The following is a 117,533-nucleotide window of genomic DNA, read 5'->3' on the forward strand; positions in this document are numbered from 1 at the left end:
GACAGCAAATGGACTAGTTTGCCTGGAACAAAGATTGTATGAAAGGAAATAATGTCAATCAATTCTAGATACCAAAACACTATGCTAGGTATTGGATATGTAGAGATAAAATAAAAAAAAAAAACAGTGCCAGTCTTGGCAGAGTTTGGCAGAGCTTGCAGTCTAATTGAGGAAGACATTTAATTGTAAGGGTTGTGTAGGAATTCCCTTCTTTCCACTCCATTAAGAGTAATATAGAAAGCCTAGATTTTTCTGATTGAATAAATTAGTCAAGCAAAGATATAAAATAGGTATGAGCCAGTTCTTCCCCAATTTGATCAGTGGATGAGAACAGAAAATACTACATAGGAAATACCTTGGGATTGGCTGAAAGAACCTCTGGACCTATGTATGACACAACAAATCAGTTCACAAACCAACAGGAGGCTGGTTTAGTGACAGAACAGTTTTAGGAAAGTCTCCAAGATACTTGGAGTCTCCTAAGAGTCTCCTAAACAACTTTGTTTGGGAGACCATTGAAGAGATCCCACTGGAGGCAGAAGCAGAGTCTGCAGAAGTGGCTGAGATTCACACTGCAGACCTAGAGACAGAAGCAGTCGCACTGAAGACAAATCAGACAGCAATCTGTTCACAAAGATTTCCATCTTCAAAGCCCACCTAAGAGGAAGCTCATGAAGACCCCATGAAAGGAGAAAATAACTTCCTATGATTGGCTGTGAATCATACTCTGACTTCATAATCCCTCGAAGATTGAGCTTATTCTCCCTAGAGATCTTGTGTATGCAAAGGAAGAGAGTGCCCTGATCTGGAGAATTGTTTCTATAACAATTGTCCTTGCTATCCCACCTTAGGAAACACTTTTTCTAACTAAGTTAGTTGATAAAGATTAATAATCAACAGGAAGTACACCAGATGTGGTTTCACAGTACTAGAAATCACAATTCCCTTAGGGTGGTAGGGAAGCGGGTCATTTTGGGGGGATCCAGCCTGCCAATGCAAGTGCAAGTTGGAGAGGTAGCCCCAGGCTACATATATATGCAATTATACAAAATAGGTAGAAGGTTATTTAGGAGAGAAAATACTGGCAGCTGGGGGTGGGGAGGGAGGGAGGGAGAAGCTAATGCTTGAGGTGAGTGAACCTTGAAGGAAATTAGGGATTCAAAAGGAATGGAGATGAGATGGGAGTGCATGCTAAGGCATATAGTCTGGAAAGCCAGACTGTGAAGCTGTCTGAATTCCTTTCTGGATAGGCATTTCTGAGGACTTTTATTTCTAGCATTCATGGTAATTCTACTCTCTTCAAATAGAAGAAAACAATTTATTTGGAAACTGAAAGCCCCAGAGAGGCAAGAGATCTATGGCTTTCCAGCATCATATCCTATATCAAAGTCCTCTGAAGCAAAGAAAGGAAGCAAAAAGATGACCATATGCTTATTTCTTTACATGTTGTTGTCCCCATTCGATTATAAGCTCTTCGAAGGCAGGATCTACCTTTTGCTCTTTTTGTACCCCCAGTACTTGGCACATTAATAGTCACTTAATAAGCATTTATATATTGACTGATTATTTATTTGCATGTTGCTGTCTCCATTATAAGCTCCCTGAGAGCAAAGATTGTTTTTGCCTCTTTTTATATCTGCAGTGCTCAGAACAGTGCTGGCACATAGTAAACCCTTAATAAATGTTGCTTTGATGGATGGACCGATTGAATGCCTGGCTAGTGAAGCCAGAGTTTAAACTCATACCTGGTGATAGAAAGTCTTTTTCTTCCTGAAGTCAAAATTTCCCTGAAATGTCTGGCTTGGCAGCTGCCATGGTTTTTCCTCAGTTGACCCTCATCCAGGTGTGCCATAGCCCTTTTGGACAAATTAACAAGTTTGGTCACTTATTATGCACCCATCACCATGCTAGACACAGTGTGTGTGTATGTATGTGTGTGTGTTTAGTATTTGGAAGCAGAAGACAGGTTTCTTGCCTCCAAGGAGCTAACCATCTAGTCAGAGAGAAAAAGCTAACCCAGTGTACTGTAATAGCATCTCTGTAGTCACCTAAGATGGAATAAAAAAAAAAAATCCTCCACAATTATATGTAAGAACAAATTTTAACATTTGTTTCTTTAAATTTTGAGTTCCAAATTCTTTCCTCCCCTCCCAGTAGGGCAAGCAATTTGATATAGGTTATACATGTGCAAAACATATTTCTATATTAGTCATGTGTGAAAGAAACAGACCAAAAGGGGGAGTAAAATCACAAAAAAGTGAAAATAGTGTCCTTTGATCCATTAATTTTTTCTTTGGATATGGATAACATTTTTCATCATGAATCCTTTGGAATTTCCTTAGATTGCTGCATTGCTAAGAATAGCTAAGTCATTCACAGTTGATCATCATACAATGGTACTATTACTGGTTTTGTTCATTTCGTTTTGCATCCGTTCATGTAAGTCTTTCCAAGTTTTTCTGAGAGCATCCCACTCACCATTGCATATAGCACAATAACATTCTATCGTAATCTTAAGATCTTATACTATTTAGCCATTCCCCAGTTGATGATCATCCCCCTCAATTTGATGGAAATGTTTCTAAGGAGCTCGCACATATGTGCCCATGTACACATATGCATACCCACACATAAACACCTCTTCCCACATATCCATATAACACATAAATTGAACCACACATATATTTGTACTTCTGCCTTTTCTAGAACCATGAATCTTGGGGTCCAATCTAGGTCTGATCTGTCTTCCCCACCTTCTGAGTCCCATTGCTTAGTATTGGGTATGAGGGGGTCCTAAGATTCAGGTAAAGGACTTTATTGATCCAAATCCAAGTATACATTTGAAACCACCATCTCTGGCTTCTCTTGGGACAAGAATTAGAGAAGATGCTTCCTGGGCCAGAAGGATTCTTCCCCCATCTTAGCCAGTCAGGGCAGGGCAGCCTCAGGAAAAGGAAAGAGAGTAGAGGTGAAGAATCTGTCTCTTTGTTGCAGTTTATCATTCTGATCCAGGAGGCCAGGCTCAATGGGTGTCCTAAAGCTTACATCCACAATTCTCTCTGAAAATATAAAACATGGCAAAATGACTTTGAATAGGCCCTCCCAGTCTTCTCTGGGTGTTTATATATAATATCTAAAGGAAAAACATAAGGCCCTGCAGACAGAACTGGGAAGGCACATGATTCAGGTGTTAAAATGAAAAACAACTGGATAATTACCAAGCTTAACCTGTGTTTAGGGCTGTTGGTCTTACACAGGGGAGACTCACCAAGGACACAGTTCCCTAGTGCTTCAATAAATAGGTAGAGGCAATCCCCCTGCAGCAGTGCTGAACCAAGTTAGGACCCTAAGAGGGGAAAGGAAGGGACACTTTACTTGTAATCCAAATGGTCACAAGGGTGCCCTTCTACTATCTAAGCTTATTTGAGAAAGGAGTAGAATATAGGTTATGGGGGGGGAGGAAAAGAGAGAAAGGGGGGAGAGGAGAGAGAGAAGGAGAGAGAGAGGGAGAGAGAAAAGGAGAGAGAGAGAGGAGAGAGAGAAGGAAAGAGAGAGGGAGAGAGAGGGAGAGAGAGAAGAGAGATGGAGAGAGAGGGAGAGAGAGAGAGAGGAGAGAGAGAGGGAGAGAGAGAGAGAGAGAGAGAGAGAGAGAGAGAGAGAGAGAGAGAGAGAGAGAGAGAGAGAGAGAGAGAGAGAGAGAGAGAAGAGAGAGAGACAGTAAAAGACAGAAAGAGACTCTGGTCCTAATCAGGCATTAAGTGTGCTGGACACACATCATAGAAAAAAATCCTCAAATTGGAATCAGGAGACCTAAGTTTTAGTCTAGGCTCTGTCATTTATGAGTTGGATATGACCTCAGGTGGGTGATTTAACTTTCGAAGGCCTCCATTTTTCTCATCTGTAAAATGAGGGAACTGGATTTGAAGATCCCTAAGGTCCTTTATAAATCTAATCTGTACAGATCCTGTGTTCTGGAAAATTAAAGGCTGCATTAGATGGCCTCTAAAATCCCTTTCCAGCTTTAAGCTTATAGAACATAGAATATCAGAGCTATAAAGAACCTTAGAGACCATCTCATCTAGGGGTTCTAAAACTGGGGTCCACAGACCAGCCCAAAGGGTCCATCGATAGTTTTCAAGGGCTTTATGAACCTGAATGGGAAAAAAATTACATCTTTTATTTTCATCCATCTCTAATTGAAATGTAGCATTTTCTCCAAGTGTTAATGCAGGCAACAAATCATTCTCCTGTGAAAAGGCCCACTGACTTTGCCAAAAGGATGTGTGACATCAGAAACATTAAGAACTTCTAATTTAATCCAATCCCCTCATTTTATAAATGAGGAAACAGAGGCCCAGAAAGGTGATGCAGGTTGCAAATGAAAGAGTAGAAATAGAACCCATATATTTTGTTTCCAAATCTAGTTGTCTATACCATACCTGCTAATTCTGGACTTCCGAGTTATCAGAGCTGGACCTCCTCCTCTTGGGGTTCTGGAAAACACATCATCATACCCTGCCTTCCAGAGAGAATGAAAGAAATGAAGCAGATGAAGTCATGAAAAATACAAACTCACCCTCATGTAGCATGTCCCCATTTTAGAGTGAATGGCGAGTCAGGACTAACATGATAATGTCTAATGTCCAATGGTTCACTCGATTCCTTCCTCAAGCACAGGGAAGACCCTTTCCAATGGCCCTCAAAGGAGCCTCTTTCCTTAGGGGAAAAAAAAAGTCACATTTACAACCACTGCACACAGGACAGGGTTTTCAGGAATCTGACTGCACTTATCCATTAGCAACTCAGAAAGAACAAAATACTTGTTGGCACACACAAGCAGATGAAAGACTATGTTCTTTTCCATTTCCATTTTCAAGAACTAATTAGTTGTTGGATTAGTTCACTGAATTTTGTCAATGTCCTCTTAAGTCCAAGAGGATATTTCTTTCCTCATTGCCCAGCTTTCTCATCCCTTCTAGCTACATATCCTAAAAGAAATATCCCCGGACAATCAATAAATAATAATGTTATAGAATTTAAAATCAGAATCTGGATTATTAAAGTTACAAATCTTTGTGGTCTTTAGCTCTTTAATAAAACATGCACCTATTAATAATGGATACTGTTTCTAGCTGCTTATGCTGAAAACCAAGGGAAAAATGACCGGCTGAAAGATGCTAATATTTCTTTCCCCCCTCCCCAGCTCCTGCTGCCAGAACTCTGTGTGGCTGACAAAGTGTTCATCATTTACAAAGGTTTAAAGAATTTTAACAGCTCGATGTAAATTAAAGCCAGAATGTTTAGGCCCCCGGGCATGCGCTGGGAAAAGGGGACTGACAGCATCCCAGAGATAAATGGGCCAGGAGATAATCCTTGGTGTAAGGCAGAGTGGCTTCATGTCAAGATGGTTTGAAACTTTTGTTTTTACCCCCCTACCCGGACACTCCAGGTTTCTGGTCCTTAAACATCTGTGCCCTGCAGGGTTTCAGATGGAAAAGCAAGACCTGAGACAGAAGACTTTCTGAATGTGGTAGATATTGGAGGGAAAAGTCAATAGATAGACTGAGGGGTGGGGAGTGGGACATAGGAAGGAGAGGAAATAAACAGGCTAAGTCTTTCCTCTGGAGTCTCTGCCATGGTTGCAGAAGGGATTACCAAAAACATTACCAAAAACAACAGGCAGCTGTACCTGATCTGAAAAGACAAAGGAACAATTTATAGTGGAAAGATCCTAGAACTGGGGAGGGAGATTCAGGAAACCTGGGGTTTTGAACTTAGAATCACAAACTTGCTGTGTAATTTTGGGCAAGTTACATATAATAGTTATATAGTTTCTTTTAAGATTTACAAAGAGATAGTTGGATATTCATTGTTTCATCTGAATCTCGAAGTGGTACTGTTAGTCAGTGGGGTAAGTACCCTTGTCCTCATTTTTCTAGAAGTAAAAACTGAGATTGGAAAATGACAACCGATCTGCCAGAATTCACACTTACTAAGTGTTAAATGTTGCAGCTGGGGGACAGTATTTAGCTCCAGGAAGGAGACAAGCTTGATACAATTTAGCGGGATATTACTAATATATGCCACATGTGTGTGAACTTTGTACCAATTTAAGGACTATGGAGCAATCAATCAATAAGAATTTATTCTTTAAAATTCTGAACATAAAAGCAAATATAACAGGCATAGTAAAACAAAAAGGACAATTGTATACAAGACTGAGAATTTCTATTAAGTTTGGTTTCCTTTTAAAATACATATCTATTAAATCGAACGTATAACTTTCTTTTTAAAATAGTATTTTATTTTTCCAAATACATGCAACGATAGTTTTCAAAACCTTTTGCATCTTTGCAAAGCCCTGTGCTCCAAATTTTTCTCCCTCTCTTCCTTCCTCTCCCCTCCCCAAGATAGCAAGCAATCCAATATAGGTTAAATAGGTCAACACATAATTTTCAAAGCTATCCTGCTTGTTTGTGATTCTTTCTGACCTTCCTTCTGTTCTCTTCTGTGCATTAAAAAGAGGTTTAATTAGCTTCTTTTTTCCACTTAGAAACCTTATCTTTTCCCTTTCATTCCCAATTTCCACTCCTAACTCAAACTAGAAAAAAAGAAAAAAAAATCAACCCCCCTAATCTTTGTAACAAATATGTATCGTTAAGTGTTAGAATCCTTACAAAGTGATAAGTCAGTTGCCTAATTTAGCATGGTTCTTAGCAAATCCTCTAGCTCACTAATGTATTTAAGTACTCATTGGAGTTCACACTTTTGAGAGATTCACAAGTCAGAAACCCATAATCCCACTCTCAGATCCCATAATCCCACTCTCTCAGAGGAGGAGTCAACCTTTGGGAGATCATATATAAAGAAGCTCTTAGCGCTTCAGGTTAGTTCAGTTGAAAAGATTGAGAGGGGAGCACTCTGGGACAGACACAGAGCACTCTGGGAGGAAGGCCAGAAGCCCTCTCTCGGAGGAAAGACAGATCCATTCCATTTTCCACCTTTGTGCTGGTTGGAGACTGAAGGACAAACCTTTGGATTTGGAGACATTTGGAGGGAGCTCTTGAAACCAAGCAGAGAGATAGGCCACCAAGAAAACGAACTGGGCTATTTTGGAGGAAGCAATAAAAGATCTGAACTTTTAACACCTGGCTGCATTTGGAATGATTATTACTTTTAAGGGAAACTAAGGCTGCCTCCAGAAAACCTCCCTGAGAAACCTGCTCTCGGAGAGAACCATTGTATTATATAAAAGAAGAGAATACCACAGTTAAGCAAAGTAAATTGGGAGTCAATCCTTGTTAGATGAGGTTAGTACATCAAGCCTTGGTCCAACATAGTTCTAGCACCAGTTTGGATCTCTCAAGGGATATAGCAACCAAAATTCCATATGTTTGCCACCAGTGGGTTCAGAGGAAACTGAGAACCTCACATTGGCATATTTCATTAGGTCTCAGAATATACTTAAAGTGGTATTACGATCAGTCACTAGGAAACCAACACCTTTCTTTTAAATAGTATTTTATTTTTCCAAATATATGCAAAGATAGTTTTCAACATTCATCTTTGCAAAATTTTGTTCCAAATTTTTCTTCCATCCTGCCTCCCTCCCCCTAGACAGCAAGCAATCTGATTGTAGGTTAAACATATACAATTCTTCTAAACATATTTCCATATTTGTCATGCTGTGCAAGAAAAATCAGATCACAAAGAAAAAAAACAGGAGAAAAAAAGCTCTAACAAACAACAACAACCAAAAAAAGATGAAAAATACTATCCTTTGATCCACATTCAGTTTCCATACTTCTCTCTCTGGAGGTGGATGGCAATTTCCATCATAAGTTTATCAGAATTGCCTTGAATCACCACATTGTTTAATGGAGCCAAGTCTATCACAATTGATCATACACTCTTGTTGTTCCTGTGTACAATGTTCTCTTGGTTCTGCTCACTTCATTTAGCATCAGTTCATGAAAGTTTTTCCAGGCTTTTCTGAAATCAACCTGCTCATCATTTCTTAAAGAAGAGTAATATTCCATTACATTCATATACCATAATACATGGGCATCCACTCAATTTCCAGTTCCTTGCTACTACAAAAAGGACTGCCACAAACATTTTTGCACAGGTATATCAGACATCCTTTAACCAGGAAAGATGGACAACACAGCTGGTAATTTGGGGACAGTGCAGAAGTGAGACTATTCAGAGACAATCAAGTAGGTTAGTATCACCAAGAGGCACTAGGTCGGGCTTTAGAGTCCAATTCTGACTTTCAGCACTATGGATGGGCCTTTAAAAATTTTTTTAAGCCAATCCCCTCAAACTACTCAGGCTAACCCCCTTTGGCATCTACCATTTCACCTTCGAGAATGGTATAAATTTGTCTATATGCCGCATCTTTTATTCAAGTCCAGGGCTGATGGTATCATTTAGGATGTAAATCCCAAACTAATAGAAGCTGAGCCTAACATAAAATAGCAATTAATCCACATGGAGAGTAACCAGAATTAACAAAGCACTATTCAAATATTTATGACAAGAAAGGATTGAAACTGGTGGACGAGGATGCAAAGTGGGGGATTTTCTTTTCTTTCGATTAGAGTCTTGGCCATCCTTGGCTGTGGAAGTTGGGAAAGCCCACTTATTTAGGTTCCCTTTCTTGTCCCTTTAAACTGTTCTATCCCTGTGAATTCGTGGGTGTAGTGGTCAGAACCTGAGAACTGGCATCAGGAGAAATGTGTTCAAATTCTGACTTCCATCATTCTCACTAGCTGGGAAACCTTAGGCCAGTCATTTAACTTTTCTTAATCTAAGTTTCTTCATTTGTAAAATAGATGGTGTAAATTGTACTTACATTATCTATTTCATAGAGGTATCTGAGGAATCTGGTAAAGTGCTTTATTAACTAGAAAGTAATATATAGATGTAAGCTCTTTACATCTACAAAGAAGCAACACCTGGAGCAAGAGGGTAAGCATTCTAGAGGAGACCTCAGAGGCCAGCTGGTCCAACTCTGTCATTATTATAGGTGAGGAAACTAAGTCCAAACGATGGGAGGTATCAAAGCAAGTAAGCTGCTGAGGTGGAATTTGAAACCATGAACTCAGACTCTAGTGTCTGCTCTTTCTGCTTTACCCACTCTTCCTCCTTGGATCTAAGGGCTCCTCTTTTCCACAGCAGAAAGGAGAGGTACAAGCTTCTTGGGCCACAGCTTTGGGTTTTGTAGAGTCAGAAAATGTCAGTGATATAAACAGGACTATGCTGGTAAACGTTCAATAACAGATTGTCCAAAAACCCAAAATACTTACAAGATACATTTTAAGGTTTAATTTATATTAACATTTTCTCCACTACTTTGTTAAGTCTCCACAATCAACAAAACAGTAAATCACACTCAGATTTGTAGCATTTACTGAAGTGTAAATGCTCCCACTGAAAATTTAATGATAGGATTTAAGTTGGCTTCTGCATAGCCTTTGCTAGAAGAGGTCTAGGAGATAATTAAGTTCAGCCCTCTCATCTTAGAGAGTGAAACTGATGTTCAGAGAGGGAACTTGGCCCCTGGGCTAGCTTAGTCCACTAAGGGGACTTAGAGACTTGTCATACAGCCATACAGCCAGAAGCATAACCTAGATCTCCCTATTTTCCAGATTGGCCTCTCTACTACACCAAACTGTTTCTCTTTCTTTCCATCTTTTTTTCTGTCACACTTTGTCTATTCTTAACTTCACTCCCTCTCCTGGGGGAGGGATGGGGCAGGGCGGGGGGAGCTCAGGGAGGGAGGGAAGGATTGATAAATGCAGGGCAAATTGCTTCTTTCTTTCTCCAGGGATAGAAAAGAGAGAATTTCATAAGCAGGGTAATGCTAAGTACAGGAAACATAGCTCGAGGCCTGGGGCTGGAGCTTCAGTTTTTGCATGTTGTACGTGAGAGAGTGCTCAATGAGCGTTGGGAGCTCATTGCCTCTGCCCCTGTGCAGCTCAGAATGCTGGGCCTGCTTGGCTTGGCAGCTGCCTGTTGGAGAGAGGCTGGGCGTCCAGATGTGCAGCTAAGGGACGTGATTGGAATTCCCATCTCGCATTGCCATCAGATTTATTTTTTGCCCAGCCCTAAGTCTCTCCCCCCCTTTCCAATCTTTTGTTTCTTGTCAGAAAACAAAAGGGTTGTTTTGATTAGCTGAACATGACATGTCCCTATCCTAGGAGTTTGCTTAGATAGCTAAAGAAGAAGGGATATAGTTCTCTGTCCCTGCATGCTTGTTACCAACCCTGTCCCTACCCCTCTCCCTGTCACTGACCCCTTGGCTCAAACATTGTCACCTTATAATAACTTTCATAGCTTTCAAATGGGTTTTATAGTTGAATATTTTATTTGTTGCCCATAATAAGCACTCTGGACAGCAATTGTCCTCAGTTGGCAGATGGGGAAACTGAGCTTTAACTGGATAAGCAATTTAGCAAAGATCACATAGCTAGGATTAGGGCTATGTGACTAGACTCTGATCCCAGCTACACCCTCAAGCCAGTTCTTTACCTTTCCCCATTCCTACCGCCCATCCCCTGAATTTTTGTTGTTGTTAGTGCAAGTAAGGAAAACAGAAGTATAGGGAATAAGTTCAGACTTTGGCTTTGGTATAGGTTTTTCTTTGGTTTTCTCTCTCATTAAGGATCCTTCTCCATGTCTTTGAATCCAATGAGAGTCCAGGACTCTCACTCACAGATGTATCTCATCTAAAATCTCCTTTGTCTTTTTCTCCCTTTAGTTATCCCCTCTCTCCCTCTGCTGTTAGCCTCTGGGAAGCCAGCAGGTTGGTTCAGATCACATAGCCCACTGACACTGTTTTCTGCCCTGAAAAAAATGATAGGATGGCAAAAGTACTGAATCTGTAGTCACAAACCCTGAGTTTGAGACCCGGTTCTGATGCTTCCTAGTTGTGGGATCCTGAGCAAGTCATTTCAGTTATCTGAACCTCACTGTGCACATCTACCAAGCTGCATTCCTGGCTTCACAGGGCTGTTGCCAGAAGCATTTTGTAAACTTTAAAACATTATGGAAGTAGGAGCTCATCATTTTTGGCATCCTTCAGACTCATATAAACACATTCAGACTTGAATGTTGGTATCTTTGAACAGTATGTAGGAGACTACTAAATATGCAGTCAGGAAGGTCTGAATTTGAATCCAACCTCAAACAAGATGGTGCTTCAAACTGTGTGATCCTGGGTAAGTCACTTAATTTCTCAAACTTTCAGTTTTCTGATTTGCAAAATGAGAACAGAACTAACATCTACCTCACTGAATTGTTGTGAACTCAAATGAGGTAAGACATGTAAACCTTAAAGTGCCACATTATCTGTTACTCCTATTAGCAAGTCACTCAACCCCTGAACCTCAATTTCCTCATCTATAAAATGGGTAGTGGGGAACCATTGAAGGTTTTTGAGCTGGAGAGGAATAAGGTCAGAACTATGTTTCAAGAAGATAATTTGGGCAACATACTCAGGATGGACTGGAAGGTGAACACCTGGAGACAAAGAAGCCAGTTAGGAAACAGAGGACACAAGTATTTCTCAGCCCTTTATGCAGAGTCACAGCAAATTTGAATTGCTAGATAAGATATTGCTGGGATGGATTAAATTGGCCTAGATCCTTCCACTCTTTTGGAAACAAGAACTCTAATGTAAATCTCTAGCCACATCTAGACAGATGTGCTTACTGATTTATACATATGTATGTATGTGCATGTATGTCTACATGTGTGTGGTATGCATGTATGTTAACCTCATGCTAGGTTTCAGACCCAAGGTCAGAGCCTGAAGTCCTGAGACTTGTTATTGCTATCAGGTATTGCTTAGGATGAATAATTTGTGTATAGCTTGTTACCACAATTCACTTTTTTGAGAGACATGATTAGCGGTAGGACAACTGGATGATTCCAGTGGTGTTGCTGTGCTCAGAGCATCAGCATGTGGTGGCAGGGTTGCGGTGCTGAACAGGGAGATGTAAATGCTCAATGTCTCAGAGGCTATCATAGTGATATCAGAGCCCTAGGCCAGACTGCTGCCTCTTGAGAAACATTGTCATATGGGTGGAAAGAACCTGAATTTGCAGTCAGCAAAGCTCAGTTGGGATCATGGCTCTATTACTACTTATGACTATGTGGTTTTAGGTAATTCCCTTTCTTCCCCTTTTGGGGTCTTAATTTCCATGTCTGTAAAATGAAGTGATGGATGATCTCTAAGTTCCCTTTCATCCTTGGCAATCTATGAGCTTAGGTAAACCCCATTTGGGTTTTAAAAAATATAATATTTTATTTTCCCCCAATTACATGTTAAAATAATTTTTTAACATAAAAAAGTTTTGAGTTCCAAATTCTATCCCTCTCTTCTTCCTTTCCCCCCATTCCTGAGACAATAAGTAATCTTATATAGGTTATACATATGTAATCAACTAAACATTTCCATAGATAAACTCCATTGGAGGATGCCGAATCGCACCTCACTTCCAACTGCTTTGATGGTTCCCACTGATCACAGCAAACAGAATCACAGGACCCTAATTCTAACCCATGATGTCATGTGTTGAGTTTACTCAACCCATAGAGTTGGGTAAACTGAATCCCAGAGAGGCTATGACATGCCCAATTTCATTTTCAAGAAGTAAGAGTCAGGACAGGATCTCAATTCAGATGATAGGGTCAAAGCTTTAATCTTAAAATAAGGTCATAAATTTAAAGATGGAAGGGATCTTAAAAGCCATTGAATCCAACCCTCTCATTTTACAGCTAAAAAGACTGAGCCTGAAGAGATTAAATGACTTGTGAAAGCAACACAGCTAAGTAAGAAGCAGTATCTGAACCCATGTCCACATTCAACATGTTATTTTTCAAGGTCAGCCCAAGCATCACCCACATGAAGCTTTTTTTAATTTTCCCAGTTGCTAGTGCCTCCCCTAAATTTTCTTTTGTCTTTATTGTCTGTATATATTACATAGAAGATGCATACCTGTAGATATAATACATACTATTGTAATATAGTATATGTTGCACTACATACTAACATACATATATGATACATTATATTTTATAATATATAATATATAACATTGCAATATGTTATTATAATGTAACATATTATATAACGTTACAAAATATACATATATATGTTTATGTTGTCTCTTTGTTTCTCTCTGCCTCTCTATTTCTCTCTTTCTCTCTCTGTCTCTGTCTCTCTGTCCCTCTTTGCTCCTCTGTCTCCCCTAACAATACTTTGACTATAGATACTATCAAAGTTTTATCTCTATATTCAATAGGACCCAAAGGGCTGGGATGAACTGAGATTGGTTTTTCCTCCTTCTTTGGGAAAGAAACATTCTTCCCCCAACTCTCATTAGCCCCAATGCACACACTCATTAAAAGTAGACTGCTCACCTCTTATTTCACAGGGAAGATTAAGGCCATCAGACATGAACTTCCTCTACTCTCCTACTCAACCTCTCAAAACTTTTCAATATCTTCATCCATCCTTTCCTTCTCTAATAAACACAGGAAGGGAAAATGACAAGAACAACTTATGTCAAGTTTCTTCTAGGCTCGGCGGTCTGAGCCAGCTTACTCCTGTTCTCTAAGCTCTACCCGCTTCCTGGACCTTACTTTTTCACATGTCCCCATTTGAAGGCAATTTCTATTTTCTCCTCTATACTATTCATTAGACCAAAGATATATTCAAGTTTCCCCAAATGTAAAAACAACAACAAAAAACCCCTTCCCTTTAACCCTTCTCATCTTCAGCTATAATCCCATCTCTCTCCTCCTTTTTTTTTTTTTTCCACTGCTAAACTTGTTGAAAAACACTCTGCTCTTAAGGCTCCACTTCCTAACTACCCACTCTTGCCTTTACTCCTTGTAATTGGGTTACATTTTTTTTTTTTTTGATGTTGATTCTACTGATTAAAGCACTGAAAGTGCTTTAGCTCAAAGGTCTCCAACTTTTAAGTTCCATGATGTTTCTCCTCACCCCTCCTCCTACTCCCACATCCTTCTCACCTTTCCCTGGGCAGGGATTATTAGCATGGGATCTATGAATTTTTTCAAAAATAATTTTAATAACCATTTTCAATATACTTATATTTCTTTTGCTAATGCTATTATTATACTGCATATATTTAAAAATAATATTCTGAATAGGGATTCATAGATTTCACTCAACTTTTTACTGGGTCCATAGTATAAAGGAAGTAAAGAACCCTTGGATGAATAGAATGTAAATTTCTTGAGAGCAGAGACAGTTTTACTTTTGATTTTGTATACTCTGTCCTAGAACAATACCTAGTACATTGTAGGAGTTTAAAAATTCTTGTTGATTGATTGAGAGGGAATGGAATAAGCATTTCTCTAAGTGCTAAACACTTTATAAATATTATCTCTATTGCTTGTCTGAGGAGACAACTAGACACCCATGGATAATTCATGGATCCTGGGATCCTGACACCAGGAGAGACTAGGAACTCTACTTAAGGAAGTCTACCTCAAGAAATAAAATACTACAGAGAAGCAACTGCTTTGGGAAAAAAAAAACAACAAAAAACCAAATATTATCTCATTTGATTCTCACAACAACCCTATAAGGAAGGGCCGATATGATTTCTAAATTTATAGCTGAGGAAACTGAAGCAAACAAAAGTCAAGTGCTAAATAGTATCTGATGCTACCATACACCTGCTTCCCATTAGGTTATCTCTTTTCCATTGACTTCAGAGATACCAAACACCCTTGGTTCTTCTCCTTCCTCTCCACCTATTCCTTCTCCTGGTTCTCATTCTCTTGTGGTCTCTTGAGTGCTAACATTCTCTCAGGTTCTCCTTTCACTTGTCTTTTCTCCTCCTTGGCTTCCCACTTCCCAGCCTCACTTGTTGCTTCTCTACAGATCACTCCCAGATCTATATAATTAGTCCTGATAAACTGGTCCTGAATTCTAATAGCTTGACATTTCTACCTGTATGCCTAGACACCCCAAACTCAATATGTTTAAAACTTTTATCTTTATTTATTATTTTATTTTATTATTATTTATTAAGTTTATTATCTTTTCTCCCAGCCTTGTGAAACCTCCCATTTGATGGCACCATGATAAATAAATTACCTCAGAATCATCTTTGACTTTTCTCTTTTCATTCTCCCATTTCTGAGCATGCTCCAAGTCCCATTATTCTCTTTCATAGCATTTCTCATTTTCTTCTTTATTTCTAGAACCACTGTCCCAGTTCAGGGCCACATCTGTACTGTATTGCAAGCCAACCTTTGGATTCTATTTCTTATCCTTTAAGCCATCATTCAACTAGGTATTGTGCTGAATAGAGCCATGAGTCTAGAGTTAAGAAGACCTGAGTTCAAATACGGCTTCACCTGTGGCTCCAAGAAGCTATAGCACTGGCAGTGGCAACAACCTGGCAAAACCATCTCAGCAGATGGACTAAACCAGGCTGTGGGGAATGGACAAGTCTCAAACTCTTTGATGCATTAAGGGGATGTCTTCCCCAAGCAAGTAAAGACCTTTCCTGGTGGAATGGTTGGATGAAAATAATTGTGGAGTTCTGTGGGATGCTTAGAGCTTGATCAGACATTGAAGGTCATCCACTGTATTCCAGGCCACTGCCAGAGGTCCTGACTTTTGTCTTGCTACTGGACTTTGATGACTAAGGAAGAGAAAGTGAGACTGATGATTTTTCACAATTCTGACTCCCCTAAATCCAATTCACTTGAAAGGAAGGCATCACTCATCATTCACTCTTTTACCCCAATGTCATGATGCTGTGGGTTCAAGGACAAAAAACAATGTACAGTTACTTGCTGCATGACCTTGGACATGTCACTTAACTATCATTTGATTCAATTTCCTCATCCATAAAATGGAGATAATAGAACCTACCTCCCAGGATTGTTTTGAGGATCAAGTTAGATAATGGTAAAGTGCTTAGCACAGTGCATGACACTTAGTAGGCATTATATAAATGTTCACTATCATCATCATCATCATCGTCATTACTATTCCCATGCTACTGGACAAATTTCAGTTGTACCAAGTCTGTGATGTCACTTTTCTTGTTATAGTCTAAGTGCCATTTGAAGCAGTCTGAAACTTCAGGTTTGGAACTGGGATGAAATTAATCATTCTCAGACCACATAAAAGTCACCAAAAGGAGGTTTGCTGGAAGTAATACTCAGCAAGGGAAACATGGAGAATTTGGTATTAGAACAATGATTCAACTAGATAAAATCTGTGCTGGTTATGCTGGAACATTGGTCAAGCCTTAAGAAGAACAACTTTTGCCTTCTCGTTGATTGACCTTTGAACCCAGGTCACTAGGAACTTACATTAACAGCCTGAGTCTTAATCTCCTGAGCCAATTAAGTATTGAGAATAATTTCAATCCTTTTAAGAAAAAATGAACCTAGCTTACCTGGTAGATAATGGTCCTATCAGATCTCTGCTCAAAATTCTTCAATGACTCTGTTGTCAAGCCAATAAAGGCCTAGTATTCAATGTCTTCCACAATCTGGCACTAACCTAGCTTCCCAGTCCCATTTCAGGTTGTTCTCCTGCACATGGTCTGTGCTCTGGCCAAATGGAATTACTTGCTATTTCCTATAACGATTCCCATCCATTCCTGCCCTTCTCACCATGTATTTATGCTCATGATATCATATCTGTATGGAATATTCTCTCCTTTAGCTTTGTCTGGTGGCATCTTAACTGAGTCTTCAAGGTCCAGCTCAAATTCCATTTTTTTTTAGTCTTTCCAGATTTCCCTCTTCCTCTATTCAGTAATGACCTTTATCCCCAGAAGTTCACATAGCTCTTTTCATTTCAGTGAGGCTTTGTTGAGCACCTGCTATGTGTTAGATTGAGCTAGAAGATAGGAGAACAAAGACAAAAAGAAGAACAGTGTTGGACTTCAAGGAGTTTATATTATACTGGAAAAAAATAATGTATACACAACTACATTTAGATACGATCAATCAATTTGCATTTGTTAATTGCTGGCTATGTGCCCAACACTGTATTTGGCACTGGTAATGCAGATCTACAAATGATAGTCTTTGTCCTCAAGACATTGATTCTACAAATAATTTGAAGAAGAATGAAACTGTTAACAACTAGATAGGTCAGAAAAGGCTTGATGTAAGGAAAAATGATAAATGTTGGAGAGGATGTGGGAAAAGTGGAACAGTAATGCATTTTTGGTGGAATTGTGAATTGATCCAATGTAATGGAGAATAATTTGAAACTGTTTTTATAAGACTGTATAACTGTACATACCCTTTGATCCATTAATACCACTACAGAGTCTGTATCCCGAAGAGATCATAAAAAATGGAAAAGGACCTCCATGTAGAAAAAAGTTTATAGCAGTTTTTTTATGGTGGCAAAGAATTGGAAATTGAGGGATATCCATAAATCAAGGAATGGCTGAACAAACTGTGGTATATATATTTATTGGAATAATATTGTTCTATAAAATGTTGAGTCATACAAAAATGATCTAAGTCATTATTGGTTAGAAATGCAGATTAAATCAACCTTGAGACAACCATTTTACATTTACCAGATTGGCTAAAATGATAGATTGGATAAATGACAAATGTTGGAAAAGATAGGGGAAAATAAAGATCCAACCATTTTGGAGAACAATCTGAAAATATGCCAAAATAGTTATTAAACTGTCTATAACTTTGACCAGTTATACTACTATTTGATCTATTTCCAAAGATGATTAAGGGAAAAGAAGAAGGACATATATGTTCTAAAAAATTCATAAAAACTCTCTTTTTGGTGGCAAAGAATTGGAAATTGCAGGGATGCCCAACACCTGGGAAGTGGCTGAACAAGCTATTGTATATAGTTGTGATAGAGTATTACTATGGTATAAGAAATTATGAGTTCAATGATCCTAGAAAAACATGCAAAGATTTAGATGAAACAATGAAGAATGAAATGAGCAGAACCAAGAGAATACTTGTATATAGTAACAACTATATACAGTATATATACTGTATATATAACTGTCACATATATATATATAAAACCCAATATTGGGGTTTTTGTTTGTTTGTTTTTTTGCTGAGGCAATTGGGGTTAAGTGACTTGCCCAGGGTCATACAGCCAGAAGTGTTAAGTGTCTGAAACTAGATTTGAACTCAAGTCCTCCTGACTTCAGAGCTAGTGCTCTATCCACTGCACTATCTAGCTGCCCCAACAATATTGTTTTAAGAATTAGTTTGAGTGAATAAGGTTTTTTTTCCTATTATAAATACCCAAATTAAGTATAAAAGACATATGAAGACACATAGCATCTAGAGAAAGAAATGGTAAATAGAAATATGTATAGAATACTTTTACACACACATTCGTGTGTGTGTGTGTGTGTGTGTGTGTGTGTGTGTGTGTGTGTGTGTGTAGAGATGGTAGCCATCTCTAGGGCCAGAGGGGGAAAAAAAAGAAATTTACATGATGATTTTGGTGTATATTGAAAGGAAAGCAATTTGCATATAAGAGATTTGCAGTTTCATATATAATCATCTTTTATTGTGCTATATCTTAAAAATGCTTGTTTTATTTCATAAATCAAATTAAATCTAAAAAAGTAAAAACAAAAGAAATGATGAACAGACTTCATATGAACAGATTTCATAAAAGACTTACATGAACTGATGCTGAGCAGAAGCAGAAGAACATTGTACACAGTAACAGCAACATTGTGTGATGATCAACTTTGATAGACTTAGCTCTTCTCAGCAATATAATGATCTAAGACAATTCCAAAAGACTCACAATGGAAAATACTATCCACAGCCAGAGGAAACAACTATGGAGTCTGAATGCAGATTGAAGCACACTATTTTCACTTTTTTGGTTTTTTCCTTTCTTGTGGTTTTTTCTTTTTGTTCTGATTCTTCTTTCACAACATGACTGATGTTGATATATGCTTAATATAATTGTACATGTATGACCTATGTCAGATTACATGCTGTCTTGAGGGTGGAGGGCAAGGAGAAAAAATTGGAAATCAAAATCTTATAAAAATAAATATTGAAAATTAAAATAAAAAGAAAGAAAATAAAATAGAAAAGGCTTCATGTTAGGAGACTATATTTGAACTGAATTTTGAAAGATAGTAGTGATTCCAAGGAACAGGAATGTGAAAGAAAAAAAATACATTGTTTTCCCCAATGAAACCTGTCCAAAGACTTAGAGGTAAATGAACATGTACAGGGGGAAGCAATTAGACTAGGTAGGCTGGAACAGAGAGTGCACAATGGGGAATTATGTGAAATAAGTCCAAAAAAATGTTGAGTTGTTTTTTCAGTGATGTCCAACTTTTTGTGACTTCTTGTGGGATTTGCTTGGCAGAGATACTGGAATGGTTTGTCATTTCCTTCTCCAGCTAATTTCACAGATGAGGAAACTGAAGCAGGAAGCACTAGGTGACTTACCCAGGAACACATAGTTAATCAGTTCCTGAAGCCAGATTTGAACTCAGGAAGATGAGTCCCAAACCAGCCACTCTATCCACTATGCCATCTTTTGTTGTTGTACATTTTAAGTTCCAAACTATCTTCTTTTCTCCTTCCCCCCTTCCACCTCTAGAAAAATGGTCTAGATTAGGGCTTCCTAACTTTTTCCACTCATGACCCTTCTTTGCCTGAGAAATTTTTATATGACCCCAAGTATATATAATAGATATACAAATCAAATATTTACTGATAAAAATCATAATTTCATGATCCCACATTCAGTTAAGGAGACCTCATATAGGGTCTCAAACTAGTTTAAAAAGCTGGGATCTAGAGAAGCCCTTCATTTGGCACAGATTTATAAATATATATAAAGACATTTGCTATGTGTACTTCTATTTATTGGTTCTTCCTCTGGAGGTGGATAGCATCTTCTTTCATAGGTCCTTTATAGTTGATTTGGGTATTCATAATGTCAGAATGACTTGGTTGTTCACAATTGTTATTATTATTATTTTTTAACAATATTGCTGTTACTGTATATAATGTTCCCTTGGTTTTGTTCATTTTACTTTTCATTATTTCATGCAAGTTTTTCCATTTTTCTATAATCAACCAGTTTATTTCTCATAGTCATTTTCTTCTCCAGTTTATTTTACAGATGAGGAAACTGAGGCAGACAAGGTTAAGTGACTTGCCCAGGATCATACAGCTAGTAAGGTCTGCAGCCAGATTTGAACTCAGGAAAATAAGTCTCCTTGACATCAGGCTGGGCACTCTATTTACTGTACCATTTGGCTGCACTAGAAAGACAGGACAGTACCAGATTATGAAGAATTTTAAATACCATGCAGAGTAGTTCAGATTTTATCATAGAAACAGTAGTGAGCAACTAATGCTTCTTGATCAGGCAAGTTTACCTTACTTGTAGATACATATTTTATAGCTATTTGGATTTGTATTATAATCTCTCCATCTCCCATTGTGAACTCTGTGAGGCCAGAAAATGCATCTTAGCTAAGCTTTGTGTTTCCTTCCTTTCCAGTAATGGTTCTACATATGTTAGAGGCATTTAATAAATCTTTGTAAATTAAATTTATCATTCTATTCCCTTCCAACAATATGTAAGCCTTTAGTCCCTGGGCATGGCAAGAGTGTGCTATTTTTGCCTTGGGGGGGATATAAGAGATGTATTAGGAAATTTTTATATAGCTTTTCAATGAAGTATAGAGAAATTCCTAAAAGAACATGATGGGAATATAAGGCATTGACCATTGGACAGAGGTGTCCAATACTATATGGGGAATTTTTAGTGACTGGTTAGAAATATCCAAATTCCTTGATTTGGTTGACTCTGGTGGTCAGGAAGAGAGCCAGTTTTGGAGGAAAAAGTCAGCTACTGAAGTTGGTCTTCACCTTTCCCTTTGAACCCCACAACAAGAGGTTATATTGCTATTGTTTTTCCTCTGCCTAAGTTGATAACATCATTTGCCTAACTACTAGAGTAAACATAATGGTACTGACCGGACTCATGAGTTATAGTTTTAGAATAGAAGACTCTGAAATACTTTGAATCTGGGGTACTTATCCCCTCAAGGGACCCAGTTTGCAAATAAAAGTGATAGGGAAGGAAATAAAGACCAAAGCAAGCGATACAATTAGATAGAAGGAAAAGGAAGAGAAGTAGGAGGAAGAGGAGAAGATTTTTCAACCTCAAGTAGGCTGAATATACAGGTTAGTATTAGCAAAGCTTTAAAAGTAGGGGTGTTGCAAGGCTCAAATTCAATAATAAATATAAAGCACTTTGCAAACTTTAGAGCACTATATAAATGCCAGTCATCATCATCATCATCATCATTAACAATCATTAGCCTTGGCATCTATTCTGCTGATGGCATCATTCAAGTCTTCTACTGCACTTCTGCTGAGTTCAATGTTTATAGAGCAATATGGGTAGTAAATGTTTAACAACCAGGTTCTAGGCAATGGGGTGGGGAGAGGTATGCACCCTTTTTATTGTATTAATTTTATAAATTAATATATTTAAAATAAAATTTATAAAATTTATAAATATCATTAATTAATTAATATTAATATAATTAACATTGTCTTAAGTAGACAAAGCAATAAATCAAGTCCTGATTTATAGCCATTGCTGACTTTTGAGGGGTAAATGCTCATACTAAATTTTAGTATTTTTTCCAATTACATATCAAGACAATTTTTAGTATTTATTTTTATAAGATTTAGAGTTCCAAAAAATTTCCCCCTTCCTCCTTCCACTCCCTCCTTTTTAAAATGGTAGACAATTTGATATTGATTACACATGTGCCACATATTAGTCATAGTTATGAAAGAAGAAACCATTCAAAAAGGAAAAAAAATGAAAAAGATTAAAGTCAGTGAAAAAAAAAGTGTGCTTTGATCTACATTCAGAGTACATCAGTTCTTTATCTGCTTGTGGGTAGTTGTTTCCTTCTTGAGGTCTTTGTACTTATCTTGGATCACTATATTGCTGAGGAGAACTAAGTCATTCATAGTTGATCATCACACAATGCTATTTGATAATGCATACAGTATTTTCCTGGTTCTCATTTCACTTTTCCATCAGTTCGAATAAGTCTTTCCAAGTTTTTCTGAAATCTACCTGCTCATTAGTTCTTATTGCACAATAGTATTCCATTGCATTCATATTCCATGGCTTGTTCACCATTCCCCAAGTGATGGACATCCTCTCAGTTTCCAATATTTTCCATCATGAAAAGGGCGTCTATAAATATTTCTCGTACATGTAGGTTCTCCTTACTTTTTGATGATTTCTTTGGGTTCAGACTAATAGTAAATTGCTGAATGAAACAACATACACAGTTTGGTTGCTCTTTGGGCATAATTCCAAATTGCTCTTCAGAAAGGTTGGCTCAGTCCACAGTTCTACCAACAATGCATTAGTGTTCCAATTTTCCTACATCCTCTCCAATATTTATCCTTTCCCTTTTTTTTATCATATTAATCAAGCTTATAGTCATATGGTGGTATCTCAGAGTTGTTTTATTTTTCATTTTTCTAATCAAAAGTGATTTAGAGCACTTTTTCATATTTTTAGAGATAACTATTTTCTTCATCTGAAAACTGTCTGTTCATATACTTTGACCATCTATCAACTGGAGAATGGCAAATATACTTATAAATTTGATTCAGTTCTCTATATATTTGAAAAATACTATATATTTATCAGAAATAATGGCTGTAATAATTGTTTCTCAGCTTTCTGCTTTCCTTGTAATTTTGATTGCATTAGTTTTGTTTGGGCAAAAGTTTTTTAATTTAATATAATCAAAACTACCTGTTTTCTATTTTCATAATGTTCTCTCTATCTTGTTTGATGAACTGCAATTCACTTAACTTTCCCTTTAAGAATTTGAATGGGGGTAGCTAAGTGATGCAGTGGATAGAGAACCAGCCCTGAAGTCAGAAGGACCTGAGTTCAAATGTGATCTCAGACACTTACCACTTCTTAGCTGTGTGACCTGGGCAAGTTACTTAACCCCAATTTCCTCAGGAAAAAAAAAGAATTTGGATGCTATGATGAATAAGGACATACATTTAGAAGAATTGCACACATTTAACCTATATCAGAGTGCTTGCTGTCTTGGGAAGGGAGAAGTGGGGAAGAGAAGGAGAAAAATCTGGAACACAAAGTTTTGTGAAGATGAATATTGAAAACTATCTTTGCATGTATTTGGAGAAATAAAATACAATTAAAATTTTAAGAAAAGAATTTGGATGCTGTACCATTAGGTGTATATATATGTTTAGTATTGCTATTACTTCATTGTCTATAATATCTTTTAGCAAGATGTGGTTTCTTTACTCATCGCTTTTAATTACATCTATTTTTGCTTTTGCTTTGTCTGAGATCAAGATTGCTATCCCTGCTTTTTAAAAAAATTTCAGCTGAAACATAATAGATTCTGCTCCCGTCCCTTACCTTGACCCTGTGTGTGTCTCTGCCTCAAGTTTCTTCTTGAAAACAAAAACAAAACCAAAAACATATTGTAGCTTTCTGGGTTTTGATTCACTCTGCTATTCACTTCTGTTTTATGGAAGAGTTCATCCTTCTTACGCTATTCTTGGATCTTTATATTGTAGATCAAATTTTTTTGTTCAATTTTGATCTCCTTATGAAAGCTTAAAATCTTTCTAGTTCATTGAATGATCATTTTCCCACTTGAAGTATTATAATTTATTTCACCAGGTTGCAGTCCTAGCTCTTCTGCCTTCCAGAATATCAAGTTCCATGATTTCTGGTACTTTCATATTGGAGTTGCTAGGTCCTGTGTAATTCTGATAGTGGCTCCCCAGTATTTGAATTGTTTCTTTTTGATCACTTGCAGTATTCCTGTTCCTTAAAGTTTTTATTTTGGGAACATTTTCATGAGGAGATCAATGGATTCTTTCAATGCCTATTTTTCCCTTTAGTTCCAGAATATCAGGGCAATTTTCCTTGATAATTTCTTTCTTTCTTTTTTTTTGCTGAGGCAATTGGGATTAAGTGAATTTGCCCAGGGTCACACAGCGAGGAAGTATTAAGTGTCTGAGGTCAAATTTGAACTCATGAGCTCCTGAATTCAGGGCTGGTCTATCCATTGCGACACCTAGCTAACTCCTCCCTGATAATTTCTTGAAAGATGCTGTCCAAGACTTCCTTTTGATTATGACTTTCAGATAGTCGAATGATTCTGACATTCTTTCTCCTGAATCTATTTTCTAAATCAGTTGCTTTTCCAATGAGCATTTTTTTTACATTTTCTTCTATTTTTTCATTCTTTTGATTTTTAATTTGACTGATTCTTAACATCTCATAGAGTCATTAGTTTCCACTTTCCTAATTCTAACTTTTGAGTGATTTTCCTTAGTTAGCTTTTGTACTTCCCTTTCCATTTGGACAATTGTACATTTAAGGAGTTGTTGTCTTCAGTGAATTTTTGTACCATTTGGCCAATTCTACTTTTTAAGCAGGTGTTTTCTTTTCCAATCTGTTGACTCTTTTTTTATAATTCTCTTGTATTACTCTCATTTCTTTTTCAATTTTTCTTCTCTCATATTATTTTAAGCTCCTTTTGGAGTTCTTCCACGAGTTCTTTTTGGACTTGTGAGCACTTCCCATTTTTTTGGGGGGGGGGAGGTGGAGAGTGAGGGATTTTGCTTATAGGTGTTTTGATATTGTTGTCCTCTTGAATTTGTTTTGAATTTCCCTGTTACCAAAACAACTTTTTATGGTCAGATTCTTTGCTGTTGTTATTTTTTGCTCATCTTTTTTTAAAAAAAAGTTTTCCTTTATTTTGAATTTGAGCTTTGCATGATAGCTATGGATGTATGTATAGAAGAATTATACATGTTTAACACATTGGATTGCTTGCTGTCTAGGGGAGGGGGGGAAGGAGGGAGAAACATTTGGAACGTGAGTTTTTATAAGGATGAATGTTGAAAACTGTCTTTGCATATATTTTGAAAATAAAAAAAAACTATTTTTTGAGGCAATTGGGGTTAAGTGATTTGCCCAGCATCACATAGCTAGGAAGTGTTAAAGTGTCTGAGGCCACATTTCAACTCAGGTGCTCCTGACTTAAGGGCTGGTGCTCTATCCATTGTGCCACCCAGTGCCCCAAAACTATTATTTTTAAAAAGAAATGATGCAATTATAAAGCACATATATATAATTATAAAGTGGTTTGCTCTTCAAAGTATCTTAAAGAAAGATTCCAAAGAATAGAAAAGATCACAGATTGTGCTATTAGAGAAATAAAGTGACCGAGAAGTCATTAAAGGCTAAAAATGATTGACTGACTGAATGAATAAATTTGAGCTCTGCTTCTGGAGTGAATGGGGACTGTCTCAGGCTTCTTGTACCAAAGGTTTCAGGATCTGGAGGTTTACCTTGTGCTTATTTTGCCCTGAGGCCTATGGGAGACCTAGGGCTGTGCTGAGGGGATAGGGTGGAGGATAGCTGGCATTGCTGCAGGGTATAAGGTCTAGCAACTTACCTGGTGTTGAGCTGGGTCCTAGCGCTGGTGTCTGGCATATGCTGAAGCCAGTGAGGTATTTCTGCATTTTTCTGGGAGCTACACTAAAGCACACAGAGGTCTGGCCCATGGAGGCTGCCTTTTTTATCTAAGGCTATGTTGAAACATGTGAGGGGTCCTGATGTTGGAATTTGCCTATTCCATTGCACTGAGTTTCAGGATCTTCCATAGATCCTGATGCTGAGATGGAACTTGCTATTGTCTTGCTGGGACACTTCCTATCCTGGACTGCATTTATCTTTTACCTGAGACAGATCTTTCTTGCCTTCTTTCCAAGTTTCTTGGACTAAAAGATTATTTCACCCTGTCTTTTGCTTGTTCTGCTGCTTTGTTTTGGAGTGATATTTTATGATTATTTGAGGGGTGAATATGGGAGGATTACAACAATTTATAGCTTACTCTGCCATCTTGCCTGCCTCACACTGAATAGGCTCTTCAAACCAGTTAGAGCTGATTTCGGCACATCCCAGCTATGTCTTCTGCTTTCAAGCTAATACAGCCTTTCAACAAGTGGTTCTATTGTGTCAAAATTATTTACTTTGTTATAAGTCTTATTTGGTTACAATATTAAACTGTTCCTGTTCCAGATAACAGTTGTCATTTGTTGCACATTAGCCATCCTATGTTTCAGCCATCTCTCATCTCCATACCTTTTCACCAGCTGTCCTCATGACTAGATTGTATCTTCTTGTTACCTCTAACTTCCTTCAATCTCATCTCAAGAATCAACTCTTAAAAGAATACTATCCTGATCCTTTTGATTGATAGTTCTCCCTCCCCCATTACTTTCTTTTAACTTATAGTTTTAGCTTTACATTTCCATTACACAATTCAACTTTATGTAAAGAATTCTGAAAGAAGTCTGCTTAACTCCTTACACCCAAAAAATCTATGTTCACTTTATTGGACAGTATTGTGTCTCTCTCCATTCCTGCCCTATAGCTCAGTGTTGTCCCACAGCATCCCCCCCCCCAAAAAAACCCAACAAAACAATTCATACCCTGCAAGTAAAAGAATGATTTCCCTTTTCTGTCCACAGCCCCAATCTATCCTTTGATCGTGTGCTGGCTTCCACCTTCCAGAAGTGCAGGACTGCCTTCTTCTCTCCTTCCCTTCCCATGTAAGCTGTACAAAGAGAATGGCCCACTTATGTAAACAGGGAACTGTCTGTATATATTTTGTATTTATTTCTCTGTGGGCCTGTTGAACCTTCCTCTTTTTCCCTCCATACATTGTACAGTTCTTAAGGGTAAAGACCAGTAATATACTGATAAATGTTTAATAACAGGCAATCCAAAAAAGTTTTTTTTATTTATCTATTACACATTTTTAAATTTAATCTGCACTATTACCATCTCTATCACTTTCTTAAGTCTAGAAAAATCAGCAAAACATTAAAGCAACACTCAATTTGTAGTGTTTGCTGATTTCTGAGTGTGAGTAGATACTCACAGTGAAAACTGAACAGTTGACTATGGAGAGCTGATAAGAATTAGCTCCAGTATATCTCTGGCAATGTCTCTTCATTTGGGGGAGGGATGTTAGATTGTCCATCATTGGACAACCTTAAAAAGTGTTTTATTTTTAATTTAAAAAACTGTAAACATTTTATTTAATGTTTAAGTTTTAAATTCTATTCCTCTCTTCCCAGAACTCCCTTTTCCAGATGGCAAATAATAAGATATAGGTTATGCATGTGCAATTATGAAAAACATTTCCATATTAGAAATTTTGTACAAGGAGACTCAAATAAAAGAAAAAAAGAAAGAAAGAAAGAAAGTGAAAAATAGCATGTTTCAGTCTGTATTCAATCAATATCACTTCTTAGGAGAAGTATGCTTTATTATGTCTCTTTGTTTTTATCTTCCTATCCCTAGAACCTAACACTGTGCCTAACGTCTCATAGAAACTTAAGAGATGCTTGTTGAATGATTGAATACTTGAATTTTGTCCATACAAACTAATCATGGGATTATAGAATAAGAGTTGGAAGAGACTTTAGAGATAACATAGTCCAATCTCCTCATTTTCAGTAGGGAAACCTGAGAATAGCAACATTAAGTGAATTGCTCAAAGTCATACAAATAGTTGGTAGCTAAGCCAGTTATTTTATTTGAAGGGTTTGCTTTGTTCTAGGTCTCCACAGCATCTCCCACCTTGTCCTCAAAAACAAACCCTTCAACTCTGTGGATCTGTCCTACTAATACATATGTAGAAAGGAAAAGAATAAGGAATAAATGCCAAGAGCTGTGCTAAGCCTTTTACAAATATTTACTTGATATGGGTTGGGAACATAAGGATATGCTCAGGACCTCTGATTCTATTTGTTCACAATTTGAAATAACTAGAGGGAACATTACTTCTCATTAAACATTGCATGTGGATTTAGATAGGGACCAGTCCTAGGGGCAGGCACAAGGGACCCACATGACTGGCAAAGTAACTCCTGGAATTTCATGATGACATGGAATGGAAAGGTCCTACTCTATCTACTTCAGAGCATGTGCAGATATTCTCTGTCCATTTATTGAGGACACAGAAGGAACCATATCTGAAAAAATAAACAAAAGGCTCTGATAAAGAAACTTTTTCTCTGTCCTTCCTGCTGACTATGTGGTATAAAAATGACTCTGAGCTCTGAAGGGCCAATGGGGGCCTTCTCTTTCCCCTTCCAGGGAGTATGTGAATGGCCTCTTAGGTGAGCCTGTGGGTGGGACAGGGCACTGCCTGTTTTTTGTCTTCTTTCCTTTGGTTATTGGACCTAGTTAAGATTTGGAGAGGTTGGAGGGCAGAAGTTCACTAATGGGAGTCCATACCAGAGTTTGCTGATAGCCAAGGCTAGATAAAGTACCTGGAGTGACTTGATTAACCCAGCCCAGGGATCAATCTGAAAGCCAAGATGTCAGTTCTTAAAGCAAAAGAGTAACTTAACTAGGGAGTCTGGGGCATCTAGAGGTAAACTTGGTGGTGGGAGGGTGTATGTGAGGGGGATGCTTTGTAGCAACTACTCTAAGTTTGATCCCACTCTCTAGGAATTGAGATGATATAGGTAAGAATTTCCTACTGATTGGGGTGTTCTGATTTTTTTATTTTAAAAAATTTTTATTTATTTAATATTATTCTCATTACATTTAAAACAAAACAAAATTTTACATTTGTTTTTAAATTTTTTGAGTTCTATGTTCTTTAGAGATTGTACCCCAACAACAATTTAAAAACTACATGTGAAGTTATACAAAATATTTCCATAAAAATCAAGTTGTGAAAGAAAACATATATTTCTCACCCTAATGAAAATAAAAGCCCTTGAAGAAAAATTAAGTTAAAAAGAAAGAGAATGCTTCAATCTTTATTCAGACAAAATACAGTTCCTGTATAAATAGGATTTTTCATCATAAATCCTTCAGAACAGTCATGGATGATTGTACTACTGAGAATAGCAAAGTCATCTACAGCTGGTCATCCCAGAACATTGCTATACTTTGTATATAGTACATTTCACTTTGATATTCTTTGGTTCTTATTGTACTTTCTTAGTAAATTATAATTTTGAAAAAGCTAAATGATTAAAAAAATTTAAAGCTAATTGAGATTGGTTGGTTGACAATATGGCAACAATTATTGGCTATTGCTAATGGGGGAACATGCTAGAATGGAAGTTTGAAGTAATAGGGCTAGAGCATCATCAAAACTTGGGGTTACCCTTAGAACCCTGAAGAGAAGATGTAGCTAGTCAAATTCTCTGGATATGTCCTGCTAATGCACATGTAGAAGGGGAAGGAATAAGGATTTATTATTTGCCTGTTAAGTGCCAGGAACAGTGCTAAGCCCTTTACAAATATTTATTTGATATGGGTTGGGAGCATAAGGCCAGAACTTTACTAGAGGAGTATTCCCAGACTAGTTGAAACCACACTAAAGGATCAGAGATCTAGAGCTGGAAAGGACTTCAAAAGCCTGTGTAATCCAACCCACAAGTTTTTCAGTTGGGGAAAAAGTCCTGGGGAGGTTAATTGATTTAGCCAAGATCCTAGAGATTGTAAATATCAGAGGAAGGAACTGAATGCAAGTCCTCTGACTCCATGTGAATTGCTTTTTCCATTGTACCATGCTTCCTTATATTTAAATTGTCAGTGTATTTGTAGTGTATGATAATGTCTGTCTTATAAGAAACCATGGCCAGGAAGTAGGAAACTGGACAGGTGGCTTCCTGAAAATGATTGGGCCTCAGGATGAGCTACTGAAACTCCCACTATAGTGATTCTAGAGAATGGAATCATGAAAGCTTTTAAATAATGGAGAGAGTCTATGGGGACATGGATTCATATGCTACAAGAACTGGTAGGACATTTTTTCCATCAATTATGGTTGAAAGAGAACTGCTTAGAGTTGGAATACCTGGACCTGCCACTTGTTAGGTAAATAACTTTGGGCAAACTTTCTGGTTCTTACTTTTCTCATCTATAGAATAGAAATAATAATGTTCTGACTATTTGCCTTACAGGGCTGCTGTAATTATTACATAAAGTAGCAGTCTAGAAATAAATTTACAATCACACAATGGAACCGGACTGTCAGGTCGTATTGTTGTTATCATTCCCTAACTCTCTATACAAACTCCCAGGTTTTTGTGATTCTCCCTGACTCTGGCCACCAGGAATATAGCTCTTTGTGAGGAAAGAAAAAGTGAGTAAATCCAGCTCTAGAAAACTTCTTGGAAGAAAAAAAGTATTATTAAATCTAGCTTGGAAGTCAGCTCAGGAACTCTGGGAGCACCAAAAAGAAATATGTTACCCATGCATCTGGCTTATAATGTATATGAATCCTTGACGTGTAATTTGAGTAATATATGTAAAGTAAAAAATCCAAGCCCTGATTTAGGAGCCTCATTATTACCCTGTCAGCAGAATTCATGTTCTCTTTGCAGAGCATGCTGGGTCCATCATCTTATCTACAGAGGCAGGAAAAGTACAGGCAGTCTCCTGACAACTAGCCTGATGGTTATGGAACCACAGTTGGCAAGCTGGTAGGGGATCTTGATTTCTGAGGAAATTGTGAAGGGCTCACAGCATCTTAGATCCAAAGTGAGAAGATCCCTCAGAGGTCATCTGGCCCAGGTCCTTCATTTTACAGGATATTTCAAAGGCCAGAGTAGTTATATAACTTGCCAAGTATTTCAATGTCAGAGACACTCTATCACTATTATTACTTTATTATTTATTCTGTTACTATCTATTGCTTCATGCTTTATTAGAGACTATTATGGGAAGATTAAATCAGCTCATTCCCCATTCCCTAGATTCTAAGAGCAAAATTTCAAACAAGGGTCTTTTCATTCACATTCTGTCATTTGAAAATGTTGTGAACATAGGCCCTGTAATTTAAGATTCTAATTTCACTGAATTCTAAGATTTTAAAAATTCCTTTGTGATTTCGGAGATATAAGAAATTTAGGTGATAAAAATATCTCTATTAATGTGTTAACCTGCTCTGTCTGAGGCACTGTGTGCAAAGTTACACAGACATTAAATATCAGTGGTGGATTGGAATCCAGGTTTTCCTTGTATGGAGATTAGCTCTCTATTCAACACAAAGGACACACCATACAGCCTCTCACTATGTTATTTCAAAATTCTAAGACTTTTGTGATTCTAAGTTTAGTAGGTTGAACTGCTGTTCAGCATTTTGTACTGACTGCCAGAGGTGTGGGTGGCATTCCCACACATAGCACAGGGTTGAGAACCCAAGAAAGCCCACACAGCAGAATCCTTTTCTTCTATGGATAAATCCATTATTCTAAGATTCCAGGGCCCTTAACTTTCTTAATTCTAAGAGATAGTATGTAAGTTTAAGGCTCTGTGACAGTGACTAAATTCTGAAAAATCCAGTGAACATTATTTCCCTACTTCCTGCCCCTCAGTGCTCAGTGGTATAGGGACACTTGGTACAGGGTCACAAGAACAAAAGCACAGCTTTAAGCCCCACTCTCTGCATGCCTTTCAGATTGGCTCAAAAGGTAGAAGAGACTTTTCTCTCCTGATTGTGCAGGGACACGTGATTTATGCGCTTTACGGCATTTTTATGAGCTGCTTTAGCCAGTCACACAGTGTAATAACAGCACAGTAATTGTGTTGGCTGTGTGGCCTGGCGCTTAATTATCATCATGTCATCATCGCTTGCCAGCCTCCCCCCCAGTAACCTTGCCATATGGCCCAGAGCCAACAGTTAAAAAAAAGATTAAAAATTAAAAGGGAGAGAGAATGAGAAGATTCTCCTCTTTGCCTAGCCTCCTCCTCCCAAGTATGATTTTGACATAAAAGTTACATGATATTAGTTGCTAGACAGGAAGTCAGGAGATCTGAGTTCAAGCCCAAGTTCTGCTACTTCTACAAGTGGCTTTCCCTTCCAGGGCTCACTATTTCAATCAGTACAGATTACACTTAAAGTTATCTTTGGTCTTTTTTATTTTATTTTATTTTAATGATGTATAGTTATCTTCATTCTTAAACTTGAGTGTGAGTTTCAGGCTGTCTTCTGAGGGGGAATATTTGAGAGAATTAAGGCAGAGGTATAGCTTCAAGACCAAAAGTAGAGAAATAGTAGGACAAAATAGTAACCTACCTAGAACAGGGGGAACCAAAGGTCAATTGCATCTAATTCAAACCTTTTCTGAGGGCCAGAGTTGGTCAGAGGGGGAAGAAAGTAAGAGAGTAAACACATCCCCAATACTGGACAGCTTGGGCACAGCGAGTAGAATGCCAATCCTGGAATCAGGAAAATCTAAGTTCAAATACAGCCTCAGATACTTACTAATTGTATCTCTCTAGATGAGTCACTTAATCTTGTTTGCCTCAATTTCCTCATCTGTAAAATGAGCCAGAGAAGGAGATGGCAAACTACTCTAATATCTTTGCCAAAAAAACCCCCAACCAAACAAGCCCCAGTGGGGTCACAGAGAATGACTGAAATGATTAAACCACAACAACAATCCCCATCATTATAGGACAGCTCACATCCATGTTCTCCTGGTGATGGAATCATCAGAATCAGGCACTAAAAACCTCTGATACGTCATTGATCTCTGATCTCATTAATATAGGTACTTCTATCAATAGTGCATACTGTGACACATCCATACATTCTTGTCCTGTGTCAATCTCATCCATGTTTTCACATCAATCTTCCATAAAGGAGCTACCTGCTAGAAACTGAATGCTTTCTTCTGGATCTTTTAATATTCCGTTAAAAGTGCTCTACCTGGGCTGTCCATCTATTGTCCTTCACTGCTGATACATAACCAGCCCACCTCTATTTCCTGTCATCTAGCTCTTGAATGATGTCAGTTATACCTCTTCTTTTGCAACTTACTTATATGCCCTACATGTTTCTTCTCCACTATCTTTCAGCCCACTTATAAATTGGATTCTTTAGAGAGGTGACATTCTATGACTCTCAGTTGAGTAGCATGGAAAGACTATTGGTGTTTAAAATTTTTTCAAAATTGATCATTAGCATAACTGATTTTGAACTTTTAAAACAATTTTAATATATTAACTTTGATTAATTAAATTAATTTTAAGCTTTATTTTTATTGATGTTTTATGTGTAGATATCACATTTGCTTTTGAATATTTTCCCTCCCTTCTGTATCCAGACTGTCAATTCTTGCAATAAGAAGGGGATGGGGAAGAAGAAAGAAGAAAAGCAGTTTGGTAAGACAAACTTGTCAAACATGTTTGGCAGTATATGTAGTAACCCCCATACTCCCTCACCTCTGAAATGAAGGGAGAACAGCATATTATCTCATTCCTTTTCCATTGCAAAACTTGGCTAATTTTATGGGGTTGGGTTTAGCTTGGTTTTACCATTGTCCATTCCATTTACTTTATCACATTCATTTGTCTTTGCTGTTTTCCTAATTCTGTGTATGTAACTACATCAGTTTGTATATGTCTTTCTAGGTTTCTCTTAATTCTTTATATTTTGCCATTTCTTGTAGTGAAATAATATTCCATTATGTTCAGGTACAATAATTTGTTTAGGTATTCCCCAATCAATAGATACTTATTTTGTGTCTAGTTCTTTCACATCACAATGAGTAGCATAACATTATTATATTTCCATGAGTGTGAATTTCTTACACATTCATCTCTCCATTTTGTAAATCCATTCAACAATTTTCAATAATTATTAAGCACTTGCAGTGTACAGAGCACTCTGTCCCCTGAATTAGTCTCAGAGCCAGGAAAGATAAGTCCTTATACCAATTCATATATCATAAGAGTCATGGATTTCAAGTTGGAAGAAAACTCAGGGATTGTTTATCACCTTAAGCATGATGCTTGGTACACAGTAAATATTTAATAAACTTTTCCTTCTTTAAGATTTTGTTTTTCAGTCATGTCCAACTTTTCATTACTCAAGATAATGAAATGGTTTGCCCTTTTCTTCTCCAGTTCATTTTACAGATGAGGAAACTGAAGCAAACAGGGTTAAATGGCTTGTAGGTATGTGAGGTCAAATTTGAACTCAGGTTTTCCTGACTCCAGGCTCAGCACTCTATTCACTATGCCACCTAGCTGTCCTACTTCATTTGGGCTTCTCAGCAACCCTGGAGATAGATTTTATTGATATTAACCCCATTTTATAAATGAAGAAACTGAGGCTATAGGAAGTTCCATCATCAAATACACGGTAAGTATCACATATAAGATTTTTAACCTAAGTTTTTCTGTGTCTAGGTCCTATATGTTCTAGCTCCACAGGACTCTTCCAATTCTGCTCCAAGCAAAGCCAAATTGTTAGCAGAGGGTTAAGAATCTCTAGGCCATTTTAATATCCAATATTACATAAATGCATTGAAGAAATGTAAAACAGAATGCTGGTGAGGTCTGAAGGGAAAGGATTACTATTGACTAGGGAAGGCTTCATGATAGAGAAGAAATTTGAATTGGGCTTTAAGGGATGGGCTAGAATTCACTAGGAGAAGAGGAAGAGAGCTCTGACTAGAGGAAACAGCAGGAGCAAAGGATGAAGGGAGGAAAGTCCCTAAATGTATTTGGGGGACAAAGAATGGTCTAATTTGACCAGGACATTGAATTCCAGAGTGGTGAAATAATTTATCCAAGATCACATATCAAATATCAGAGTTATGATTCTAACTCAGGATTCTTGCTCCCAATACAGAGGACAATGTCACCTAGTTCTGCCAAAAAGGCAAAGCATCCAGGCCTCTCAATAATTTAAACAGTGGGAGCATAGCAGATAGGAATTCATTCTCTCTCTCTCTCTCTCTCTCTCTCTCTCTCTCTCTCTCTCTCTCTCTCTCTCTCTCTCTCTCTCTCTCTCTCTCTCTCTCTCTCTCTCTCCTCTCTCTCTCTCTCCTCCTCCCTCCCTCCCTCCCACCTCTCTGTCTTCTGTCTTTCTTTTTTGCTCTCTTTCTCTCTCTGTCTCTGTCTCTCCCTCCCTCCCTCCTTCTCTCCCTTACCCTTTTCACCCTTGGCAGGATGGTAGGTGTTACCATTTCCAATAATTAGGGTGGGAAGCTGCAGGATGAGCCAAAACCCAGAGAAGGTCAGCAGAGCTGCATCTGTCCTCATCCGTCTGGCAGTGATGTCTGGGTGGTATTTTTAGCAGGGCAGGAAGATGTCCCTACTCACGTTCCCAGGAAGGTGGCTGCCTGATATCACTGAATTCTTTCACTGCCTAGTGGATAAGGGGAAACCTGCCCTTCAGGGAGTCTGTGAAAGTAGAGCTGGAGGAAAGGGGAACCAGAGCTAGGATAATAATGGTAATCCACTTTTCTTTAGAGCCTATGGTTTATACAACCCTATAATGAGGAAAGAAGTGTAAAGCAGCATGGTCCAATAGCAAGAAAGATGAATTTAAATTTAGAGGACCTGGATTTGAACCTGATTTCACTCTTTGCCAACTGTGCAATCTCAGGCAAATCACTTAACATTCTCTCAGATTAAGTTTCTTCATCTGTAAAATGAGGGGGTTCAACTATATGACCCCTGATGTGCCTTTCAGTTCTAAACCTGGGATTCTATGTTCATCCTTGCCTCCTTACAGATAAGAAAACTTAGACCCCTCTAGGAGAAGTAACTTGCCTAAAGTCCTGCAGATATCTGGATAATAGCCGCTGGAATATGAATCAGACAAAGAGGTTAAGTTCTAGGTGAGTAAATATCAGAATGACCTCTGTAGCAAGGTTGGAATGGAAAACCAAATGGGATAATGTGTATAAAAGGAGGCAGAGTGGTTCATTGAAGCAAACACTGATACTGGCATTGGAGACCTGGCCTTAACTACCATCTCTGGCACTCTTTACCTGTGTAACTTCTAGCAAATCATTTAATCTTTCTGTATTTCAGCTTCCCTGTCTAAAAAATGAGGGAGTTGGATTAAATGACCACTAAAATCGCTTCTAAATTTATGTGCCATGTAAACTCTAAATATATGTGTGTATGTATGTGTAAATGTGACCTAAAAACTATTATTTCCCATTGAGCTTGAGTAGCGGGTTCAGTACCTCTCTTTGCTCATCTCCCAATAGGTAGACTATGTAATAAGACAGATTCCAGGTCTCAAGGAGCTTGAGGCATTGAACAATGTAACAATATAAGATCACATAGTGCTAGGGATTCAGATAATGTGATTTCCATCTTTCTAGAGAGGCAGCATGAGAAAGAGTAGATGAAGTGCTGGATATGCTGTCTGGAGGGCTGAAATTAATAAAATAGGGATAATGATACTAATTTCACCTCCAATACTTAGTAGGAAAATGTCATTTAACCTCAAGTTCTCTGATCTGTAAAATGGGGCTAATAATAAAACCTATCACATACCATTGTTGCAAGAATCACACAAGATAATGGATGTAAAGTGCCTTGCAAATTTTTGGATGCCGTGTAAATGTGAACTATTATCATTGTTATTATTGTTGGTCTTATTTGCAGGGGAGGTGGAGTCATTGGCAGTGGGAATGGAAATAGGGTCTTTACACAGCTGAGGTACTAGCACTGTCCTGGAAATTAATCTTCCGTAGAACTATGTTTTCTTTTAACTGGGCCCCCGTGGAGGAGACTTACCCTGTATCTTTCTTGGCTTTTTAGATTCAGCCTAAGCCTCTCTCTTTCCCAGAGTAAATCTTCTCTCTTAAAACACTGAAATAGTTTGTCTAAGAGCAGTTCTGGGACTTAGCTATTTGACAGCCAGGATCAAACTCCTGATTTATTTCTCATCCTTTCTAAACTGTTTTTTGATGAGGGTCATCTATAAAGAGATGATCAGATACTCATTGCCATTTCCTTTTAGAAACATTGTGGAACTTCTTCAAAGTTCCCTCTCCTAAGGGGCATGCCCTCTCTAGATCTCTTTTTCTTAAATTTTTTAAAAATTGTTTTTATTCTGAATTTGATAAACATTAAAAATATGAGTGTTTCCACATAGACCATAAGAGGATTGTACATAAAACTATAAATCTCCATTATGTATGGCTTATTTTTGTCAAAATACATAATTTAAAAAATTAAAATATTTAATATATTCATCACAATAGTTCCAAAGCTATCATGCTCTTTTCTGTTTCCTTCTGAAATTCCTTCTGTTCTGTGCCCCCTTTTAAATGCTTCATTAACATTCTTATTATTTTTTCTTTATCACTATCACTACCTTCTCCTTCCTAATTCTGTCCCATCCAATATTTTTTGAAAACGTGTTTTATGACTAAAAAGTATAGTCAATAAAAATAAACCCATATATTGCCTACATCTGAAAATGTGTGTTTCAGTCTTTGCCTCTGGTTCATTATTTTTTTTGTCAAGAGAAGGGAAGCATGCTTACTCATTTGTCATCTGGATCATGGTTGGTCTTGCATTGATCAGAATTCTTAATTGGACTTTCTCCAAAGGGAAATGACTAAACAGTAGAAACTAGGTTGCTTTCTTTCTCTCTTCCTCACAACTATACCTTTTAACTGTAGAGAATATCACTGAGTATCCATGGGTAGAAGTGTATGGTTTTCCATTCTTTCTCTGACTACCATCTTTGCTTGGGACAGGAGTTGTAGATGACAGAAAAAGCTCCCATGCTGCCTGGCAGTTCCATGGGATTTTGTGGCTCTAGAGTTGGTTGATTGGCTGGGGGTGGGAATCATTAAGACTGAATTTACTTGGGATTTTATGATGCTGATGCCAAGAACTCTGCTGAGAATAGGGGTGTATTGTGAGCCTAGCTTAAGGGCACTGTCCTAGCTTTAGATTTCAGCACCAAGGCCAGAGGTGTATTTCCTTGTGATGGAAAAGAACATACATATGGAGTAGAAGGACTCTTAGAGGTCACAGAGTCAGGAAAGATTAAGTGACCTGGGTCACAGAGTTTCTGAAAAAGTTATGTTTTGAATCTGGGTCCTCTGATTCCTCTGCTCCTTTTGTGACACAGGACTCTGAAAGATAAAACTTTCTAGACTGGGTTTCCATAATAGATGATCTCATCCCTGCTTATCTCACAAAGTTGTTGGGAGGTCAGGGTTTTGTACAGTGCAGAACACAATGAAGATACCAGTAATCATAATCTTAATCTGCAGGACTCCTGGTAGAGCTAGGAATAAAACTATGTGCTCCCTGGAAACATCAGTGGCTTTGGGATATGCTACTGTTTTAGAAACTTGCCAGTCTGACCAAAGAGCATTAAGTTAAACCAGAACAGGTAAAAGAAAACTGCCCACAGATAATTGAAAGCCAAGATCCAGTGAAAGATGTTGGATATTATGAAGAAAGAATAGGATCATAGAAACTAGGTCTATAGTTAGAAGGGATCTAGTCATCTAGTATACCATTCCTTTTTTTTTTTTACAGAAAGGAAGAGACATACCTAAGGTGGCATAGCTAACAAGTAGAAGATTTGGGGCTCAACTTTAGGTCTTCTGATTCCAAATCCAGTGAAGTTTTGCTCTCTGTGTTTATTATTCTACACTGCCTCTGAGTGTAGGGTGACAGCTGAGAAGGATGAACTCATTAAGGATAAAGGATGAGGTGAAATGCCTATGGTCTCAGATGTCCATCATCAAAAGCCTAATATATGGTTATTAAAAAGAGTAAGTTAGAGATCTCAAGGCAGAATGGGATAGTGAAAAGAACACTGCATCTGAAGACAGAGGATCTGGGTTCAAATTCTAGCCTTGCTATTTTCTAGTTGTTGGAATTGGGCAAATCACTTAATTTTTCTGAGCCTCAGGTTCCTTTTCTGTAAAATGTATATCAGTTGACCTTTGAGATTTTTTTCTAGATCTAAATATTACAACGAAATTTTGTTTCAGTTTTCACTGAAAGTTGTATTGTGAGACTTATGATTCAAACAGGATAATAGAAGGGTACAATTGGTTCAAAAAGAAGCTATTAGATAGAAGGAGAATAATAGAGGATTGTGTGTTAAGGAGATACTCACTTAAGGGAAAAATCACAAATAAAATTAGGGAAACTTGGTGGAGAGAATTTGGAGAAGGATCAAAAGAAGAATAAATATTATATTGTCACAGAAATATACAATAGATCAAGGCTTCTTAAACTTCTTCCATTTGTGGCCTCTTTTTTGCCTGTATTTTGCCTATACATGATCCTGCTATATCCATATATAAAATAGGTAACACAAACCAATTAACAAATCATAATTCTGCAACCATTACATTCAGTTACAAGACCCCAAATGGGATCATGAACCACAGTTCAAAAATCTGGGCTATAGACCACTTGACCAGGAGCAGTAAATGGATGATGGGTTATTGATATAAATCACAAAACTGGTACAAAGGATTGCTATAGCTGGATAAAGATGGAGAACTTCACATAGGGTATTTTTTTCTAAAAGTACAGTAGCTTATAAATATTTGATTTGACTTATTGATAATTTAATTTTTCATGAGAGGAACTGTTCAAATGGACTTGATTTTGATCAATTAAAAGGTTAATGAATCAGGGAAATAAGAGGCCTATGAGAAAAGAAAGTAACCTTTTCATTTTAGAGTTTATAATAGCCAAGGAAGGCTAAGTCAGGTTAATGAACATTTATGTTCATTTTACTTGGCATTGTTCTAAGTTACAAAGTGAGATAAAAGACAGTCACTGCTCTAAAGAAGCTCATAGACCAAGGGGAGAGAAGAAAACATGCAAAGAACTGTGTACAAACAGGATATAGACAGGATAAATTAGAGATAATTAATAAAAGGCAGACACTCAAATTAAGGGAAAGAGAAACAAACATTTAATAAGCACCTACTATGTGTAAGGCATTGTGCTAAATGCTTTACAAGTATTCCATTTCATCCTCATAATAACTCTGTAAGAAAAGTACTATTATTATTTCCATTTTACAGAAAAGAAAACTGAAGCAGACAGGGGTTAAGTGCCTTGCCTTGGGTCAAAAAGCTAGTAAGCATCTGAGACTGGATTTGAATTCAGGTCTTCTTGAATCCAGGTCTAGTACTCTGTATATCTACCTCCCACAATGAAAAGGCTTTTTGTTTTCATTGGAATGTGAAGGCAGCTAGGAGACAGAAATAGGAAAGAAGCAATTTCAGACATGGAGGACAGTCACTGAAAATGCCTAGACTCAGAGATGTAGGAGCTTATTCAAGAAACAGCAAGGAAGCCAATTCACATGAGATTGCAGAATACACGAAAGTGGAATAAAGTGTAATACTGAAAAGATAGGAGGAGATAGGTTATGAAGAACTTTAAACGTCAAATAGAAGATTTTATATTTAGTCCTGGAGGTGACAGGGAATCACTTAAATTTGCTAAATAGAGGAGGTGAAGTGGACATGGTCAGACCTGTGCTTTAAGGATCTCAATTTGACAAGTGAATGAAGGACTAGAATGAGGAAAGATTTGAGACAGGAAGACCAACCAGCAGGATTGTTATAATAGTCTAGGCATTAGATAATGAGCATTTAAATCAGGATGGTGTCAATGTTAGAAGAGAGAAGGGAATGTATATGAGAGATGTTATACAATGAAATTTCTCTCATCTGGAAAACTTGAATACATTCACAGATGCCACTTTCTCTTACTATTACTATACTTATTGTGAGTTTCAGGTTTCTTTGAGCATTTTTGGTCCTTCTGCTATCCGAAGATCATTTTCACTGACAGAGAAGATAGATGGAAAGGAAATAAGAAAGAATATTTTTTCTTTTTTACTATGGCTTATTAACATCATCTCACCTACAATGAGTTATTCCATGTTACAATCACAGTCACAATGATTACATGCTACTAGAAAAAATATTTTTTCAATATCACCTCATTCAAGAGAACCATATATAGTCAAATCAATCTCTTCAGATGCATCCTCCATTTTTTCTAATTGAAATCATTCACAACTGCATCCACAGAATTTCTGATTCCTTTTGAACCAACTTTCCTTTTATAATTTCACGATGGAAGAAAAATTTATCCTTTCTCTGAATTCCTTAAAATTCACCCTTCACTTATAAAGTATAGAGTTCTCCTTTTAGCCTTACGTGAATCTCTGCTAAATCCTTTCTTCTTCCTAACTTTTCTTTTGTAGTGGAAGATACCACCATCCTCCCAGGTTTGCATCCTTAGTGCCATCAATAATTGCTCATAATTCCTCATCCCACAATCCAATCTAACATCAAATCCTGCGATTTCTACCTTCAAAACACTTCTTGTATATAGATCTCCTTTTCCCCACTAGTATCTACTACCCTAGCATCTCTCTTCATCACTTCTCAGTTGGACTATTGCCACAGCCTTCTAATTGATTTCAATATTTCATGTATCTTTCTGATCCATTCATGATTCAAATATTTTTCCTAAAGCACAAAATTGATGACATCAGATCCCTTCCCTCAATTCCTAATTTAATAAACTCCAATGACTCTTTATTAGCTCCAAGACCAAATATAAAGTTGTCTGTTTGGCATATAAAGTTCTACACAGCTTGTCACTTTCCTACCATTCCAGTCTCATACTTTTTTCCTCTCCTTGCACTCTATAATCAAACTACACTGGCCTGCTTGTTGTTCCTCAAATGAAATACTCCTGGGTCTTTTCACTAGCTGTCTCTCATTCTTGGAATGCTCTTCCTCATCACTCTGACTTCTGGCTTCCTTTAAATGTTAGTTTAAATCTTACTTTCTGCAGCAAGCCTTTCTTGGCCCTATTTCCCTACCCATTCATCCATCCAAATACCTTCTTTCTCAGATTATTTTCCATTTATACCATTTTTTATCATGTATATTCATGATTATTTGCCTCCCCATTAGAATGTAATTCCAGAGGACAGGGATTGTCTTTCTAAACACAGATTCTTATCTCTTTGATCTTGCCATCATCCATGTTCATGAGCTCCAAAATTGCCCTATTTGATCATGATCGGTTGACTTTCTACTTTCCCCTCTGCCTTTCAATATTAAATCCTTCTTTTCATCTATTTTATGATCTCTAATCCTTCTACTTCTCAGGTCTTTCCCAGACCATCTGCATAAGTCACTCTCTTTTTCTTTTCCCATTTTGACACCTTGGTGAACCATGTTAATTCTGCACTATTCTTTTCTTTAAATTTCTTGCCCCATTATTATGTTGGCAATTGTATGCTGCCAAGACTCAACCTTGGATTACTCACTATCCCTTGCCTTTATTCCTACACGTATGCTATTAAATGGAGGGGGAGAAAATCATTCAGTCCTTCTAACTAGATCTACAAATTTATGTTACATAACCTCAACTGAACTATCATTGCTACTAGGTAATCCTTCTTTACTTACCTAATTAATTCATTATTCCGTTCACCATAGCACTTTTCCAAACTTTTTTCATCTCTCCTCAAATCTTCCATGGCTTCCTCTCCTCCTAACCTCTCAGTTAAGATTCCTGCCTTTTATTTTAATGACAAAAAAATGAGAGCATTCACCAGGAACTCACTCTTCTCTCTTCTTTCTACTCAAATGTCTTTTGCCACCATCACATCCTTCTGTCTTCACAATTGGTACAATTCTATCCTGTTTGTTCCAGAAGATTGTCGTCTCTATCATTTCTACTGTCTCACTTATCTTTAATCTCTCCTTGTCTACTGGCAGCTTCCCTACAACTTAAACATGTCCTTCACCCTTAAAAAAATTCTTTATTTAATCTTTCCAGATCCACTAATTATTATCCCATATCTCTCTTGCCTTTTGTGGCTTCCTTTAAACGGGATGCCTCCATTTCCTTTTCTCTTGTTCTCTCTACAACCTGGCTTCTAACCTCATCACTCAACTGAAACTGCTCTCTGAAAAGGTACCAATGATCTCTTCATTTCCAAATCCAATAGCTTTTTCTCCATCCTCAGCTTTCTTGAACTCTCTGCAGCCTCTAGTACTGTTAATCATCCTCTTCTCCTTGATACTTTTCTTTTCTCTGATAAGGTCCTCATTTCCACATATCTGGACTATTGCAATCATGGGCTGGTTGGTCTGCTTACAATAGGTCTCTCCCCACTCCATTTTATCCTCCACGAAGCCAACAATATTTCTCCCAGAGCTCAGGTCTTACCATGTGATCCCTCCCCAATTTAATAAACTCCAGTAGCTCCCTATCATATGGTCAAATATAAAATCTTTTATTTACATTCAAAGCCTTTATAACCTTTTCCTTTATAATTTATAAGTGCCTTCTCTAATACATATTTTTGGACCTAGTAACAGATCCTTGTTGTTTCCTGAATGAAACACTCCATGCCTCCAAGTTCTCTGCCTCCTGGCTTACCAGGATTACTTCAAGTCCCAGATAATATTCCACATTCAATAGGAAGCCATTTCTAATCTCTCTTAGTTCTGGCACTTTCTTTCTGTTAATTATTTCCAATTTAATCTGTATATAGCTTGTCAGTTGTGTGCGTGTTGTCTTTCCCATTAATTTGTGAATGAATTAAAAGTAAAGACTGTATCTTGGCTTTCTGAAAATTCCTAGACCTCAGCACAGTGCCCATCACATAGCAGATGAGTAATAAATGCACACTGACTGATTGAGGTGCTCAATGAATAGATGGTCTTAAATAATTTTGTGTTGTTTATCATTATTTCCTTCAGTCAACAAACACATTGAGCATCTGCTACCTATAATGTACTATGTTAAGTTCTGGATACAATAGCACACTTATACAGCACTTTACAATCACCAAAAAATTTAAAAGGCCTGATTTCATCCTCCCAGCACCCCTATGAGGGGAATGATCAACAATAATAATGCTGCTGATGATAACAATTCCTTTTCTTGTAGTGTTTTTTTCTTCCTGAAACAATCTTTTAAGGACCATAGATATCACTCCCATTTAATGTATTTTTATTTATATTAATTTGTTTGTTTATAAAGGCCGTTTTTAAATTCAAACTTTCTATATTGATGAAATCACAGATCCAATAAAAGAAATGTGTTTGTTTTTTTTTTGTTTTGCTTTTACTATAAATTTAGTAACTATAGACACGGAGGTAAGCCTCAAGGGATTGGGAATTAAGGAGAAAGGCTTCTTCTCACCTGGACATGATCCAGGAAATACTGTGTTGGTTCCTCCAAGCATAGCAGAAAAAAAAATGTAGACAGTTTTCCATCTCTTTGTGTCACAGTCAAACCCAAGTTGATTTGGATGGCCTCATGAAAAAAAAGATTAATCTTCATGACCAAAATCTTTGACATTTTCCCCCTATTTTGATCATCTAGAGATTCATATAACCCTTTAAATAAATTACTTAATATCCTAGGATCTCAATTCTCTTATCTGTAACATGAGGGGGTTGGAAGAAATGGTCTCTGAAGTCCCTTCCAGCTAGGGAATTGTGATCTTATGATTCTGTGGCCCCTCTAGAAATATAACAAATAAGGGTGTTTGACAACTTCTGTTTTTTCCCCTCTCCCAGCTTCTATTTTCCTTTTTAAACAAACAGTTGTACATACTTTTCTCTACCAATTGAGTGGAGAAGTCTGTTCTGTTGGTGTCTGGATGTATCAGGTTTGTTTAATAGTGTGTTATCCTGAGGGTTCTTGCAGCCTTGGCCCCCTACTGGTCAATACTCTGCTCTTTCCTCCCTTTCAGTGTCCTTTTTATTCCTCTAATTTGGATTTAGTCCTGGATTTTAAATTAAGTAGAAAGCACTAAACTCCTAAACTGGATTTCAGTGGGGCCACTCCTAAATTGCAAGGTATTTAGGTACTCTGGGTTATTATTCAGTCATTTTCAGCCACTTTCAACTCTTTGTGACCCATTTAGGAGTTTTGGGGTTTTTTTTGGCAAATATACTGGAGTGGTTTGCCATTTCCTTCTCCGGTATATTTTACTTATGAAGAAACTGAGGGAAACAGGATTAAGTGGCTTGGTCGTCGGGTCACACAGCTAGGACATGTCTGAGACCTGATTTGAACTCAGGAAGGTTAGTCTTCTTTGACGCCTGGAATCAAAGTATCCACTCTGACACCTAGCTGCTTCTCAACGATGAGTCTTGGCTGGTAACATCTTGAGGAGTCAATTGGGAATATGTCTGAGAACATATTGGGGAAAACGTGGAAGGCAGAGGAGTATAAATGGCCAAGAACATGTGTAGTGATGTTAGTTGAGAACATCTGGGAGGAATGTTATAGACAGGGAACAGGCCACAACAAAGTTAATTACAGGTTTGGGGGGAGGGGTGGAGGCAGGGTACATCTGTTATTTGCCTGGGACTCAATTAATTTGAATAGGTTGCAGTAGAAAAGGTTTCCTCATTAGAACAAATGCCACACATCTACAAACCACCTCATTTATATTTCTGTTAATGTTATTCTCCTTCAGCAAGTGAACCCTTAATGTCGGCTTTAATTAAAGCATTTGCCTCTGATTGTGGACTTCCACCAATGAATAGACTGGGAGGTCACCGTAGAGTGGGGGACGCTGCTCTTGTTGATGGGAATTCTGAGGATTTGCAGCCATGTAGGCTGGGCCAATTTGATAACTCTTTAATGAAGATCATACTTTTAAAATGCCAACACATCCTTTGTTTAATAATAATAACAATAACTAATTAGGGACCTCAAGTGAAATCTCAGAAGGAGAGACTTGTATTAAAGGACCTTTGTTCTTAGCCAGTGCTCTCTAAGCTGGCAGCATTGTTTATTGAGATGAATTTAGGAGAGCAGCATGAGGATTCTAGATTGGGTCAGGAAAGGAAGACTGGGGTCAACTCTGAGGCAATTGAGTTAGGAATGCTGAGATGGAAAGATTACTACACCTGGATTCAGAGAAGGTGCTCAATTTGGAATTGAAGAACATAAGTTTAAATTTTGGCTCTGCTGTTGACTTCTAAGGTCCCGTCTATCTTTAATTCTTTGCTCTCATACACTGGGCCTGAGTCTTCAGATACCTACTTGGTATGTGTGTTGATATCTTGGATAAACTATTCTTTTCTTAGGCTTGCAGGTTTTGGGTTTTTGTTTTGTTTTGTTTTTCTATCTGCCAAATGAAGATAATCATAAAACCTGGTCTTGCCTCATTCAGAAGGTTGCTGGGAGGATCAAATGAGATATCGGAAGGGGAATTGTTTTGTAAGCTACTGCATCGGGCTCAGTTACATACATAGAATTATTATGGTTACAGGCCTATTGTCTTCCTCTTCAACCTTAGTCAAGTTACGTCCCCTTAGTTTCCCTATCTGCAAAATTGAGAATAAGTGTAAAGAAAATCTCCGATCTTCCTTCTAGTCCAATATATGACCCCTTCACCTCGGGATTCATAAGGTACCTGTCTCCAGGGTAAAGGAAGTTTAAGTTAGTGTTGGGAGACCTGCCTCTTCCGATCTGGAGCATTCAGGTGCAACGAGAGGAGAGCAGGCAGGGCCCCGGACTAAGCTGCCTCCTCCACTCGCAGCGTCCGGCCTCTCGAAGAGCAGGCGGAGGCGGAGAGCCGAAATGCTTGGGGGATGGGGTCTCCCTCACCCGCTCAGCTCCGCAGCAATCCGCCCATAAACGAGGGCGGGGCGACTTTGCTCAGGGGAGTCGGAGCCGGAGCCCCATCCCCATCCCCATCCCCATCCCCAGAGAAGGTGGGGCTTGCACCAGAGGGATGCCTCCTCCCGAAGGCTCTCCCGGGCTCCTCGCGCCCCGCCCCTGGCCCCGCCTTCCCCCGCGAGATCGAGAGCTTTTCCAAAGTCGCACTGAGAGAAGGGGTAACGGGAAAGCTTACCCTGGCCCGGCCGCCTCCCGGCTCGGCTGCAACCTCCCTCACCAGGACGCTAATACGCTAAGGAACTGTATGCGCTGCGTGGGCGGGAGCGCAGAGGGGTCGAACTGCGAAAGTGCGATTCCTCCTCATCCTTCCCGTTAGTGCTCCCCCTTCTCATCTCGCTTCAGTGGTGTGGACCGCTAGAACGACTAGCCACAGCCCGACTGGCGCCGCTGTCAGTGCGTCCGGGCTCCCCAGCGGTGTGCGCGGGGGGCCTGCTGGAGGAGCCAGCGGCGGCAACGACGACGACGACAACGGGGGCGGCCAATCTTCTCTGGCCCCCACCCCTGCATTAGTTCCCACAACAGCCCCCGCCCCTGGGCTTCAGCTGCAGCCTGTGCGAGACTCGCGGGCGCTCCCGCCTCTTGGTCCCCTCCTCCACCCGGCCCTCGCTCCTCCCCGCCTCCGCCTCTCGTTGTTTCTCGGAACCTTTTTTGCTCCTGACCTTTCCTCGCTGGGTGAGTGGGGCTCGGGCGTGGAGCGGTCTCGGGTGGGTCTCGTTTCCTTTTTTTCTGGGTGGTTTTTCTTCTTAGATTCTTAAGCCACCCCCCCAACCCCCACCCCCACCCCCTCCTATTTTTAGAAACACTTTCAGCTCCTGGAGGGAACCACGTGCTGGCCCGGGACAGAGTAAATACACAAATAAGTAGAGGCGCTCGCGGAGCAGGGGCCCCGAGGCCTCGGCGGGCCCCGAGCTGGCTGCTGGAAACCTTCCACCGAGCGCGGCTCCGGTGCGCCCCTCTCGGGCCTCGGTCCCGAGAGCCGCCGCCGCCGCCCCAGGCTCCGGGTCGCTGCGGGCGACTATAGTGGCCCCTGGGGCTGCTCTCGTGGCGGGGCCTGGGAGTTGGGGGAGGGAGGAGGGAGCGAGCAGGAAGGAGGAGAGGTGGCGATGGCGCCTGGGCCGCTCCGCAGGGACGCTGCTGGCCTCGGATCCTACGGTGGACTGGAGAGGACCGAGCGGCCCCCCCGGGCCCCGATCCTTCCCCTCGGCCTGCAGCCGCGCGGGCCGACCTCCCCGCAGTGAGACGCGCCCTCCCTGGCTCTTCCGGACTGAGGCTGCGAGGCCGCTCTTGCAGGACGGGGCCCAACGTGGTGGGGCTGGCGGGAACCGGGCCACAGATAGCTCTCCCGCCTGGGCGAGGGCCGAGGCTGCTGCTTCGGGAGAAGTTGTTTTCTACTTAAGAGCCCGCGGAGCCTTTGCTAGGGTGATGCTCCTCCTTTTTTTTTTTTTCCCCCCCTTTGCAGTACTCTTACACAGAAAAAAGTAATTTCTGTAATTTAATGTGAGGTACACAAAACTTAAAAGAGGTCACCGGTCCAAGCTCCCAGTCTTAGGTGGCCAAGGACTTATTTCCCCCAGGCCATCGAAAACGCAAAGAACATTAAATTAATTTGTTTTCAGACTTTTTGTTCCTCCCACTACCTCCACTGGTTACTCTGGGCTCGGAAGAGGGAACAATAGGGAAGGAGGGATATTTCAGGAGGTGGGGAAAGACAACAATTCTTTCCTAAACCCAGCTTGGAGAACTCTGGGGAATTCCTGTCCAAGAGGTCGCATCTGAAGACCTGGGGTGGAAAGTAATCTAGCTCTAAATTTACCATCCCGTAGAATGTAAGATCCTTGAGGGCTGGCGCTGTGTTTCCTTTTGTCTCCAGCACTTGATAGGCTCGCGGAATGGGATTGTTGGATTGCTGCCATCCTGTTAGTTCTTTGAACTCTCTGGGGAAATTCCTGGCTGGGTGTCCCTCCTGATATGTTTGGAGTTAGGATTGAATGAAAACTCTGGTCCCTTACATCTAGCATCCTGTGTGAAACCGGTTTGGGAGCTAGCTAAACAACTAGAAGGGCCTCTCAGTCCTTAAGAGGTCTCAGCTGGAGATCCTGGAGAGCTGGATGAGAAAAGGGGGCTGGGCGGACTGAGGAATCAATCGGGAGGGAGGATCTGGCGCTTCTTTGGTTAAAGGAGTTGAATAGGAAAGCCGGGTTGGTGGGAAAATAAGGTATCCGAGACTGGACTTTCAACTCAGATCTTCCCTCTGCCTTTGAAACTCCCAGAAACTATTAGCCTCTCAGACTAGTGAGTGTGACCCAAAGCCTCTCCTGAATTGGATGCAAAGAGCATTAAATATTGCTTTCTCTATGTGTATGGGGGAAAGAACTCCCAAGTAAGCTGCTTATGCAGTCCTGAGGAGTCAGCTGGTATTCTTCTAGTCCAGTCAGCTTCATTGTATTGAGCAGAATGCATAGTCAGAGGGGAAGGGACAAACCCAAGTAAAGTAGCTAAGATTTGAACCCAATTTTCTTGACCTTTTAGTTCAGATCTTTTCCTCAGATTGCTTGGAGCCCTGTCTAGAGGAGAGTGAGATCTGAATTAAAAACTCCCTATGGTAGATAGATCAAGAGGATTGCTTGGGTGGATCACCTTTCTAAAATATTGTTCCCCTGACCATGCTGACCCTGGAGATGGATTAGCTGGGGAGGGGGAAGGATTAGTTCTTGGCAGCTGCAGGAATCCTGATCCAGGATGCTAGAACCCAGTTAGGGGCAGCATTTGGCTGAAAGCCTGGGCCTGTGAAAAGTTCCTCACATTCTTATCAGATATAAACAGGGATTCTAAGGGTGAAGAAAGAAGATAGAAGGAGGGTGGGGGGGAGGCAGCTGATATTAAATGCCTTGCTCTGGGTGACTGAAGATAAGAGACAGGGACAAAGGGAGTTAATATGACAGTGAACTCCTGGGGCCTTCGGTGACCCAAATAACTGCTCAGGGATGGAGAACGAGATCAAGATTTAGATAATGAGGATGTTGTGTGATCACCAGAAGAACCTAGCAGTACTAGTCTTATCATAATGATCTATGTTGCTAAAAAGGCAGCCTGGCATATTGTCTAGAGCTCTGGACTCACTTGGAGTCCAGAGTTTAAGCTCATACTGTTCTAATGTTCTGACTATTGGCAAGTCATTTAGTATTCCTGAGCCTTAGTTTCTTCTTTTGTAAAATGGAAATAATGGCGAATCAAAAAAGTAACTAAAGATTTGCAAACCTCTATGAGCTATATAAATACCTATTATTTATTATTCTTTGGGGCTTTTCTTTAGGTTTCTGGGAGAAAATGACAGAAAACTGGGTGTACAATGACTTAATATGGTAAAGGTCTTTATAATGCAGTAAAAGGACAGGGAAGAGAGGTCTGGCCAGGGGAAGACTCTACAACTATTTTTCCTCTATGAGCCTCAGACTCACTATCTGTAAAATGAAAGGATTCAACCAAAGCATCTTCGATTGCCTTTTTTGTTCAGTCTGATTCTGTGATTATATAAGGATTGGACTGGAAGAATTGGAAGTAAAGAAAAGATTGGTGTTTTTCCCTCTTCCATCACTTTTCCTATCAGTACTGATGGCAACTCTTTGATTGTTTCTGTGTCCCTTTCCCAGAATATTCCAAGCTTCCCTGTCTACTCAGTTGAATTAAAAGCAGCCTTTATGGGGGCAAAAAGTGACATACATGGTGTCATATCAGGAATAAATTTGTGGCCTAATTTCTGGTAATGCTGTTTACTTACTGCAATCTTGAGTAAGGCCCTTCTAGATTACACTTTTCTTATCTGTAGAATAAGAGGGCTAGAGTTCCTCCAAATTCCCTCCATATTCTAAATTCTGCAATTTAGGAGATGACCATAGATCTAGAATTGAAAGGGACAAACCATTTCAATCCTTTCATTTTGCAAATGAGGAAACAGGGTCAGGGGAGATCAAGGTCTTAGAGATAGTGTCAGAGATGGAAATTGAACACGGGTTTTCTGACTCCTGAGATGTTGCGTTGGTTTTTTTCTGTCATTATCCCACAATGTCTCCTGAAGGCATGACTAGACAAAAGTGTTTGTGTCAAAAATCTTGGATTTACAGTGGACTGCAAGCCCCAAATGAGTTGTGTGATAGGGCATTCAGAAAAGCTAATTCAGTAGTGTGCTGCATTAATAGAGGCATAGTGTCCTGAATGAGGACGGTGATAGTCCCCTGGCACTTTGCCCAGGTCAGACTACATCTGAGATATTGTGTTCAGTTTTAGGCACCATATTTTAAGGAAGGATTTAACAATCTGGAGCCTGCCTGAAGGAAGACAATCATGTTGATGAATGAACTGGGGGCCATGCTATTTGATGATAAGATGTGGAAAATGGAAGTGTTTTTGCCTAGAAAGAGAAGTCTTAGGTAGAATGGGATCACTGTCTTTATGTATTTGAGAGGCTGTCACATAATTTTATTTTTCTTTGTCCCAGAACACAGAACAATAGATAGGAAATTTTCCCCTTACAAGCCTAAGTATGCTATTTCTAACAATTAGAACTGCCCCAAATTAAAATGATTCCTCTTCAATGACTATCATTTGCCACTGATCTAGAAGAGATTCTTGTTAAGGTTAGCTAGATTAGAAGAGCTCTGAGATTCCTTTTAAAAAATGTTTTATTGATGTTCTTATTGTTTTTTACATTATTGTCACTTCTCAGTGACATCTCTTTGTAATAAATGTATTCAGTCAAGGGGGAAAAAAATTGGCCACATTTAAAAATGTGTACTTCATTCTATAGTCTGCCACTTCTCTGCTTAGAAGCAGAACATCTATTTCACTATTGTTCTTGTGGAATCTTGATAGGTCACTGTTTTGATCAGTGTTTTGAAGTTTTTCTTTGACAATATTGTTGTCGTGAAAATGAGACACATAGTTAACTGAGACCCAGAGATGGGAAGAAACTTGATCAAGCTAACATGTTAAATTCATCTCAGAGCTAGGAGTAGCTTCCAAGATTCCTGGGCTCTTAGGGCTCTTGTTTGAAGCTCTTTCCACCACATTTTTCATTGTTCTCTGAGTAGGAGAATGATCCAGCTAGTCCTACTGATTCACATTGTACTTAGTCTCATTGATGTTTTAAAAATTTACATTTGTTTAAAGTATTATGAAGTTAGTATTTTAAGCAGACTCTTTTCTTAGGCCCCAATGAATCCTGAGCTTCCCAATTCTTGCTCCATGGTCGGGATTGAACTATGTGAAGTAAGATCTCAAGGAGTTTACAATCTAAGAAGTGAGGAAGACCCCTAGATTTATAGGCAGATGACCAGAGTTTGAGTTCATATTCCGTATAAGATGTGATGAAGTTTTTTCTAGTTAGGACAATTGAAGATTCCATAAACTCCATTTGTGAAGACAGAAACCCTACTAGTTACCTATTAAGATAAATTTATTACTTCACTCTCACTAAGTATTCTATTAAAAGTCCAGATTTATAAGTCTGCTTATACATTTGCTGCTGTCTGCTAATAATGTTTATCCTAAAGGAGTTTGTCCCTTGTTTTTCTAGTTTCTTGTTTGGATTTTTTTGACTGTAGGCTTTTCTTTGTATCTGTTGATCTATTTATTTACTTTCCTTTGTAACTTGTAGGGATCAAAAGGGTTCATTTCTCTCATTCACCTCTCTCGGGGAAGGGTTTCTCTAAGCAAGATTTGCCCAGATTGTAGTGGGGGGGGGGGGAGAAAGCAAAACCATATAGTGCAAATAAGCCAGTTCTTATTTTGGGACTTTTAAAAGAATATCCTGAGGAGGCTCTAGTTATTTAATTGAACCTCATATTATAAAGACTCACTCTAAAGAGATTTTTCACAACTTTTTGTTCCCTTCAGGCCATGACATGCACTAAAATTACTATTCAGTCATTTCAGTCTGTTCAACTCTTTGTGATCCCATTTGTTGCTTTCTTGGCAAAGGTCTGGAGGGATTTGCCATTTCCTTCTCCAAAAGACTGGAGGGGTTTGCCATTTCCTTCTCCAGCTCACTTTACAGATGAGGAAACTGAGGCAAACAGGATTAAGTGACTTGCCCAGAGACTTGGACAGCTACTAAGTGTTTGAGGACAGATTGGAACTCAGGAAACTGTCTTCTTGATGCCAGCTTCAGTATTCTATCCACTGCGCCACCTAGCTGTTTTGCACTAAAATGAGCTCTCAGATTCTATTCCTGGCTGAAAGAAACTTTTAAAATACATTATTTAATTTTGTTTAGCCTTCCCTCTCCTTCCCAAGTAAAGCTCATTCATTTATCAATACTTGGGTCCAGTATTAGGCTGTTCACTGTAACAATAACTCATTTATATAATGACTTAGTTTACAAACATGTCTTATTGTTGCTATCTCATTCAGGACAATAGACCTGTGAACTAGGTACTAAAAGTATATCATACTTGTTCAGAGAGAAGTTTACACAAGCTTACAAGTATCAGAGGCTTCTGACTCAATGACTGTTTACCTGTATCACACTAACTTTCTAAAAACAACTCTCATTGATTTAGCCTTCTGTGATTTAAAGAGTACATTGTCTCATTTGGTATGCTATATAAATGAAATTTAGTCCCTGCCTTCAAGGATATCACAAAAACTTTCATGTTAGGGGGTTGGGGGGAGGGGAAGCAGATCACTTTAGGCTTAAGGAGATCCTGGAAGGCTTCCTGGAGGTAGAATTTTAGCATTTAAATTTTGAAGGAAAAAAAAAATCTACACCTGGAATCAGGTCTTCTAAGTTCTGTCTCAGGCATTTGTTTGTGTTTTATGATTGTGCCCCAGTAAGTCACTTAACCAGAGACCCAGTTTCTTCTTCTGTAAAATGGGCATAAAGAATATTTGTATTACCTGTCTCAAAAGGTTTTGAAGGGAGAGCATTTTAAATACTTTGTAGTGAAATGTGAGATGGTTTGCTTATATCATTCCCACCTATCGAGATAAAGTACTGTCAGGCTAGCATGAGATTTATATGAAGGACAAAGAGTAATCTTTTGAGGCCAGACAATTTAGGGTGCATGAGAGGGAGAAGTAAAATATGAGACTCCTGAAAAGTTGGAGCAAAGCTATGGGGTCTTTGACTATCAGCTTTTAAGGTTGGACTTTTTGTTCTAGGAAGTGAGAGGGACCGTGGAAGGTTTCTGAGCCTTCCATGAGATGTGGCTAGGGCAGGGTATATTGGGAAGATTAATCTAGTGACATGTGCTGGATTGATTGGAGACTAGACCAATTTGCAGCTTGGCCTCTGTTAATGACACTCATTCTAAAAAATAAATTTGTCTCAAGAATGGCCAGTTATCCAACATGTATATTGTAGGAGGGTTTCTGCTCTACTTAAAAACAATTTAGGGAATATCAGGGTTTCTCCATTAGTTGTATATTTGCTCAGGAGAAAAATATGCAATTTCTTTGCCTGCTTTTATCCACCTTATGGATTTGACTACCTGTTTATGTTCTGCAGTTTTACCAAATCACTTTGAAGACTGAAGGGAACATGGGTCATATCTTAGAGCTTTTCTCCCCTCTTTGTTCTGTCAGTGAATATTAGAAAATGTGCCTTAAATTATCCAGTTTGGAGAAATAAAGCAGGTCTGCCTGCTCTCTGGTACACTTTCATGTTTCACCGAATTCAGGTCAGCTCTTGCTCAATTTGGCCAGGCCAGGGCCTCTTCATATGTATGGGCCCACAACTGTTGTCTGTAAAAGTGACTGGTAGATCATAGCTGCAGAGCTGGAAGGGACTCTAGAGAACATCCAGTCCAAACTCCTTACCTTATAGAGAAGGAAATTGAGGCTCATTAAGTTTTTGCTGAAGGTCACACAGGTAAAAAGTGACGGGGCTGGGATTCTAATCCTTCTTTCCACTGTACCACAATGCCCTTTCAGGGAACCAGAACTGACCAGGCACAGAATGCAGCACAGTATATATTATATCTTCATCTGATCACTCAGCAATAAATTCCCAACCAACTGCTCTGTGCATGGCCTTGAGCACAGATGAATAAGACTAGGGACCTGTCCTGTAGGGCCAGTGATGACACACAGATAAAGGAAAACTCCTATTTCTCTAGGACTATAACCAAAGCACTTTCCTTGCAGCAACTCTGAGAAGCCTGCTGCACAAGTATGATTATCATTTTATAGATACAGTGATGCTTCAAGAAATTAATTTTCTTGCTTGTAGTCACAGAGTTATTATTGGAGCCAGGATTTGAACCCAGGTTCCCTGACTCAGAGGTGAGTGCTTCTTCCATTACACTATGCTGCCTCATAGATAACTGTAATACAAGGTTGCACAGGATAGGTCCAGAACCAAAGCAAAGTACTGGGAAAGCTTATTTTCAGCCAGAGATCTGGAAAGGCTTCACAAGGAAGGTGCCATTGAGCAGGGTTTTGAAGATTGGATAATATTCTAGCCAGTCTTCCATTAGTCAGTCAATAAACTTTAACAGCTTATTATGTATAAGGCACTGGGAGTACAAAGAAAAGCAAAAGTAGAATTGCCATCAGAAAGCTTGCCCAAATTGTTTTTATATATAATTAGAAAAAAAACTTACATTCTAAAAAAAAATTCTAAATTCTAAAAGAAATGACCTGTAAACAAGCATATACAGAATATATACACAATATCTTTGGTTTCATTTACTCTCATACTGTAGTCAGAAAGACTACAGAATGAAAACACAATATTCTGTTTTCAGAGGCTCTGCTAAGGTGGAGTTGAGTCTATTGTTCCAGGCTTACCTCTTGGGTTTCTCTCAGTCTATACTGTTTCTTCATTATGTTTGGCAGTTTTTTCCTGTTTACTTAAGTCTCCAGTCTTCGTTTCTGAAGTGGGGCTTTGTGCTTGGGTCACACTCTGCTCTCTTATGCACTCACCTTGGTAGATGAGAATAACCTCTTAAATGTGTTTGCCAAGACTAGTCACCACATTCTGTAAGACTTCTTGGATTTGGGCTCAGTCTTCTAGTAGTACAGTTTGGGCTTTGGACAGCTCCCTTAGTCTCCCTCCCCTTGTGCTGAGCTGAGTTTGTTGGCTCTGTTGCTTGCCGACAAGCCCTGACCATTGTGCTAGTATCAGGCCTCCTGCAAGGCCCCCAGATGCTTTTCTTCTCAAGTGCAATGCTGGTCCTTTGTTCTTTTGTGGCTCAAACTATGGACTCCCCGTGTTGGTCTGGCCTTGTCTCCTGCTGAGCCTTGGGAAGGGCTGCCCAATCCCTGACCATGTCTCTTATGGTGGCTGAGATGTGAATAGGGCCTCACCCTGTTTGGTTTGGTGCTTCATTTTCCACCCATCCTGGCTTTTTTTCTGCTAAAGCTTCCATGGAATTCTTGCAGGATTTTTTGTTGTGTGGAAGAGCTTATAGGTATTGCTAAGTATTTTTTAAACTTTAAATTATTCCTTTTGGGGATATTTGTAGGTGATCTAGGTCCAAAAAAGCTGCCATCTTCCCACAATTCCATACATACAGAGTAGATGGAAGTTTCTAGCAGATTCAAGAAAGGCAGACAAGAAAATCATCCTGCAAAAGGTGACATTTGAGTTGACTTTTGAGGGAAGTCAGGGATTCTGAGAGGCAGAGGTCAGGAGGGAGAATGTTCTAGGCACTGACACACATGGGACAGCAAAGAGACCATTGTGCCTAGATTGTAGAGTGTGGAGGGGAATAAAGTGTAAGAAGAATTTTCAGTGCCAAATAAAGGACTTTGCTCTTGAAGAGCCATTGGAGTTAGGAACCGAGGTAGGACATAGCCCTAAACTTGAGGAAAATCAGATTGGCAGCTGAGTGGAGAAGTGCTTGGAGTCAGGAGAGATGCAAAATGGGAAGACCAAATAGAAAGCTACTATTGTGGTACAGGCAAGAGGTAATGAGAAATGGTGGCTATGTGAGTGGAAAGGAAGTAATTTATAAAAGAAATGATGTGGAGGTAGAACGACAAGCTTTGGGAAATGGAAAGGACATGTGGAGTGAGTATTAAAACGGAATGATTGAGAAGATGGTGATGGGAATAGGGAAGCTCAGAAGAGGGGGGAGCGTTTGAGGGGTGATGAAATGGCTTACTTATAGATGGAATAGGCATATACCTTCCTATAGGAAATGAATTGCACAATTCCAGATATCATAAGATTAAGAGTTGAAAAGGAACCTAGAGGTTTTAAAAGGAGAAAACTTTAGGCCCAGAAAGGAAAAAGAACTGGCCCAATATCACATGAGTGATAAATGTCAGAGTGAAGACTTGAACTCAGATCCTCTAATTCCAAACTTATTCTTGCCATTCACTATGGAAGCTTTCTATTGAGTTGGTGCAATTTACCATTATTATTCTGTTGAAATCCTTTTCTTGAAAACCTCAGATGCTGTAGCTCCTTTGTAGCAACCTCCCTAATCTCCCTGCCTTTCTGAGGTAACTTCTTACCCTTCTTCCTCCAACCCCAAATGTCACCAAGTATTTTGCCTGGACCTCACTTTTCCCCTTCTCTCTCTTTGTATTATGAATATTTTTTTAACTTATTCTCCACCCCACATAAGATCCATTCGACATAAATTTCTTATATATAAGTAGAATTTGTTATAGCTACCTTTGTAACCCTAACTTTAATCACAGCAGTATGTGCCCTGCACATGGTAAGTGCTTAATAAATATTAAATGAATTAATTACTTTACCTTTTGTTCTTATGATTTCTGAAATTTTTTAACTTTTTGACAACTGTAGTTCAGCATCATAGACTTCCTTTGCAATCCAGTATGGTTTATTTTATGCATTTAAAAAGCATTCTTCTGAGAAGTTACATATAAACTTTTCTTTGTCAAAGTGGTCACAAAAAAAAAAATACCCAACAACAACAAAGCAGATTGAGAATCCTTCACTAGATTGAGGTCTCTCAATTTGATCCTTGTTTAAAGGCTGATTCCCTTAGGGAGAAAGCCATCCTTTGAATAAATTTTGGACTCCTCTTGAGAACCAGTTTGGATTGGGAAAAGCTAGCAGGTAGCATAGTGGATAGAGCATGGGACAATGAGTTGGGAAGACTTGAGTTTGAATCTTGCCTTAGACATTTGCTAGCTATGTGACTTTGGACAAGTCACTTAAATGCTGTGCCCCTCAACTTTCTTATGTGTAAAATGGGGATAATAGCACCTACCTCCCAGGATTGTTTTGAAGATCAAATGAGGTAATATATGTAGCGTGCTTGAAGCATTTGTAAATTCTATTAGTTATTATTGTTAGCTAACAGCAGGACTCTGTTATCTGAAGGGGAAGAGAGAACCCAGTAGGCCTAGGAACAGAATTCAGAGGATGCCAATGGCCACCTTTAGAGTTTTGACTCTGGAATGATGGACATGGAGCTAAACCAATCTTGTCCAGCTCTACCTGGATTCCCCTTCCTTGAGGGGCAGAAGTACAGTGATCTGACTACTTTAGGAAATGGCAGAAAAAAAAATTAAATCTACTTGAAAAAACCTTCCTGCAAAGTGCTAAGCACTCCATCATCAGAATTTCTCTTCCTCTAAGACCACACATCTTGACTTTTCCTCCTTAAAGGTCTAGGGACTCATTTCTCCTGAACTGTTTTCTTTAGGGACATGTTGCTTCAGGTCACAGGTTTGGAGAGTAGATTCAGAGTTTTTGTCTGACTTGGTGAGTTCATGATCTATGATTCTTTTGCTTATTTCTCCTGCCTCTTGTGCAGTTTATCCCATCGTAGTGAATTAAAGTTTATTCCTTTAACCTCTTTGTAACATAAATCTGATGAGATTTCTTTCTTTTTGATTTTTCTTTCAACTTTATTTCTCTAGCCCCAGAAATCTGACTCCCGATAGCCTTCCTTGTATCTCAGTTTCCCCATCTACAAAATGAAAATTAAAACCTGGATAATAATTCCTGTTCTGCCTCCCTTATGTGGGATGCTATTAGGATGAAATGAGATCATTCATGGATGTGTTTTTCCAGTGCAGATGTGAGGAATAATTATCCTAGACAACCAGAAGGAATCTTTTCTCACTTTGCCAGCTTTGTACCCAGACAAGTTGCTTTACTTTTTCCTCTTTGGACCTCAGTTTTCCCCTCTGTAAAATGAGAGCTAGGACTATGTGTCCTTGAGCTCCTCTTCAACTGTGAATTCTAATAATCCTATGATGATGGTTACTACTTAATGACTTGGGGAATCTGAGGAATTGAGAAGTACTCAAGTGATTTTTTTCCAGCTCCTTCACTCAGGTAATTGCCCCTCTTTTTTTTTTTTTTTAAAGACTAAAGGTATTTTTGTATTTGTAGGACTGAGACTTGTTTCCTTAGAGGAGCTGAGAATACTGCCTCTGGCAAACCTCCTTCTCTTCCTACTTATTATTCACACCTCCTTGAAAATGTGTCACTCACTCACAGTGACCTCTAGGCACAAGAGATCATTTTTAATCAGTACACACCTTTCTGTGTGGATGTTCTGTAACCAAATAAAGATTGTTTTCTTCTGTACTGAGCCCCACGGCCAGGTCAGGAATAGCTCTAGCCCAATGAATCCTAGCATCTCAATATTTTTACTTAGGGTTCCTTCTCTGCCAGGCTTTCAATTGGATTTTGTTCTGTCATCACATTTCCTGCATTGCCTCCAAGTTCCTTGTACTTGGCATATACTTTCTTTATTTCCATATGTTGGAAGTCCTTCCTTCTCTTCTTCCTTTAAGCAAAGTGTGACTCAAGTGCTGTTTCCTCTTCCTTCACCTTTCTAGATAAAAGTGGCCTCATCTGTCTTGTTTTCTTAGAGTATGTTTGTATATACATGCTGTGTTCTTGAATCCCCTCCTAATAATCTCTCCTTTCCCCTATCCTCCCAATAGTTTGTTAATGCTTTGAGGGCATCTTTATGTCCTGAGTAGTTTTGGGTCCTGAGATGCTTAACCAACTTGCTGGGAAAGGAGGTAGTAGATTGATGAGAGCTAATGTCCAAAGCTCAGCTTCTGCTCCCATCCTTCACCCTGTGGATTCTATCCGAGTTGTATAATTTTACCTGACTGATCTTATAACTCATCAACTAGATCTTGCCTTTGACAATCTTATATATATGTACCTTCTTAAGCCTACACTCCTGTATTTATGTCCTTATCTCTCCTAATATTTACATATTCCTGTCTGATCAGCCCTGGATCAACTTTTGGGTTAATTCAGAGGGTCATAGATTTAGAGCAAGGAGGGATCTTAGAGGTAATCAAACCCTTCATTTTACATATGAAGAAACAGGCACTGAGAATTCTCTGGGATGATGGTCAGGGAAAAAACTGATGCTTTTTCTCTATGGAAATAGGACTGGAGAGTATCTGAAGGAAAGATGTCCTGGAGGCCTAAAGGACCTTAGACGTTTACTATAGTTTCTCCTCATCCCTTTAATTTTGATTTCCTTTGTTTTTTAGTTTTTAAATTTTTTTTCATTCCCTTTTTAAACCTCTCCTCCTTATTAATGGCCTGGAACTCCCTCTGGAATCAACATCTAAGGCAGGCCATAGTTCATTGCTTCCTTGTTTCCATTCTTTAAATCCTCCAAGCCACAAGCTTAACACCATTAACATCCACTCCATTTTGTGATTAGATACAAAATGTTAACATCAGCCTTTGCATTGTAAATATTAAACTCTGGTAGGACACTGCAGCATAATTCAACATTGTTAATCTCAAACCAATTGACTGGCTAGAAGGTGCTTACACTAATACTATCTCCACTGTTACAAAGTGTCATAGTGATGGATTTTAAACTTCCCTGACTGCTGAAGCCCTTACTCAGTCATCACCAAGGATTGATTTTGACCCTGTGTTTTAGAGTCTTTTTTAGCTAGATAACTCACCTTCCACTTGAATAGTAAGGCAAAAATATTTGTATTTCTGACTGTCTTAGTCTCAAAATTCTGTGTTTCATTCCAGTTGTACTTCTTTCTTTTTCCAATAGAACATAGCCTTAATAAAAATATCTTAGATTTAGAATCCTGAAACCTAGATTTGAGCTCTGGCTCAGTCACTTATTAGATATATAATCTCAATTCTTTACCCTCTGGGTTTTATTTCTTCGCCTGCACAATGGGAATAATTACACCTATGATATCTGTCTTCCAAGGTTGCTTGCTGTGAGAATGAAATGAAATGAAAGATGAGAAAGAGCTCTATCATTGGAAGATACTATGTACATGAGTTATCTCTAGTTCTATTTCACTTTTCCTTTTCCTTCCTCCCCCCCCCCCCAGTAGAGGTGGAAATAAGTATTTATTAAATACCTGTTATGTGCCAGATCCTGTGCTAAGCACTTCACAGATATTATCTTATTTGATACAATAACTCTGGGAAGTAGGTACAATTGTTATACCTATTTAACAGATGAGGAAACTGAAGCAAACAGGTTAAATGACTTGTCAGGATCAAAAAGCTGTAAGTGTCTGCAGCTGGTCTTCCTGACTACAGCCCAAGTTGCCTAAGTGGCATCAGAGAGAATGCTAGTTTTGGAGTTAAGAACTGAATTCAGCCCCTTCCTCAGTCACTATCTTGGCAAAACTCTGATTTCTTGAAGTCTCAGTTTCCTTATCTATAAAATAAGGAGGATGGTCTGGATACTTTCTAAAGCCCTTTTTAGATCCTAATCATAATCTTACCATTCTTCCACATCTAATACCTCTTAATTTAATTTCCTTTTTACATATCTTTTTCTATCAGCCCACAGCTGCTGCTAGATTAACCACAAGCAAGATCAGCAATGCTTACACCCATTGTAATTATGAAAAGTGAACCCCATTTAGACTGGCAATCCCCTTTCGGAGCACTACAGGTGCAAAAGGCTTTTTCATTCCTATGGGTCCCAGGTGACTATTCTCTTTCCCCAGGAGAGAGGGCAGAAAGAAATTTTCTCCTTCACCCTGTCTCAGGTTCTCATACTTCCTTCTTTCTATAGTAAGTATGAGCTGTTATTCTATGTTTCCTTCAAGATTCTATTATTTTGTTTCTTTGGATGCTCTTTTCAATAATGCATATCCATCAACTAAGCAGTCAGAGGAGGGGATTGTAAGAAATTGTGTCTTGTTTCCAACTTCCTGATTTACCAAGGAGAAAAAAAGTCCTTAGGATGAGATGATTAGCCTGAGATCACACAGGTAGGAAGCAGCAAAGTCAAGATTCAGTTCCAGATCCTCTAACTGTAAATGGTAAAAGTTAAACTTTAGAGTTGCTTTAATTTACATTTCCCTAATTAAGTGATTTGAAATATTTCTAATGAGGTTGTTGATAATATGGACTTCTTTCTCTGAGGACTTTCTGTTCATATCTTTATTGGGAATGACTCTTTGTCACCTTCCCTACTTAAAGGATCATTTCTTGGAACAAAGAAGGAAAAAGGAAAAATCAGTTCACAACTTACACATATGTCAAAAGAGATTGACAATATATGTAACTCTTCTCTATAGTCCCTAATCTCTGTGAGAAAGGGAAAGTGCATTTACTGGTTCTTCTACAGGATCAAGTGTCTTGGTCCTAACATAATTATAACCATATAAAGTAATCAGTTTTTTTTGGTCCTGTTATGTGTGTATACATATATATGCTTATATGTGTACACAGATTTTACTTTAGCATATATTAGTCTGTATAAGTCTTTTAATGCTTCTCTGAATTCTGAATATTCATTTTTTTCTTACATCACAGAAATATACCACCACTTATTTAGTGATGCCTCAATAGACATCTACTCTCTAAATCTTTGCTACCCCCCAAAAGTGCTGTCATAGTATTTTGATGTACATGGTACTTTTCTTTGTGTCTTTGGCTTCCACTGATTATATCCCTGGCTGTGAGACCTCTGTATCAGAGTATGAGCACAGTCACTTTTCTTAAAGTTCAGATTGCTTTCTAGAATGGTTAGACCAGTTCACAGAATACCAGCAGTTTATTAGCTAATCTTCCTGGTAGCTAGTGCCTTCCAATTAAGGTTGCCTTCCTTCTGCAGTGTTTTTTGTCTTGTTGTGTTTTCCCCCTTATAAGGTAAACTCCTTGAGGGCAGGGCCTATTTTTGCTTGTTTCTTTGTATCCTAGGTGCTTAGCACAATGTCTGGCACATAACAAGCCCTTAATATATTATTATGATTGGTTGTCTTTACACAGCCAATTCTCCATCATTGACTGTCCTTATATTTTGTCTTTTTTGTTTATTTGTTGGATATGATTATAGCTTCTAACCCAACTTGGGCCTCTGCTTAGGGGTTGTACTTTTCAGCATCCACTCTGCAGTGTAACCACTGGATGCTGAGAGTTGGTCCAGTGGGTCTTTGTGGCTTTGGACTTTAAAAGTTCTTCTCTTGGGGTCCCTATCTCACCCAGGAAAGACAGCATCCCAAGGGTCAGGGGAAAGAAATTATTAAAAACAATTTAAAATCAAGCTAATTTTACTTTCCAAGTTAGTCCCTGGTCTGTTTCCTGTCTCACCTCAAAAAACTGGGCAGTCATTCAAAAACAAAAACAAAAAAATAGCTCTTACTTTCTGAAAGTATTTGCTGAATGAAAAGCTTTTCTTGATTACTGTGTTCCACATAGTATTCATGTGTGAAGCATCACAGTGATCTTCATAATAACTGGTTCCAATTTCCAAGATAAAAATGGGAGGCTCATAATCTTGAAAAAGGCATGACTGAATGAATCTTCTCTCTTGTGACACCAGTAGAATCACAGAATGTTCCCTTTAGAAGGGACTTTAGAACAAAGCATGCCCTCCCTCTTTACTCAGTATCTTAGAAGCCTTACCTAATTCTTTTAAAAATGGACCCCTCAATCCCCATCAGAAAGAGGCTTAACCTTGATGGCCAACTCCACAAAATACCTTATAATAATGTAAGCTCTTTGAGGGCAACATATTCATTCTTTGTTTCTCTAGCACCAGACCTGGTACATACTCTTAATAACATTTAATAGATGCTTATTGATTGATTGATAGAATTTCAAAACTGAGAAAGACTTCAGAATGCCACTGTCCTTGATAAATAAAATATTATCTAGTCTAATCACATGATTTTATAGATAAGAAAACAGGCTTAGGAAAGAAAATGATTTGCTCATTGTTACATAGATAAAAAAAATATCAGCTGGAATTGAGCTTTGACATTTATTAGTCTACTTTTTTCTTTATACTACATTGACTTCAGTTTCTCTTAGATCATGAGTTCAAAAAGAGACCATGATAGTTGCAGAAGGTTACATGTCCCCTGCTTCTTGTGTCTAAAGCTGATGATGTGGATCCTAAATTTGAGTTAATAGAGTTCTCTATTACTAGAAAACACAAGCCTTCTGGCCGCTCAGTCTTCTGCTAATCCCATTTGAGACATTACATTGCTCAGTATTTTCTCCTACTTCCCTGTGTATTTGTACAGTTAGTATATTTCCTTTTTTAAAAAAATCATTTTCTTCTCACTGATTCCCTCCTTTCCTCCCAAATAATTTTCACATGTAACAAAAAAAAATGCAATTGAGGAACAAAAATCCAAACAAATTGTCCATTTTGGAAAATGTGCTGCATTCCACACCTATAGTCCACTGTCTCTCTGAGAGAGAGTGATTTGAGAGGAGAAAGCCTTGAAGTTATAGTTGGTAAATGTTATATCCATTGTCTCAGCTCATCCAAATAGTCCTATGAGGAAGAGAAGGACAATGATCTTTATCCCCATCTTATAGACACACACGAAAAAAACCTCAAGACCTAGAGAGGCAGAGATGGGATGGAGGTGGGAGGGGGTACACAGCTTCCTGAAGCGCAGTATTTAGGCACTGTATCCAGAGATTTTTTTTTAAGGATTCTTATAAATGCACATATTTTTAACACCAGAAAATCCTACTCTCCCGTGCCTGGAGAAATTTATTTTGTGATAAGTCAAGTCACATATGTTATTGTGAAGGCTCAAGGTCCCTAGAGAGCAGTAACACACTATTGCTTGTACACTCCAGTGAAAGAGAACGTGCTTTATCCACCATTCTCTTTGTTTTTCATTGTTGGGTGGCTTAAATGGGAAGACCACTCACCTGGTTTAAAACCTGGCTACATCAGTGCCTTGGCTCCTGAAAGGAGGTTATGGTTTCTCACACATCTAGCATTTAATTCTGCACTGGCTAGTCTGGACTGAGCTAAAGAGACCTCAGGTAGTTGAGGAAGAACTAGATTGAGAGAAGAGGCTATATTTATAGAGCCAGAAACCCAGCCCAAGTCTCAACACAACAAACCAGCTGAGCTTGTGCCTACTCTTTAGCTGCCTGATTGTAAATAGCCTGCCCCTGTGGAATTCAGAGTCTCTGCACTCTGTATAGTGACATCTCAGGGGCTCTCGGAAAACAAGTTTGAGGGTATTACTGACACAAGAGCTTTTTCTGAGGGGGGGGGGGAACACAGGAGAGCTATAGTCCCAAGACCAGAGTTCAAATCTTAGAGAAGCAGTAGCCAAGTGTGTCTCTTCAGACTGTAATTAATCTGCACTTTTGATAGTTGAATAGTTCAGGATGATGTCTGCCCACAAGCAATGGCAGACCCAAATTATTTACTATCCATACTAGAACAGCTTCCTCTGCTCTTTGAGGCAGAGTACAGTCCCTTATGCTTGAATGGCTAGGATGACAAGAAACCTCGGGTCCCAAGTCATTTGATTGGCCCCTGTCTAGTTTTATCTTTGATGGAGTCCTGAATGCATAGGAGAGGCTGGGAAATTAGAACCCTTCTCTCAGCTTTGCCAAACAAATACTAGTGCCTGTTGAAGCTTTTTGTTCTAAGGACTTTCTCTCTAGGATGCAGGAAGTCTTCCATGTATACAGTACAAGAGTTGAGACAACCTCCTTGGTCCTAGAGAGGATGAGAATGTTTTTTAGTTTCACTTGGCACAATTGGCTGTACTAAGCCTAAGTCTTAATACTTAGGAGTTATTTCTGGAGCATGCATGAAGGTGACCTTATTCCTTTGCCTAGAGAGATACTGAAGACTGACCCAGTCCCTAGGAATATTAATGATGAGTCTGTCTCCTTCCTGTTTCCCTCTTTGCTTCTTCCTCTCAAAAAATCCAGAATTGAAGGGTTGGAAGGAACCTTTAGCTATCTAATTTAATCCATACCTGAAAAAGAATCCATTTTGTAATATGGTCATATGGTCATTTAACCTTTGTTTGAAGACCTCCAGAGAGGGAACCCACTACCTCCAAACATTCTTTTCCATCCCCCTCCCTCCTTTCTCCCATCTTAATTATTTTTCCCTTCTCTCTCTTCTTCCATTTGTCTCACTATACTCTTCTCATCCTTATCCTTCTTTCTTCCTTCCTATCTCCATCACATTCCTGTTTCCTACTTTCCTCATTTTTACTCGTCTCTCTACTCTTCCTACTTTTCTTACCTTTTCTCTCCTTTCCTCCTTTCCTCCTTTCCTTTTCTCCTTATTTGCTCTGTGTGCCTGCTCATAGAACTAGACTTCTCTAGTGTTAGAACCAGAAGAACCTTAAAAAAAAATATGTTCAATCCCTTCATTTTACAGAAGAATTCTATGATGCCCAAGCAAAGGAACATGACTTGCTTAATATCAAGAGTTGGTGGCTCTAGGGAGTCAACTAAAAAGCTAGTGAAAATAATCAACAACTTTATCTAAGTTGCAGGCTATGAAATAAACCCACACAAATCATTAGCATTTCTATATATTATCAACAAAACCCAGCAGGAGGGGATAGAAAAAGAAATTCTATTTAAGTTAACTGAAGACTTTGGAGTATAAAATACTTGGGAGTCTGCTTGCCAAGACATGCACAGGGAATTATATGAACATAATTAAAAAACACTTATTATATAAAGACAAAACTAAATAATTGAAGAAATATTAATTGCTCACAGATATTCCAATCCAATATAATAAAAATAACAATACATACCTAAATTAATTTACTTAATCAGTGCCATACTAATCAAACTAAAGAATTACTTGACATCTGTTAAAAAGGAATTCAACTATGAGAACAGAAGGTTGAATATCAAAAGAATCAATGAAAAAAAGTAAAGGAAGGCAGCATAACAGTCCAGTACAAAGTGATATCAAAATAATTTGGTACTAGATAAGAAATAAATTCACCAGTGGAATACATTAGGTACACAATATACAAAAGGAAATGGGCATACTACCCTAAGAGTTTGATAAACCCAAAGATCCCCAACTATCACAAGAACTCACTGTTTAACAAAAATTGCTGGGAAAATTGGAAAGTAATCTGGCAAAAAAAAAAAAAAAACATAGATCAATATCTCACACCAAATACCAAGAGAGAATACAAAATTGGTACATGATTTTGATATTAGATTTATATAAGTAAATCAAAAAAGCATGGAAGAAATTACCTGTCAGATTTATTGAAAAGGAAAGAATTTATGTCCAAACAAAGGATAAGTTCTCAAGAAGTAAAATAGATGATTTTGATTACATAAAATTTCTAAGTTTTTTTTACAAATAAAACTAATGCAGCTGAAAGTAAAAGAAATGTAGGAAACTGAGAAATCACCTTTTTCTGATAAAGGGCTCATTTCTCAAATATACATAAAGCTGAATCAAATTTATAAAAGTGGAATAATTCCCCAATTGATATGTGGTCAAATGATATGAGCAGGTAGTTTTCAGAGGAAGGAATCAAAGCTATCACCCAAACAAACAAATACTTGGAGAAATGCATTTTAAAACCACTTAGAGGCACCACCTTAAACCCCCTTTAGATTGACAAAGATGACAGGAAAGGAAAGTTGCAAATGTGTGATGTGTGAAAGTAGATAACTAATGCACTGTTGGTGGAGATTCAGCCATTTAGAAGAATTTTGTAAATATGCCCAAGGAGCTATAAAACATACCCTTTGATTCAGCAATACCACTACTAAGTCTATACCTCTGGGAGATAAAAGGAAAAGGCCCTATATATCAAAAGTACTTATAGCTACTCATGGTGATATTGAAAAACTAGAATCTTAGGGGATGCCCATCAATTGGGGAATGGCTGAACAAGTTATGGTATATGAATATGATGGAATACTGTTATACTATAAAAAAAATAAAGGGGATGACTTCAGAGAAACCTAGGAAGACCTATTGAACTGATACCAAGTGAAGTCAATGAAACCAGAACAGTCTACACAATAACAGCAGTATTGTAAAGAAAATAAATTTGAAAATTGAAAAGAAAATACTTAATAACCGGTCAGTACAGTGACCCACTACAATTTCAAAAGATTCGTGTTATCTATTTTTAAGTAGAAAACTGATGAACTCAGAAATCAGATTAAAGCAGTTTTTCTTTATTTTTCTTGCCTTTTTCCCCCTTTTTCAGTAGGTGACTAATGAGGAAATATGTATGACTGTATAGTATGTGTATAATGGGTGTCATATTTCTTACCTTCTTAATGGGGTTTGAAGAGGAAAAGAGAGAAAATGTTCAACTGAAAATAAAAATAAAATTTAAATTAAAAAAAAAAAAACAAAACAACTTAAATCTCCTAACTCAAGCCCAAGGCTTTCTTCTGCACAAAATTTCTTGTCAGTCCTTAGGCTATCACAGCAATATATGAGATAAGAATGGAGATTAGGGTTGAAATTTCTGGTGGCACACTAATGGACTGGAGGGAAAGAACCACAAGTTTGGAATCCTCTGATAGTAGGGGAGTGGAAAAACTCCAGTCCTGGGGCTCCTACCAATCTCTTGGCTTTATTTTATCCTGATTCTGAGTAATATTGCTCTGGTTACTATAGTTATAGGAGATAGTGAATCCTTTCACCTTGGCAGATTCCTGTGAACCTTCAGGTTCAGCGATAAAGAGCAGTTGACAGAGCTGTGAATCCTGGCTAATCATCTAATTAAGCTTTCCCAGTCTGATAGCTGAGCTCCTAAAGCTCAAAGCTCAAATGATCAACAGGCTCCAACTAATTGTGTGGTTTGGAGTCCATGCAATAGAAGGGAATGTTGAATTTGGAGTTACCAGGCAAATCAGTTATCAATTGAAATCTTTAGATGAAATTTAGTAGCTGTGTGATCTTAGACAAATTGCCTAACTTCCCTGAGCCTCCATAGAGGTGATCAGTTTTGTACTTGCTTCCTTCCCAGGGGTATAAAGAGTAAAGCAGACTGAACCTTACAGAATTATGGGCCTAGAAGTGGTTTTTGGCTATTATCTTTCACTCCTCACTCTTGTCTCTCTTTACTTGACTCCTTTCCTTCCATCCCTTTTCCTCAATCTATTTCATTGAAAAAATTGTACATTGACTGTGTAGTTCCCTCAGTTTCCATTTTTCTTGTCTCTCTGTGAACCAATAGAATTCAGTAGCTCCCCTGACCTCACAGTTACCTACTGTTCTCAGTAAAGAGCAGGCTCTAAATAGCTTAGCCCTGCTTCTGGGCCCACCTGCTAATCAACTATGGACGAGTTGTTCTTTTTACCTCAGGCCACACAATAAACCAACCTTAAAGACACTTCCTGCCAGCCTTCCTTCCGCTGCCCCATGCCTTACTGTTTTGTCTGTTTTGGAGTCCTTCATTTTGAGCTACCTCTTTCATGACTAGGGGCCAAGGCCAGCCCTAGGAACTCAGGAGTTCTGTCCCTTGGTCTCAAGCCTTGGAGGAGATAAAAACAAACAATACAATTCAATATACATTTCCTAAGACTTTTTACTATATGTTAGATGTTATGCTAGGAATTAGGAATACAAAGACGACAATCTCATTTTATGGAGTCAATTAGGGTCTCATATCCTATAGTCTGTAAGCTTGGCACCTGAAACTCACAGCATCTAAAGCAGGGGCCTCAGACTTTTTAAATAGGGGGCCAGTTCACTGTCCCTCAGACTGTTGGAGGGCCGGACTATAGTAAAAACAAAAACTTTTATGCGCTTTAAATAAAGAAACTTCATAGCCCTGGGTGAGGGGAATCCTCAGCTGCTGTATCTGGCCAGCCTCCGTAGTTGGAAGACCCCTGAAAGCATCCAAGACCGTCAAATCCAACTGCTAGCTGATCTCTCTTTGTGTTGTTACACAAAGTTTTGTGTTTAATAAGTAACTTTTATTTGAAGATCTCAAATGGTGGGAGACGGTAAAAAAAAAAAAAAAAAAAAAAAAAAACTGCTTTTGGAGTCAGATGAGACTCGGGGAACCTGAGTTCAAATGTTCCTGTATTTATGTCCTATGTCACTTTTAGCAAGTCACATCCTCCCAAATTCTCATCTTCCTCTTCTATCAAAGGAGGCATTGGATAAGATGGCCTTTAAAGTTCCTTCTAGTTGTAAATATATTATCCTATGGACTCACTCCTGAAAGCCTCATCCTTTTTTGGCCAGCTCTAATTGTTAGGAAGTTTTTTCTTAAACTTTTAATTTATACCTTTGCAGTTTCCAACTGTTGTGCATAATAAGTCTGCCCTCTAGGACTAAACATTAGGTTCTAGAATAGTAGACTTAGAGCTGAAGGAACTGGAGAGATCATCCAGATCCTTTCTTTTGCAGATGAGATAACTGAGGCCCAAAGCGTTTAACTTCTTTGCCTGGGGTCACAAAGCTTTGGTAAGTATTTGAGGCTAGATCTTCTTGGCTTCAAGCTAGCCCTCACTCTAATATACCTCAGCTTCTTTTAACAGAACAAGAGCACATGTTATACCCTTTCTAATCCTTAAACACAACAATCTTGTCTCCTCCCCTCCCCCCAATCTGTTTTTCTCCAGGCTTCGGCATCCCTTCTGCCTCCTGCTTCACCAAAAGCAGTAGATGAGGGTAAGAACGGGCCATGTAGTAGGTATTAGATTAATTCATTCAATAAACATTGAGCAGTACTTGCTCTTGTAGGGCTAATGAAGATCTAAAAGTGAGTAAGATGCAGTCACTGTCTTCAGGGAGCTGTCTAGTTAGGGGAGGGTCTGGTGAAACATTGGCAAATAACTAATAGAAAAGAGAGTGTGATCCAGGGAATAAAGACTAAAGTGCTCTAAGATTAGAAGGGAGAGGCTACGGAGGCATTTGAGATAGGCTTTGAAGTATGTATGGACTGTGTGAATCTGGATGTAAGCTCAAGATAGGCTTTGAGCTTCATCCAGGCCTTTTCTCTGCTCTGCCCATGATTAAGACTCAGTATCTACATCCAGTAGGTCTGCATTGTCCCCCGCTGCTCCCAGGAACTGGCCTCTTCAGCACCTGCTCTGTGTCCCACACTGTTGTATCAGATTTATCTAACAAGCTGCTTAAGTCAAGATGTCTCCTTTCTGTACACCCATAGATCTATTCCTTTTTCTCATTAGGCTCACCTCCTCCTCTCAGTGTCCTCTTGCTTTTTCTTCCTCTTCCCTAGGTATTTCAACCTTTCTGAAGGTTGTTTCAGTATTGTTTCAGGAACAGCATTTTTACTCCAAACACCTTCTTGTGAAACTGATGGATAAATAGGAGCATCTGCCTTACCAATAGCAGTATTTTCTTTGATTTTCTGCTGCAGTGGGTTCATCTCTTTTTCTCTCTCTCTCTGTCTACACAGTGTTTGTAGACATTCTGGTCCAACTTCCTCATTCATTGAGGCTCAGTAATGGAGCTCTGTCACAGCCAGGCCCTCTGCCTTCGGGTGCAGGGCTCTTTTGCCTTGACAAGGTTTTTCCCTTTCTCCTGCTTTGCTTCTCTGGTTCTCCTAGTCTGCATGTGTTTTTCTCTGTGTATCTCTTTGCCTGTCTCTATCTCTTTAGATGTGCTTTTTCTTTTTTTAAATAAGTGTCAAAATGCCGGTTCTAATGAGAAATATTTCCAGACAGATTTGCCCCTCAGTGGTAGGTAGGAGCCTCCAGGCAAAGCTGGGGCAGGATGAGTCAGAAATGTGCCCAGCTTCCTCTGCTTTCTGTACACCTCCGCATATCCCTGCCTCTCAGACACACACAACCCATTTTCCCTCACATACCTACACAAGGGCACATGCTGCTTCTCCCCATACAGCATAGCTGCATCTCCAAAGCTTGAGATAATAGGGCTGGGAGTCTGGAGACCCTTTTTTCTAGGCCCTTTTTCACTCTGTTAGAAACAGCTACATCACCCAGTGAACAGATTTAGTGCCTGGAATCCAGGACACTTGACACTTATTTAGATCTGATTGGACCCTGGGCAAGCCATGTAAACTTTGTACCTTAGTTTCCTCACTTGTAAAATGGGGATAATAATAATACCGACTTTCCAGGGCTGTTGTGAGGTCTAAAAGACACAATATTTGTAAAAATTGCTTAGGGCAGTTCCTGGCATGTAGTAGATGTATGTAAATGGTAAGTCCCTTTCTCCCTGTGTGATCACTACCCATGGCCTACCCCTTCTCTGGGCCTCAATTTTCCCCAACTATAAAAATAAGGGATTTGGGCTTGATGATCAATAAAATTCTTTCCAACTCTTGACAGCTGAGAATTCTAAGCCACTAGAATCCCAATTTTCCATCAGGGGATTGTTCTATTCTGCAGTAGAATTGGAGTTTCCATCTTCCTTTCTGGTTGGGAAGCTTTTGCAGTTTAGAGGGCTCTCAGAGAAAAGCTCTGTCTTGCTGTTTCTTTCTGATTCCACCCCCCTCTGCCGATCCTTGTTCACAGAAACCATCAATCCTTTCTGCTGATGAATGGGAAAACTCTCCTTCAGTTAAGGATATAGAATGAGGATTCCAGAGAGAAGCCTGTTGCAGGGAAGGGTTACTGTTTCAGTAACTTTCAGATTCAAGATAATGGAGAGAATAAGCTTTAGGAGACCTCTAGCAGTCATGGCTGTGTGAAGCCCCTTCAGGGTCAGGGCCTACTCAGTGGGAGGTTGTAGAGGAATGGATTTCAAAGTCTTTGTTATTAACCCTTAGGGTTAATGATCCTGGATTGGGAAAGGGGAATCTTGAAACTGTTTCCTGAGATGTGAAGAGGTAAGAGAATCAAAAAGAAAAAGAAATGTAAATATAAAAGAAAATAATACACTCCAAAATAAAACACTGTAATTAACATAACCAAGTTTGGCCCTGAAAAAATAGGAGAATGCACTTCTCTTAATGTTTTTGTTTGATTGGTTTTTTCACAATTCTGGGTTTTTCATATCCTGTCAGAGTCAGTTGATATCTTGGTAAGTTTTACTGAACTACTTTTTTTTTTCTCTTTTGTTACAAAAAATGGCCTCAGTAGTGTCAGGAATATTATATGTGGAAAAGAAGGTGCTGTAAAAGCAAAGAATTTCAATGAAATAAAACTAAGAATTAATTATGATGAATTTGAGCTTTTTGTGATTAAAAGGAGGGAAACTATCAGGCTTCATCTGGGGGAGGAGAAGGGAGAAGAGTATAGACCTAGGGAGGGGGCACAGCCTGAAGATCATTGACAAACATATACCAAACATATCCCTGTGCCCATTTCCCAGCCACTAGTCTAAGCCTCATATCTTATTTGACTGAATTCCATGATTTTACTTTGTGATTTCTTAATTATTGCCACCCATGGACATGAATGGTAGGCTTGAGGTGCTTTATCCTAGGAAGGTCAAAGAGGATTTGAAATACCTTTTATTTGGGAGATTTTGGTCTCTGCCTTTACTTTAAGCAGTAGGCAAGTTCAGCAATCTAGGGTCAGGGGAAAATTCTTTGTTGTATTGTGGGTTGAGGCACATTTTGACCTTAGAACTACAACCTTAACACTGACTTTGATTACTATCAAATCCCAAGGATCTGAACGATAGCAGGGTCCAACCCCAACCTCTAGGTCTAGGTCCCTAGGCATGGAACCTAGGGACAATGAGGTAGAAGTTGCAGAGACAGATTTAGACTGTCTATATAATAATATATAATATATATATTATAATAATATAATTATTATATTATTCTATATAATAAGAAGTAATTATTAGGGAGTTTTTCCTTTAATCCAGATTTAGACTGGATTAAAGGAAAAACTCCCTAATAATTACTTATCTGTAAATGTGATTGGCTGTTTTGGAAAGAAATGAGTTCCCCGTCATTTTTTTTTTTTTTCCCAGCAGAGGCTAGATGACCTGTACTTACATTCACTTTTTCTTTCTCTCTCTCTCCCTCCCTCCTTCTCCCTTTTCTTTCTCTCCCTCTCTTTCCTCTCTCTTTCTCCCCCCTCTCTCCCTTTTTCCCTTCCTTCTCTCTTCCCTTTCTGTCCCACCTCCTCCCCTCCCCCTCTTAAGCTAGATGTTCTTTGTTTAGCTGTTTTTGCTCCATTGGGATCAGATCTGCTTGAGAAACTGACAAGTGCCAGGCTGCTAAATGGAACAGACTTTAGTGAAAAAAACAACAAATTAAAAAAAAAAAGATAAACAAAAAATTAGGAATAAACAAAAGGAGATAAAATTGAAAATGAAGCAAAAACCCAAACCCATATAGTTTGAATAATGAATAAAACTAGGATCTGGTCTTATGAAAAAGCTAATAAAATATACAAACCCCATTACCTAATTCAAGTCTTTAAAAGAGAGCAGAAAACTAAATTACCAAAATCCGAAATGAAAAAGGAGAATTCACAAAAGATGAGGAGTCAAGCACAGCTGAGAGGACGGCTCATTAGTACAGCTGATGATACAAACCCTTCTCTATTTAGAGCCCTTCACAACCTGATTTCAGGTATCTTTTCAGCCTTATTAAATATTACTTCTCATTGTGAGTGTGCTGACGATTTCCATCTCCTGTCTCTCTGTGCCTTTCCTTGCTCCCCGTGACTAGAATGTCCTCTCATCTTCTCCTCTCAGTCACAAGTTTCTTTAGCTTCAGTGCCAGTTGCCACATGAAGCCTTTCCCTGTGCCCATCCCCCCGCCACTAGTGCCTCCCTCCATCCCCAGATTACTCCATGTATACTTTGTTTACACTCATGTTTCTCTTTGAGAGGAGACGTTGTTTCTTTTGTTTTATTGTAAGTGGCTGGCACCAGATAGGGTCTTAAGAAACGCTTGATAGTTTGGTTGACAGATTGTCTGACATCGTAAACCCTTTATAAATCCTTGTTGATAGATACATTGCCTCTGACAGTTACAAACCGATGTGATGTGATGTTAGACTTCCTTGGGCCTCAGTTTTCTCATCTGTAAAATGAGAGGGTTAGACTAGATGGCTTCTTAACCTGTGATCTCAGTGACTGACTGAGAAGGTGGCCCATGTGCCACAAGGAGGCTGGATTGGATTAGATTAAAGACCATAGGAGAGAAAGGCAGCATTTCCATCTACCCCTAAAGAGGCCTTTACTGGAATCCAAGAACCCCAGATGTGGGGATGTGTCCCCTGAGCTTTGAGCCGCCATGTTCCAAGTCTTATCTGAGTGAACAGGAGGGCTGCTAGGCGCCTGCACGCCAGGCCCCATAACTAGGCCCCCAGCTGCTGAACAAAAGGCTTCTCTCAGCTCCCAATAAATTGGTCCTCTGGGAACTGGCTCCGAGATTCTAATTGACGAAGGGAAGGAAAAGATTCATTAGTCTACAGACTCATTAAAATGCTCTGCTGTTCACCTACAATTTATTCTTGGCCCTTCATCAAGAAGAATTAAACAAGTTGGTGCCTGGGGAGGCAGTTTGTGCAGCATACATCCCACCATGCCCCTTGTTGCTGAGGGTCTTTGACTGTCCCACCAGGCTGGGCCTATGCCCAGCTCAGGACCCATGCTTTCCCTAGACCTGGAAGAAATCATAGAATTTCAGAGATGGAAGAGTTCTTAAAGGACTGAAGACTATGATGTATAAGAGGAAGTCTGATCGAATTAGAGTCGCAGAATTGAACTTCAGATCCCAGCTCTGCCATGTATTATGTCTCTAAAATATCTAGTAAGTCACCTGACCTCTCTGGATTTCACATCCTCATTTGTTAAATGAAGGGATTGGACTAGATAACCTTTCAGCTCCAGCTCTATGATGGAATGGTCTAGTCCTGCTCCCTTTATGCAAATAAGAAAACTGAGGCTCACCATAGGAAAGGGATCTTCCTCCTGGGTCACACATCAGCCACTTATTGATAGAGCTGGGACTAGAATATGGGTCTCTTGGCTCTTAGTCCTATGATTGGAGAGGAGGAATTTGTTTTCAAGTCCCAAAGGAATAATTGATATATAGAATGTTGACCCTATAGCCCTGTGACAGTCTGGGGATCACTGGGGAAAGATTTAATCATGCTCATTATACTTTTACTGATCCCTTGCATCTGGATACTGTGATTTATATACTTCAAAGCACTTCCCAGTCCATTCCTTCATTTGATTTTCTCAGTAATGAGCAAGGTGAAGGGAGAAGAGGCTTGGATGGGGGAATCAGGTGACCTGGATTTTAGATTCAGCTCTCCTTTCACTTACTGGGTGAGTTTGGGCAAGCTGCTTCTTTCTGAGTCACATTTTCTTCCTCTTTTAAAATAGTGATTGGATCAGATAATCCCTAAGACTGGTTCTGATATTATCCCTATTTGTTGGCTGGGGAAGTTGAGTTCCAGAGAAGTTAATATCTCTCTCTCTTTGTGTCTCTTTCAACTTTTTCTCTTTCCTCCCAAAATTTTTTAACATTCATTTAAAAAATTTTGAGATGCCACATTTTTGCCTTCCCTCCAGCCTTTCCCCTACCCATTGAGAAGATAAGCAATATGGTGCCCATCATACACGTGAAATCATATAAACCATTTTCATATTACCCATGTTGGGGGGAAAAAAAGGAAAGAAAAATAGAATGAAGAGCAGTATGCTTCAGCCTGCTAAGTCACACAGTTTAATGGCAAAGTCAAGACTAATCTCCAAGAGTATTTAATTATATTCTTTAGAATTATTTCTCTAATTCTTTAGAAATCAGTAATCTCTCAGTGATGCATAGGTCATCCTTGATAAACGTCAGGGCAGGTTATTAGCAACAGATGGAATATAAAGAATGAAGAATTTCCTAGCAATTAGAACTATTCAGGTATGAACTGTCAATCATCAAAACATTGATTTTTTTAAAATTAAAACTTTTTATTTGCAAAATTATACATGGATAATTTTTAAATTTTGTGTTCTAAATTTTTCCCTCCCTTCTCCCCACCCCCTTCCCTAGATAGCAAGTAATCCAATATGTGTTAAACATGTGTAATTCTTCTATACATATTTCCACAGTTATCTTTCTGCACAAGAAAAGTCAGATCAAAAAGAAAAAAATGAGAAAGAAAATACATACAAAGCAAACAACAACAAAAAGAGTGAAAATGCTATGAAAACTCAGTTCTCTCTGGGTGTAGGTGGCTCTCTTCATCACAAGATCATTGGAACTGGCCTGAATCATCTCATTATTGAAAAGAGCCACGCCCATCAGAATTGATCATCATACAATGATCTCCTGTTTCTGCTCATTTCACTCAGCATCAGTTCATATAAGTCTATCCAGGTCTCTCTGAAATCAGCCTGTTGATCATTTCTTATAGAACAATAATATCCCATAACATTCATATACTATAATTTATTCAGCCATTCTCCAGTTGATGGGCATCCACTCAGTTTCCAGTTTCAGCAAAACATTGATTTAATAGTTACTATGAACAAGGAACTTGTTAGTCACTGAAGTTACAGAGACCAAAAAATCAAAATCCTTGTCCTCAGGGTGCTTAAATTTTATTGGCGAAAGCATGTACACATATAAATGTACATAATATAAATACAAGTTTAAGTGGGGTGAGGAGGACACCTCCTCACTTATTGCTGGAGAATAAGGGCTTCTTGTAGATGGGGTTGTCTGAAAAGAATTTTGAAGGAAACACTTGGTTTTTCAAAAGTAAGTTGTTATTGACATATTCTGTTTTTTACATTACTATAGTACCCATATATCCTTCTCCCTCTCCTTCTGAAGAGCCATCCCATGTGACCAAGAAACATTTTTTTTCAGAGAGGGGAAAAAAGTCAACATAGTTGATTGCACACATTTTTAGGGCTTTTTTCAATATATGTAATACCTATGTACTTCTTACCTCCTTGAAGGAGTAGATTGGGGCTATCTTCTCATATCGTTTCAATAGAATCTTGTTTGGTCCTTATAATTTTGTTACATTTATTGTGTGATCTGGGCAGATCCTCCTTTCTATTTATATGATTGTAGTTCCTGTGTAGAAATATTAAATTCTTAGTGTGAAGACAGAGTTTCTCATTATTAGTAATATTTAAGTTGAGGTGATAATACTACATGAAACAGAAACTGTATAGAGACAGTCCATGCCTTGGCCAGAGAATTGAATTCTAATTCAGAGATCTTATGATTCTATTGAGAAGACTATTCAGTTAATTGAAATGCTCCCCCTTTCCTGTATTGTTAATTGGAGGCTAACAGAGCTAGAAGAAGCAAGGTAAGAATTCTGGCAGCAGGTCTTCAGTGATGGGGCTTCTGGGAAGCACTAATCAGCCAGCATTGTTACAGCTTTCAGGCCCTCCTGTGGATGCGCTTACTTCAAGAGAGAGAAAATGAAGAAGTCACAGAATGTTTGTAAACAGCTGGGGAAACAGAGATGGGACCAGATGGTTTTGGGAAAGTTGACTTCAGGCCTAGGAAGTTTTTCTATTTCTTCTCTTAGGAATCAGAGTTATCCTGAGGTAGTTGAAGTTGAGGTATGACTATGAAGGGCAAGACAGGGCTGGATGTGGTCAAATATTCAATTTAATCAAGCATAGAGATACTGGGACTTAGTTGGGAAATAGTGTAATATACTCTGGGTTGGGCCATCAGGAGATCTAGGTTCAGTCCTGATTTAATGCTTACTTTGTTTTGTTTCAGTTCATCTGAGTTTTCCCATTTCTCTCTGTGTTCTTCTACTCTTGACTCTTCTCTTTTCTCTTTTTTGGTCCTTAGTTTTTTCATCTGCTAAATCCAGGTAAAAACCAGCCTTGCCAACCTCATAGAAAAGATCATGGATGTGAAAACCATGCAGTGTCAATCAGCAGCAGCAGCAGGTCCAGATTGAAGTGGGCCAGGTCAGGGTGTAGCTGAAATATAAGTTCCTAAGAACACAGATGTTTCAGTGGCTGGTACTTGCATGACTCTGGCAGATATTCCATGACAAAGCCCAGAGGTAATTGGCAGATGAAAGAAGAGGGCAGGATTTGGATAAGGACCAGTCCTCCCATGTAATGGTGAGCCCAGCATGAAACCAGAGGAGTAGATTGAAGTAAAGCATCATTTGGAAGGGTTGGAAGGCAAGGGCTCATTGGGGCTATCTGAGGTTCATTCTGTTTGAATCTTTTCACATGGCTTTTCTCCCCTTCCCCCATTTAATTTTTGACATTTATTTAAAAATTTTTGAATTTCAAATTCTCTTCTTCCCTCCTACTCTTTCTGTATCCCTTGAGAAGACAAGTAATGTGATATCAGATATACATATGAAATCATGCAAAATATTTCCACATTAACCATGTTGTAAAAACAAACAAACATGATAAATAAAGACAGTAGGGGGGGAAAAGTATGCTTCTATCTGCATTGAGAGTTCATAAGTTTTCTCTCTGATGGGTCCTTAGAAATTCATATGGCTTTTCTTACAAATGCTACTTTTTTCTGGACCTAGGATTTCTACCTTCCTTTCATAATATCATATCATAGCTCTAGAGCTGGATGTGATCTCTGAGGAGGCTAGGCCAGCCTCCTAATTTACATACAAGAAGATTGGGACCCAGGGAGGTTTACCCCTTGGTTGTACCAGCACTAAACAGGAGAAACCAGTTGAACCTAGATACTCTGCCTTTAGAAGCAGTATTCTTTCCTATGCTATTTTCTCTGCTTTCCCTATTCTCCCCATAGGCTTTCCTAGTCTACTGTGCCCCATTGCACAGTATCAGAACCCTTCCAGGTTTGTGTTATGGATTCACAAGCCAAATCTCATTGTGCTTTATTCCACACGGGTGATTTTGAGCAAGTTACAAAATCTTTCTGGGTCTCAATTTCCTTATCTGTAAATTTAGAGGATTAGACTAGATGGCCTCTGACATCTTACCTGTCACCTCTGCTGCCATCTGGATAGGTGGCTTATTTCAGTGAGAGTGGGGGAGTGGGGACCTTCTTTGGCATTTTTCTTTCAGCTTTTACCATAACTGTCAGAGTGGAATGATACCCAGAAGTCTATCTTAGCCTTGGGTATTTAGTAAAGAATAGGGGAAGAGGAGCAGATAAACTGAAGAAAAGGGCCAAGCATCTGCTTAGAATTTCAGGGTCTGATGAGAACTTAGGACTTCTAGCATGGCCTATTAAGGTCCATTTGATGTTAGGTTCTGGTATTGTCAAAAGAACACTGGACTTGGAAATCAAAAGACCTGAGTTTGATATTGATGAGCTCTACTTAGGATTGTTAGCAAAGTTTAGAGCCTAAGCTCTTTCATTTGTGACAAGGAGGTGATTTTTCTTACTGTCTGCCTCATAAGATTTGTAGTCAAGATGCTTTTGTAGGATTCAAAGAGCTTCAGAAATGGACATTGAGCTTTTTTTTTTTTTTCCTTCTCTTTGTCCTTCTATAAATCATCCAGCATTTGTCAAGTTTGGGACTGTGTGTCCAGCATAGAAGAGAATATATATACAAAGCAGAATCATTGCCTGTAGAGCTTAGAGTTCTGCTTGAAGAGAAAGAAACAAATGGAGAATAATACAATATGTAATATAATCAAAATGACTCATAAGGTCAGGAGCATTTGTCTTTTATAAAGAAAATTAATTGTTACTAGTATATTTTGTTTTTATATTATGTTCATTTATTAATATATCCATCTCCCACTCCCCAGAAAACCATTTCTTTTTTTAAAATAATAATAGCTTATTTTTCAAAACACATGCAAAGATAGTTTTTAACATTCATCCTTGTAAAATATTTCTTCCTCCCTCTTCACCTTCTCCTTCACCTACACAGCAAGTAATCCAGTATGGGTTAAATATGTTCATTTCTTCTAAACATATTTCCACTTTTATCATGCTGCACAAGAAAAATCAGATCAAAATGGGGGGGGGGGGAGGGAATGAGAGAGCAAAAACAAGCACGCCAACAACAATTTTAAAAAAGGTGAAAATATTTATGTTGCAATCCACATTCAGTCCTCACAGCCTTCTCAGAGAACCATTTCTAATAGTAAAGGAAAAAGGAGGCATATTAGGAAGCAATTCAATAAAATTAATCAATATATCAGTCAAATATAACAATATATACAAGGTTCTATAGCCATAGCATCTTGGCTCCTTAATTCTTCTACCTACTTTTCCTGTATAAAGAAGGGAAGGAGGTATATTCTCCGTATTTTTTTTTTTTTTGAGGGGACCAAGATTGGTCATTGTAAATTACAAAATGTTCTTCCATTTTTTCCCCATTTGCATTATTGTAGTCATTATATATATTTTCCTTGATTTGCTTTCTTCACTTTGCTTTAGTTCATATATCTCTTCCCCTTAGGTCATGGTCATTTTTCATGGAATAATTCATGGCATTTTCTCCTCATTTGTGCACCATAATTGACCATTTTCCAATGGGCACCTATTTTGTTTCCTGTTCTTTGCTACTACAAAAAATACTTCTGGGATTGTTTTGGTATATGTGTAGAGAAAGTTTCTGTCCTCTAGGAACTGACATTTTATTGGGGTTGCAAGATGTACACATGTAAAACAAAATATATAATACATAGTGAATTGGAATGAGAAAAACAGTAGTAGCTAAGGAAATAAACTTTCTACATAAAACCTTTATTTCTCACTTTGATCTTTTTAGTAGTAGGACCTCTGGGGTAAAATGGGCATTTTACTCAATTATTTTGAATAATTCCTTTTTTGGGAGGGGCTGGGGGAAGCGGGGTGGACCAGCCCATAGCTCCATTAGTGTGCCTGTCTTGCTGTAGCCCCTACAATATTAACTGTTCCCATTTTTGTCATCTTTGACAATTTGCTGAGTGTGGGCTGGAACCTTAGAGTTATTTCCAGTTCTCTTATTAGTCATTTGGAACAGTCTTTCATATGGTTGTTAATAGTTGGCAGTTCTTGTGAGAACTGTTTGTTCATCTCCTTTGACCACTTATCCTTTGGGGAATGTATTTGGGTTTTTGGTTTTCGGGTTTTTTTGTTTTTTTTTACTGTTTGGAGTGTTGTCTTAATAACTCACACTTGTATAGCCCTTTCATTTTCATTATTTTAAAGAGTTCTTACAATAACCCTAGGAAACAGACACAGCTTCCATTATCACTCTTATTTTACAAACGAAGAAACATGTTTAAATAGGTCTCCTGCCCTCAAAGTGGCTTTTTTACTATATTTTGCTGCTTCCCCCTTTTAAAAGAAGAAATATTTAGAGGGTAAAGTGTTCTGCTCAGATCCCGGAGTGTCGAACTAGTAGCAATGGATGGAGGTTACAGGGAGGTAGATTTAAGCTTTGCTAGTAAAGAAATACTTCCTAACAGAACTGTCTGTAAGTGCAGTATATTACTCTGGAAAGTAATAGGCTCCCCTCTCACTAGAGGTCGTCAGAGGACTCCTGCTGCAGTATGGCTTGGTCTTTAATACCCTTCCCTTTCTCAGATTTACCTAAGACAGGAGCCCACACACATACACCTCTTTTTGGTTTACAAAGCACTTTGTTGTCATTATCTCTTCCTGATCACAGCTCATGTTCCCCACAGCTCTAGACTCACACGGGGAATTCTCTTCCATAAATCATCTATGGTTCATTTGTCCCCATTTAGAACCAGCAACTTCTGAAACTAACTCAGGGCTAAATTAGCCATTTCCGGGACATCTAGCAGTCTGGAAGTTATCAATAGATTTAGAATATAGAACATCTATTTAGGACAAAAATGAATAGTAAACTTTATAAGTAGAGTTTCAATTCTGCATCTCTTTCTTGTCTAGAATAATTTGAGGCTTGTATCCTTCAATAATTATGCTTCCAATGTAGAAGGCTTGGACAAATTCTCTGCAGCTAGAAATAAGGAAAGATGGGATTTGGAAACTTGGCATGTCTTCATCCCAATTTGATTCATTTTTGCCACTTTTTTTGCTTTCAGCAGCAAGTATGTCTCCTGTACTTGCCCTGCTTGCCTTGGGATCGATCCACTGTTGGTTGCATATCTAAATTCTTGCTGTTGTAGCTCTCACTTTCCTAGACATCCTCACATCTTGTAGCTATTCTACTTTTGAGAAACTTCTGTCTCCAGTCAAAGGGAGACATAGCAGCCTGGTTGGGAGAGAGTAGAAAGGTCTTCAGAATATAAAAGAGCCAGGAGAACTCAGGTCAATGGAGATCTTGCTCTTTTTTAATAAACACTTGTACGCTCTTCTTTTCCACTATCCATTCATGTACCTCAGAAAATGTAGTCCTTTCCCTTTTGGGCATGATCTTCATATGCGTATATAGTATTTTTTGGTTTACAGAGCATTTCATATTCATCATCTCCTTGCAAAAGCCCTACAAGATAGTAGAGCAAAGAATGTTCCCATTGTACAGATGAAGAAATTGAGATTCAAAGTCTTGAGTTCACAGTTTTTAGTGCAAGCAGAACCTTAACTAGAAATCTGTTTTTTTGATTACTCAGTTCAGGATTCTTTCATGACATCATCTTAAGTACTTTAGGCATCTTTCTTACTGATCTTTAGTAATATGAGTCTTAATCCTTTCTATCTTTTTTCATATAGTTTTTTTAAGATAATTTTTTTAAGCACGTGGGATAGATAAATTCTAAAATTGGAATAAAAAAATCCTAAGGTAAAATACAGTTTTTTTCTATCCCTAACTTCTGTATGTTTTTGGACAGGTTACCTCTTTTCTCAAGATTTTGTTTTCCTCATTCCTAAAAATGAAGAGATTGGACTGTGTGGATTCTAAGGTCAATTAGCAGTGACTAAATTGGGTCTTTCTAATTCCAAGTCCAGTTTTCTTTCTACAGCATCAAACTCTCACTCTAAGTCAACATACATGGTTGAATCGAACCCAAACCCCCATAGAAGATATTTTTTGAACAGGAGGTCCCTGTAGCACTGTTTTCTACACTCCATAGTCATTCTAAGGGGTGTCTTACTCCTGAGAAAAGAAAGATGAATAGAATTTCAGCTGATAATCTCCAGAATGATAGTGTGAACAAAAGACAGGGAAGGGAAGTATTGAGAGACAAGAATGAAAATGAAAAGATCCTCAAATGGGGAACCACTAAGGGAAGTTAAGCCAGTACACTAGAAGTCTTCACTTCTACCCCCTAGTGAAGAGTAATACATGGGAACTGAGCCTGATTTTACCCCCAAATTTTGATATTTTGCTCCTTTAAAAAAAAATTGATGACCTCTACCAAGGCTAGTCCTAATGGATAGTGGGATGAGATCTGGGAATTGTGGGTATTCGTTTCACAGACTCCTTTTCTAGAATGATCCCAGCTCAAAGCACTTAACTTCTTAGTTAAATCAGTATTAGAATCCCCAGTGTGCCACTAACTCTGTGTGACCTTGAAGTACTTTGCCTCTCTGATTCTGCACAGTGATGGGCTAGATCCAGTGGTCTCTGAAGGCCCTTTTAGCTCTGACACTGAATTTCCAAATTTATGGCTTTGAGATCACAGAAGGCACTTTGGGAATTCTCCTGAATGAAAATCAGCTGGAGGGTTGCAGAGGAACTAGTTCTACCTTTACAAACTGAGAGATATAGTATGTGTGGGCTATTCACCAAAAGTTGAACACCACTAAAATGAATTTACTATTCAGAGAGAATCATAGCTTTTAAGCTGGAAGGGAGTTTAGCCTGTTTGAGTTAAACTTAGGTTAAGTGATTTATCCAAGCCTACATAGGTAGGATTTGAACTCAGGTCCTCTTGACTCCAGAGTTAGTGCTCACTTTGCTGTTTTCATACTGCCTTCTCCCTCTGTGCTCTTAGGTCACTTTAACCTTAGTCTCCTTCATCTGTAATATGAAAGAATAAGATGGTCTTTAAGGTCCTTCCACTTCTCTCAGGCTTTGAATATTGATGAAAGCCACTGTAGGGAAGGACTCAGAATAAGAAAATGGGCACATCTTCACATGTTTTAGGGCTGTGATCATAGCATATGGATAGGGCCCCAGTGACCTTTGTTGTGTGTCATCCATGAGACAGGATGTGACAAAGCCATCTGAGTTAGTTCCTGGGGTGAGATTTTTCCTAGCCATATTTATGAATTAAAATCAAACATGGCAGCCAGGGTAGAATCTGATGGATAGTGGCCTGGTGAAGAGGGCAGCCCCTTCAGGACATTCCTAGTGTTTTTAGGGAGAAGAAGGAATGTTGTAATGAGGAAAATATTGATTCCCCATAAAAAAGATTTTAATCAAATGCTCCAGCACTCCAGGGAATAACTCTCAACCTCAGCACCAGATTAAACTTCTATTTTCTCAAGATCTCACTGGCTGGAACCCTTTTGGAGTTCCTTATCCATCACTGAGAGTGAGCTAAGTGAGATCCCAGAGGTGCCCAAGTGATCTCAGCCAGGATCCCAAGGTTTGGGGGTCAAACCCAAGTCTCTTCATGGTGGTGGGGGGAACATTTGATATCTGAGAATATATTTAGACCTGACTTAGAAAACCCGGAGCTCTTGAGTTTCAAATTTGGCTTTTGAGGCTTCCCCTACCTCAAAGCCTCTCACCATATTTGCTGTGTGGTGAAAAGCTTCCTCATCCAAAAAATGGGCTCCTTTTTCCCCCATTCTGCTTAGTAAAAGGCATATCTGGTGGGCTTTGGCTGGAGGAGAGAACTGATGACCTAGTTACCATCTCCCATCTTGTAACCTTGCTGCATAGCATGACTAATTTTTAGAATATTAATGAGCTTGGGAGGGGGAGAGAGAAAATTAAAGGCGAAGAGGAAAAAAAGGAGAATATGTGGAAAAGAAGAAAGGTAATGATATTGAAAGTGAGATAAAAGAGAGAGAGAACAAATAGGAAATGGAGGAGAGAAATGGAAGGGAGGTGTGGGGATAAAGGGAAATAAAAGGAAGGGAAAGAGGGAGGGAAATATTTGAAAAGAAAAAGAAAGAGAAGGGAAGAAAATAGTGTATATAATAAAATGCAAAATGAGTGAAGAGTCTACTGAAGTTATGTTGGGGTTACAGTAGTAGCTAGAGAGCTGCCTTATGAGCTACAAAGACTTGGATTTAGGTTAACAACTCTCTCTAACAGATTCTAATTGTGTAACTGTGCAAAGGACTTAACTTCTTGGTGCTCTGGGTCAGGAATGTCAGTTTCAATTAAAAACAGGAACCACTAATCCATATATAAGGATCCATGAGGATCACAAATTGACATATATTTTGAAATGTTATATTATCTCTTTTTTTTCTTTGTGTTTTTATTTTGTTAAAAAGTTTCTTTTTGACACCATTACTTTTGCCTAGAGTCAGATAAGGTGGTCACCTACATTAAGAGGAAGAAGGAGTTTCTTCACATTTGTCATTATTAATAAAATCATAGATTCAGTCTTCAACTCTGTGATGTATAGAAGGCCTTGTGTTGGGAGAGATACAAAATTTAGAGAAGTCAAGAGTCCCTGCCTCACGGTGCTCACAGTCAGTCCGGAAGGAAGACATATGATACATGTTATCTGATAAATTGCATTGGTTTTGTTTTTTTTGTTTTTTTTAACATTCCTATGATTTCCTCGTTATAGGAATCCTTTAACATTCCCTCTGCCACTACAAATTGGCATCATTTCTTCAATTTAGCGTCTTAGAGTTGCTGCAGTGCCAAGGGTACTGAGAGGTGAGGTCCCTGGCCCAGAGTCAGTACTTGTTAGAAGCAGACCTTGAACTCGGGTCTTTCTGATTACAAAGCCAATCACATTGCTTCTAAATTGCAATGCAAAGGGACCAAAAATGCCTTTGGGAACCTCAGGGAAGAGCTCATTACCTGCTGGTGGACCAGGGAAGGCAGTCAGGAAGAAATAGCTTTTAGGTTGGGCTCTGAAAGGTGGGGTTTACCTAAAAAGGGGGGAAGAGAGGAAGTTAACCCTATTCCTCCTATCCTCAATGATCAGCTGAAAATCAGACATTCAGGATCCTGGCAGGTGGAAGTTCCTGAAGTCCTAGAGACTGGAATGATTAAGGAAGAGATACAGCAAGGACTCCAGCTTGCTACTGCATAGTCATCTGGACTGGAGACATCCTGGGAGGAGGTGCCTGAGTATTGGTAAATGAGTTAGGTTAAAGCTGGGTGGATTTTTGTTGTTGTTGTTATTTTCACCCTCTGTAATTGGAACTGGGCACCTCCCGGCCACATGACAGATGAGGGGCCTAGTGGGGCATTTGTCAATGCCCAGCTTCCTAGTGGGAACGAGGCTCATAAGTCACAACTGACAAATCTTTTAATGACTTTTAAACATCATTTGCAGGGAAGAATGGCTGTGATCAAGAAGGGGTGCTTTGTGACTAATCATGCCTGGGATCCCTGGCATTAGCTCCTGGGGAGCAGCAACCTCAAGAGTAGGGATTTCAGAGGATAGTATTTGCAATGGGGATAGAGCTGGGACAGTCCTTAGCAGAGCTCTTGTATACAGACCCTCAGAGCTTCCCCTGTCTGAAATGCCCTCCCTCCTCACTTGAACTCTTAGAATTCTTAGCTTCCTTCAGTGCTCAGCTTTGAAGAAAAACCTTTTCTCATCCCCTTACTTATAGATAATTTCTCTCCAAATATGCTAGTATATTACCTGTTTATGTTGCATCCTTCTCCCAGCCCCCCATCCCTCATTCCCTGATTATAGAAGTAAGCTTTTGGAGAGCAGGGACTATTTCATTTCTGTCTTTGTATTCCCAGTATCTAGCATGGTGCCAGATACACAGTAGGTCCTTAATAAATGCTTATTAATCAGATTGGCTTAGAGAGGTAGGGCAGGTAATGGGTAGAAGGAAAGGTAGAAAGGGGACAGGAGAGCCTAGAAGTAGAGCCCTGGGGTTAGCACCTCACTGAATAAATATGGTGGAGAATTAAAAAGCATTTTGGGAAAATTGGCTGGTAATGATCATTTGGGTATCACTAACAAGATGGCGGAGTCCTGCACTACCAGAGGATTTGAATGAGATTAATAGATGCTCCATTAACCACAGTTTTGGTAACCAGGCACCTTTCTACCAAGATGCCTCCAGTGACTGAACTACCTAATTGCTTCATTTTCCTTCTAAAATATTTCCCACCGCAGAAAACTGTTTCTTTTCCGACATCACCCGTTTAGGTTTTATGACCTGGGCTGGTCACACTCTGCTGACCTTGAAATTCTGGCCTTGAGGTCTGAGCCCGGCCAGAAAACCAGAGTGGAAAAAGTCTCAAACGGAGAGTTAGAAGCCCTGGGAATGAATGCTGCGTCTGCTACTGCTGCATTAAGCTGTGTGACTTCAGACAAGTCATGTTCTCTCTATCGACTTCAGTTCTTCCCTCTCTAAAAATAAGGCAGTGGTGTGGCGATGGAGTGTGCCCGTGTCTCATGTACTTCGTCTACCTACCAGCTTGGCTAAGTGTAGACAGACTCTCAACAGAGGGCTGTCTACTGATGACTGGATTTAAATTTTTTCAGCTATGGCAACTTCTAAGTGGATATACTAAGACTACTGATAGAAAGCTCAGCCACAGTGGTACATGGTCAAAGTATTGATGCAGATTAAAGTGACTGGATGTGTTTAAGGAAAGAAGATGTGTCCAAAAAAAATCCCAGTTCGGATGCTTATTAGCCATATGACCCTGGTCAAATCGTTTTCCTCTGTTGATTTCATTCCTTCATCTTTGAAATGGGGGTGATGGCTTGATTCAGTAAACTTTAAGGGTTTAGGGTACTGTGCAAGGGGCTGGAGATGCAAAGACCAAAATAAAACCGGCCCTATCCTGGAAGAGCTTGTATCCTAGGAGGGAGATAAAGCCAGTACAGCACTCACAGGAGAAGCGAACAGAATGCAGTTTGAGGAGGAAGTGATAGCTGAGCTTACCCTGAAAGGAAGGCAGGAGAGGAGGAGGAAGGGGAGGAGGGGAGAGCCCTCCAGGCAAGGGGGAAGATAACAGATACTTGGAGACTGGGAATAGATTTGTGTTCTGGAAATAGCTCTTGTCCAGTTTGCCCTTAAGAGTACATGAGGGAAAGTCATGTGAAATAAGCCACAAAGGTAAGTGGAGGCCAAATTATGGCAAGCCATAAACAGCAGACTGAGTGGGTTGGGATATTACTTAGAGGCGATATAAAGCTACTTGAAGGCTCTTGAGGAAAGGAGGCTTGTGAACAGAGAGCCATATCTTAAGAAGTTTATTTTGGCAGCAGTGAAAAATGGATCAGAGATGGGGGAGAGACTAGAAGCAGGGAGGTCAGTTATCCAGGGAAGGCTATTGTAGGAAAAGCTATAGATAGATGTGTTAGATGTTATTAGCCTTAAAAGGCCTTTCCTATTCTAATACATTAAGGTGTCCCACTCCATTATGGCTTCAGGTAGGTTGGGTCATTTTAGCCGTGTCTGATTCTTCTTGACCCCATTGAGGATTTTCTTGGCAAAAATCTGTAGTAGTTCTCTATTTCCTTCTCCAACTCATTTTACAGATGAGGAAACTGAGGCAAACAAAGTTAAGTGACTTGTCCAGGATTATCACACAGCTAGGAAGTATCTGAGGCTGCATTAGAACTCAAGTTCTTCTGACTCCAGGGCCTGCACTATATCCATAGTACCACCTAGCTTCCCTAGGAGTTGCAGATAAAGGCTATTCTAGGGGGAAGTTGCTATCTTTGAAAGAATACAGTCCAAGTTGTGGAGATCCTGTGAGATGAATTTGAGGGTTACACTGGGAAGTGTGAAGGATTTAGAATTGGTTCTGCAGATATTAGAGAGCTATAGAAGATTTTTAAAGTATCTGACGACAAGGAATAGAAGTAATTGCAAAAGGTAAAATAGATACAAAGTAAAGCAATACAACTAGGATTAGAAGGAAAATAATTGGGAAAATCATAAGGGTCTGATATCTAAGATATACCTTTAGGGACTAATATACTCAAAAGCCATTCCTCAGTGGAATATCAAAGGATATAAAGAGTACTCCTAAGAATTATATACCATTAGCAACCTTGTAAAAGATGACTCCCAGATAGCTAACAATAAGAAAAGACTCAAAACAATGCTGAACTCCCACTTTGCACACAACCAATTGATTGGCAAATATAGAAATAGTGTTGGCGGGGTTTGGGGAATGTGTGTAGATTGCTATATTGTTGGTGAAACTATAAATTGGTTCGACAATTATGAAAATTTGGAATTAAATTAAGAGAGTAACTAAAGTATCCATTCCCTTTTACCTACCAATCCCATTGCTAGGAGTCCACCCCAGGCTGGTGAAAGATTAAAAAAGAAAGACCCTTTTCCTTAGACACCAGAATACTCACAGCAGCATTTTTTGTGAAAACAAAATAAGTGGCTACCTATTGGGGAGTAGCTAAATAAATTGTAGTGATCAAATGGTGTTGAGATGTTTAAAAAAAAAAAGAAAGAAAGAAAGAAAGAATATGAAAAATACAAAGAAGTGTGAGAAAGGCATGGACCAACTAATAAAAAGTAGAGTAAGCAGAACTAAGAAAACAGTATACAAAAACTACAATAGTGTAAATGGAAAGAACAAGAATTGGGGGAGGGGAGCAATTGAAACTAAGTGCTTGTGTAACTCTAGTGAGCAAGCTTCAACCCAAAGAAGAGTTATGAAACTAAGGCTCCCTATCTTCTTGGGAGGGGGGAACTATGGGTGTAGAATACTTCATAGAACACCAGACTTGATAAGGTTTTTACTGAATAGCATTTTCTCTTCTTTTTGTTCTTGTTATAAAGTGGGGATGGAGGAATAAAAGATGAAAATAGAAATAGTAATAACTTTTTTTTCAAAAAGGTATAGGAATCTAGGAGAGAGAAAATTAAAGAATGTGAGACAGGATGTCTCTGGATAGAAAAAATTGGCCCTTTTAGGAGCTTTGTTTTATAACTCATTGGATTGGGGTGGGAGAAGGACAGAAGAGCCGATATAAAGTAAATCATACAAAGTGATCCCTGCAGGCCCCATATTGACTTGGAAAATCATAGATTAACATAATATATGTTGTACTATTTTGTCTTAAATATTTCTGAGTTATAGTTTAATCCGGATCTGCAGTGGTTCTGTCCAAATGAGTGTGCCATCTCTGCCCTCCCCTGAGAGCATCACTGGGATCCTGTGTACCCAGGGTTTCACGTTACTCTCTGCTACTTCTCTGACTTAGTAAATCCCATTCATTTTTCTCAGGCTAGTGCTTGTTACCATCAAAATGGCTAAAATTTCGACTGAGGAAATGGGTTTATTTGGGGGGGGCAGGTTGTAGCAAAAATGGGCTGTGTCCTCTGAACTATAAATTATATTTGTCCTATGGGAGTGTCGATCAACTTAGTTCAGCCAAGTACTGGCTCTACTACCAGGAGGCAGGGTAGAATGCCGGCTGGGTGGGCCTCTGGGAGTCTGGCCTTGAAGTTGGTCCCGGACCCTGGCTGTGTGCTCATATGCCCCTCACAGCCTTTCTGGGCTCCATTTTGCTCATTTATGTTATGGAAAGAATAAAAGCAGTAGAGATGCAGTAGAGCCGCAGTGCAGGGTGGTGGAGAGGGGCCAGCCTTGCAGTCAGGAAGGCCTGGATTCAAAGTTTGCCTCTGACACATCTGTGCTTCCTCATACAGTCCGGTCTGTTAACCTCTCTGTGCCCCGGGGCAGCTCTCCAAGGTCCCTGAGTGGCAGAGGTGGTGTTGATCTGTGGAGTTTCCATGCCTGGAGTTCCCAACATTGATGAGATCACCTCCCCCAAAATAGCATTTACCTCACAGGGAGCTTGAGAGGATCAGATGAGATAATGTATGTAAATCCCTGATAAACTCAACGGATGCAATTCTCAATATGGGGTGGAGGGAAAGAACTCCAAATTTGGAGTAAAAGGACTTTTTTTTCCATTCTTGATGTTGACCCTTATAACCTGTGCATCTCTGTGTCTCAGGTTTTTTTTCCGGTAAAAGAAGGGGATAGATGATAGATACCTCTAAGGTCCCTTATATCTCTAAATCTATAATCCTATGAGCCTATTTTTGTCTGTGTCTCTAGCTGTTCATCTAATTCTGTTTTGACAGTTCTGTTTCATCTCTGCCCTCTAATATGTCTCTGAATCTATTTGTCTGTGTGCTTGTCTCCGTTTTTCTGATTGTGCTCCAAGTTTTATTTGGGTTCCATTCCCTGCTTTAACCTAGCTCCTTCTTGCTCATTTTACAGATGATGAAATTGAGGCAGACAGGGTGAAGTGACTTTCCCAAAGTCACACAGCTAGTAACCTGAGGCTGGATTTGAATTCTAGAGGACAGAAATCCACCCAGGCTTTTGAGCTTCCCTCTAGGTTATACAAGGCCCAAAAATCTGAACACCCCCCATTAGTCTGAGACCCTGTAGCTTGTCTGAAAGTTTTTTTTTTTTTTTTTTCCTGGCTCATCTGACTGCTAAGAACCAGTTGAAGTTTAAAGGTTGCAAGCCTCCAGGGATCTGATACTTCTGTTCTATGAGCACCAGGGAGTTCTCCCAGAGTTGAGTTTGGTGTAAGGAGATGTTGGCCTAGGACCAGAGAAGACCAAGCTCATAGAGGTGTTCCTTGGCACACATACCCATCTCCCTTTTGGGAGAAGCAGAGGGCATTGTGGTGATGGCAGTTCTGGGCTAAGGGTGGGCCCCCACCTTAGCCTCCAAGTGAAAGGCAGCATGGCACAAGGGAAAGAAACAGCAGACCTGGATTCCAACTCTAGCTACGCTTCTTAAGGTGTAATTTCAGGGAAGTCAGTTCACCTCCCTGTGAAATGGGGATCCAGCTGTCAGTATGTGTGTATCAGCACGAGAATCAGGGGAAGGAATGAATGTTTCAGGAGCTTTCTTTCATTTGCAAGAGGCGTGTATGTGTGTAAATATGTACAGAATATATGAGATAACTTTTGGGGGCCGGAGGAGGGGGCAGCAAGGTAACTTGGGGAGTCACCATCATCTTGGGGTTTCAGGAAGGTTTACTTTCCTCACAGAGGTGTTTTCAGGAAAGTTGGGATTAAAGAAATTCATTAGGTAGCAGACGCTTTGTGGCCCCCCTTCCTTACTCTGCCAGAGAAGTGTGTAAACTTAGACTAGCCCGTGGGCCAGTGACCTCACTGAGTTTTCTGTCTTTCTAGGTCATCGCCATGTCTCTGAAAGTGCACACGAGCAACATCACCAACAAGAATGACCCCAAGTCCCTCAACTCTCGGGTCTTCATTGGGAACTTAAACACGGCCATGGTGAAGAAAGCAGACGTCGAGACGATCTTCTCCAAGTATGGCCGTGTAGCCGGCTGCTCCGTGCACAAGGGCTACGCCTTCGTCCAGTATGCTAGCGAGCGCCATGCCCGTGCCGCCGTGCTGGGCGAGAACGGGCGGGTGCTGGCAGGGCAGACTCTGGGTAAGGACCAGACTCCTGCCCCCACAGTGTCAGGGTGCTGGCAGCCCTTACTCAAACGCAAAGCCGGTCTTACCGTAGGTGAAATAGGCAAAAACTGCTTGTGGTAGGTGCCATTTTGAGGACTCTGAGAGGCCTTTCCCTCCAGTTCCCACAGTGCCTAAAGTCCTTAAGAGACTCAACCTTTAATTGCCCAATTTAAAATGTGAAATGTTCTTGGAAGGAACAGTTAGTGGCTACTTCTGTGCGCCCTCCGGGGGGGAGGGGGTCCCTGAGAATCGGAGGATGAGTATGTCAGAGCAGACAGAGATCCTGCCAGCCTCACACCTGGTGATCGGGCCTCTCCCGGCCCTGCCCTGGGCAGCCTGTGGGACGCCCTCGCCCAGAATGTCTTTTTGGCATGGGAGTGTGCACGCCCAGCGCCCAGAATGAACGTTAGTGCCAGGTACGGCCCGGGAAGCCGGGGACCTGGTGCTGTGAGGGGTACCTCCCCAGGGGGAAGCACAGGGGGAGGAACGGGTGCAGGGGCCTTTCTCCGCCAGGCTGGGGAGGGGGAGAGCAGGTACCTGGCCAGCTCTGCAGTGCCACCTAGCGTTAGAAAGGCGCTCTGGCTCTGTGCTGGTCCGTGAGGGCCTTAAATACGGGAGCCCCTTCTTGTGGCGATGAGTCTGGCGCGGGAGCCTGAGGGTCAGGAGCTTTGTGTTCTATGTGGAAGGCGTGGGGAACAGTTCCTGCATGCGGGGAAGTGTGTGTGTTTCAGTGAGGGAGCCCGCGTGCTGCGTGGTTGAGGTTTGTGTGTATGAAGGGGGAGGCCGGGGAACCAGTCTCCACTGGGTCGTCCCTAACCATGAACCCCGTAGTGTGTGCGGGCGCTATCAGTCCGTCACCTGCCTTGACCTCTTCTTTGTATAGACATCAACATGGCTGGAGAACCTAAACCCAATAGACCAAAAGGACTCAAGAGAGCAGCTTCTGCCTCCTATGGGTATGTCTATTTGCCCTTCCGCCTTAGAGGGCCGGGCCCTGAGGGCACAGGGACTCTGCCCGCTGTGCCGTGGCCCGAGTCAAGGACTGGGGAACACGTCTGGGGCTGAAGGTCTGAGAGGCGGGGGGGGGGGGGGGTTGGGGGGCTTGGGCCCCTGGTCCTGTTTGGCCTCTTGCAGGGGTCGGTGCCTTCTTCAATTCAATTCAACAAGCATCTGTCGGGAGGCAGTGTGGCCCGAGAGGAAGGAGATTTGGCCTTAGAGAACTGGGTCCTGGGCCTGCTGCTAACATCACTTAGCTCTGGTGACTAGGAAAACCCCTCACCTCATTGTTCCCGGTAACTTTCTCAAGCTGCTTGCTGCACACAGTTGCTGGACTGTATCCTGGGGCTTTCACCTCACACTGAAGGGCTCCTCCTCTGCCCACAGCGCTCATTCAGTACCCGCCTAAGGCACTTGCCTCCCTCTCTCCTCCCTGAGACCCCTTGTTGGATTCTGCCGCCCCAGAAGGTCTCAGGGAGGAGGAGGAGGGGGCTGTGCGGTGAGAAAGGGCCAGTTCCAGCATGACCTGAAGCGAGAGGTGAAGTTCCCAGAGGGAAGACAGTGACGGTCCTACCCTCCCTCCTGGTCAGGGCCCGTGCGGGGGTGGAAGAGGGCCACCGCGTGGGGGGCACAAGGGCACTGCCAGGGTGCTCCTCGTCCTGTCCTGAGGGCTGTCCAGCACGGGGGAGGCCAGACTGCCCCTTTGTGTTGTACTTTTGAGGTTTGGCATAGGTGATTTCACCCATGGAAGGCCCCACTCCTGTCTCAGCACTACTCTAGCGCTATAGTTGCCGCAGGCATCTTCTTACTAATCCGATTTAACCCCATTATAGAAAACAACCAAATAGCTTTAACCATTATACTATGTTTAGGAAGCATCACAGCCTTATTTACCTTGGACGTCAGGGATAAACAAACAGCGTTACCCCCATTTTACAGATGAAGAAACTGAGTCTCACAGAGGTTAGATGGTCTGTCAAAGATCCATGGTCGGCAGCATCAGTGTTATAAGGTTCGGACAAGGGGCCAGCTAGAAATGTCACAAGTGAGTGGAGGCCAGGTTCCTCGTTCCACCCACCTCACCACAGGTGGCGTCCCAGCCAGGCCGGCATAAGATCCCCCTCCCCCCCATGAGGCCCATCAGGACTGGGAGAAAGCCACGGTTCATCACAGGGTGTGAGTTGAACTAATAAGAAAGAAGTGGCTGCTCTGGTGGTGAGGGAGGGTCCTGCCATTAGAGGCAAACCCTGAAGAAGACAGAGCCTCAGTTTCTCCATGGCGTTTGTTGGATGAAGGGACTTAACTCCCCAAATAAGCTTTGAAGACCCGTTGGAAAGAGGTTGGGGCCCGGCTGCTGTTCCTAAGCCACAGCCCCCTAGCTAGGAGACAGGAACGGGACGGACAAGCACGGGACGGGCACGGGACGGGCACGGGACAGACGGGCACGGGACGGACAGGGACGGGACGGGCACGGGACGGACAGGGACGGGACGGGCACGGGACGGACGGGCACGGGACAGGAACAGGACAGGCACGGGACGGACAGGAACGGGACTCTTCCTCTTCACTCGGATGTCACTAGCTGGTACTGCAGGGGACTGAGGCTCAGCGGAGCAGCGTTTGGACTCGGGCCCTAGGACACCTGCTCCCCATATGACCTTGGGAATATTCATGGCTCCCCAGGACTTGTTCCTTCCTTAGCCTTCCTCCTCTGGGCTGGGGGTGAGATCCCTGTCCTTCCTGCCTCGGATTGGGTTGCTCCCAGGGAGCGCTCACTCGGCCGCCGGTGTCAGGCGGGAGGGAGCCTCCCCTGCGCCTCGCCAGGGCTGCGACCCCGGCTGTGATTCCCGCAGGGAAGCCCTGGGTGAGGGGAGCTGAGGAACGGTGGGCTGCTCTCGGCTAGGAGAACAGGGAAAGCGGGAGGGGAGCCCACGGCCAGCTTCAGGCCCCAGCTGTGAACCCAGCGCCAGGCTCTGCACACAAGAGGCACCTGATGGATGTTTGTTGGATTAAATTGACAGTCGGGATGTTGTGACTGGAAGGCACTTTGACCTGGGGCTGGGAGAGTGCAGGGCTGCTCAGAAGCCCTCTGAAGACCTTTCCCATCCTCCTCTCTCCAGCCCCGCCCCCACATGCAGCCCAGCAGGCTCTGCCCCCAGACACTGGGGTTACTGACCAGAGATCTTCATGCTTGGCCTGAAGTTCTGTCCTCTCCCCTGTTTCTCTTTCCTCCCCTTCCTTCCCCTGCCCCAGCCCCAGCCCCAGCCTCAGCCTCAGCCTACTCTTGGCTGCCCGGGAGAAGGGGTTTCCGGCTCCCAGCTCAGGAGTGCAGTCAGGACCACTGTCCGAGGGAAGGCATGTGAACCCTGGGTTCTTAGTCCCCAGATCCACCACGGAGCCACTGTGTGGCCTGAGGCAAGTTGCTTGCCCTCTCTGTGCCTCAGTTTCTCTATCTGTAGACCGGAGGGAGTGGGGGAATGGAGGGTGGGCAGGTGGGTCAGGGTGGGTAAAGAGAGAACAGGTTGGTAAGGCCCATAACTTCCTCCCTTCTCTGGGTGCCCTCAGGTGACCCTTTTACCTTTCAAAATGATCTTTTTGCTGGGTCCTTACAGACCCTGTGAAATAGATGGAACAGGCCTTGCTCTCCCCATTTATTGTATGAAAAAACCAAAGCTTCAAGAGCTTTGTCACACAGCTGGTTCAACGATACTCCCCTCTACCCCACCAAATATCCCTTTTTTTTCTTCACCTGAGAGCCCTGCTTTGTCATAAAATCTGCCTTTCATTTTATTGGCCATTCTTCAGTCTGTTTTTGAGGGGCTGCAAATTGTCCAGAGGTTGATTTCTTGGGCCTGATTCAGGGGTTGGGGGGAATTGGTGGGGAGGGGCTGGAGAGGGAGGAGGTGTGGAAGAAACTATTGCTTGGGAATAATCAGAGAGAGAAAGGAGTTCAGGATGAGGTTTGGCCTTAGCCACCCTGCAGGCCATCCAGCCTCCTGCGGAGCTTTTGAGAAGCAGGAGCAGCCCTTGGTGGCCATAGTCCTTCCCCAGCTCCCCAGGCTCTCTGTCCATCCCTCGTGCCATTTCCATCCCTAGAGATACACACGGTTCCTCTCCTTCCGTCCACCCTCTCTCACTTATCCACATTCTGTCCACTCCCCATCCCTCCAGTCCTCTCTGCCTCCTCTATCTCTGGTTTGGCCATTGGCTCCTGGGGCCACGCTGCCTGGGACACCCAGTCTGCAAGTCTCTGTCCTGTTTTGAAATGCAGGCTTTTCGAGCCCCGGGGCCGGCTCTCCCCAGTCCCGAGGGTGGTTCCTGTGAAGCGGCCACGGGTCACCATCCCTCTTGTTCGTCGCATCAAAGCAACTCTGCCCGTCAGACTTTTCGCCCGCTCCTCCTCCTCCAACAGTTCGACTAAGTTAAAGTGTGAGTGGTCTGGGCTTGGGATGGGGCGGGGGGGAGCAGCCCTTAGAGCCTGAAAGTTCTCTCCAAGTCTTTGCAGTCCTGGGATCTCTGAGTCCCCTGCCAGCCCTCCACACCACCCACCCCGAAGCTGTGCCCTGGAGTGCTCTGGGGACCTTTGTGACTCACAGACCTAGGCACTTCCCCCTGTGTCTGAGCCCGGGCACCTGTCCTGAAACAAGATCTGAAAGGGACCAAAGAGAGTGAGGGTTCTCCAGCCAAAACTCGGCCCCAGGGTGGCTCCGCCCTGGCGGCCTGGAGGGGAGGCAGGAAGCCCTCGTTTGGTTTGAGGCCGTTGCTCCCACGGAGCTTTCTGCCTGGAGGAACCCCTTCATTTAGAAAGGCCTCGGTTTCCCTTCTGCAGAATGGGAGTGTGGCTCCCTGCATTCCCGGCTTCACCCGGTTCTTGTGGAAAAGGCGCTTTTTAAACTTAGAGGCATCATGGAAACGTGAACTTATGATTGTGCTGATGCTGATTATAGGACTTAGAGATTGAGTTAAATATAAGCAATAACTTAAATGCTTTAATGACAGGGCATGTAGCTCAGGTTCTTACTTACCCAGGAAGATTTAGTTAGGTGAGGTAAATAGGAAAAGCCCAAGGGGACTGAGGCGGGAATCCTTAAGGCAGGCGGGTTCCACTCTCTCACATCCAAAAGCTCCAAAGGCAGCTCCTGGAACCCATGTCTCTTAAACAGAGGAGACAGTGTAAGGTCTGGCCTGGGGCTCAGGGGAAAGGCAAGTCCTGGCCCTGGCAACCGGGGTGGGATTAGCCTTGGCTGGTCTCATTCCAGGATCTGGCCCCAGACAGAGCTCAATTTTCCCCCAACTTCTGACCCATAACCAGGGAGTGTCCTAGGATGGGAAGTTCAGAGCTCGGCACCCTTTTCTCCTCTGCCAGACCTCGCCCCCCACAGTAGTGTGCTCCCAGGACTGCCCCCTTGCACAGCTGAGAGAGTCCCCTAGGCTGGGTTTCTTCCTCTAAAGGCTGTACTCTAGGGGAGCCCCTGACCCCCCTTGCCCTAAGATCAGAAATGGCTGGTTACGGTTCTGACAGCCTCACCTGGTACTTATTGATCCTCCCTGTCCTTGCAGTGAAATGTACCGAGCTGCAGACCATCAAGACAGAGCTTACCCAGATCAAGTACAACATTGAGGCCCTGTTGGGGCGGCTGGACCAGATCTCGGAGGAGCAGAGTCCCAGCACAGGTCAGAGCCCGCTCCTTGGGGAGAGTGGAGGGGCCGAGGGAGGGGGGAGGATCAGGGGGCCAGCCAGGCACAGCAGAAGGAACGCCTGCCTGTGAAGCCAGAGCACCTGGTTCAGGTTCCACCTCTGCCACTCACTCTCCCTGTGACCGTGGACAAGCCAATTCCCTTTGAGTTCCTAAGTCTGAGCTAATGTTTCTAGGCACGCAGGGTGAGGGGCTTCAAGCCTCAAGGCAGCTCCCAGACCAGGTTAGTTCTGAAACTGTAGGGCTGGTTTCAGTTCAGGCTGCCACATTTTTAAAGTGCCTGTGTGTGTGGGGCGTCAGGCTTGGCGCTGGCGGGGAGGGGACCTTCTAAGGGGTCTGAGCAGGTGCCGAGGGCTCCTTTGGGGGCCAGGCTCCTGCTCACGATGCCCGGAGGGTGCCACCCTGCCCTGAGCCTTTGCTCTCCCTCCCTCTCCCTCCACTCCCCAAGATGGCAAGAAGAAGAATGACGGCAAGAAAAGCGAGACCCCTCAGGAAGACACGGCTTCTGAGGCAGAGACACCCTTGGAAGAGTTGTTGCCTGGGGACGAAGGTGATGAGGTGCTGGCCCAGGACGACTTCGAAGACCTGGTGAGGGTTGGGGAGACAAAGACTGGGCCCCCAAGGGTCTAACCTCCACTCCCCCCAGGTGCCTAAAAGGCATAGGCTCCCTTATCAAGACACCTCTGGACAGGTGGCTTGGGTGTTTTGTTTGATTCAACAGGGGCAAGAAGGGGTTCACTTCAGAGACTTCTCCCTATTCCTTCACTGGTTCCTGCTTCCTTCTGCCTGCCCCTGCCCCTATCTCCCAGCTCCTGGACCTGGCCTGTGCCTTTGGCCCTTGTCTCTTTTCCGGCTCAAAAACCAAAAAAACCCAATCCCGGCTTTTTGCATAACTGTTTTATCTAGCGTATCTAGGAATGTAGATAATTACATACAAAATTAAAAAGTGAATTTTTCTTTGTGGGAGGGGAATATACTGGCAGCTTCGGGGCTTGAGAGCCATAGAGTCCACCAGTCAGGCAGAGATACATACAGATCACCCAAAAGACACTGTCCAACCACATGTACCCAGATATACAAATGGGCATGGAACCCGCCTGCATGGAAACTGATGTTTTGGAGGAGCTCAGGTGCCCTTATGGTGTCATCTCCTTTCCTTTTTCTTCTTGTCTGTGCTTTATTAAAAGTTTAACATTGTACATCAATACAACCAATGAAACTTGCTTAGTATAGATTTATGTTTAAATTAATTCCAGGGCCTAGTTTCCAATGTCATTTCCTTTTAGAAATCATGGAACATTGAACAGGATAGACTTAATTCAAAAAAGCTGAGCTACAAGAACTCAAAAAAACCAAACAAACAAAAACCTTATAAATAGCTTTAATAATAAATTCTGGCCATGCTGAAAATAACAGTTCCTACTAAGAGAAATATTTTCAAGATGGTATGTCATGTGACCTTGAGCATTTTCCCCATTCTCTCCATGTCCCTCACCTCCCCTTCAAACTTAAAACTCTGAACGATCCGGATTGGAAGTTTTAGAGACTGCTCAACCAAACCCTTTGTTTCCAGAGAAAGAAACTGAGCTTCATAGAGGAAAGTGTTACACAAGGCAGCTCCAGAACTCTCTTTCCCTCATTCCCATAGTTTTCCCGTTTCTCCTCAAAGTTTGAAGCTGCCCCGTACAATGTCCATCGATAGCATGAGCTGCCTTTGTGAGTGTAGCAGAAATGGGATGAACATTTCCCCCTCCTGCCCAATCAGTGTGTAAAGAAGATGACTGGATTAGATGAGATCTTCAAGACTACTTCGAGTTCTGAGATTTTTATGAAATGTTTATTGAGAACCTACCATGTCCAAGGCACTCTGCTAGCCATGAGGGCATTGCATCTTATGTCCATCTGATTTTTCCTGTTTTCATTTAAACCTCTCTTCTCTTGCCTGACCATCCATAGCCAATGTGGATAGCAGAACACCATTGCCCTTGGGCAGTTCCTTTGCTAGAAGGTTATATAGTGTGCACCCCATATAACCTCTCAAAGCTAGAAGGGCTTCAGAAATCTCTGTGTTCTCTAACCTTTCCTTGAACACTTGTAGTGATGATAGAGGGCTTAGTATCTTTCCTTTTCCTTTTCTTTTTTTCTTTCTTTCTGTTTATTAAAAGCTTAACATTAATACAACTAACTAGACTTGGTTTAATGACTATTGACATTTAAATTAATTTCAGCACCTAAAGTACCATCATTTTTCAGTCACTGCCTCATCAGGATTCTTTGTCCATTTGTCCTCATCCACTTTTTCTCTTTTATGGCTATAAAATTCCTATGTGCACCCTTATTCTGGTACTGTTGGTTTTTCTAATTTTGTATTATAGTGTAAAGATCTTTCCAGAGTTCCCTGGATTCTTACCATGTGTGTCAACTGCATTATGGTATTCCATTATATCAATGGGACACTTCTTATTTAATTTTTCCCTCATTCTTAGCCACTTCCATTTTTTTACAATTTCATATAATATAATATGACTATAAAAATCTTTAAACAGATATAGCCCTTTTATTTTTGGTAAAACTCATAGGATATACTCCCAGTAGTGGGATTAATTTTACAACTTCTGTACTACTACAGAGCAGATTCTGCCTTGTCTGCATTTCTACCAGCAGTGAATAAGGGGAGGAGTGTATAACCCTCCCAGCATTAGTTTTCTTTGCTTTTTGTTAATTTTTCTAGTTTGATGCATGTGAAGTCTGATAAAACAACAGAAGAGTTGTTTTAATTTGTGTCTTTTTGATTTTTGATAATATTGAGAAGGTAGTCCATCCCTTTGTGGGAAAGCTCTTAGTGTTTTATATGTTGAGCCAAAATCCACATCCCTTTTATCTCTCTTCCCTCCCACCATCCCCAGCAGTACACCATAGGCCTGTTTTTGCCTTTTGAAGTACAAATTAACCCCTCTTTGGGATAACTCTTCAGATTGTTGAAGACAGAGATCTCTACTAAGGTCTTCATTTTTCAGACTAAAAGATCTAGGATATCTCAGTGAATCATATGGCCTGGTCTCCACTGTTTATCCTGGTTACTTTCTTCTGGAAATTCCATCTTATCAGTGCCTCTCACAAAAATATGAACCCAGAACTGAACACAGCCCTTCATATGTGTTAACTTTTTGTCTCCTTCCCTCCATTGTCCTCTCTCCTCTCTTTCTCAGGACAACAGCCGATACACAGAGCTGGATGAATTGACTCTACAGTAAATGGTATGAGGCTTTGGAGGGGCTGAGGATCGGGAGGAGGGGTGGGTCAACTGGACTTAGGGTTCGTGGAGTTTTTTCCCCGTCAAAGGACCTCTAGTTTGAGATCAGTTTTCCTAACACTGACCAGGGCAAAGTAATGAGAGCTCTTCCCTCTCCATTCAACTTCTCCCCAATCATGGGCTTCCTAAAATGACTATTAAGGTGGGTTGGGGCCTGGCCTCCCCCCTACTCCCTAACCTGGCCTTGTTCTACAGGCCTGAAATGATGTCTAGGACCTCTTAAGCCCAAGAATACTCCCGAGACATTAACCCTCCCCATCCACTACCTATCCTTCCCTAGGCAACCCAGGATTCTCCCCAAGGATGAAATGTCCTCAGCATCTTGCATCCAACTAAAGAAGCACTAAATTGCATCAGGAGAAGCCCATTAAGTCTCATCTTAAAGCTGATGGAGAGTTTCCCCCCTCTATCTCTGGCCTACTGGACAGGAAGGGATCATAGATTGAGAGCATTTCTCACATGAGGAAAGTGAACCTCAGAGAGGATAAGTTATACATGTCTCCAGCAGAATTTGACCCCAGCTCTTCCCGTGTCTAAGTTCAGCTCCGTCCACTGCCTCATGCCTTATTGTCAGTGCTCCCTCCCCAGTACTCAGCTGTGCCACTAGGCCACCATTATTATTATTAATAAATAATCGCTATCATTTATAAAATGCTTGACATAGATTCTCTCATTTGATCTGACGATACCTCTGTATGATGCTATTATTATTATCCCTTTTTTTTCTGATGAAGAAATTGAAACCAAGCCTAACAAGTTAAATGACTTGCTTGGAGGTCCAAAGAGCCAATTAAGTGTCTGAGGCTGATTTGAACTTGGTTCTTCCTGACTCTGCTTGGGGGACACTTAGGTCCTATCTCAGCTGATTCTGGCATCTCGCTTTCCCTTCATTGTAGCAAAACTATGGAGAGAAAGAGAAAATAAGCTCCAGCCACCATCTGATTAGAAATAATAGCTGACATGTGCTGTACAGTTTTTAAGTGTTTCAGAGCTCCTTACCCCTTGTCTCACTTGATCCTCTTTAGGTACTTTGTCATCACCCCCAAGTTACAGATTAAATCCAGACATTAAGTGGCTGCCCTGATTGTGTAACTAGTGAGTATCAGAGAGAGGATTTGATTCCAGCTTTCTACTTTCAAATCCCACAGTGCTGATTGCTAACATTTGAGGGTTTACTAGCTGTTTGTGAGATATAGGTAGTCTATGAACAATTATCCCCACTTTGCAAAGACGGTGACTGAGGCTCCGAGTGGGAAAGTGACATGCACCAGAGCTTGGACCCAGTTTTCTGGGAGTCCCCAGGCCCAAGGCTTTTCCCTTTACTGCATGGCTCCTCAGTGAGATGCAACCTCCTGGTGCTCCCAGTTTCAATCACGTTTTTCTCTCTACAATCAGTGACAAACCCTGGGCAGGATCGGACTCATTCGTATCCTCCAAACACACTGCTCTGTTGTGCTTCAAACCAGTGTTTCTTCCTTATCTCCCATTCTCACAGCGGGATAGGAGGGACTGCAGGCTGACCCGAGGAGGACGGTATGAGGGCAAACCCTGACTCTGGCCCCCCTGAGCCAGGCACCACCCATCACTCCCCAACCCCCCAGGTGCCATCATCCCCAGCTGGGCAGCGGAGGAGAACTGTGGGTCCGACGGCTTCTACCCACCTGTCACCCATCAGTGCCAAATCCAGCCAGCCCCTTCTCCAGATGGACCTGGTACCCTCAGCAACTCACCTGGGCACCTTCCTGCTGCAGCAGATAGCAGGAAATCTCTCCCTATCCTCCCACCCCCCGAACTCCCCAACTAACTGCCTGCCTTCCTGCCTGGGACTGGCCCGGGAAGAGCACAGAAGTTGTATTGTATCCTGGACCAGGACACTGCAGGGCTTTGGGATTTTCTAGGGGTTTGGGGAGGGCAATCCATAAGGAGGGGACTTCACGATGACCCTGATAATAAAGAGTTTGGATCCTGGATGCTCAGGCAGATTGGACGATGCATTTGTCTTCAGAGCTATCTTTCCTATCATTGGCATTAAAGCAGAGAGCTGCTTACCAATCAAATTATTCAAAGCTAGGAGAGAGCCATTGACATGCTGGACAACAGAATTTAGTTCCCTGAGAGATCTCAGCAGGCTGGAATTGTGGACCTGTATAATAAAATGAAATTGAATAGGGATAAATTTAAAGCCCTAATATTGGTTTCAAAAGACCAGTTGCCCGAGGTCTCTCAGGTCCCTTTCCAGATCTATTCCTATGATCCCAAGTACAGGACTGGGGGAAGATGTGGAAAAACCCAGGTGTCAGAGGGGATCACTAGGGCATAAGGGTGACAGGGCAGCCCAAAGTGTTATCGTGACTTTAGTCCCCAGACATGTATGATAGCGACACAGCAACTAGAGAGGGGTCATGTCCGTGTTGTTCCTGCCCTGGTTAGTCACACCCTGCTCACTGTGCCCAGGACTAGGACCACATTTTAAAAGAACACTGACAGTGGATCATAAAGACGGAGAGAGGCTATAAACTGCCCCATCCAGGGCCTCAGAAAGAGCTGGGGAGGTTCGGGCTGAAAACCTCCGAGGAACATGGCAGGTGTCTTCAGGTACCAGAGGGAGCTGGATTTGTTCTGCTTGGCCTTAGAGGCCAAACTAGGACTGACAGCATCCTAGGAAGCAGTCTGTGGCTCCGTCGGAGAAACAGCCTGTGGAACGGTTAGTGGCACAGTATGAAACGGGCTGCCTTGGTAGGGAGGGAGTTCTCCGTCACGAGGTCTGCAAGCATCAGCTGGACTTGTCAGGGATGTGTGCTGTAAGAGCTTATTCGATGCATCGGGCAGGGGATTTGACTTTATTCTTCCAACTTTGGCACTCTATGATTCCTCTTTATTAAAACGCTTATCTTTTGTTAACCCTCTGCTTGACTCCTTTCCTCCATCCCTGGTCAGCTGTTTCCTCTGCTGGGTCATTTTACCCGTGTTCTCCAGTGAGGCTTGAGGACACATACCCTGAGTGAGGTCCTGGCCGTGTTCATTGCCTGCGCTCGGTTCCGGGCCGGCAGCATATCCGGGAGTAGTGGGGGGCCGAGGGCCGGTTCACTGGGCCCAACATGCTTTTTTTCACTTGCACGCGTCGATACCATCAGCTTTACGGAAGCCAGCAGAGGGGGTGGGGCAGAAAATAGAGTGTGGTAAGGGGGAAAGAGCTTTGGACTTGGAGGTCACTCCCTGGAGCCAGAGGTGGTCAGTGCTTAGAAGCCCTTAGAAATTTTTACTTTACCAATAAGGAAATTAGCCCAGAGAGAAGCACGCAATCTGGGACCATGTTGATCCTTCCCTTTTCTGGCTGGAGTTTTCCCAGCTGAATGAGAAGGGGGATGGACTAATTGATCTTGAAGTTCCTTCCAGAACTAGGATTCTGTGAAAAACACTGAGCTGAAATAACAGGGTGCCTCCACCAATGCTCCTTGTGAAATCCATAGGGTCAGGGGAGAGTTGACATCTGAGGAGGTTCCTGGACCACAGGCTTACCCCGTCTAGGAGCCAGTCCGCCCTGGACCAGAGGTCACTCATTCGTCAAACTCTGCGGGTGGTCCTTGGCGGGTCTCCAGATACTCAGGTAGGTTCTCAGGCTGGAGTCACTGGCTCACCAGGATGCTGATGTCTCTCTCCCCTCCCCCCAAAGTCCAGTCAATAACAAGGTGATTCCAATTCAGAACCTGGCACTAGGTTGTAGTGGAGAGTTATGGGTCTGGCACCAGATCATCAGGTTGTGAATTCTACTTGCCCCTCCTTGTGACCTCAGGCAAGAGACTTTGCCATTCTGGGCCTCAGTTGCCTTAGCTTTAAAAATGAAGGGGCTGGACCAGATGACCCCAGAACTCAAGTGCCTCCAGCTCTAGATTTATGATGTGTTCTCTAGGTGCCTGGGGAGAGCAGAGTGGAGTTGGGAGTGATTCATTGTCTCTTAAAAACTTTTTAAAGAAATTATAGCTTTTTTATTTTGAAAATATATATGTGGATAATTTTTTTTTATTTTTTTAAATTTTAATAGCTTTTTATTTACAAGTTATATGCATGGGTAATTTTTCACCATTGACAATTGCCAAATCTTTTGTTCCAATTTTTCCCCTCCTTCCCCCCACCCTCTCCCCTAGATGGCAGGATGACCAATACATGTTAAATATATTAGAGTATAAATTAAATACAAAATAAGTAAACATGTCCAAACCATTATTTTGCTGGATCTACAGAATCTTAATTAGGGCTTTCCCAAGTCGAGATCCTTATGCTCAGTCTTGTGGTCCCTATTTCTGCTGGAGTTTGACACGACTGCAGGAGTCAACTCTTTATGAGCTGCAGAGAGGCAATTGACCTATATTGTTTTTTTTGTTTTTAATTTTTATTTAATAATTACTTTATATTGACAGAATCCATGCCAGGGTAATTTTTTACAACATTATCCCTTGCACTCATTTCTGTTCCGATTTTTCCCCTCCCTCCCTCCACCCCCTCCCCTAGATGGCAAGCAGTCCTATATATGTTGGATATGTTGTAGTATATCCTAGATACAATATATGTTTGCAGAACCGAACAGTTCTCTTGTTGCATAGAGAGAATTGGATTCAGAAGGTATAAATAACCCGGGAAGAAAAACAAAAATGCAGATAGTTCACATTCGTTTCCCAGTGTTCTTTCTTTGGGTGTAGCTGCTTCTGTCCGTCGTTTATCAATTGAAGGTTTATCAGGTCTCTTTGTCAGAGAAATCCACTTCCATCAGAATACATCCTCATACAATATCATTGTCGAAGTGTATAATGATCTCCTGGTTCTGCTCATCTCACTTAGCATCAGTTTATGTAAGTCTCGCCAGTCCTCTCTGTATTCATCTTGCTGGTCATTTCTTACAGAACAATAATATTCCATAACATTCATATACCACAATTTACCCAGCCATTCTCCAATTGATGGGCATCCATTCATTTTCCAGTTTCTAGCCACTACAAACAGGGCTGCTACAAACATTTTGGCACATACAGGTCCCTTTCCCTTCTTTAGTATTTCTTTGGGATATAAGCCCAATAGAAACACTGCTGGGTCAAAGGGTATGCACAATTTGATAACTTTTTGGGCATAATTCCAGATTGCTCTCCAGAATGGTTGGATTCGTTCACAACTTATGTGAATAATTTTTGACATTCACCCCAAATGAAACCCTGTGTTCTAATTTTTTCCTTCCTTTGCCCCTCTCCCCCAATCAGCAAGTGATCCAGTACGTTAAACATGTGCAATTCTTCTATATATTTCCACAAATATGCTGCACAAGAAAAATCTCTTAAAAACTTGAACCAGAAAACTGGGAAGGGGTCCCCAACCAGAGACCAGTAGAAAATGGGGTTCAACACATTTTTATGTGACATGTGTGTTTCCCAAGAAGAAGAATTTATCTTTAAAGAAAGATTGAAAGCCCTGTTCTGGAAAGAGCGTAAAGGTAATTGTACTAGGTGATTTGTTTTCTTTCCAAATTCACATTTCTCAATTCTGCCCACCTCACAACTAAAACAAAACAATAAGATAAGTATTTAGTCTTAGTGGAGTGAATGCATAAAAGGAAAAAAGATAATATCTGGACAATGGGAGACCTGGATCCTAGTCCTGCCTCTCCTGACTGTTTCGCTAAGAAAGTATTTTCTTCCTCCCTTGTAAAATGGAAATAATACCTGAATTATCAACTTCATGGATTATGATAAGGCAACTAATGCAAACCTTCAAGTTGATATGGAAACTTAATAGGGAAGGAGGGAATAAGCATTTCTAGCATGCCTACAGTGTACCAGGCACTATGCTTTCACAAATATTTTCTCATTTGGTCCCCACAACAACCCGAGAGTTAGTTATGCTCCAATTATCCCATTTTATAGTTGAGGAAACTGAGGCAGAAGTCATGACTTGCCAGGGTTGCACTGTCTCTAAGGCTGTATTTAATCTCAGCCCCTTTTGACTCAAGACTCATTGTTCCGTCCACTTCGCTGCCTCAAATAATATGGTTATTATTAATTTTCCATTGGTCACACTCTTCACCTAATTCCTTTGGGATTAATTAAAAGAAAAAAGAAAAAGCTTTTTGTTTCCCTATAGTACCTAGTGTAAAGTCTGCAGTAGGTTAACGTTTGCAGGAAGAGGGCTAGCTTTGGGAGAAGTGTTGCTGCCATCTTCCACCAGTTGGTATCAAGCCTGTTAGACCTCAGATCTGAAGCATGTTATTGGTACTGGCTGTAAGAGTAATCTGGAAGCAGAACCCCACAGAATATGACAGTTTTGCTAGGTAGAGAAAGGTGTACTGGTAAGCACATAAACCGTAACTCAGGAACAACCATTTGAATTCAGTATATACTGAGCACATGGAAGACCTGGAGAAATTTCTAACTCAGTGTAAACATGCCAATCTACTTTATTTTAAATGCTTCTGTGTATTGCAAATAGAATTCTTAACAGTAATTCTAGAAATGAGACACAATTATTCCTGAAAAGAAGATGGCAATGGATTAACAATTGATGGATGTTCTAAGCACAAAGAGATCTCCCACAGAGGAGTCAAAGGTAAGACAGGGTAAAGAAAAGAGAGCTTCTAAGTCCATTGCCTGCTAGGAAAGTAGCCCTCTATTCCTGTCCATGCAGATATTAAAGGCATTAATGCCTCCTACAGCTAGCTCCATCCTCGCCAAAAGAGGGCACCCTTCAGTGTGCCCAGGAGGGAAGTGAATAAAAGACTGGAAGTCCCCGCTCAGTGGCGAGCCAAGCCACATCACATGCTGTTAGGGCCCTTACCATTTACCTATGGTCCAAGTTCTTAGCTCAGAGGCCCTGAAGTGGTCCGGCTGACCTCCAAGGAAAAAGGTTTGAATCCAGGAGGTCCTCCCTGTTCACAACCGAATTTAGGCATGGGAACCACACCATCAGCGGCCAAAGTGGGCTTGAGGAATGGAACCATCTGAAACAACTAGAAGGTAGCGGTTCTTAGCTATGACCAAGGCTATGTGGTACCTTGGGAAGAGCACTGCCCTCAAATCTAGATGTTGTCGTTTCAGTCACTCTTAACTCTCTGTGACCCATTTGTAATTTTCTCTGCAGAAATACTGAAGCAGTTTGCTATATCCTTCTCCAGCTCATTTTACAGATAAGGGAACTGAGGCAAGCAGGGATAAGTGGCTTGTCCAGGGTCACACAGAAAGATGAATCATCCTGGCTTTAGGCTTAGCACTCTATCTCCTGCACTACCTCACTGTCCAAGATCTAGGTGACCTGAATTCAAATTTTGTCTGCCCCTATGAATCTTGGTTTCCCTCAGAAAAGTTGAATTGTTTGGCCTCCAAGGGCCCTTCAGCTATGAATGTTATTCTATGATCCTGTAATGCCAAGAATGGCTAGGCTGAGGAAACTATAAAATAATGTTAATGGAATAAAAATAATTTCATTTTTATTGTCAATGTATTTAATCCTGGGGGAGAGGGGAACCAAAAAAAATACCATAGTCTGGCCTCAGACATTAATTGTATGACTCCTGGGCAAGTCCCTTTACTGTGTTTGCTGTTTTCTCATCTGTAAAATGAGCTGGAGAAGGAAATGATAAAACATACCATTGTCTTTGCTAAGAAAACCCCAAACGGGGTCATAAAGGCGTGGAACAACTAACATGACTCCACAATGATAGCAAATATATGGATGTGTATATGCAGACATACGTTTGGAGAGTTTGGCTGTATAAAGAGGTAGCATGAAAGATAGCAGGGATTGTCATCTCTTTGAATGCAAGGAATAGTTCTTAACTGCTGTCTTCCACTGGGCCTAATGGCTTTTAGCATAAGATTTAGAACTGCATTTTGGAGATTATCTAATCCCCAGCTTTTTTTTACCTCTGGTTCACAACTCTTTATGGAGTCTCATAAACTGAATGTGAGGATCACAAAATTATCAACAAATGTTTGATTTGTATACCTATTTTATATCCAGGGTCATGTGTAAATTTCTTGGGCAAAAAAGGGTCATAAGTGGAAAGAATTACACAAAAGTGGAAAAAGCTCTGATCCAGTCCAGCCTTTTTATTGTCCAGATGAGGAAACATGTTTGGAGAGTGGATGATTTACCCGAGGTAATAGGAAAATAAATGAATTGGAAAGGCTTTTATTTACCAAACATTATGAAAGCCTTACCCTCAGGGAGCTTTTATTTTAATGAGGAGGAGATAGTGGCCTGGGATGGGCTGGGATCACAGGGATGGATGAGTGCAGCCATAATAGAGGCATGAATGAGGGGCATGAAAAAGGGAATGAATATAACACTCCCTTTCCAGTAGCAAAGGTAATACTGATTTGATTGTGGTTCCAAAGCTAGGAGAGTGGGGCCAAGGATGGGGTAAAATGAGGCTGAGACATCAGAGGTATCCCTCTATCACATTCCTGACCAAAGGTTGTCCAGCTTCTGCTCGAAGACCCCAAAGGGGTGGGGGGTGGGGGGGACTCATCAGTGATCCAGCTCTGATTGCGATGTTTTCCCCTGATATCAGAGCTAAATTTTTCTCTTTGGAACTTTCTACCCTTTGCAGCCCAGCAAACCAATTAGAACCTCTCCTCCACAGGGCAGCCTTTCCAATACTTGAAAGCAACTATCATCCCCACACCCCTACTCCCTAATCATGGTGCAATGTCAAGGTGGATGGCCAGATAGCCAGGGTAGAATACAAAACATGTCTATCATCTGCTAGAGTGGGACGCAGGATATTCCTCAATCAGGACAATGCAGGGAAGGAGAGGGCCATGTGGTGTCAAAGCATGAGAGCCAGAGATGAGAAAAAGTCCAAGAGAGGGAAGTAGATGGTCCTTACTATAGTCTAGTAAATAATAAATATATAACAAATGGATATATTTGAAGCCTCTCTATGGTAGGGGATAGATGAAAGGAGAACGTTGGAAAATAACCCTCACTTCTATTCATTATAAAGTAGACCTGAATCACAATTTCTGCATTAAAAGAAAGCATAAGGATCTTTTTTTTTTTTTAATCATGATCTCAAAAAAGAGTGCAATGAAGTTCCATTAATGTTGTTGATTGTTTGATCAGAGTAACCAGAAAAGAAGATGGGCTGGTTCTATGGAAAGTATAGATAGAATAGGTGAGCAGCTGAGTTCTACCAACTATTTGAAAAAAAAAAAAAAAAAAAAAAAACAGCAGCTAATGTTGACTGAACCCACTGTGGATGATTTACAGAAAGATATGGCACACTTCTAGTGCTTAGGATAGCACCCCTCCCAGTGACAATAGGGATCCTCTGGACTACTGGTCCTGCAAATGTGAGAAGAGGGGCTCTCAGCTGGGTAGAGAAGGCCCAAATCCCAGTGAGTCCTTTTAAGCCTCTCCTTCTTATTGTAAAACTGACTCAGGAAGAGAGAGAAAATTAAGAGTTGAGAAAGGCAGTCATGAGCTGGGGTATAAGTCTCAGGGTCATTATCTAGGAGCCAAGGCAAGCTTTGAAGTATTTGGTTTCAACATGTAATGAATGCCCTTTGCTGGCATTCTAAATCAGGCAATATCTTAGTTAAGCCAGCTTAGAGTTAGAGTGCATAGCATTTTCTAGTAAAAACAGCAAACAGACTAAGAGCTAGGGTTCAACTGCCTCTACCACTATAAAATGCAGTTAATAATACTCCTACCTGATCTGCTTTAGGGGCAGCTAGGATGTACAGTGCAGAGCATCATGTCTGGAGTCAGGAAGACTCATCTTCCTAAATTCAAATCTAGTAGCTATGTGACTCTGGGTGAGTCACTTAGTCCCATTTGCCTCAATTTCCTTATCTATAAAATGAGTTAAGAGAAGGAAATGGCAAAACACTCGCTATTTGCCACCAAAAACCCCAAATGGGAGTCAAACAAAATTGAACATGACTAAAAACAACTGAACAACCATCACCTATCGGCTTTACTAGGACATCAGTAGGATAACATGACAAAAAAAATGTAAGCTTTATAACCCAAAGAAAGAACAAATGATCCAAAAGGATTTTTATATGCAAAAATACAAAATAAAATTAAAATAACAGCTCTTTTCATTATAGCCACATTAAGGGGTTGTCTTCCTATTACAGAATAGCTAACCAAATGGTGCATATGAATGTAGCAGATTACTGTCCCATAAAAAAATGATGAAATGAACAAATTTCTGAGCAAACTGGGAAGAGTCCTCTGTACTATTGCAAGATGAACAGAAAGGATTTATATGGTGACAGCATTATAGGGCAAAATAACTGATAGATAAAATACTTTTTAAAGTATTTAAAGGAATTAAAAAAAAAAAAGCACTAGCCAGAAATTGTTTACAGATATAAAAATTAAACAATGGTGACATGTATATATACACATATGCATGTACATATACACATCCAAAAATCTTAGCTAAAACTTAAACACACATACACATAATCCCCATTCAAATAATAGGATGTCCCAAAAGTCTTAGTTTTAAATAATAGTTTTATACTATACTGAGACTTTTGGGACTCCTTGTCTTTGTGTGTAGTATGTGTGTATACACACATATATGTAGGTATGTGTAAATGTTGATAACATAGCTACATGTGTGTGTATTTCCTCTCCCCCCCCCCATTTGTGATTCTGTGGGGAAGAATCTTTCAGTGTTGAAATTCCTTCCACTAGTGCAGTTTGGCAATTAATTTATCATCTTAGGAAATTCAGAAGAGGGATATAAATGACAATTAGTTATTGCCTTGTTAAATTTAATATACATTAAAATACTCTACATGATAAAAGTCATGGTCTCATATAGTTTTTGTTCTTTGCACATTGAAATATTGATGTTTGTTGATTATTAAGTTCACATTTTTAAAAAACTTAAAACATTTGTAAAATATTTTGCAAAAACCTGAATAAAACCCCCTCTTAAAAGTTTTAGAGTTTCTTAGGAAACTAAGCAGATTTACCCATGATAATCATATACCTCTGGGTATTGGAGATAGGACCTGACTTAAAGACCATCCTGCCTCTTAGTGGTGATGATAATAATAATTTCTAGAAGGGATTAGATCCATGATTTCATTAGTATAGGGAACAAGGTGGCACCTGTTCTGAAATTCATAGTCTTAAGAGTTATCTAAGGCCACTAAGACAGGATCATACTGTCAATAGATATCAGAATTCTTGACAACCAATTCAAACCCAAATCTCTGGATTTAAGATTAATTTTTGATACTCTAGCCATGCTAGTTGACTGACACTGTCTTTTCAAAAATAATAATTAACACATACTAAGCACCAACAACATTGAGTATACAAAGAAAGATCAACAGTCACAGAAACTCACTATATACAAACAGGATGTATGTAGGACAAATTAGGGTTAGTTTCCAGAGAGAATTACTAAGATTTAGGAAGATTGGGAAAGGCTTCTTGTAGAAGATAGGATTAATAATAATAATAATAGGTTTGCAAAGTGATGGTGCTGAGTGAGGTATATATGGTTATCTACTACAATATGCTATTCACCATTACTAACGAGATTTAAAGTTTGTCATGGAAGCTGGTAAAACAGCTATTAGGAGGCTAGTTTAGGGAGAATTTTGATCTGTACATACCCAAGAAAGAAAAGGAGGCTCATAGCAAAATGATAACTACTGGTCAACATTCCCAGGTGTGGTGGCTGATTGGCTCTGGGAGGCGCTAGGGAGCCCGATCCCCTAACATGCCCCATAGACACACACATCGGTCCAAGTAAGCCATAGCCTCAGAATTGAAACAAGCAGGGGTTTGCTGAGGACCCTGTCTGTTCAAGAGGTCTCTAGCAGGCTTAGGTTGCCCTCTGGTGGCCAACAGGTGTTTGCTTTTCACACAGATTCCTAAATTAAGGGAGAGGAGGCAGTTTTCAGCCTTGCGTTATGCAAGCCTCCTTCCCTACCTCAAAGGGTGCCATCTCTGCTGCCCCAGGCTCTGACAGGGCTGTGCTCTCTCCATCATTCCCCCATCCTTTTTCAAACACACAATTTAGGAGGAATTGTGATATGAAAAAATTTCTATGTAAAGACTAACTCCCCTTAGCAAGGACCCTTTGCATGTTCCTTCTCAGTTTTCCATTAATTCCCTCTCCTTTGCCATTGCTCTGTAATCAGAACTCTTTATTACAGCATGCCTTGGCTATTGCAATTACTTCCTAGTAACTCTCACAACTCCTCTCTCTCCAACCTTTGAAAGCTATTTCATGGTTGCTGATTGCCTGTAAATAAAGTTTGAGCTCCATCACTTAAGGCATTTCCAACATGTACACCTCCCACCCCATACTGCAACCTTGCTTCCATTCCCTTGTGATCTGGCCCAAGACCCTCCTTCCCCTACTTTAGCATGTGAACTCAACACATCCATTTAACTCCTAACTCAAAACAGCACCTTCTCTATGAAGCCGCTCTGAACCATGACTGTTCAAAGGTCATTCAGTCTAACTCTTTCATTTCACAGGTGAGGAAACTGAGGTTCAGAGAAAGATTAAGCTCACGTTTATATAATACCTTACCTAACCTTCTCTTCACAATTCTTTGAGGTAGATCTGATATTAATTCCCATTTTTCAGATGAGGAAACTGAAGCCCACTGTCTCAGGTTAAGTGATTTACACAATCAGAAGTAGGATTCAAACCCAGATTTCCTTTTTTTTTTTTTACACTCTTTATTGATAGAACCCATGCCAGGGTAATTTTTTACAGCATTATCCCTTGCACTCACTTCTGTTCCGATTTTTTACCTACCTCTCTCCACCCCTTCCCCCAGATCAAACCCAGATTTTCTAGACTCCAAATTCAACCCATCATTATCCATTATTCCTACCTCTCAAAGCTGTTCAATTCATACAGCTGGTATGGAGAACCATGATTTCAATGTGCTTCCCATGATTCCAAATCCAGTGCTCTTCCACCATCTTTACTGATCTCATGTGGTCATTTGCATCTAATGTACCTCTATCAGTTATCCTGATACTCTGTCCACTTACAAAGCCATTTACAAATCTACTTACAAATCACATATTAGTTAAGTGTACTTTCCTCAGCATCTAGTACAATTTTGCATATGCTGTAGTCACTAAATATCTGCAATAATTATAGTTATCCAGTGTTTTGCTTGGAGCAATAATCACCCATACTGCATCTGATCAGCTATTTTGGTGTCAACCCTTTTCCCCACTTAGCATTTCCCTAGTGCCATGTTCTGAACCCCAAAAAGGCTACTGAGTGGGGGATCGTTCATTGAGTAGGCATTCTATTAAGTACCTTCCATGCAACAGGGCACTGTACTAGGCACTGGGGATAAAACAAATATGGAAGTTTGTATCAAGGAACTTGCATTCTAGATAAGGGGGGAAAGAGAAAAACAATTTCGATATAAAAAAGTAAATACTACAAAATATATACAAAGTAAATACATTTGGTGTGGAGGTTGCAAAGATGGGAGGAAGGAATTTGATTAGGTAGTATGAGCTGAGCTTTTAAGGCAGCTAGGGAGTTTATGGGATAAGGAGAAAAGAGTATATTGCTAGTGTGATACCTACCTTCAAGACATGAAAAGGGAGTGCAATTTGGCTGGAACAAAGGAGTGTGATGGGCAATAAACAGGCTAGAATGGATAGTTTGGATAGTTATTTTCTTCTACCAACAGGAACAAGTTACTGAAACTTCCTCCTGATGTGATCAGACAGAACTGTATTTTAAGAAAATCAATTTGGGAGCTGAGGAAAATTGCCTGGAGAAGAGGAGTCTGTCCAGGAGTAATGGTGATGTCAAAGTAAAGAAAAGAAATGATTCCTTACATATCATGGGGTAAAAAAGCAGTAAAACTTGGCACACTGATTGGATGTGTAAGGGGTGACAGACAGCAGCCATAAGTCAAAGATCTGAGATTATAATTCTGGGTACCTGAAATGATAGTAGAACCCTCAGCAGATATAGGAAAATTAGAGGTTTGAGAAAGGGTAATGAAGTCCGTTCCAGATGTCTAACAGGACATCCAGATGATGTCCAGGATAGATAGTGACATAGGGCTGGAGTTCAGCACACACTATGGCTAGATAAATTCATCTGCATAGAATTAAGTAAACCCACAGAAAGTGAAATCACCAACAATCCTTTGAGCCTATTTTCCAAAATGGATTTTAATACTGATACTTAACTGAGTTTAAAAACCTTAAATCCAGATAGAAGTTGGAAGAACTCCAAATTCAGGCCTGCCTGGGATTCTAGCTGACATTTACTTGTATATACATCTCCAGGGAGGCCAAGATAGGGAAGAAACTATTCCCTAGCTGATTCTATCTCTATCCACCCTGACATAATTACTAATCTTTCTGTAGTTCAGCCACAGCCAAATGAGGATTAAGCCCTAAAAGACTGACATTGCTCTTAAGTTAGCCATTTGCAGAGCTGACCATCTAGGCTCTCTCTGCCAGTAACATAGCAGAACTTATTTTGCCTTTGACAAATGATATAACTATTACTATTACTATTTCCCAGGAAGCTCACTGCCCTTTAGTAACAAAGTCCTTTTCAATGTTTAATTATCCCCAGCTTTTTGAAATTGTTGCAAAGCATAGTTCTTTTACCAAAAGTCATCATTAGCCATAATAAAACGTCACTGGAGCCTGACCTCAGGTAAATCATGGGATAAAAGAATTAAGAGATCTTAGAGGCCATCAACTCACTCATTTTATAGATGAGGAAACAAAGGGACCCAGAGGGAAATTAGGTGACTTGCCTGAAGTCAAGAGATGGGATTGGAACCAGGTTCTCAGTCTTTAGTGCTCTTTCCACAGTATCAAGTTGTTTTGTTTCTTCATCTATATAAAATGGAGATACTTACCTTGTCAACAAATGGTGATCTCATTCCATCCTTCCAAGAATCAACATGTATTGTGTCAAGCCTAAAAGCCCTTACATAATTACATAGGACAAATGTTATAATCTGAAGTGCAGTGGCCACATCTCCGTCAGCATGTCATGTGACCTGTAAAATATGCTGGACGGCAAGGTACAGAAGGCTGGATTTGGGGTCAAATCCTCCTCTGCTTCTTCCTAGCTAAGAAACCTTAGCCAAATTACTCTCTGGGTCTCAACTCCCTCATCTATAAATTAGGAGATGAGAATAGTTATTAGAAGATTCCTTCTACTTCTAAATACAAAATTTCCAAGTCTTCTAGTCCCCCAACTTCCGTCTGACACTTACTAGGCCTTTTTGATAGTGAAAATATGGAAATACTGGATTGGAAGATATGAATTCTAGTCTCAACTCCTTCCCTCTAAGCTTCAAGTTTCTTATTTCTAAGGATCATTCTCTAGCTCTTAAATTCTAGAATG

The 117,533-nt window shown here is 40.5% G+C and overlaps 1 protein-coding gene and 1 long non-coding RNA gene across 5 annotated transcripts; one reads left to right on the forward strand and one right to left on the reverse strand.

Moving 5' to 3' along the window:
• Nucleotides 1–2,354: 2,354 nt before the first annotated feature.
• LOC127550333 (uncharacterized) lies at nt 2,355–46,905 on the reverse strand. Its single transcript, XR_007950857.1, has 3 exons — nt 46,812–46,905; nt 4,440–4,519; nt 2,355–3,059 (listed from the first exon to the last, which is right to left on the reverse strand). It is a non-coding gene; the product is annotated as an uncharacterized LOC127550333 (long non-coding RNA).
• A 120-nt stretch (nt 46,906–47,025) lies between these two features.
• On the forward strand, nt 47,026–105,049 carry RALY (RALY heterogeneous nuclear ribonucleoprotein). Of its 4 annotated transcripts, none has more exons than XM_051979142.1 (9): nt 47,026–47,308; nt 92,852–93,116; nt 94,026–94,098; nt 96,392–96,553; nt 97,410–97,567; nt 98,699–98,812; nt 99,284–99,423; nt 102,045–102,092; nt 103,644–105,049. In XM_051979142.1, exons 2-8 carry the CDS (start codon nt 92,861–92,863, stop codon nt 102,087–102,089), a joined length of 948 nt encoding a protein of 315 aa, XP_051835102.1. In that variant the 5' UTR covers nt 47,026–47,308; nt 92,852–92,860; the 3' UTR covers nt 102,090–102,092; nt 103,644–105,049. The 4 variants fall into 4 exon arrangements, with proteins under 4 accessions (XP_051835102.1, XP_051835104.1, XP_051835103.1 ...); XM_051979144.1 differs by lacking the exon at nt 103,644–105,049 and adding an exon at nt 103,174–103,637; XM_051979143.1 differs by lacking the exon at nt 103,644–105,049 and adding an exon at nt 102,429–102,800.
• The last annotated feature ends 12,484 nt before the right edge of the window (nt 105,050–117,533 follow it).

The sequence above is a fragment of the Antechinus flavipes genome, chromosome 2 (genome assembly GCF_016432865.1).
Source record: "Antechinus flavipes isolate AdamAnt ecotype Samford, QLD, Australia chromosome 2, AdamAnt_v2, whole genome shotgun sequence".
Taxonomy (NCBI): Eukaryota; Metazoa; Chordata; class Mammalia; order Dasyuromorphia; family Dasyuridae; genus Antechinus; species Antechinus flavipes.

Coding starts and splice junctions, on each gene's coding strand:
- RALY (XM_051979142.1), top strand. CDS start 92,861: ATGTCTCTGAAAGTGCACACGAGCAACATCACCAACAAGAATGACCCC. Junction 94,099..96,391: donor GCAGCTTCTGCCTCCTATGG/GTATGTCTATTT, acceptor CCCCTGCCCCAG/CCCCAGCCCCAGCCTCAGCC. Junction 97,568..98,698: donor CAGTTCGACTAAGTTAAAGT/GTGAGTGGTCTG, acceptor CTGTCCTTGCAG/TGAAATGTACCGAGCTGCAG.